This window comes from Daphnia pulex, chromosome 4 (assembly GCF_021134715.1).
Source record: "Daphnia pulex isolate KAP4 chromosome 4, ASM2113471v1".
Taxonomy (NCBI): Eukaryota; Metazoa; Arthropoda; class Branchiopoda; order Diplostraca; family Daphniidae; genus Daphnia; species Daphnia pulex.
The window spans coordinates 8,575,383-8,716,215 of record NC_060020.1 but is presented as its reverse complement, the minus strand read 5'-3'; the positions used below and the strand labels follow the sequence as shown (position 1 = coordinate 8,716,215).

General features: G+C 38.9%; 14 protein-coding genes and 1 long non-coding RNA gene across 27 annotated transcripts; 7 read left to right on the top strand and 8 right to left on the bottom strand.

Annotated features, from left to right (window-relative positions):
* The first annotated feature begins 2,355 nt into the window (after positions 1-2,355).
* LOC124192147 (phosphatidylinositol 5-phosphate 4-kinase type-2 alpha-like) lies at positions 2,356-5,588 on the top strand. Its single transcript, XM_046585327.1, has 9 exons — positions 2,356-2,860; positions 2,922-3,019; positions 3,085-3,195; positions 3,261-3,399; positions 3,459-3,589; positions 3,653-3,821; positions 3,900-4,002; positions 4,148-4,375; positions 4,619-5,588. The coding sequence occupies exons 1-9, from the start codon at positions 2,711-2,713 to the stop codon at positions 4,804-4,806; spliced, it is 1,317 nt and encodes a 438-aa protein (XP_046441283.1). The 5' UTR covers positions 2,356-2,710; the 3' UTR covers positions 4,807-5,588.
* Positions 5,589-5,964: 376 nt separating this feature from the next.
* Positions 5,965-7,521, top strand: LOC124191984 (60S ribosomal protein L7a-like). Its single transcript, XM_046585071.1, has 6 exons — positions 5,965-6,175; positions 6,248-6,362; positions 6,420-6,569; positions 6,834-7,054; positions 7,115-7,237; positions 7,294-7,521. The coding sequence occupies exons 1-6, from the start codon at positions 6,155-6,157 to the stop codon at positions 7,474-7,476; spliced, it is 813 nt and encodes a 270-aa protein (XP_046441027.1). The 5' UTR covers positions 5,965-6,154; the 3' UTR covers positions 7,477-7,521.
* Positions 7,522-7,789: 268 nt separating this feature from the next.
* On the bottom strand, positions 7,790-8,991 carry LOC124191983 (protein SCO1 homolog, mitochondrial-like). Its single transcript, XM_046585070.1, has 4 exons — positions 8,553-8,991; positions 8,299-8,496; positions 8,017-8,225; positions 7,790-7,957 (listed from the first exon to the last, which is right to left on the bottom strand). Exons 1-4 carry the CDS (start codon positions 8,830-8,832, stop codon positions 7,808-7,810), a joined length of 837 nt encoding a protein of 278 aa, XP_046441026.1. The 5' UTR covers positions 8,833-8,991; the 3' UTR covers positions 7,790-7,807.
* Positions 8,992-32,628: 23,637 nt separating this feature from the next.
* Positions 32,629-42,471, bottom strand: LOC124192217. The gene is made up of 3 exons (XR_006873616.1): positions 42,187-42,471; positions 34,372-34,522; positions 32,629-34,308 (listed from the first exon to the last, which is right to left on the bottom strand). It is a non-coding gene; the product is annotated as an uncharacterized LOC124192217 (long non-coding RNA).
* Positions 42,472-42,690: 219 nt separating this feature from the next.
* On the top strand, positions 42,691-46,603 carry LOC124192215 (paired box protein Pax-1-like). Of its 4 annotated transcripts, none has more exons than XM_046585417.1 (4): positions 42,691-42,852; positions 44,936-45,189; positions 45,313-45,481; positions 45,576-46,603. In XM_046585417.1, the coding sequence occupies exons 1-4, from the start codon at positions 42,849-42,851 to the stop codon at positions 46,151-46,153; spliced, it is 1,005 nt and encodes a 334-aa protein (XP_046441373.1). In that variant the 5' UTR covers positions 42,691-42,848; the 3' UTR covers positions 46,154-46,603. The 4 variants fall into 4 exon arrangements, with proteins under 4 accessions (XP_046441373.1, XP_046441372.1, XP_046441371.1 ...); XM_046585416.1 differs by having other exon boundaries at positions 45,552-46,603; XM_046585415.1 differs by having other exon boundaries at positions 42,691-42,856.
* An 8,135-nt stretch (positions 46,604-54,738) lies between these two features.
* Positions 54,739-69,805, bottom strand: LOC124193270 (synaptosomal-associated protein 25-like). 8 transcript variants are annotated; one of them, XM_046587027.1, is made up of 8 exons: positions 69,664-69,805; positions 64,786-64,895; positions 59,804-59,845; positions 58,224-58,272; positions 57,668-57,785; positions 57,381-57,509; positions 57,117-57,261; positions 54,739-56,555 (listed from the first exon to the last, which is right to left on the bottom strand). In XM_046587027.1, exons 2-8 carry the CDS (start codon positions 64,867-64,869, stop codon positions 56,487-56,489), a joined length of 636 nt encoding a protein of 211 aa, XP_046442983.1. In that variant the 5' UTR covers positions 64,870-64,895; positions 69,664-69,805; the 3' UTR covers positions 54,739-56,486. The 8 variants fall into 8 exon arrangements, with proteins under 8 accessions (XP_046442983.1, XP_046442982.1, XP_046442984.1 ...); XM_046587026.1 differs by lacking the exon at positions 58,224-58,272 and adding an exon at positions 59,122-59,170 and having other exon boundaries at positions 69,664-69,798; XM_046587028.1 differs by having other exon boundaries at positions 54,739-56,981; positions 69,664-69,798.
* A 720-nt stretch (positions 69,806-70,525) lies between these two features.
* Positions 70,526-73,007, bottom strand: LOC124192219 (kelch domain-containing protein 2-like). 2 transcript variants are annotated; one of them, XM_046585420.1, is made up of 10 exons: positions 72,720-73,007; positions 72,448-72,630; positions 72,304-72,386; positions 72,152-72,240; positions 71,931-72,081; positions 71,559-71,870; positions 71,390-71,502; positions 70,881-71,041; positions 70,769-70,830; positions 70,526-70,706 (listed from the first exon to the last, which is right to left on the bottom strand). In XM_046585420.1, exons 2-10 carry the CDS (start codon positions 72,547-72,549, stop codon positions 70,568-70,570), a joined length of 1,212 nt encoding a protein of 403 aa, XP_046441376.1. In that variant the 5' UTR covers positions 72,550-72,630; positions 72,720-73,007; the 3' UTR covers positions 70,526-70,567. The 2 variants fall into 2 exon arrangements, with proteins under 2 accessions (XP_046441376.1, XP_046441377.1); XM_046585421.1 differs by having other exon boundaries at positions 70,769-70,821.
* A 330-nt stretch (positions 73,008-73,337) lies between these two features.
* Positions 73,338-77,867, top strand: LOC124192157. The gene is made up of 5 exons (XM_046585339.1): positions 73,338-73,480; positions 73,687-73,975; positions 74,036-74,306; positions 74,370-75,620; positions 75,688-77,867. Exons 2-5 carry the CDS (start codon positions 73,721-73,723, stop codon positions 77,637-77,639), a joined length of 3,729 nt encoding a protein of 1,242 aa, XP_046441295.1. The 5' UTR covers positions 73,338-73,480; positions 73,687-73,720; the 3' UTR covers positions 77,640-77,867.
* Positions 77,868-78,598: 731 nt separating this feature from the next.
* Positions 78,599-80,859, top strand: LOC124191925 (peroxisomal membrane protein PEX16-like). Of its 2 annotated transcripts, XM_046584973.1 has the most exons (7): positions 78,599-78,852; positions 78,993-79,138; positions 79,200-79,526; positions 79,588-79,647; positions 79,715-79,910; positions 79,972-80,263; positions 80,386-80,859. In XM_046584973.1, the coding sequence occupies exons 3-7, from the start codon at positions 79,412-79,414 to the stop codon at positions 80,725-80,727; spliced, it is 1,005 nt and encodes a 334-aa protein (XP_046440929.1). In that variant the 5' UTR covers positions 78,599-78,852; positions 78,993-79,138; positions 79,200-79,411; the 3' UTR covers positions 80,728-80,859. The 2 variants fall into 2 exon arrangements, with proteins under 2 accessions (XP_046440929.1, XP_046440930.1); XM_046584974.1 differs by lacking the exon at positions 78,993-79,138 and having other exon boundaries at positions 78,718-78,852; positions 79,229-79,526.
* Positions 80,860-80,967: 108 nt separating this feature from the next.
* On the bottom strand, positions 80,968-82,306 carry LOC124191928 (charged multivesicular body protein 2a-like). Its single transcript, XM_046584976.1, has 4 exons — positions 81,892-82,306; positions 81,563-81,738; positions 81,360-81,494; positions 80,968-81,295 (listed from the first exon to the last, which is right to left on the bottom strand). Exons 1-4 carry the CDS (start codon positions 82,057-82,059, stop codon positions 81,088-81,090), a joined length of 687 nt encoding a protein of 228 aa, XP_046440932.1. The 5' UTR covers positions 82,060-82,306; the 3' UTR covers positions 80,968-81,087.
* A 33-nt stretch (positions 82,307-82,339) lies between these two features.
* Positions 82,340-83,754, top strand: LOC124191929. Its single transcript, XM_046584977.1, has 4 exons — positions 82,340-82,880; positions 82,954-83,195; positions 83,273-83,375; positions 83,471-83,754. The coding sequence occupies exons 1-4, from the start codon at positions 82,853-82,855 to the stop codon at positions 83,602-83,604; spliced, it is 507 nt and encodes a 168-aa protein (XP_046440933.1). The 5' UTR covers positions 82,340-82,852; the 3' UTR covers positions 83,605-83,754.
* Positions 83,687-85,277, bottom strand: LOC124191927 (peptidyl-prolyl cis-trans isomerase E-like). Its single transcript, XM_046584975.1, has 5 exons — positions 84,942-85,277; positions 84,705-84,877; positions 84,220-84,627; positions 83,973-84,160; positions 83,687-83,908 (listed from the first exon to the last, which is right to left on the bottom strand). The coding sequence occupies exons 1-5, from the start codon at positions 84,976-84,978 to the stop codon at positions 83,773-83,775; spliced, it is 942 nt and encodes a 313-aa protein (XP_046440931.1). The 5' UTR covers positions 84,979-85,277; the 3' UTR covers positions 83,687-83,772.
* A 989-nt stretch (positions 85,278-86,266) lies between these two features.
* Positions 86,267-87,809, top strand: LOC124192235. Its single transcript, XM_046585436.1, has 2 exons — positions 86,267-87,255; positions 87,333-87,809. The coding sequence occupies exons 1-2, from the start codon at positions 87,246-87,248 to the stop codon at positions 87,782-87,784; spliced, it is 462 nt and encodes a 153-aa protein (XP_046441392.1). The 5' UTR covers positions 86,267-87,245; the 3' UTR covers positions 87,785-87,809.
* Positions 87,810-99,670: 11,861 nt separating this feature from the next.
* Positions 99,671-100,255, bottom strand: LOC124192849. Its single transcript, XM_046586343.1, has one exon. The coding sequence runs from the start codon at positions 100,253-100,255 to the stop codon at positions 99,671-99,673; it is 585 nt and encodes a 194-aa protein (XP_046442299.1).
* A 378-nt stretch (positions 100,256-100,633) lies between these two features.
* On the bottom strand, positions 100,634-104,303 carry LOC124192848 (microtubule-actin cross-linking factor 1-like). The gene is made up of 9 exons (XM_046586342.1): positions 103,941-104,303; positions 103,592-103,887; positions 103,090-103,520; positions 102,859-103,021; positions 101,772-102,067; positions 101,624-101,701; positions 101,385-101,453; positions 101,167-101,260; positions 100,634-100,810 (listed from the first exon to the last, which is right to left on the bottom strand). The coding sequence occupies exons 1-9, from the start codon at positions 104,233-104,235 to the stop codon at positions 100,634-100,636; spliced, it is 1,899 nt and encodes a 632-aa protein (XP_046442298.1). The 5' UTR covers positions 104,236-104,303.
* Between the last annotated feature and the right edge of the window lie 36,530 nt (positions 104,304-140,833).

The window sequence follows — 140,833 nt, the reverse complement described above, 5'->3', positions numbered from 1 at the left end:
GTGTTGTTTTTATCCTTCTCTCTGCTTCTGAGAATATTTTCCTTCTCTCTGTTTCTGAGAATATTTTGTTTCGACATTGCTTCAACGTATTGTGTGATGCGTATGTCAAACGTTTGTTCTTTCCCCTTTTTCTTGAGTCAGCGAGACTTGTGTCGTCTTGCTACTCACTCTCTTTTGTACCAACAAAGAATACAGTTCATTCTTTCTCAGCATCAAAGTACGTGTTCAACTCAACAAAAGGTATTGAACAGTTTCTAATCTCAACAAAAAATTCCCTAAATTTCTTAATTATCTTCTTCTTCCAACAGTGACACGTCAATTCTGTCTTCTGAACACCCCTGAACGCCCTTTTCTACCACTTATCCTACTTTTCATGCTACGAAATTATCGTAGAGCATTTGGCGGCAATATTTTGAGGCCGCAGGCATAGAGAATAACGAGCTTCTCTATGTGACTACTAGATGGCGCCACCGCTCGGGTTGGCCCACGGACCCGGGGGTTCAACCCGTCGCCTGCCCCGTTAAAAAAAATGCCTCGGTGGGTCGAGTCGGGTTGGGTTTTTTTCCGTTCAGCCCAGGCGGTGGCCCGGGTTTTCATCGCCCGGGCCACAGCCCTAGTGGTTCGAGGTTGCCATCTTGGATGGGACTTTTCCCAGACAAAAGTGTCGAGATGCTGTTATTGCCGAAGGCCATGAATTGGTTCCTTGCGCTACCGAGTAGCGGTAGCGAGTATACTCCATTCCTCCTCCTTCATGGTTTTGCGGCACTATTACTTTACTACTTAATCCTTATTGTAGGTTTCGTTTGCTATCTTAATCTTGATATTAACTGGTTTCCGCTTAAAATACTAAACTACATACTAACTACCTGCAAACTACATAAATTAAGGCAGTCTACTTGAAAACCTGGGAACTTTAATTCCGTGTCTCACAGCTCTAACCCTACTACTACTAGACCACTTGATATTTATTTTGTTAGATTTTGGTACAATGGCTTTGCTTTTGCCATGTTTTGTATTAATTTGAGACTATCGCCGCTAGTGGCGCTCCAACTCAGGTGGAATTCGAGGGAACGGAATTCGAAACTCCACTTGGTTAAGAATCCGATGCGACTATATGGCCAATTCAAAAGAGGCTTTGCAGACGCCAATTACGCCATTATACGCAATCCTTCGAATGATTTTCATGTCAATTTCAAATACTTCATGAATCAGATGTACCTGAGGAACAAGTGGGAACACTGCTTTCACAACGAGTAGATTGCTGTCGTATTTCGTTTTCCCCATGATTTATAAAACTTATGTATTTGAGATTGCACCCTCAGGTGACGTTGTAATGAGAAAACATTATTGGTCAGTCATTCTCAAAGTTTGGATGGAAGTAACCTTTTTTTCCAATGTTGTGGTTATGTGAATGAAATATTTATCGTAGTACACTGACTACAGGAGTCGCTGCTGGAAAATTCTGCGAGGATTATTGGAGGAAATGTTGAGTGGATTGAGACGAAGCTAAAAAAAATTTACATATGTATAGATCCCAATAAACCGTCGACGAAGTTGGAGCGCACCGGAGCTGTTACCCTGTCATTAATAACATTCTAAATTGTAATTAACATAGTAACATTTTTGTTGCTTTTTAGAACTCTAGCAATTCTGCCCCATTCAACAAATATTTAATATACTGAAAAACTTGTGAAGATGATGACCATATAGTAGCTCTTTTTCGGTTGCAGCCAGCAGTGGGGAGGAACGCTTTTTTTATATAGCTCCTTCTACGTACTTCAAACTGTTTTTTTTCTTGTTTTCACATGCTTTTAAAATATTCCATGTTCAACAATCCTAACCCCAACCTCTTTCGGTTAATAGCATGATGTTTTCACGTACCTTTACCTCGAAAGTCGAAACACTTGTTGGAAGATCTACGTCAGAAAAAGTATTTGGCGATGAAGTTGATGAGGGTCGGATAACCTAAAAATGCTCTTTCAAGTGGGAATAATGTGTTTACAAAAAGGTTACAAAAAAAAAAAAAAAAAAAAAAAACGGTTAGCCCTAATACATATAATTTCCTGTAATTTAGGTAAAGGGATATTCTTTATGGTTAAAATGTATATTTTTTCATTGAAATCGTTCAAATTAAGTGTTGATGATTATTTTCTACAAAAATCGAATTTAAATAAAATTTTTACGTATCGTACGTGTCGTACTTTCGAGTAGAATTCAGCTATCACAGCAGTTCGTGTAAAATTTTTGTTATAGCAATTTTATGTTTACAAATTATTTATTAAATTTGTACTCCTCTTTTATTAGTGTTTAGCCTTTAAGCTGAGCAGAAGCAGAGCCTCTTCTAAGGTTTAGTCTGTGCTAAAATCCTAAAAACTGAAAAACGCAACGTCGCAGTCTCAATTTTGTTCACTCTGACGGAAAAATTGTCGTGGTTTCCTACTCATCCTACTTCAACCAATTTTTTATGGTGTTTAGTACAAATAAATGGTTACTAAAGCTTGCATTTTTGCAACTAGTAATATTCCAAGTCGTAGTGAAAATTTGCGTGGCATAGTATGCTATCGGTATAGCTTCAGAGTGACGTGTTTTTTCAGTTATCCATGTTAACTGCAAGCAAAAAGATTTTAAATACTCCAGCAAATTAAATCAACTATTGCAACAACATTATTTCTGGTTATAAACAATCAATATTGTAGATTAGCTATTAAAAATGAGCAGTCAAAATTCTACCAGCATGCCAGTTTCCATGCCTAGTATAAAACTGAAGAAAAAGCATATTCGTGTGAAACATCAAAAAGCCAAGCTCTTTAGAGCTAGTGAACCAATCCTTTCAGTATTAATGTGGGGTATTAATCATACTGTAAGTTAGAATCTATCAACATCTAGTATTTCAGAATATTACATAATTTAAAAATTATTAGATTAAAGAATTGGTTTACATCAATATTCCTGTCATGCTGATGCCAAATGATTTTAAAGCATACTCAAAAGTTAAAGTTGACAATCATTTGTTCAATAAGTAAGTAATAAAGATCTCTCTAGACATTCTAATTTACATTTCTAATCATTTTATTTTGTATACAGAGAGAACATGCCCAGTCATTTTAAGATCAAAGAATACTGTCCATTGGTATTTCGAAATCTTCGTGAGAGATTTTCCATTGATGATAGTGATTATCGTCAGTCATTGACCAGGTAAGTTTACACCAACAAATATGTTGACAAATTTTACCTTGTGTTAAACATGAGTGTTTTAACAGATCACAACCTGTAGTATCAGATTCACCAGGTCGAAGTGGAGCAAAGTTTTATAATTCCAGTGACGGCCTCTTTGTCATAAAAACATTGACAAGAGAAGAAGTAGAGCAAATGCATTTACTGCTCAAGGAGTACCATCCAGTATATTGATTCACCAAATTAATATTTATGTTACTCTGTTTAAACTTTACATTTTTTAGTACATTGTTGAGCGACATGGTAAAACATTGCTTCCACAGTATCTTGGAATGTACCGGTTGACAGTGGATGGAGTGGAGAATTATCTAGTCGTAACAAGAAATGTGTTCAGCAATCATTTGCCTTTACACAGGTTGCTTTGGATTTTATTTATTTTCAACAAACAAATCATCATAAATTTGTCAAATTATTTTAGGAAGTATGATCTTAAAGGATCCACAGTAGATCGCGAGGCATCTGACAAAGAGAAGGAGAAAGAATTACCTACGTTAAAAGATAACGATTTTGTCAAAGACGGAACTAAAGTAGTGATTGGTGACGATGCTAGGGAGCGTTTGATGGAAACCCTTACTGCTGATGTAGAGGTTAATAACTCTTTTTGCTGACAATATTTCTGTTTTGTAAGTTTCATTCTTCATGGATTCCATTAACATGTGTTTTAGTTTCTCATGAAACTTCAATTGATGGACTATTCACTCCTTTTGGGTGTACATGATTGTGAACAAGCTGAACAGGAAAACAAGGAAATATTAGAACGCTCAGAACGTAAGTTTTTAAGAATACTTGGCCTTTACTTTTCTGCGGTCACACATTGCTTGCTAAATAACGCATCATACACATCAAAATTATTATGATTTCATTATTATGATGTCGGTTGAAATTTGTTATTAAAGATTTTGTTCATTTACAGAAACGGAGTGTGTGCCTGCAGCTGAAGACAGTTATAATGAAGACGACGAAGATTCATGTGGTTCTACTGTGGGAGTCGGAGGAGCAACTGGACCCACCCCACCAGATTCACCTCAGATGGGTCGTGAAAAAGCGCAAGCTGCTCGTTCCATCTCACAGCAGTATCCGTATCAGTATACTGGTAAAATAATCCCAGATATTGACATTTACGCCATCCCATGCAAAGAAGGTAATTTCCATTTTTAAAAACCGTAACAATGAACGTAAATTATTAAGTAGCAATTACGGGTAGATGGAAGTATTGTTGAACGCAAATCCCTGCGTTTCTTGATACAAGTTTTCCGCCCATCAACCCCCCCCCCCCCCCCAAAGCCGTAAAAAACGGTGCAATGAAACTTCTTGTCACTTCGAAATCTAACGTGTATCGATACTCCCATCCGTACTAATAGGATTTAATTCTCGTTATTTCTAGATGCGCCGAAACGTGAAATTTACTTCTTAGCGCTTATTGACATTTTGACGCATTATGGAGTAAAGAAACAAGCTGCAAAAGCAGCCAAAACTGTCAAATATGGATCCCACGTTGACGGAATTTCTACCGTCGAACCTGATCAATATGGCCGTCGCTTCTTAGATTTTATGGCGAAAGTTATTGAATAACTTTTTGATGGCTCATTCGATTGCCGTTGAAATTTTGTGTTCCACTATTCCTATTCTGTTGTACACTTTGTGTTCTTTTAAATTTATTGTATTTCCCCTTTGAAGAAAAAAAAAAACAATTTTTTTTTTTTTTTTTTTTGAAATTTTTTTTGTTTACTCTTTTGGATGAGCATTGAGCAATGGCGATCAAGTCTAGCTGCATACGGTGTTTACAATTATCTGAAATTTCTTCCCTTTGATTACAATGCCTTGCTAGACCTCGCCTAGTTTGGAAATTGGTCTTGTGTTGGCTTTGTATCAGTCAATAGAAGTTACAAGTTGCATCAATTTAACTTTTTATCTTAGAATGCATAATAGTCTCCTGCAAAAAGAAATCTGCCGTCAACGTTCAACTTTCGTTCTCTTTATATTATTTTGTAATTGGTCTGTAGAAATTCAATGCGTCTGAATCTGCTTGGATCTGACTTGTCTCACGGTGACAAGTGTGCGAAATTTTATGTAGCTGTCCTCCCGTCGTTTACATTCAGATACTCAGCTTAATTAAAAGAGCAGGGTTTTCTGTGCTTTCGTCTTATTGGTTTTGTATGTTCCAAAATAATTTCTGTCACTTGGTTCATTTCAGTCTCCAACGTGTGATAACCGATGTGTTTTGTCCTATCTCGTCCTTTTTTGTTGTTCCATGTGGCATCCCAAGAAGCCGTTAACATATTACGGATAATGTAAACTCGTGATTTTGATGTGTTTCTATGCCAGCCATCAATACAAAACATTTGAACGTTGCATTTCATAGGCTTCGAAGCTACAATATATATTTTAAATTGGGAATAACATTCATATCAGCTCAATAGCTTTAGACTTAGAGTGCAGGATAAAAACTGATTAACTTTAACCTTTTCCCTTTTTCATTAAGATAACTGCTTTTCTTCCAAGATTGTTTACTTATTTAAAACAATTATGTCATTTTACGAATAACATGAAAAGTATGAATTTATGATAAATATAATTTTCTAAATAAAGAAATTGACTAAAATAGAAACCATGGCAACTTCATATTTCATAATAAAAAAGATTAATTATTTTCGTTTCTTTGGCATTATTGTGCTAAGATGATAAATGAAAATAAGCAAAATTCACTTTAATAAGAAGTGTGTTTAGGTCTGCTAAAGGAACAGCTTTTTAGCTGCTGTACTTGATTATGCGTCTCACTTCCTCCAATTTTGTGTTCTGCTTCTGAAGTCAACGACAAGCTTTAAGTCCATTTTCACCACCGACGTAGTCGAGTGCTAACAGTCCTCTGCTGTTTAGTGATTTGCATCTCTAATTATCCCCGTCATCTTCCGATTCCACAATGGTCCTGAAGAAAGTTAAGGTATTATCATCGCCGCGACTTCAGATTTCGTTTATTGCTCAACGAAAAACTAACACTGTATTTTTTTAACAGGGAAAGAAAGGTGTCGGCAAGAAGGTTGCACCAGCACCTTTGGCTGTCAAGAAAGAAGTCCCAAAGAAAGTTGTGAACCCGCTCTTTGAGAAAAAAGCTCGCAACTTTGGAATTGGTATTTAAATTACTGAAATTTGTTTCTGTAACTTGCCGTCATATCATGTTCTCGCAGGTCAGGACATTCAGCCAAAGAGGGATTTGAGCCGTTTCGTTAGATGGCCAAAGTATGTCCGTCTGCAACGTCAACGTGCTGTTCTTGTTCAGAGGTTGAAGGTGCCCCCTCCAATCAACCAGTTCCGTCAAACATTGGATCGTCAGACAGGTGAATTTTGGCACTAAGCTCCTCTTATGAGGTTGGCTATGATGTGCATTTAATGTACTAGGCCTTTTTGGGCAATGATGTACTGTATGACACTACGCACTACAGTGCTCTTAATTGAGCATTTAATTAGTTGCTATGATGTGTTAAATTTTTACTCGAATTATTTGAAGAAGCATCCATCATTGGATAGCTTGTGGTATACATCTTGAATGCCTTGGTTGTGGTTGTTGAGTTGTTTTCGTATAAACTGATGTTTTTTCACAGCCACCCAAATGTTCAAGCTCTTGGACAAATATCGCCCAGAGAGCAAGCAAGCCAAGAAACAAAGATTGCGTGCTCGTGCCCAAGCTCGTGCATCTGGCAAGACCGATACTCCTTCTAAGCGCCCATTTGTAGTGCGCCAGGGTGTTAACACGGTTACGTCATTGGTTGAGCAGAAGAAAGCACAGCTTGTTGTGATTGCCCATGATGTTGATCCAATTGAGGTAAATATTTAATATATCTGTTTTTGAGTTAATTTTATATTGGTGACTTTTGTATTACAGTTGGTTATCTTTCTGCCCTCATTGTGTCGTAAAATGGGAGTTCCATACTGCATTGTCAAAAACAAAGCTCGCATTGGTCGCTTGGTCCGTCGCAAGACTTGCACTTGTGTTGCTCTTACCCAGGTAATTTATTATGAGATAGGAGTTGTAGTTTCTTACTAACTTTCTTTTTTCTAAAGGTTGAATCCAATGATAAGCTGAACTTATCTAAATTGGTTGAAGCTGTGAAGAATAACTACAACGATCGTTTTGACGAGATTCGTCGTCATTGGGGTGGTGGACTCTTGGGCCCGAAATCGTCTGCCCGAATTGCTAAAATTGAGAAAGCAAAGGCTAAAGAGTTGGCCCAGAAAGTTGTGTAATTTGTCTAGTTACCTGCTATTGACTTCATTACACGATGAACTGAACAAGCTTTTGTGATTTATTTAACTTTATACGACTTAAGATGTGTGTAATGTTCCTCGTTGAGTTATAAAATCGCGATGGCAAAATAATTATCGTGGTCTTATTTTGAGACGGTATCTATCTCAATTCAACATCTTCCACTTGTAATTTATGAAGAATATATATTAAGAAGAGTTCAATAACCCAAACTTCTTCACTGTGCTTAATGTCAAATCCTAGCAAATATGAATTAAAAGAATGAAATAAGACTACCAAACAAAATTTTCAATCTAATATGCAGTGACAAATTTATTTCCAAAATGAATGTTTTGATTGATCAAACTTGGAGATGTTAAGCAATATTCCAGCTGAAATATTTTCAGAAGTTTTGTTCTGTCCATAATAATCCACGAATTCACCATCTGGGTTAATCAGATAAACGATTATAGTGTGATCCACCTGAATAGAAAATTCAATGTCAATATGAGGAAAAAATTTTTTGATTACTTAAAACTTACTATATAATCATCATCTTGATCTCGTGGTCCTGCACTAAAATATACCCTGAAGTTTTTACATGCCTCAGCAATCTGTTCCTTATTCCCAGTTAAGCCAATAAGTTTAGGACTAAATTCTTTGACATATTTTTCAACAGACTGAATTGAATCTCGATCAGGATCAACCGTGATGAACAATGGTTGAACTTTCGGAACTCCCTTCATTTGATCTGTTAATTAAAACCAAACCATACAACAATAAAACAATTTTAAATGGTAAAGAAATATTAACATTTTACAAACCTAGATTATCAACCACTTTCACTAGCTTCTCAATTTCATCTGGACATATATCAGGACAATGAGTAAAACCAAAATATACTAGAAGCCACTGTCCTAAAAAATCATCACTAGATTTTTTTACTCCGTTATGGTCCACTAGATTGAATTTTCCACTTATTGCTGCTTTTCCTAGGGCTCTGTTTCTTTCAAGCTGAATGGCTGTAATCATAATTAAATATTAATAACAATTTTATTTGAAAATGAATAAAAAATACCTGCTTCCTTTTCCTTTCTAACGTAGAGCATAAATGCCAGCAAAGATCCACTCAAGCCAGCTGTGACTAACAAGGTTTTATATGATATGGGACCTTTCTTACCAAAAACTTCCTTTTTTTTGGGTAGACCCTGGGAAGTTGGATTTGAAAAGCTTTGAAGTCCTGGACCATTTTTAAAGAACCTTAAAGGTATCACGTTATGCAACCCATTAACGGATTTTCTCACGCATAAATTAAGGCGAAAACAATACGGAAACTTTGTTGAATATGAAATGAACATGATTAATGGCAGTACAATTCAATGAAACAGTTTTTTTTTAACTTTATGGTGGTTCAAAAGTATCACTTGTGTTCACTGAAATTTCAAATATATATTAAAATTTTTTTATTACAGCAAATATGATCGTCTGCTGCTCGATAATTAGCCAGTGCTGAGTTGTGGAACCTCGCAATAGAGCAAACCAATGACGCGTACCCCCCGCCATGGCAACCTCGCCGCGGCCATATTATGTTTACTTCCCCTTTGGACGATGTGGAGTTCTTACGGGTTTTGGGAGGGTCCCTTAGATTTAGGTCTGTAGTTTTACTCTGTTTTCGAATGGTAAAACTTTGTTGCAAGAGGGAAATAGGGAATTGAACAGGGAATTTTGTTATGTAATTTATTTATTTTTTTGAATTCCCATTTATTTGTTAAACATGAATTAAACGCGTTGTTTACGTTTTTTGAGGGAAGAACGGAGAGAAGAGGGAGAATGGGACGAATGGGAGGGAGGAGGAAACGTGGGTCCCCTTTTTTTCGTATGCCCTCCTCCCCAAAATAACAAATGAATTTAAACTAGAGGGACCCCGATTTTTTATGGGAATTTACATGGGAGAAAAATAATCGGAACTAAAATGGCCGATTTCTGCGTTGCCGGATTGAAAAATCCAGACTTTCCGCATTGTGCAAAAAGGTCTATTAATCAATTAAATCTATAAAGACAAGAAATATCAATAAGAATTTTAATTTTGCGGCTTTGATATGATAGTATTGCACATGTAAGTTTCATTTTTTTCCTTAGAAAGATAAATCAATACTATTTACCTATGATTTTTATTTTCAAAAAGTGCAAGGATTTCAAAGGGAAATTCATTAGGGTTGGGTTTAATTATTGGAGCACCGCAAGTTCTGTCCCTACCCACAGCATGGTCTTAGCATATGGGGGACAAAGGGGAGGATTCTCGAACAAAGTATTTTTCCCCTTTCACCACCCCCATATCAGTGTTTAGTATTTGTCAAAACATAATAACATAACGTATTTTTAAAATAAATTACTTTTATTTTAAAATACTGTATTTTAAAAATACAATTCCGAGTGTTTTTCTAAAATACCAAATAAAATAAAATAAAATACCAAATAAAATACAGTATTTTAATAATTAAAGAAAATGTGTAAAATAAAAAAAAAATACAAATAAAATCAAAAAAAATACTGATAAGTCAGTTTTAATTTCGTCACCGTTTATTCCAATACTTAGGTATTAATCGATGTGGGCTGAATTGATACGATTCAACAATCAAAAATTTTAGAATTGTGTTTGAGAAAAAGTAATTGTTGAAACCAGAAAGATTTTGTTCGAGACCTCTTTGCTGCGAGGATGTCACTAGCAGTACTAAACGCTCTCAATACTGGTGGATGAGGCAGGGCAACCATAAATATCTCTTGCAACAAGAGACAAGAAAGGGAAACGGTGGGAATGAAGCTTTCAATATTTAAGAGCTCGAGTTGGTTGCAAGACACCACCATCATCCAACTCTTCCATAGGCATGTCCGGCTCACCTGAGTAGACTTCAAATTCGTCGAGAATTTTCAATTTTGGCACTTCCAGCTGAAGGGGTCCTATTGGAAGTATTTATGGTGCTTTACAAGTTGCTCTTCTTGTTGATCATTCAACCAGTCAACCATGTTTAATTTTTTTCTCTTTCCTTTCTCATCTTTGTAAAACATTACGCACAAAAAATCAGCTAAAGTGTCATCTATTTTATTTATCTTGATAATCGCTAAAATGGTGATGGTCGTGTATGTAAATATTCCTGAATAAATCGTATTTATCTGTAAAAATGTCATTTTTAATAAAACCAAACAACTAACCAAAACACCTCGCCATTTTTACCGTGCTATGCATTTACTTTGTGAAGAAGTATCCGAAATATTGGAAGCACCAGTGTATTTGCAATAACTTTTGTGTAAAAGGACAAGTATTTTAATTGGTACATTTTGCCATTAAAATTTTCTACTTGAAAAATGAAGCATTTTAGGTATAGGTGACCTACAAAGCTTTTCAGCGAGAGAGAAAACGTGTTACTCATCTAGAGTACCTCTTCGTGCTTCTTCCAGTCACGGCTGAAGTACAGTTTAGGATTTTTTGGCGGTTTCTTCCGTCGCAAAGACATTGGCGCTTCAGATGAAGCATCAGGAGTGTTTTGTGTAAGCGTACACGATTCCGGAATCATCGGTACTACAGCGGGCACATCAGGAGTCATCGGCGCTTCGGTTGTCGCATCAAAAGTGGTTGGTGTAAGCGAACGCAATACAGGATTAATCGGTGCTTCATCGGCTGATTCAGGAGTCATTGGCGCTTCATTGGCCACATCAGGATCTACAGATCAACCCCTTACGACGTGCTTCAGTACGCGCCTCTCTTTCCATGACTCCCGCTGAAGTCGTCCAACACGCATTGTTGATGACGACCACGATGCTTTTCCGGAAGATCATCATAATCTGAAACTTCAGTTTCTTCATATTCTGCTACGTGTTCTCGTTCGCCTCTTCCTCGGCACGTATCTGATTAAAATCAATATAATTAATCTTCAATGTTATGGATTATTACATAGCCAATTTTTGTGATTTACCCGAATAAGGCTTTCCTAGTCTTCTCCAGGAACCTCCATTTTCAAGTAGGGTAGCATTCCTGATCATTTTTCTATTTCGTTTCCGCTGGGCCCTTGTAGATACACGGCCAATCTCTTCTATAGCCTCGGCGGCTTCTAAATCAGGGGATTTTAACTCCTCCACTTCTTTATAATTTCATCTAGTGAAAAAAGTTAGTTCTTACATCATTGTAATGTCCCGCGGAGCTTATTAGCTCCACCCCTCCAGGGATGGCCAACACCACCGTCTACGTCACAGCCGTGACGAAAGCCCCAGCACCGTGACGTCACATCGACACGTCCTGCCCCGTCAACATTCCGACTGAGCGCGCTGACTCATAGCACGCGGATCAAGATGCCGGTCAAGCTCAACCAAGACGGCGGTCCAGCCCAACCGCCTCGTGAGTCCAGCCCGACCTAAACGTTGATCCAGTGGGATTAATTATCCCACCAATTAACCCCCACTATATAAGCTGTACCCTTCTACATATCTCGCTCTCTCTTGGACGCTCCGTCACACGCACTATCTCTCTCTTTTGTACCCCCTTTTAGTTCAGTCAAAACAGTAGCTAAAACACACACTAAATCAACGCAAATTATTTTCTTACCAATGAAATCCCTAACGTTGAGGTGGTAGGGAACATACCGTTTATTGAACCACCGATAATGTGATCGCCTAATTGCCTCCGGGTCTGAGGGTGAAAAGAGATGTACAAGGAAAATGAGTGGTGCGAAAACTGGCTAATTTGGCCAACAAGATGAGGTTCGTACAATTGGTATGGCTACGGCTTCTAAAATCAACGCTTCAACGGAATTGTTTCTACGGTTTTCCCTCCCATGGAAGCTGAAACGTTCTAGGGTCTCAGTACCTAACCTATAGCCACTCCAGTAGATGTATAGCTGGACAATTGCAAGCTGAGTATCCGGAGATTATGAAAGCAAACGCCGACGATGACAACGTCATATGTGCTACATAAGGTAAATTTAAAATTGTGGCATGCTACCGCATGCCACATTGATCAACGAAACTTACCTCAAAACCTTCTCATATTCTATCTGGGGGAAGAAGAGCTTCATTTTACAATGCCATATAAAAATAATAGTAATAAATCGCGGAATACGATCTAAGAAAAATATTCTTTATTTAGAATACAAAATAAAACTAAAGGGACCCATATTTTTAATGGGAATTAACAGGAAGAAAAAGAATATTTAATAAATATGGCCGATTTCTGCGTTGCCTGATTGAAAAATTCAAAGTTTTCACTCTATGAAAAAGGTAAATTGTTATTTTTGGTGGATTTTTGCCTAAAATATGTTTTTAAAATAGAAAAACTCATTTGCTTTGTTGTAACTGTGCTAATTATTGCGCTACTTTAACTTTTTGTAAGCCTTACAATTATGTATATAAAAAGACCCCCGTGCATGTTAATGTACTCGACTAGTACATGAAACTTAAGTAAAATTGATATGTGACGAAATAAATTAATATACCTTTGCATGTATTTCAAGAAATTTGCATATGCCAATGAACGCAACAGATTATAAATTGGGAATTTTCGTGGTTTTTATTTGACGTGGCGTACAGTTCTTATAAGTATGTCAAAAGGGTCAATAAACATCTACCATGGAATAACACCAACGGACTTGAGAATATTGAAATATCACTATGCAAAAAAAGAAAGGGTACTGTCCCTCTTCGTTGGGAAGTCAAGAAGGAAACGACTGATGCAAAGAAAAAACAAGCTTTTAAGTGTGTGGGATAAAATAAGATGAATAAGTGAACCCCCAACCCCCTCCCCCCCAGAAACTCTTCCACTACAGGAAACGGAATAACTGAAAAAGGTGGATTTTGTATTTTGTGTCAAGATTTTTCAAAGAAATTACGCCTAATGAAAAGTGGGTACTAAGTGTGAAATTTCAATTATTGGATAAATTGTGTGTCAAAGACTACACGGTTTTTGTGTGTTATGGTGATTAATGGAAATTTGTGATTGGGATTTTATATTCATTTATTCTTTTATTTGTTAACATGTCTACCAAGAATATACATTTGAATCTTCAGAATCTTTATTTATTTAACGAACCAGTTATGTACTGTCACTAGAACTATTAGTCTATAAGGATACATGGGTCATCATGCCTCCATAGAAGAAGTAATGTTTGTCACTTGGCTAGCTCCTGGCTCTCAGCCCGTTCATTATCTCCCAGATCATTTTTTTATTCAAGCGCGGTCCCAAGCGCGACAAAGGTAGATCTATCAGTAGTTTTCAGGTGACCTTAAGGGAGAAACAAACCCCTCTGGTTTCTGACCACTAGATACTAGCGACAATTAAAAGTACAACGCCCTACTCCGGTTTTGAGTTAAAGTAGGTGGGACCTACGTATTCATCACCATTCGACCTATTGATGGCAGATCGATTGACACCTCTTTTGTTCATCGGACAAGTAGATACATGTCACATTACGGAATTATGCGCGCAGCACCACCGTCACTGTCGTGTTTTGTCCCGAGCTAACGAGCATGCTAGTGAGCTGGATTGACTTCATCAAGGTGCTGGATATTCTTCACGAGCGTTAGTCACAATCAAACTCCAACATCAGACTTCTAGTTTTTGCCGATCCGTGTCCCATATTAGATCGCCATATCCATCGCCAGAGAAACCTTTCCCCGGCAAGATGTTTATCTTAAAGGATCAGTCAAAACAGGTTTGTCTTGCATGATAAAGCCGACCTTGGAGGATTTGGTGACGAGTGGCGTCAAAGTGTCGGTTTCTGAAGCAACAGAGTGAGGGTCGCGTTGGTCGTGATGAAGACGATCCGCACCATCTGGATGTGCATCAATCAAACCCATCCGAACAAGCGTGTATTGACCCATCCATCCCGCACCAAGAGATATCGTCACAAAAATCAACAACGAGGCGAAACGGCCACGGGGAACACGCAGTCGGCTACTTCACAGTGAACGGATGTAGAAATTTTGCGTTGTATTTGATTGGCAACCTTCTTTTTGTCCGCAATTCTCTTTCAGAATCAAAAAAGATTTTTGATTGTTGATATTTGATTGTTGCCATTTCCAAAGTTACTTATTTGGCGCTGCCATTTGCGTTATACGTACTTTTCGCCTCCCCTCCCGTCCAGCCCTTCACTTTTTCCATTGTTTTCTATGTATAAAATCCCTTCTGTATCGATATACAAGCCATTGATATATAAGAAACGGGGAAAAATAGATACATGTAATAAGGTACATTTAAAAAATTTAAGCTGAAGAAAAAGATACCAACCCCATTTTTTCCCAAGCCTTATCCCAAACCTATCAGTGAAACCTACTGTAAATGAAAATATAAAGTAGGATTCGCCGGTAGGGGTGGTCCAGATATTTAGGAAAGCGAGTGTATAAAATACATATGGAATCTGAAAACAACATGAAATACATTCATTAACATCACCAACATCATTGGATCATACGTATAGTTGAATAATTTTCTCAGGTAGTTCACACAATTCACAATATGGTTTGACAGATAAATAAACTGTATCAAAAGGTTTACTAGTTAATTCTAGATTGGACTTTAGTAAAGTATTATTAAGATGGTGAAAAGTATTTCATTTATGGAAAGTTAATTCACTTTTAATGAATTCTATGGAAAATTACGGAATTAAGTAATTGTTTTGTTAAATCAGTCAAAGAATTTTATCCATAGCAGTGGATTTCGTATATTTTTATAATCAACCAATTCTTTAAAAGCTTGAAAGTTAAATAAGTAACACCTGTTTAAACTTGCAGTTTCTTCTTGTGGACAAAAATTATTTAATGCTTTAGTTAGAACAAATTAATAAAGGAGTACGAGGAAATGTTATTCCTCTTTGATTTTTAACGTTAATTGCAACATTTCCGCTTCCATGATATTTTTTACTAATTCAATTTTACGATTGCCAATATCTGGTTCATTGATTAAGATTACTCTTTTTCCAGAGTCCCCATTTAATGGAAAAGAAATTCTTTCGTCAAAGTCCATAATGTTACAATAGAATCAAGCTGATTTTACAATGCTATTGGCGATTTAATTTTTTCCAACATTTAACTGCCCATAAAACCAGAGAGTATTAGTTAATTAATTTTGATAAACAATTTGTCAATTACGACTTTTTTTCTACAAGAAAGGATGTTTTATATCTTCCATTAAAAATTTAAATCTTATTAAGCCATATGACAGACGTTATGTATGTCATGTCATAAGAAGCATCATGTTTGTTGATGATGTTAATTACCATATTTTCCATAGTAATGTTTCCCAGTTAGACAACCTTAAGTGTTCACTACTAAACCAATTGCTTCTTACTTACTACCAAATACTTCCTTGAACTTCTTAGAATATAGTAACGCTTCGAATATCATGATATAACTCTAGTTTTGCTGTAATCCACTGTGGTAGCCATGATACGCCAGCTTGGCCTGACTCGTTATTGCAAAGTGCGTTCAATAAATGAGGATTTGGCATCGTAAGCTTCAAACGGGGTCTAACTTGGGAAAATAATTATCAAGGTTCAACTATACGTAAAACTGCCATATCTTCTATAAGCAGCTTTATAGTTCGGATAACGAAGCCAATGGTCATTATTTCCTCATCCTGTAAAAGATCCAGTTCTTGGATAAAGGGTTCCATTATACGGGCGTATTACGATATATAATTCTTTTTCCGTTTCCGTTAAAGGGAGAACTTTATCAAATGTTTGTTTTCGTATTGATACATTTGTGCACGCAATGCGTCGAAGAATGCATTCCATCTTGTTTCATTGCATAAAACGAAAAGTGAGCCCAATTTTGCTTCTATAAAGTCAGAGGCCAGCAAACTTTGAGCTTGCTTGTTCCAATTTTTTGAAATTATATATATTCAATTATGTTCACATACTGCACTGTCGTCAAGTTTCCTTCTAATCGACTTAGCCTTGTCAAGCCAACAGGACACATGCCTCCCTAAACCGATATGGATGTTAGGTCACTTCTCTTGATATTCAATATATTTCTTTTATATAATCTTTCCTTCTTTAGCCAACGGACTTGAACACGACCGCGAGATAACGACGACAAACTATTCTCGTCAATAAAGATAACTTGCCTCTAAAAATCAACGTGGTTGATGATTAGCATTTGCACGAAGGTTTGTCAGTTTTCCTGCCAACTTCAACCCAACGACGATAAATGGTTTATTAATGAGAGCACATTACCTATCCAGGCTTCAAAGGCAATATTGGTGCTGTTATGAAAGACGCTTTCAAGCGCTATTAAAAGAAGAAAGGAAAAGGATTCAAAATGTGAAGGGAACGGGAGACAACACAAAATCTTCCTCTTTGTCGGTTATATAAGGCCTTCCGAATTCATTAACATGACGTTTAATTCTTTACGATATAGAGGTGGATCCAACGCTTTCCAGTTTCTGGGTTTACTCCAAATCTCCGCTTTATTCTTATTTCTTAAGAGTTTGGACCAATTCATCTGGCTTTAATGGATTATTTTCATTCATTTAGCGGGCGGTCAGCGTTTTCCACTGTTCTAAGCTAAAACCTCTGCGCCAATTTCTATATCTTTCTCGCTTTCAGATGCGTCTATTTTAGATAAAATACTGGCATATAGTGTGTCAATTTTTCTGTAAAGATCATTTATTAATAATTGTAGATAAAAACAAAACAAAAAATTTGTTTACTTTTCCTCTTACATGTTTCTACATAATATATTAAACCCTTCTCTCAAATCAAACCCGATACAAACAACAGGGCAGTATACCATTATGGCTAACACAGATGCGTTGCGTTAGGCGCTTTGTTAGGTATGGATTACGTACCTCCAGTATCTAGTTCATTCCAAATTTCCGCAAATATTTTTTTTTATTTTTAAAATGGGCGTACCCGACACGAGCGCTGCCCAGTTGTATTTCCGGCATATAAGTTCATAATATTTACAATGATACATTCGGTCGGCAAGACTGGTAGGTACATAAAATTGGGGAAACTGGGCCTATCGGCCGTGTGAGTTCATGAAGTTCACCCGGTTACCACTCTCTCATTTTTCGCGTCTGCCCGGCATGGTTAGATCTTCAAGGCCGCCTCGGTGGCGGCCGCCGGTGTAGCCGAGAGAGAGAGGCACCCTGAAGCCCCCAATCCCTCACACTCCGATCTGGGGAATCTGACATTGAATGAGGAGTGTAAATAAAATACGAGAAGGAAGAAAGAAAGAAAGCGTTTGAAATAATTGACATGGAGGGCATTATTTCTTTCGTGTAAAATATAAAAAAGCAGTATTTCCAGTTGCTGAAATCAGATCAAAGACTCAAGTGGCCTAACGCGAGCACGGTTAAAAAGAAGCCTTTTGCTACGAGAAATAAAACGCGTGAATTCAGCCCACAATATAGGACTCTGAGGAATGGAATGCAGTGGAGGCGGCCACTGGGAAATCTCAGCCAAGGACTGTGTTTTGAAACCTGCTCGATCATAAAGGGGACAGACGAAAAGAAAGTGTTCCACGGACTCTGACTGATCACCACAACGACAAGCAGGATCAGCAAGAAAGCCGAAGCGATATTGATGTGCATTTAAGGCGCAGTGACCAGTGATGATTGGCACCATCCAAGGTTTCAAGTCTAAAGCCCCAATTACATGTGCGGATGCCACATCAGGAAAGAACAATTTAATGCAAGTTGGCGCGGATGATAACCATTCCTCATCCCACTCAGAGCTTAGAGATTGAGAGATTTGAGACCTGGCTACCTAGCCACCATTTGTCTGGCAAGCAAGACTGCTGCCTTGAATCCGTCGGACTCCGAGCGCAGACCAGTGAACACTGTAGATAAAGATTGAATAGAAACAAGCAATGAGAAGTTCTTGATTTCCATATCATGAAGCCTCCTGTTAGGGTAAGAAAAGAAAGGAGCTGTAGAAACAAAGAATTCAAAGATTCTGTCAGACGAAGAGCCAACGACTTCATGAGCAAAAAGTAAGGCTGAGTTAAGAGCGTAAGCGCTAACTCTACGTAAAGAGCATTCTAGTGGAAAATGACCATAGCTTGAGAAAACCAAACCGTCGACATTGAAACAGACCACACCGAAACTACAGTGCTTGACGTCTCGGAAAGCAACGACCTAAAAACGGAGCACCCTGTCATGAACAGAATAGAGAGAGACTGTACCATCAGACGGAATGGCTATGCGACTAAGTTCAATATTCCAGGGAGGATGACTAGAGAGTGGGGGTACGTAATCAGCTCAGTTCTTGGAGAGCACACAAGCAAGGGTAGCCTTTTATTAATGACACGACGAGAAGAAGGTGAAAACATTTGACATGAGACTGACTCAGCAAAGCAACAGAGGCTAAATCAAAAGCCTTTGCCTTTACAGGTCGTAGAGATTAGACAAAATTAGAAGGGGGAGCGTAGGTGCAGTTTTAAAAGCTTGTGTGGCGAGAAGCGCCACTGAGCGTTGGAAGGAGCGCAGTTTCTTAATCACACTTTTCTTACGTTCAGCAGAAATCTAGATGCTACAGCCATATAAAAGAACCGGTTCAACCACTGTTTTGTAAAGAAAGAGAATCCTCTTTCTATCGACACCCCATGTCAGTCGCAAGCAATTGTTAACATAGAACAGAGCCCTCTTCGCCGCAGCACATTTTTGAATTATATGTTGTTACTAGTTTAACTGGGCATCAATAAAAAAACCAAGATAGGTTAAAGTTTGCGAGCAAGGGATCGAGACTCCATTTATGAGCACTTTGAAAGAGGGTAGAGGGGCAAAGCGACGAGAGAATAAAATGACAACAGATTCAACAGCATTTAGAGAGAGCTTAACTCCTTCCAGCCATCCATTTATAGCGTCACAAGCTATTTGAAGGCGAGCAATTGCCACTGCCAGATCCAGGTGTGATGTTATGATTGCCAGATCGTCAGCATACGCAATAAGCAAATAAGGAAAAGGAAAAACGATGAGAAGAATGTCATCGATCATAACGTTCCATAGGAACGGCGAAAGTACACCGCCTTTTGGGCATCCAACTTCCACTCTCTTTTCAAATGACGAACCATTATGAGATAGAATTGCACAGCGGTCGCTAGGAAGCTGCTTACGATTTTTAAGAGGTATTGGGGGCAAGATCTTTTAGACAGAGCAGCAATAATGGCAGGATGCCAAGCAGAATCGAATGCACTCTTAATATCAAGGAAAGCGGCAACAGAGAAGTGTTTGATCGAGAACCCATTTTCAACAAAAGAAGTAAGTGAATGAGTAGCAGTTTCAGTAGCTTTACCAGCCAGAAAACCATGTTGCTCCTCACTCAGCCAGTCGCAGTCTCTAGCGTGCCAGTTAAGACGTCCAAGTATAATTTTCTCAAGAATTTTAGCCAGATTGCTCCCCAAACTGATAGGCCTAAAGTTCTGAAGAGAATCATAGGACATTTTGTTTGGTTTGCCAATGATGGTTACCTTCACAGATTTCCATGATACTGGGAAGTAACAAAGTAGAAGACACGCATTTAGGATCGCAACAAGTCGAGCCCAAATCGAGGGGATACAAAGAATCAAGAGTTCGGCCTGAAGTCCATCGTTTCCAGCCGAGGAATCAGGGTTGAGTGAAGAAACAGCAGAATCAAATTCCCAATCACTTATTGGGGGAATAGGAGTCAATACCGGGCAAGAAAGCGCAGTCTCAACTAAACGCTCAGTTTCAGTGTGAGCAGCCGTGGACGGGCGTTTACTAGGAAAGAAATGAATCGCGCAGTGCTCAACAATAACCGATGAATCAGAGACCGGTTCACCATTTATAATAATAGTCTCAGGGAGAGAGATAGAGTTGCATTTACCCGTAAAAGAAGACAAGGCTTTGAAAGTGTCACTTTTGGATGCCGTTTTACGGAAACAAGTCCATGTACGGTTTTTTGCCTTTCTTAACTCTCTTTGATAAATAGATTTGGCAGTTTTGTACGATGCACGGTTTAACTCACATTATTCATGCGACCAAACTTTAAAAGCCTTTCAAGTTTTCGTTCGAAGAGCACACAGCTCCCTGCTCCACCAGGGCATGTTTTTGGCTGAAAAAGACTTGGGCGCTGTTCGAATTCTCGCTGCGCGAGCACACTTCACAATAATACTGGTTAGGGTCTCAATTTCAAGGTTGACCGAGCTCTCGGACATAAGGTCCAAAGAGCCCGACAAGGTCGAAAGCTCATTTCCCAAAAACTTGTGAAAAAGCTGTTTGTCCAGTCGTCCGACCTTAGGAACCGGTCGGAAATGAGGCTGGTCAAGAGGATGAACATACAATTCAGTTTTGGATTCAACTTCAAAATAGAGAAAAGGGTGATCGGAGAGAGGCGAAAGGAAGGAAAAGCCATCTTGGCATTTTCACCAAGTCACCAGCAAGGGTGACATCAACAAAAGAGGTGCCACCAGGAATAAATTCAAGATGTTTCTTGTTGACATTTATAACGTTAAGCTTGTGCATCAAAACAAGAGACTCAAGTTCCACACCTTTTTGGTCTGTACGGTTGGAATTCCACAATACACTTTAAGCATTGGCGTCAATACCAAAAATAGAGCATGGGCTGGCGAGTTCAGTAAAAAGTTCATTTAAAGAATCAGAGAAATTGACCAGAGAAGGTCGTAAATAGAGGGAAATAAAACGATAGGTTCCAAAACGGGAGGAAACTTCGATACACGCACAGTGGTTGGCTCTGTGCATGAATTTGACACGACCAGAATCGGCAATGATCTGTCGTAGGAGAATAGCAGCACCATAAGCATGATCTGAGGATAGGGCATGAAAAGCAGCATACCCAGTGGGAACATTCGCCAGAGTTGGAGATGGACCGGAAATGGCGTAAGGCTCTTGAATTAACACAATGTCGATAGACAGGTCTAGCACTAATTGAGAAAGATTGGCAGACGCAAGTTTTGAGTTGTGAAGGTTGATCTGCAGACAGCGCAGATTGGGGCAAACAAGAGAAGAAGAATGCGTTGGAAGAAAATTACTCTCCATTTACTTATCGAGGGATGCGCGGTATCTGTCAACAACTTTAATCTGCATAGGACACTGTCTTTCGCCGGATTGATGTCGTCCATTACAATTGACACATTTCCACTCTTCCTTCGCAGCATCACATGTGTTTGTTCGATGCCTTCCAGCACTTTTTCCACAAGCCAAGAGCTTAGCTGTACAGCCTTGTTGAAAGTGACCGTATCTTTGGCACTTTATAGCATCGTCTCACTTCTCTATGAAGATCTACTTCAACAACCCGATGAGGCCCATTGTCGCAAAATACGGTCCCTTTGCGCAAAATAATTTGTTTTGCCTCCTTAGAGATCAAAAAGATTTTTACATGACCGATTTTAGTGTTAGGTTTCGTATAGATCAGCTTGACAGACTGCATCTTTTTGGAAAACAAGGGATAACGATACTCAATCTGAGCCTGAAGCTGCTTCAGATCAGAGACATCAACGAAGTGGGCAACAACTGGGTAATAGATGTTCAAAGGAGAGACAGATTCAAACATCTTAGAGCACCCAGCCTGCTTTTTCAGGACATTTGCAGCCTTGGCTGCCTCTGCCGTATCATTAAAAGTAATCAAAATTGTGTTATCTCTTTCTCTTACGTTTTGGGGAACTAAACCGCTTGACTGAGAATCCATCATTTTCTCAACACTGGCAATGTTTAGAGGAACAGCTGGTTTTTCACCTTTGGCATAGCTGGCTACAAGAACAGCACCACGTACTGTGTCAGCATAAGAAAAGGTTTGAGGGGCAGGTGGGACAGAACCTCATTTAAAATTACTGATAACCTTGTCTGCGAATGCCAATTTGTTGTCAACCAACTCAGTTTTCAGCGTCTCAACAGTGCTTTCCAGTTCACTGATTCTATCGAGGTAGACAGAGTTATCGATCTCCAGCATATGAGACATACAAGATTTGAGATTATCAATGAGATCAGATTTGTTAAGAGAGGATAGGCTCACTTGTGACAACGTGCTAAGATGAATGCTCATCTCATCCGTTCCTTTCTTGAAGGAAGGGCCAGGCAGGGATGGTGACGAGGTAGGAGTAAGAGCTCTCTCTCTCTTGTGACCATTTTGCACAGAAGCTGTTGGCAAGGGAGTGCTGGGCTGCGAAAGTACGGTGAGGCTGTTTTGACGTGTCACCATCTGTCTTGTTTCTGTTGTTGCAGTTGTTGCAGCTTTTTGGGTCTGATCGCTTTTAGCCAGCTTAGCCTGCTTGGCACAGTTTCTTGTACAGAATTCTAGATTTTGGCTGTTTAGTCTGGCCCTGAAAGGCATACAGCATCTTTGGCAAACAGAATCAGTTGTTTGTTTTGTTTCTTGATTGACAGCTGAATCATCAGCCAGAAAGGTGGCAGCGCCACCACCAGCAGCATCCATAGAGGGGAAACATCGATCCAGATAGGAATTTAAAACTAGATAACCACCAAAAACGAGTGGCTGACTGGATGCAGGATAAAAAAACTGAACACGGTAAGAAGACCAGGGATAAGTTGGCACAATTTGAGAATTAGATCTGAGGGAAATAACACAGACAGACTTTTTGAATATCAGGCATTACTCAGGGGAATCGTTTATTTGTTTCATATTCCTGAAATACCAATATCCGTTGGCACCAGAATTCAACAGTATTTTTTCTGTCAACTTAATAAACTCCATTGTTTCAAATTAAGATGGAAATAGATGCGATTCAGTTAACTTTCTAAGACCGGAAAGCGGTTTTTTGAAATTTTGCTGGAGATGTAAAGTGACTCAATATCGGAAAATATGACTACCTTTGTACGGAAACATAATAACATATTAAAAAGTGATTAAAAATTGTGAAAATGCGTATAGCACACGAATAAGTGACTTGCTTATCTTTGCCTAAGTAACACACATTTTTGGGCCGATATCGGCCTGATCGGATTTTTGGTCGGCAATATGTGGTGCAACGTTATGTTGCACCACATATTTCAACTTGCACCCTGGCACCCAAAAAGTTGTGATTTAATCATGTTGGCATGTTGGTTGAGATCGGGCCGATCTCACCTTTAAAAACTATCCCCTACTCAAAAACCTCAATATATTTTTATGACACACTAAGTATAGTATTAAAGTGCAGTCAGGAATTTCACCAAAAGAAAATTGTATTTTAAAACAAAAAGGTAAACGATTATCATGAACAATTCAATATAACATGAAGATTCCAACATAAAAATGTTAAACATGGTTGACTGGCATGACTGCTGGTCGGGCATTTCGGCAAAGCGTCTTGAAAATTAAAAAAATTAATGTTAATTTACTTTATGTAGTAAATCGTAAATATATATATACTTTCCTTTTTTTAATTGCCCATCCGTGTTTAAAGATTCTAGAAAAAGAAAAATATATTTAGTTTTTTTTTCAATTTAAATCGTTTCAACTGTATATGTAACTTACTTTTTTTTATCTAAGTGTTGTAATAAAATTTATGGGAAAAATATTAACCTAAAATTGATGAAATAATGGCATTATGACAAACTTTGTGCAAAGTTTAAAAACCAAACATTTGTGAACAGAAAGCAACCGAGTTTTGGGAATAGATATTATCTCCCTACTCAACCAAATTGTCTGGAAAACTCCTACTGAACGAGATTTAATTGGTTCAATATAATAATCCGAAAATTCTTGAAAATGTTGGCCAAAACATGAGTATCAGTCACAGATGTAACCCTGACAAAAAATGTTTCTCTTAATGGAAAAAAACTGCTTTTGAATTAAGAATTATCGATCGCCAGCTGAAACCTTCTTTTCGTTTGTTATTGATAGGTTCATATTCAAATGAGTCGTATTCTGAAAGTCGGCGAGTTAGTTGCGTTAGCTCGTCATATCCTGATCTAACAATACCTTTAATGGATCCTAAAAAAGATTTAAACGGGTATGAACTGAATGATTCCAATGAACCATGGACTATGCAGCATTCGTTTGCCAAATGAGAAATAGAGTGGACATTGTAAAAGAATTGGTTTTCACCATATAAAATGCTAAACTGATCGACAAAGTATTTTAAGAGTTCATCAGCATACTGAATCTTTACTTTGGTAAAATTTTCAGATGTAAATAAGCAAATAGCAACATGTAAATTCAAAAAGTGTTCCTAACAACCTCCTTTTCCTAACACTTTTTTTAACAATTGGACCGACGTACAATAGAAACGAGCGGAAATCTACCGCGTTCCATTTACTCAGTTTTTCCATGCTTCTTCTTTTTCTGTGAAATTCAAAACGATACTAATGTCTTAGTTTCAGTAAAATCCTATTAACCCTTCTTCTTTGAAAAGATTTCAAGCGATAACGACTTTTATTTGACCTATCACCTCTGCGAAATATAGTCACTTAGTCATCAAGTTCCGTTTGACAACACCAAGATAAACGAGATGCAGAGGATCTAGAGGAAAGTCAAAAATCATATCAAGACCGATCAAATCAAGGAGACGATACGTACTTATGATGTTAACTGTCATCCATTGAATGGAAGGAATCACTTGTTCGGAGATTCTTAGGGGGAATCAAAATATCGGGATAAAACCTTCTTTTCAAAAATTGAATGTCACGTTGACAACATCGTTCACAAGCACTATAGCCACCATGCCAACGATCCCCTTAACAAAAATACGTGCCGGAGCATCAAAAATGAAAGAAATCATTTTATTACAATAATGTTGCAAACAACCATATTCGATATTGGTAACATTTTGTCAGCTATTATGTTTTAGCAAATGAAATCAACCCTTTTATTGTGTACAGGTGTGTATGGCAATCATGGTGAAGAGCTCTTTGATAAAGGCCAACAACACTTTAGATCCATCCATGGAAAAGGCGTCCACAACAATTGTAAATTGTCATTTTTCATAATTAATTTTCTCTAAACCAAAATATTTTTAAAAATATGTTGCTTGGGTTTCTTAGATCATCCGTGACCGAAGACACCCGATAAATTTCACCTCTCTCAAGCACTTCAATTCGAGGAGAATATAATTTAAATATTTCGTTAACATTCTCGTGCCTTATTTTTTTAAAGACTCTGATTTACTTATTCGGAAAAAAACAAATAATTTCTGCCCTCCTAATGTTGTCAACAATCCTCAAAAGAGGTTTGCTGAGGCGATGGTGGAAGGTAAAAACCTAAAAAAAATAGAGTTCTATGTCTTTAGTTCTAAATGCTTTTTTAGAAACTGGTAGGCATGTGCAACCAGCCAGCACAAATTTTATGCTACATAATGAAATAATTCATAATTGAATTCTGTATACAAGATCATCTTTTTAGAGTGGCACAATCAATTGCTGCCAAAGGACCACAGAGCTTTTCAAAATGCAATGGCTTTTTTATTTATTAAAGGTCCGTTATGTGCAATCTTTAGGCTGTTGTAACCTTGTCGATTCCGCCAAGCTCTTATTTAAGGCATTGCATCGTCAAAGAAGTTGCTATTGAGTACAGCCAACAAGGAAAATTAATTTTTTTAAAAAGGCCTTTAATGAAACTGAGTTGTATAAAGCTTACAAAGCTACATTTAAAAACTTAATAATCACTAAGTTTTGATTTTTCACATTTTTTTATTAGTTTATCTCCGTAAGTGCCATCTTAAAATATTTGACGGTTCTTCTGTTAAGACCCTGCATTGTTAATTCTTTAAGAGGTGCAAAAGACCTTAAAGGAGAGGGACCAGAAGACGACAGAAATTTGAAAGCCAAAGAGGGGAAGATAATGGTGGAAATGAAAGTGATGACAATGAAAATTATGAAAATGAAGACCAAGAAATTGAAGAAGAAACATCTGAATTAGGATTATAAGATTAGGTTACATCAGAGGAAGAAAATTAGTATTAAAAACTATAATTTGAAGTTTGTTGTGTTTTTTTTTTCTTTTTGGGTTTTGTTTGAAATATCTGTGTTAGAATGAAATACAAAGCTGACTGATCTCTAATTTATCTCCTTTATTGGTTAAAGTCTATTTTAGCCGACTAGATTTACTTAATTAATTACTTTATTCTTACTTTATTCTTACTTAATTAAGTACTTTTCACTTTACTTTCAGACTTAGTTCTTTTCCTTGTTGGCTTAATTTTAATTTTCTTCTCTTTCAAGGAAACATTCAAAGCGTTTTCTGGTACTGGCGCAATTTTTGACGTCTTCTTTGATGATGGAGTTTTCTTAGTGGAGAGCACTTCTTGGTTCATTTCAGCTGTTTCTTTTTTCTTCTCGGACGACAGAGCTTTCAAACTCTTCCCGGACGATGATTCCTTCGCGTTCTTTTTAACTGATGTGGCAGATTTAGTTTCCTTAGCTGGCAAAGATACTGGCGTAGAAATCGGGGGTTTCTGTGCTGTCTTTCATTTCTTTTCTGAATCGACTAGTTTGGTTTTCGACATTGGCGTTTTATTCTGTTTTACTGGTTTTTCTATAGCAGTCGAATCTGGAGAGAAAGCAAAACGACTACTGTTCAACACTTTTTGGATAAGAAATTCGGGATCAACATCAGAATCAGAGTCTTCTACAACCGCCTTCTTCTTTGATTGTTTTTCGACAGAAGTCTTTGATTTTTTATTAGAAGCTTCTTTTGCAGGTTGTGATGCAGTCTTCTTAGCCGGGATCTCTTTAGCTGGAGTCTTCTTAGCCGGAGTCTCCTTAGCTGGAGTCTCCTTAGCTGGAGTCTTCTTCGCTGGAGTAGCGACAAGTTTTCCTCCACATCAGTTTTCTTTGCCAATTTAGACTTCTTTTGTGAAGGGGTCTTCGGGGAACTTACAAAATCCTCATCAGAACTGCTTACTTTCTCAGATATAACTTCCGGTCTCTTTATCAATTTAGGCTTCTTTTCTGACAAAAGTGTTTTTAGCGAACTTGTAAATCCTTCATCAGAATAGCTGCCTTCTTTTTCAGATTCAACATTCAATTTCTTTGAAAGTTTCGGCTTCTTTTGGGATGAAGGGATCTTCTGTGAACTTCTAAAATCTTTATCAGAATTACTTTCCATCTCAGATTCAACATCGTCATTTGGTTTTGAAAAAGATTTTTTGGGCGACTTAATGGGCTCCTCAACTTCGCTATCGTCTTCTTCCATCTTTCTTTTTTTTTTTTGAGGCTGTTTTCTCAGGTGACCACTCTCTGATTGAGCGTTGGCCAACATCCTCAAGGACTATTGTAGATTCTTGATTCTTTTCGGCTGCAATACAAGCCGTGACCAATATGCTTGCATCTTGATTTTTCTTTTGTTTGCGGGAAGGTGAACCACCAGAGTTTTCTGAAAACTTTGCAAACAAGTTAGTTGCCAAATTTAGCACTGGAACAATATCTTCACTGGCAGGTTCTCCAGTTCTATTATTAGCTAGTTTAGCTCTTTTGTTTTTGGGTGTCTCTTTTGTGGTTGAATCTTCAGAAAGGTTTCGCTTTCTCTTCTTATCTTCCTCAACGGCAACATTTTTAACTTCAATGGCAACAGTCACTGATGTCTTCTTTTTCTGAGATATCTTTTGGGTTAAAGTCTTTTTTAGCCGACTAGATTTACTTAATTAATTACTTAATTCTTACTTAATGAAGTACCTTTTACTTTACTCTTACTTAATTAAGAGAAATTTTTTACACAACCGTTCAGTTCTCTACCGTGTAGCAGACTGGCTTACTGGCATTTGGCAATATTATCTAAAAAACATTGTTGCCATAATTTCATATTCAATACGTTTACTTTAAATCTTTGTTATCATATTCTTTTCTAAATAAAAGCCGGAAAGCAGTGTTATTTAGTGCTGAGGAAGAGCACTGGTTTCCGAATACTTTAGTCAGTGATTCAATTCCAGTCTCTAATATATTTTACATATGTAAATTTTAGTGTAGATTTTAGTAAAGTATAGTCGGGCTTAATGTTTATACTTTACTTTGTAAAACTATGTAGTTTAGTTAAGTTAGTTAATGATCAACTAAGTAATTTATTACTATTCTAAAAATAGTATTTATAAAATTATTCACGTAGTTGCATTTGTGAGTAGCATATTGGTAGCGTACTAGCAGCTTAGTAGGCTTACTGGTGTTATTGTATATCATACCAAATATTAAATGTGCCTTTGTTTTACTTTACTATATTATACTATATTGTAAATACTTTGTAATTTACTTAATTACTTAGCTTAACTTTTCATTTATTTTACTTTAAAGTAAAGTGAAGTGAAGCAATAAAGTAAACTACAGTTTACTTTATTTTTCTGTTAAATAAACATGTTTCATGTTCAGTTGTTATGTAAACTAACTGACTTAACTGTACTATGAAAAGATACTTAACTTGGGGGCGTATTATGCTACGTTATCGCAGAATTTGTTCAACCATTGCTAAAAATTGTTCGATGTTTATTAGATTTTTAATTTAACAAATCTAAGTGAGTGTAGAAACTTCAAAGAAAGCGTAAGTTGAAAAGGTGGGTTAATAATGAGGGATAAGAAAAAAAGAAAAAAAGGGGGATTTGGGCAAAAAAACCCACAAAAAAAACATTTTTACTGTGATTCATTGCTAAACACTGCACATTGATAAAAAATCAACTTTCGTATTTAAATTCAATTTCATATATTGCGTGGAAAACTTATAACATTAAATTTTATTATTGAAAGTATAATGGCTTACAATGTGATGCATGCAACGTCGGAGAATTTCTGTAGCAGATGACACTTGAATTAATTTGATTACTGGCGGTAGTACTGAAACATCTCACAGAAATTTGACAGGTGGAATTTGACCAAGGTATTTTTAGCTAATAACGACTCAGTAGGCTAATCCGACTAGTATATTACGGATTGTTTGTGCATAATACTCGTCATCTCAACTGCAGAATTTTGGATTTTCTTTAATATGCAACTTACTTTATTTAATTATAGTTAAGTAACCAAGCGGGAATGAGCCCGAGCGTAGTGAAGAAATACAAGATTTTTGTGTGGGTAAAGCAATACAAAATTAAAGTATAGTAGCTATATACTTTATTTGCAAAAATATTTTGCTTTATTATACTTTACTTACCCCCTCTATTTCCTCGCTTCGCTCGGGCTCATTCCCGCTTAGTTACTTAACTAGAATTAAATAAAGTAAAGTAAATTACATAAGTAAAGTAAAGTGAAACTGTTCAGGTAAAATATTCTTTTACCCCTTTATTTATAAAATATAAAAGAAATTTAATTTTGAAAAGTGTTAGGGTGTAATGCATGTTTTCGATATCTGTAAGATATCGGTGGGGATATCGGACCAACCGTGATATGTGCGCCAATCTGAGCACCAGCTGGTATCGGTTAAGTTTGGCAGAGGATATCAGTTAGGTGTGAATGCCGACACGGTCCAATATCAGGCCGACATCATGTGTTACTTGGTGATTGTGAAGATATTATTTCTTATTGGTTTTTTTATGTGAGGTACATCAATGTCGAAAAATATTGCCTAATCGTCTAAGGTGGGGTATTCAAATGAACTTGACTCGTTATTGAAGAAATTGCATGCAAAATGCAATAGAAAAAATACAATATTCAATATCGTCATATTTTTTCTGTCACTATGGGGAGTTTTATATTGCCATTCTTTACTCTGCGCTCCATAGCAGATAAAAGATTTCACAATGGCATCGTCTTGATGAAGAGAAGAAATTTCCATTGACATGAGCTGCTGTATAACACTGATGCCTTGGTATAACAAACTTAACATTGTTGGTATAACAAGCAATAGGCTGAATCCAAATGTAACGAATTCACTGAACTAATGAAAACATTCGCTAGCAAAAAAATATTTTATCCAACCAGAAATACAACTATCACACGAGTTAAGACGAAGAAACATTATTCGATGTGAAAGCTGGTGAATAACTTGAAAATTCACAGACTATTAAGTTTAATTTAAGTTGATGGTTTCAGAGTACTAACAAAAGATGTGCGATGCGGCCAACATGGGAAACCCGATTTCGGGATTGCAGTCACTACAATTAAAATTTATCATAAACACGATAATTTAATTGATTATTACAGACGTATTTCCAAATGTCAAAAGAAATTCACAAAGGCTCCAAAAATTATGCAATGTGGAACCAAGACGGAACATTATTATCCCAATTTTATACTAGCAAGAAGAACGAAGCCGCTGAGGTTGGAAATCAAATTATTATTAATTTTAATTATTATTAATGTACATCGCTTCTGTTATGTAAAGGAAATCATATTAATAATAGGTCCAGAGTTCTTTTTGTGAATTATATCTTATGAATAACTGTGGTATGCTATGTATAATCCGAAAATCATTTTTGTGGTGCGCGTTATTATACTAGAATTTATAATTTCGTTCAATAAATATAAATAATACAGGGACTGCCCAATGAAGGCATTGAGCCATTATGTAGAATTAATTGAGGGAACTGATAAAAAATGATAAAGTTTTAGAAAAAGATAGACGAACTACAAAACGAGAAAGAAGGGGTCAAAGAGAAGCTTATCGTCATGGGCAACAGGGAAAAATGAATTTGTACCAAACATGGCGGATTCTGCAAAAGTGCGTTCACAAAAGTCGCTTCCTCTATTAAAAGAATTTTTAGTTTTATGTTTCAGTTTTTTCTCTTATAAAAAGGAAATGTAGCTTCCGACAGAGAAGGTTATGCATGACATGACATTATGCATTTACGAATGTTACTGCCAAAAGGGTCAATGTTTTAACAACGCGACAGAGAGTGTTTAATGCCACCCAAACAATATTGGAGAAAATCTTGTTTCATTTTATTTAATTTTTTTTATGATCATTCAAAAGCAGGCGACGGGCCCCATTCACTACTTAATGCTTATCAAACACATCCCGCTTATAACAAACCGTATACCACTTCCCTTTTGTTTGCATATTTCTTAGTTTTCTATTCTATTTTCTTCAATTTTGTTCTAAAGTTTCTACAGCCTTTTCATTACTTCAGGTTGCTTGTGTGAATTGCGTGTGTTTGTGTGTGTCAGTGTCAGTTGGCGTTTCTGTTAGTTGTTTAATAACCAGGCAACATTGAGGCCGATACCGATGCGCATAATCTGAGGCTAACTATTGTAGGGTCAGGAGTCTTATCGGAATGCCTACTATGACTAATCGCTCCATGGCGAGCAAGGTTAAGGTTAAGGTTAACGAGCTTAAAGGTAAGGTGGGCGAGCTCGAAGAGAAGGTTGGCGAATTTTAAGTCCAGAAATCAGCTTTGAATGAGTTGGCCCTGCAGAGCGAGAAGCAACTGAAGAAAAACTTAATTTCTCAAATTTAAACTACTGACTTGGTAGCACACTCCTACCCAACGTCCATCCTATGGGCGTCGCGATGTCCGTTCTGGATCCATCCCGTCCGATACGTAAATGAGACAATGCATGACATGATTACGACTACATTAAGCCCTTTTTATTTGGGATATCCTGTGGATGTACTTATGTGATCCGCAAGGACATCCATGTCTGATTCAAAATCGGACGTTTATCTTCTATCTTATGGAGAGACGTACTTTTCTTCTGTTGTAAGAATAGTCGAGGGTAATTAATTTTGAATGAGGAGATTGAATGAGTTGTAACATAGTCACAATAATTTGTCATTATTTGTGAATATCTTTCGTTTTTAGCCCAACACAATTGGTGAAGAAGCCAGCCGCCATCAATCACAAACGTGAATTCTTCGTTTCCCGTCTTCGTGAGTCCTTCAGCTACCGGATCGTAATTTGCTTGAATTGCAATTTCTTTTGCAAGTTCCGACTTGTTGGAGTTTCGTAAGTTGCAGTTACTGTCAAAAAGCGAAAGGGGAAATGAGCAAAGCTCATATTTGAAGTACTTCACTAATGATTTTCTTCTTGATTTTTAGACGCCAACAAAACCATTAATGTTTGGAAAAGAAGATTTGGATCTATGTTGCAGATATTTTGACTTGCATCAGCATTAATGTTTTGACTCATTAACACACACTGGTCTTTTTTCCTGGCTACTGCTGAACGGAAAGCCCAATCATTTTCTTCATTATGTCAGTTCCAATATGCAGTGCGTCATCGACATTAACTACAGCCACTGCTGACACGCCACTTGCAATGTTAAAGAGTATCTCATTACCACCACTAAAAGGATTCTGGCTCTTCAAGTAAGTGATTATGATATTGAGGTCCAAGTTATCTCTTTTTATCCTAGATGATTTCATTTCTTGGTGTTGTTCACTAGTTCTAAGTTGAATGTCTTATAAATCCATCACTTGTGAATTAATCATGGAACATATTGACCTAGACAAAACCCATGTAAGTCTTTGGACTTCCCCATTCCTTTACGACGAGTTATTCAAACTTACAACAAAGACAAAGTTATTAATTTGAAATTAAAAATTAAAATTAGTAATTGATTTACCAGAAGCTTTCATAGACCGCATAAGTTTTTGCTCAAAGACTAAATCAGTGGACAATCCACCCCAAAATCTATCTGTTCTTCTTATAACGTGAAAACCGGGCATAAATGTTTCGTAAATGGATAAATTGTTGTGTCCAGCACTTTCAAAGTAGGGTAGCATTTTAACTGTTGTTTTTAAGTGCAATTTCCAGTTTCCCGTACGTTCAGATTTAATAAAAGACTTCAGAATATCAACCATTTCTTGATACAAATTAATCCATAGATTCCCTGTTTTTTTCGATTTTTTTACGATGCTGATTCTCACTAAATTTTTCACTTTTTGTAGTGTCTCAGATTGATTTATCTCCTTAAGTTTTTTGGAATCGATACCAGAAGACATCTGTTCAAAAAGACGCTGAATCTCGTCACCATCTTCTTTTCGTAAACAACTTGAAATGCCATTGGACATCAAAATCAAAACATGAACCAAAACTGAGCCATGAGGCCTAGTAATAAATTAAAATCAATTAATTAAAAAGGGGCATGAAAAATTAGCTGCACTACTTGTTTTGTGCTGCTGCATTTTGGTTCAGACTTATAGACGGTTTTCTTATTAACATTTGTGAAGTTTGTTCAATACTTGGGATAGGATTTTTATATACTAGTTTTAGGGCATGTTCCACTCCAAGTGTAGGTTTTCATGAGTTCCTTCTTCATCACTTTCCGCCATATTCTTCTGATCATATCGTCTACGTTTTTTTTTTTTTTCAAAGAAAGAACGTAGCATTTCCACCTGAAATTAAGAATATTAATTAGAAACAGTTGAATCATTTACGAGGGGTTTCACTACTAAAAAAATCTTTGCACAACTTGCCAAAAGGACGCAAATCTTGAGCGCATCTAAACGCATGTAATTTAAGCAATTACGCAAATTACGCAAATTTTCGTACACCCAAAACCTGAGTGGTGAACCCCTCGCTCATTTACAACATTTTGTAGGACAAGATTGTTTCGAACTTCAGATTTCATCAGTTCTTCCTCAAATGTTGAAAGTCTTGCTTGTTTTTTTCACGAAAGGCGAAAGACGAAAGGCAAAGTTTTCATACTTGTCTTAAGATTTCATTACTAATATGTACGGTATAATTGAAACTTTCTTCCAAACCGGAATCTGAATCCCCAGAATTGTTAGTCGTTGGTAACGAGGATTTATCCTGATTACTTTTGTGGGTGTTACACGCTTTGGTACTCGTTCGACACCAGCGTCATTTGTATCAATTTCATCGCTAACTCTCTCTTCAGAAACGATACTGGAAGTAGAAGATTTAGTTATCTGCTGGACTATTTTTCGTTGAGTTTGTATATTTATTTATCCTTATCAGATCTCATATTTTTCTTCAAGCTACTCAAAAAAACCCTGCTGAATACGAAATGCCAGATTCCTCTTTTATGTTTGTGGGTTTTTTAAATAAATCTAATAAAAATAAAAATAAATTATTTTTTCAATAGAGTTGCATACATAAATCACAAGAATTACCGTTACTCGAAAGAATTTAGCATTCATATACTATTTCCGTGACATCTTCAGAATCGACAATCCTCAGCCAACTTGCGAATTGATGGTAAGGAACATATTCCATCATGATACCATGTGCTAGGTAAGACTTCGTTTCCTCCATTCGTGTGAACTAATTTTACGATTAAAAAGGTAGTCATTTTAATCGTCAGAGAATTAGAAATGCAAAGAGGAAAATGTATTTGGGCTTAAGGAAAACTTAAATACAAGTTTTTTGTTAAGTAAAATTAGATCGAAAAGATGAGTATTTATTAAATGGTTCGGGAATCTCGCTTTGTTGCGTTACTTGTTTTTTTACCAATGTTGATATTCGTGATCTTGAAAATGTCGTCGGATATCAGTGTAATTATAAGTCATGTATTCTTTCACCAATATTATATAGATTGATATGTGATGTTTATACGAGTTTATACCGCAATAGAATTTGCCAGACATCCTCGATCCATTCAAAATTTCCTCTTTACCCAGGCCTCTGAATTTAGAATTTTCCTTTCCTTGGAATAGTAATTCTTAAGCAGTTTTTGTCAACTGAATATGTTACAATCATTTTTTTTTGCTCCATGTTGCTATAAAGTTACTATAATATCCGTCACCGATAATGCGTTTGATAATGCATATTCTCTCTAATCAATCGCAACCTCTCTATTCATACTTTAGTATGTACAACGTTCATGCATTATTGAATTTGTTTTCCGGCGTCTTGAGGTTCAGCCCGCTTGAAAACTTCAGTGCCTATCGCTTTGGAAGCTATTACGCGGAAAGATAAAAAATTACAGACAGACTTTCATTTCCCGCGATAAAATATTCAAGCTTAAAAATGTGTTGGGGTCTGTCAAATGTTAAAAATATTACCCCTAAATCCGCAAAGGCTCTCGTACTAATAGAATTTCTTGATAGACACAACATTGAATCCATCTTGGAAAAAGTTCTCGGTTTTCAATTCAGTTTAGTAAACATTCTAGGTGTTGGTCACTTCAAATCTAATCTAAATCTAATAAAGAGGCCGAAACTGTGTTATTAAAGACATGTATGTTATTTATTTTCTGACATTGTTAAGTGCCTTAATAACGGGTTTTTAATTGGAAAATATTTGAAAACCAACAAGATGCCTATGCATATCCCTATTGTTCGTCTGTATTCCAAGAATAAGAACTTTGTTAACTTCCAATTGTGGAACATAAGAAAACATTCCATGTGAGGCAGTTAGATTGCTTATTTTGGTATCTTTGAAATCATTTGTAGTTTTCCCATTAAATAAATTAACTGTTTTTGTCAGAAATTGAATAAGAAATAGTATAGTACGACGTTCAGGCCCGGTCATTCAGGCCCGCGTCTTTCAGACCGAACGTTGCAAAAATTGGGCCTGAAAGGCGGACTTGGACGGAAGACAGCTTGGCGACCAAGGTCATCTGCTAAGAATCAGAAAGGGGTCGATCCGGACCAGCGAGAAGTTCTGGATGGATAAACACCGATACAAATCGACGGTTACGAGGAACCTTCGGACGGCAGGTTGGGCACATGTGCCCGACCTTTCACTTAAAATGGGCCGTCAAACCATGACATTATGCGGCGGAACATTAACTACTTTACCATATAGGGAAGACCCCTTTTAACAAAATTCTTAGAGTTGGGACTTAGAAATATTTCAACGGCTCTATCGAAATGCTACACCCGGAGCTCGAGACCAATCCGATGTAGTAAACGGCTATCAACTCGGTGAGATAGCTGGAGAAGACGAAAGTCGGGCGGAGCACATCCAGCCGAATAATTAAGAGAGCAGGGGAGGCGGAGAGCATTCCGACGGATGGCATCCGTAGTCCCAGGATGGCCGGAAGATTGCAGCGTAGAAGAAGAAGCGGTTGCGGATTTTATCTATTGGGACTTGGATCGAAAATTGTAAGTTCCGGCACCGCTGAGTCCGAAATCACCCAAGCCGACAAACGGCAAAGCGATAGCCCGGCCGAAGCCGACGGCAAAAGAAGCGCCAGCCGCTAAAAGCACGCCCGCCAAAGAGTTGAAGTTGATTCTTCAAAGGTTCGACGAGGGGAATCCCGGTGTAACGCTGGTGAAACTCCCGAAGTCCCGGCAAAAATCAGCCATCAACCCTCCCTCAAAGGAGTTGGTTGAAACGGCGGCAAAACAGACGGTGCGGCGCAATAGCCTCAGATCTGCCAAAGATACTGAGCCAGGCTCCCAGGGAGGAAGAACTGAGGAATCCTCCCAGAACCGAGCCTGTGAACTTAAGTGGCGAACTGAATGGGCTGTTCGGTGATTCGGACAGCGCTGAAGAAGAGCTGCTTAAGGAAACCCCAATCCTCACTCCGGCCACGACTCAAGCCCCAACACTGGTGGTTGAACAAGCAGCCACAGCAGCGACGATCCAGCTACCCGGCCAGACCACACGAAAGGCACGCCGGAGAATCGACTCAGCAATCGAGTCGGAGCCGGAGTTAATCCTGACGGCCGAAAACGAAGAAGAGGAGCTCAAGAACGTGGCCCTGAAAACCCTCCCGCAAGATCAGGCGGTTGAAAAGATTGAGAAAGCGGCCAAAAAATTAGATTTGGCCGCAAAGCCTATGATTCATTGAAGTGTATCTTGTGTACGATCAAATACAATAACGCTGGTAAAAAAAAGTAATAACTGTTTCTGTTCTTTCATTTTGAATAAATGTTGCACTCAGATAAAAAAAGGGCCAGGCGGAAGATAAGTAACGATTATATACCCCAAACCTTCTGATTCTGCCGAAAACGCCAGGCAGGACTATGTCAGATCCGGCGATAGAAACGGAAAAATCCGTCAGGCAAATCTTAGCCGATTTTGAGCCCACTAAAGATACTGGAGCGAGGTCCAGGAGAGCACCAAAAAAGAACCCGGACGGCACGATGAATGTTTCGCGGAGTAGGCCGTCGAGTAGGGCCTCAGATAGGAATCTGAGTGGCTCACCACCGATAATAATAACAGAGGAGAATCCGAATAAACCCCAGTCACCGAAGATAGGAGCACGGTCTACCAGGAGAGGTACCCAAACGCCATGGCAGCAGAATAATCAAGGGACTCAGAAGCTTCCCTAGTTTGCCGCTTGGATCGCGGGCGTAGCTTGGTCAGAACTCTTCAATGCTGCCATTGCCGCCAATTGCCGCTGGCGGCTTGGGGTGGGATTCCACGAATATATCGAGGGAGGGGGGAGAGGGAGACTGTGCAACACACAACAGCTGGTGGCCAAGCCACGCCCGCGATCCGAGCGGCATTTTGAGGAAGCTTCTAAGTCCCTTGATTATTCTGGCTGACGAAAGGGATAGGGCGTTTGGGTACCTCTCCTGGTAGACCGTGATAGGAGTGACGGTAGACGAATTACTAGGAGAAGCAGGCGCTCGCCAATCGCCAGAAATGCCACCCCCGAACTTGGAAGGATTTGGTACAACCCCAAAAAGAAAGACTTATCAGAAATGGTTAGAGAGGAATTTGCCAAGTATGACGCAGAGATACTGGCGATCGCTGGGTGACAAACGACTAATACCCAAGTGGCGGAGACGGTCACGAGACTGGACCGCCACAGAGACCAAATAGGCGTACTTAATCAGGAGATGCCGAAGATAAGGCAGAAAATAACACATCTCAGAAACTCGATGATAGAGGACACAACCGCACGAGTAGTGGCCGTAGAGGCAAGCGTGGCAACGACACTGCTAGCGCAAAAAATGCGACAGAGACACTGGAGGCCCGAATGGCCGCGCACATCGAACAGGCGGTGGGTCAGCTTCAGAACAGCTTGAACAAGCTACTGCTGGCTGAACCTTTACCGTTTGGACGCAGAGCTAAGGCACGTGGACTCAACGTCTACCTCTTTCGAAGTAGCTGCCTTTTTTTCTGCTCGCTGCCGGACGCCTTGGAGCCACTTTTGGTGTTTGCGCCTGGCTCGTCGAGGCCGATGGCGAAGGTGTTTGTGCCTGGCTCGTCGAGGCCGATGTCGAAGGTGTTTGTGCCTGGCTCGTCGAGGCCGTTGGCGAAGGCTGATTTACTGGGACTGAGTGCTTAGCGAGCACTGCCAGTATATCCCAGGTAACCGGGTCACTCACCGTGCCTGGTATCGCAAATTGGCCTGAGACGAGGGCCGTTCTCAGCTGGCGGAGGAGGTCGCCTGCTTGTATCGGGTGCCCGATTGGTGTCTCAAAGGGGTCCGTATTCAGGGCTACCGTGTTACTCTGATCGTCACGTGTAGTCTCAATAATAGATTACCGGACGTTTCGGCACCGACTAGTAGGTTAGTCACATTCGGCACTACCTACTATCATTTCGGCACTGTATTATTACAAAATACAAATTCGGCACTATGGAAAATGGTTTAATTTTAAGAAAATAAAATAAAAATTATACCAGGGGTACGCAATTACGCCTGGGGGAATTTGCAGCGGCAAAAAAATATCCCACTTGCGGGTGTGTTGTAAATTATTTAGGAAGATTGAAAAAGGGTAGCTTTTTATAATTAGAATTACTTTTTTGCTTAATTACTAAACTTACTGCTTCTACTGCTTAATTCATAAAAAATAGTGATTCTTTATTTAGCCATTCAAATTTGAAACACATATTTACTGATACATTAACCCCCATTTCTCATTTACAAATTTTCAATTACAAATTTCTATACGATCCCACAAACCAATTTTGTCTGTTTTTTATTACTTACTTAAAAAGTAAATAGAAATAGTGCTCATTTTAAAAATTTAGAATTAAAATTTTTTCTAGGCATAAATGATAAAATGACTTTAATTCATTTGAACAGTCAAAAATTGACACCTGGTTGATTGGTGCCGAATCGGTAAAAAGACGGTGCCGAATCGTCACTACAAAGTGCCGAAAGTTTTTTTTTTACAATTCAGTGCCGAATCGTCCGGACACCCAATAATAAATAAACTACAATGACTATCGAGGGGAAATAAAAATTAAAAGATTACCTGATAACTAAGGAATGTAGTTATCCAATTATGAATGGAAACTAAAGACGACTGAAATGGGAAACAATAAACTAAGAATGACACCGCCGAAACTCCATAAGCCGCCATGCAAGAGTTCGTGTCCGAAATTTTTTCTTTGCTTTAATCGACTTGGCAACTTCGGACGTTAGCCAACTCTATTATTAACTTTGGGAAGGGTACACGCTAACCACTACGGCATATCCACTTGAATTTCTAAGGTCTTCTTAAACTAATTTCAAACCAACGCATTATTAATTTTAAAAAAGGAAATACCTTAACTTTGAACTGGGTCGTGAAGAAAATATGTTTTCTATTTTTTATGAACTCTTCTTTAACCGCAAAAGTGACCAACAGATGACATTTTTCTGTTTGGTTGTTTTTTTAGGATACGGTACGAACTACGATGTTGCGGTAAATAAAATAAAAAAAGAACAAGGAGGCAACGTCGCAAAAAAAGACGGACTAAAAAAGACAAAATATATGTCATTCCTCATTTGGGAATGAAATGTTATAATCCATCACTGTTATTTTTAAAGATATGAATAACAATTTCTAAAATTTTATTATTTTGTCCCTTTTTTATAATATTTATTGGGATACGACTAAAAAGTAAGTCCAAATTTAAATGTAAAATGTTATCGAATAATATCCCATCCCTTTACCAGTCATTTTAATTGCTAAACCAGACATAGCACGACGCTTTCAGCATTGAGGCATTCGAACAAAAATTTTCCTAAACTGTTAATTGTTTAACGGACACGACTGTTCCCGAGCGTTAAACCGTTAACATTATTTTTACTCAAATGCCCCACGGTAGATGGCGATAAACTCGAGGTACTGGAAAATTTAAAACAGAGAAAACTACAATTGAATGAACCATAGCCATCAATTGTGGCTTTGCATGAAGTCTAAATAATTATTAAATCCTGCATGCTTAATAAATTTTATACTAGTCCCCCCTTTTAACAAGCGATCTCCGACCCTAAGCGTCCGAAAAAACCTTTTTGGCGGAGGCAGTTTTCAGGAAGAAATCCTGAAAGGAACTAAGAAAATCTGGATTCAGGGCTCTTGTGCAGAATCGCAAAACAATTCCAACCGGACAAAGTCCATATTCTTATCTTTTATAGTTCGCGAGATAATCAAGAACGAAAATCGTGAAATATCACGTAAACCCCAAGTCTCTCCCTCCGTCCACATCGCTTTTCGCCATATATTCAGCTCGTTTTGCGTATTAATAGAAATTTTTATTTCCAAAATTTTTAATTAAAATATTATAACATTTTTTGCAGTCACTTCCTTTTTTATTTGAATTTTGAATATTAATAAGGTTATTGAATATCGAAACTGTAATCAAATTGATTTAAGATTTGGAATACAAATGGGCTCATCAAAAAAGAATAAGTAATTTTTATCTTGTTTTTTATAATTATTTGAAAAATTTGAAAAAAAATTTTTTTTTTTATATATCACCGAACAGTTTGGTCCCATAGCCTACCTACCCATATCTATCTTTGACGAGGGGTGATGAATAGCGATGAAAAACGAAAAGTACCATAGTAAGATGAACGAGAAAAGAGAATGAACCTCAAACTATGGATGAAATAGGATGAAATACGATCAGATACAACACCAAGCCGCTAGTTCTACAGTAAATTCGAACACATTCGGGGAAAAGGGTTTGAAGGGTTTTAAATGACCTTTCTCGCGTTTACAAGATCGCATTTCAAATATACAGTATATCACTGTAATCTAGACTAGTTGTACGCCCTTTCTTTTCTTTGTTAGCCTGTTTGTGTGCTTCAGACCGCTCCCCTCTAAGTGCTTATTTTCAGCCCACCTTACAGTTCTTACACAGCAATCCACAATTTCAAACACATATTATTTAAAACTAAATAAGTCTAAAACGCGAACGTCGTTCGCGTCTGTCCTTCATGCAAATTTTTTTTACAGTTATTCAAACTAACTATACTTTACACAATCTATAGCGCTATTTCTATTAGATCCAAAATTAGGCTATATCTAAAATGAAATGCATGATATATGAGGAAATTTGGCATTGCCATTGGTTAAGAATCTCTGAATTTTAATAGCAAGATGCATAGCCTTTGCCTTGCATCCAAACTGCACATAACCCTAAAACGCATTAAAACAAATGATTTTTTACAAACATTGTGAATATAGGCTACATAGGCCTATTGATGCCTGTTCATTCTCTATTATCAAAAAAATAAGTTTAATAATTAGGCCTACACGTGATACAAAGTAGGTAAACAATAACCTATGTATATATCGATGATGGGATTAGAATTGAATAAAAACTGTTGAGATCTCTTTGATAGGCCTACTTTAAATTTGATCCTTGCCCTATTAGCTTGAAATCATAGTTCTTTATAAATATGGGAATAATTATTCCCCTCGAATCCCCTCCGATTTGTCCTGGAATTATCTACATCGTACGTAACCGTTTCAATGGAACTTAACCCATCATTGCTGGTTTCCCTACAACAAGTATGTTTCAGAAACTAATTTCAAGCGTATACATCCTATAGACCAATAACAAAGAAAAGCTAATAGAATTCATACTTGGAATAAAAATCTGGATGATACGGGCAGTAGTAGGCCTATGATATAAAAGTTAATTACTCCAAAATACTACGAAATAATGCATATGCAGCATATATTATTTTCGCAAATTGTTTTTTGTCTACATTTTTAATGTTTATAGGCCACGTTCTGTTTAACTTTCTAATTCAGGTCTAATAATCTTACCTATTTTTAACAATTAACAAATTGTATATTTACCAATCAAATCTAACCAATTGCCGATGCTGAATAATAGCAAGTTAGAATTCCTTAGTTGTATTGTATAATATCAAATAGATATAGAGAACTATTGGGCCACGTTGTTGCTTGCTTATTCGTAGTTTATTGTTTCGTTTTGGCCTGTTGAAATTTAAAGGTTGAATCGGGTTGAAGATACACAAGCATTGCAGTAAGAAAGAATCTTGAGTAATCTAACGAACGATAACGAACTCAAAAGTTAAAAATACTATTAATGATTTCTAAACTTCTGTCAGCGCTGTAATAACTTGCGCGTGCAGTAAATCATTGTAGAAAAGAGTAGCTATGGCACACACCAGTTGAACAAGTAACTTGCAAAGTTAGACCAATCAGCGGCGTCAAAATAGAGGATGAATTCCTATTGGAAGTCATGGATCACTGGCCCGCCCTCTTGGCCGTTCTAGCACGTTCTTGCGGGTTGGGCAATGGAAATGAAACGGGTCAAGCCTAAAGGAACAAATTCAACTTCTGTAGTGTGAGTAGCTATGTGCTCGTCTTCGGTTCATTTTTTAAAGAGAAATTTCCAGATTTCGTTAACAGTAGTGAAGTGCGTCGGATTATACCTGCATGCCTTGTCCTTACGGCATTTTGGAACAACACCTTGAAACAATCGCATCTGCGCAATGGGCAAGTAATCTCCCTTGGTCCTACTTCGCTTCCTTTTCATTATAGGCTCTACTTTACTGTGGATAAGCTCTCATCGAAAAAACCGGGATTTTGCCGATCGCTGATTGGGAGTAGTAAAGATTACGGACACATTTTACTTTTGCCTCACACCCAATTTGGACAAAAGGAAATGTTTGCCTTTCATTGAAAAGAGAAATGTTGCTGAGCTATCAAAACGGCGAGGGTAAAAGTCGTTAAAAAAAAAAACAAGCCTTAACCGGCATTTCCTTTGAGCTAGTTCGTGACCTTTCCATCGATGGTTAGTGTTGATTTTACCATTTCGTCGACCACACGCAGCTTATTCTCTGTAAGATGTCACGACTTATCGTATGGCGCCTAGTTTATGTCTGTGTTGACTGGTTGTGTTTATCAAATCAGCAAATCCCGTTCAATTAGATATCTGGTTTAAATGTGCAGATGTTGCGGGTTACTGCGGTCTCTTGGTTAAAATTTATACACGGTTTTTCTTCTATTTTGGCCGCAACTGCCACAGTTGCTTGTTTGTAGATTTTGTGAATTACTGTAATTATTATAAGCACTTAAGCAGCGTGTGTTTAAAAAAATTACTTTTTGCTTTTTTTAAGCTTCTTAAAGAAATGCCATCATCAAGTCTTTTATTATTATTTATTTTATATTCATTACTTATTATTCCGTCTGCTAATTGATAAAAATTTAAGAAAATCAACCATTTTTTTTAATTTATTATTTTCAGTCCAATAGTCATCCATCATCTGTATAACTTTTTGCAGCAAAACAATTATATGTTGCCCAATGGTTACACTGAAAAACCTAAAAACATTTTCTCGTTAGTGAGAAATTTTATTTTGAGGTGATGGAGAAATAACTTCATCGCGAAGGTCATTACATCCACTTTCGCCAAAAACTCGTGACTAATCCATCGTGTATCGACAAGCGGCAATATAGCGGCATGGTATACTCAGGGATTTTTTACCAATAAAATTAGATAATAAATTAGATTTAAATTAGATTATTCATTTTCAAACGAGCCCAGTTGTAAAAATATAAAAATATAATTTTTTCAAGATCCACGCGATTACAGAAAATTGATATAGGGAGCAGGGAGCTGTTATAAGCAGCTGTTAGCAAGTCTTTATAGAACAATAACGATGTGTTAATTTTATTTCTTTTGTGAGAAATGTTCTCTCAAAAAAAGTCTCAAAAAAAGTCTATGTTTTTAAACAGCTTAAAATAAATATGCTTTTTTCTGAACTCTGTTACGAATTTCTGAATCCATAGCATTAGCAAGCATCTTTACTTTGTCTCTCAGTCAGTAGCACTCTTTATTTCCTTCCTAAAAAGAATTTATCCCGCAATTTTGTCTCTGTGCTTTTGCCAAGGATTTCGGAATGTCAGGATCTTTTGAACAAATCCCATCCACGACGACGACGTTTGCCCGTCTCATGCAATGCATTTTTTAGTTGAGGAGGACGAGAAAAGATTTCTTGGGAGCACGCGGCAGGGAGCACGTCAATGTCATGCTCGAAACTGGAAATGTTTGAAGTGTTACTTCTAAGGATATCCGCCACCCGACATTCTTCTAATTTACTCTCTTTTTCTTCTACTATGTGAGATTTACCCGGCAGGAAAAAAAAATAAAAATGTAGGCAGTTCCCATAGTTTTTTACGTGATGCCTTAGATTTTCGTCTATTAGTCGATATTTCGACGTCGAGACTTGAGACTAAAAACTGTGCGCGTTTTTTAAATTGTAGGAAAGTCCAATAATTTACTGCGACAAAAAATGTAAGAATTCTGTAGTCTCCGCTTTGCTATATAACCGTATTGAACCAAATTAGTCATTGTCATTTTCAGATAAAAACGAATCATAAGCCAATCCTCCGTATTCAAGAATGTGTACGTATAGGCCCAAAATACGGAAGTTTGTTTTTCCTTTGTACCGTAAAAAAAACGAGCACGTCAGCATGGTCATAATAACGCATAATATAACTATAAAAATTTATCTGTATGGAGAAAGGTGAAACTTGTATTAATATTTCGCATTTATTTTTTTATGTTGGGTAATAGGCGACACGCAAATATCGCAGTACGGCGAGGTAAATCAACTCGGTGGGGTGTTTGTGAACGGCCGACCACTGCCCAACGCCGTTCGATTGCGTATTGTTGAACTGGCCCAACTTGGCATCCGCCCATGTGACATATCGCGTCAGCTCAGAGTCTCCCATGGATGTGTATCCAAAATACTTGCTCGCTACCACGAGACGGGATCTATTTTGCCTGGTGCCATTGGAGGATCAAAGCCTCGAGTCACTACTCCCAAAGTAAATTTTAATTGAAAAAAAAAAATATGAATCGTATTCTGAAACTAGTTTCATAGCATCCAATTTGTAAAAAAATAAAAAAATGCGACGCCCTTTTTAAAAAATATTTTCTAACATTCGTAGGTAGTTGGATACATCAAAGAGCTTAAGAGTAAAGATCCGGGAATCTTTGCATGGGAAATTCGTGATCGACTTCTGGCTGATGGCATTTGCGACAAGTATAACGTCCCATCGGTGAGCTCCATTTCCCGTATTCTCCGGAATAAAATCGGAACCATGGCGCACCTGACAGGCAAGTCCAATTTCTTTGTAAAATTGATAAAAGTGACCGGTAAAGGATATGCGTAGTAACGGTGCAACAGGTATACATGATATTACCGTGACAGGCAACGGAGTTGTGCATTATGACAAGCACCACCATCATCACCATCAAATGAGTACTTCTGGCGTGGGCAACCAGACTACTTCTTCGGGTTCAGCTCTGTACAATCCCTTGTATCCGCCATATTCCCCGTACGGCGGAGTCAGCGTCGGAGTCGGTGTCGGCGTTCACCATCAGTCGCCTATCGCCACGACAAGCATCGGACCTCACGCCTCGTCACGCAATAACGCTCCTCTGTCACCCAGTCGCCCATCTCCGGCCATATCTTGGCCTAGTTCTCACAGTGTCACAGACATCCTCGGCGTCGGTCTCAACATCAACGTCGGTCTTGGATTTCGACCACCGCAAGGGCCGCCCATGACAATCACCGCGCAATCCACTCCCATGTGCAACAGCTCAGAGCCATCCACCGCGCATAACTACAACTATAATTACAATTACTACATGTACCTTCAGTCGTGCAATTCCGCAGCGACGGCGCATCAGCACGGATCGTCCAGTTCCTTAGTGAACTCTGGCCACACGACGACTAGCGGTTCCGGACAATCCATCGTCAACAGTGTTCATGGCATTACAGCCTAAGATACATCTATAATACGGCCGTTTTCCAATTCAATGACGTTTTCATGTTCTTATATGCAATCAAGTTCTTGTGTCGGTCAAAAATAATGCTTTCAATTTTTTCATATTTGCACATTTACAGAGTGCAAAATGAAAATGTAAATTGCAGTATAGCATAGCTAGATGATTGCTTGTCGCACGTGACTTATAATGTTGCATAATGTTATATTTAACGGAATTGTTACTTTCTAATGTGTTTTCGAAGAAATTCATTCAACCCAAATATATAATATTGTGTATACGATCAACGTGTAATAACCGAATTTTCTATTTTTTTTATTGTTCTCACTTATAAATTGGCCGTCTCTTGACGTCTTGGCAATCTGTTTTTCAAATGTTTACGTATGTGTTTTTGTTGGATATGTGATGTAATTGAATATGAGCTCAGAAGATACATAATATTAGAACTGATTTGATTTCACATTGCAAATCTTCTTCATGTTTCTATACCCAAAGGAAAAATAAAGTTGAGCTGATGTGATTTCATTATAAAATCTCACTACTGCTGTTAAAACTCGTCTATTTTGTCGCTTCACACCAATTGATTTATTGGCTTATTGCCATTACTCACCAGCTTTAGTTTATTTGATAGTATAATTGTATATTATACTGGTTGATTGTTGTGGTGATTAAGTAAGTAAGCCTTAATCATTAGTAATCACTAATCATCAGTATTTAGGTACCTATACTGCTGTGCTACATGCTGGAAAGTTGTTCTTACTATAATATAGTTTTAGATTATTTGTACATTTTATTATTTTTATACCGGTACCATTCTTCTTTCAGACATTAGAAGTAATAGTTCAAGAATTTCACCAAATCTCAAACCGGTATGGATGTAAATTAATATTTTTTTAACAGAAAGTCAAAGTCGATTAACTTGACATTAGTTTAGTCACTCTTCTCTCGTAATAGCTGTTTAAGCTCTACAAAGCTAAGACTCACCATGAAGAGAGTTGAGATCAGAGTATAATCACAGCAGTGTTTCTCAATTACACCATTAGCGAGGTGAAGAAGCCGTTTTGGACTGCGTAATTGTTATTAGGCAAACGAATAGAGAAAGAGTATAGAGAGAAGGAAAATACCCGGCACCGCAAATTTGATAGAAAATGACCAGTGACGTATAAAGACAAAAATGATATCTTCTTTAATTGTTTAAAAACTTAATTAAGCGCCTTGAATAAAAAAAACATTGGTTACCGGTCAGCTATCTGTAAGTTGACAACCAAATAAAAAGCAGAATCATATAACCCTAAATGAAGAGGCACATTTCACGAACAAGGATGCATTTCGGTAAAAAATTTGTAGTTCAAGAAATTTGTTTTCCCCTGCGTTTTTGTTTTACAGGCTTTGCTCCCATCCACGTTCAGGTTTTTGACAACGTTAATCATTCAGCCTGTCAAGAAAAAGTCGGAAATATCAAACATTGAAACGAGTCCTCTCCCGCCTCCCTCGGCATTGCTTTAGATAGCTCATGGCTGTGTAGGCAGGAACGAGACTGTAAGACGCAGTTGTGTTGAGCATTTTCTCTTTACGGTAAAATGTTTAATTAGTCAGGCTTGCGCTTATAATATCTTGAAGCAGACGGCGATTGAGCTAGTTCTTAAATATAGGTCGTGTAAATTTTTAATTAAAAATCAAATCAAATATTCTGCGTTTGCATTGCAAATCTGCTATTTGATAATCGTTGGTAATCTGGGTGGCAATTTCTGCTTGTAGCGGCACCAGAAATCTTGACTGGTCACAGCAGGTTCAAATTTTGAAAATTCAAAACGAATATTTTCTAGAAGCTAGCCACTATGACTAGGAAATGATTAAATAAATTGAAATGAACGCAGGTCTGCGCTTTAACACATCCTTATAAGATATGCCTTATTATACCCTACGTGAATAAAACGAAAAATAGCTCCCATTAATTATATTTCTACGAAAATATGGGAGGGAAAATTAGAAATTTATTGACCACCGTTGCGAAGATTTTAGCCTATCCTAATACAGTACGGGAACTTTCTAATGTGCATCAATCATTAATTCGTTCCTTCCAATATGTTGTAGGCATCACGTAATTTATTTTCCAACTTGTCGTCCTATTCAATAGTTCGTCCTAACCTCGTAGGGTCTACTACACATTGTATGTTGAATTGTTCTTAGAATAATATTTTTGGGCAAACTGAATGCATATAGTAGATCATAGAATACCTCGAGTTATAGTTTTGATCTGGTAAGTGGTAAAATGCAGTAAAATGATTTTTTTTAAGGCACCAAGGATGTGTTTCTTCGACCCTTTTTTATGTGCCGCTGCGGAGACGCTCGGATTACCAAAGAGACACCGTACAGCTAACTTTACTTTCTCGTGAGCTGTGGTAGTATATGGCGGCACGAAGGAGCGCACCATCAAGATTTGTTGCACCAACGATTCCCGATGATCGTCGCATATATTTTTATCTCTCGAAATATTTGTGTTTTTCTTCTTGTATTTCTTCTTGTATTTAATAAATCAATGTCCCCGAGCCGCTCGTTGGAGATGATCGATAGCTACGCAGTATACACAGTTACACACAGCTTCCTATTTTTATTAATAGTCATGCAAGCGGCAGCACGTGTTGTGTAGGAAGCTTCGAGTATTAGAAAGAGTGACGAGTTCCAGGCATCCGAAAGACATCGGCTAATATGAAATGCTAAGAAAATAGACTAGACTGTTGGCTCATTAGCCAGCCGTTTTACTCATATTCTCCTCTCTTTTTTTTGCGGCGCCGTTCAATTTTGGTGGGACCCCCTAGCCTCATTAGGCCTTGCCGCAAAAGGCATCAGTCCGGATGTGGGGATCAATTCCAACTCTTCAAGCACACACGCAGCATACACACCCTCACACACACCCACATGTAAATATGGAAGAATGTACTGCCAAGAATATTAACAACAGAATCTCAAATGCACTAAAAACATGTAGACGACGTAGTCGGTACTACAGCATGCTGTATACTACACCCTTTGCCATCAAGAACGAATGCCGACAGAGTCAAATGTACTGTCTGGAATCACAGTTTTTGCTGGGAAGGAAACAGCGCGCTTCTCTTTGTAATTTGAACTTGCATAATGAGATCCGATGAGATGGAATTGTGGGGGACTGATCAACACATGAAGTGCATACACCGTATCTATTCTATTGTAGACTCGCCATTTTTCATTAGCTCCATTTATTCACTTTTGCCAAGCGACGTGTAACGAACCGTTTTTTTTTCTTAAACCGTTCGTATGTTTTTATAAAACAGGGAATATCAATTTTGGGTGCCCGTATTTTTATTTGCAGTTGGTCGATGTTTCCTATCAAGACTGGAATCGAATCAATCAAGAAGTTGAATGGCGTCACTATTATTAATAAATCAATCAGCAACCTGCCCAAACGCAAACTGAACCTATTTTTCGGCATTCTACATGCATCCTTATATTTAGTGGTATTTACATCACATGCACAGAAATTATGACTCAACAGCATATGGAACGCCATAGTGATAATGAATTAAGTGCTCGAAAATTAAGTGCTCGGTCCAATTAAGTGCTCGAAAATTTAGTGCTCGGTCCTTTTCGCCTGCTAGGGGGCGGGCCTATTTTTATCGTTTCTCCTCCCCTTGGAGGGGGAGATCGGAGACATCGATAAAAATGCAATAGTTTTGAAACAATTGATTAGGGAACAGACGAAGTTTCCCGGTGTGTCACGCTGTCAGTCCTGTGGTCCGTGAGTTGTCGTGGACTTTTATTGTGTTGTTTCTCATTTGCAATTCTTGCTCATCATTTCTATTCCGGTAAGTTGAACAAGTGTTTTTCTTCTTATCGCCAATTGCTTAACTAATTTCGTTCTTTTACCAGATCCTGAGCCTATCTTTGGAAATTTTGGTTAAATTCTTTTTGGTATGCTAATCTGCTCAGAGATTTTAACAGAATTTAACCAAAATTTCCAAAATAGGCTCAGGATCTGGTAAAAGAACGAAATTAGTTAAGCAATTGGTGATTAGAAGAAAAACACTTGTTCAACTTACCGGAATAGAAATGATAAGCAAGAATTGCAGATGAGAAACAACACAACACAATGTAAAAGTTCACGACAACTCACGGACCACAGGACAGACAGCGTGACACCCCGGGAAACTTCGTCTGTTAATCAATTGTTTCAAAACTATTGCATTTAAATCAATATCTCCGATCTCCTCCTCCAAGGGGAGGAGAAAGGACAAAAATAGGCCCGCCCCCTAGTAGGCGAAAAGGACCGAGCACTAAATTTTCGAGCACTTAATTGGACCGAGCACTAAATTTTCAAGCACTTAATTCATTATCACTATGGCGTTCCATAACAGCAGCCCTCATTTCTAGAGTTGTCGTAACCGCTGGTGTTCTTAATTACTCTACGTGCTCATGGGGCCAAACGAGCAAAGAGTAAAACGAGTGCTAATATTAGGCGTTCATAAAATGTCTTGAAAAATGCTGTAAAACAGGAAAAATATTGCAATTTTATGCAAACATATTTCTTTGCTCAGTTCTGCGTTCAGTGCAGAGTTTATTTGGTAGGATTGCCGAATTTCCTATTTTCAAAATAAATTCAGATTCGATTTCGTGCCTCAAATCATTTGTGCATATTTCTGAATATGTCTTTATAAGAATGTGCAATCGTGTGCAGTTTTCTAGTTTGGCAATAGTGTTTGAAAATACTCAGTTTAAAAGCTGTAATTTACACGATTTAGAAAAAAGACTAAAAGAGAAGCCGCTGACAATTGATGAGAGGAAATAACAAAAGCCAACTATTTTTTCGGTGACGTTATGAAGTGCAGCAGTGTAGCTATTACAAACTGCTGCATGTCGGTCACTCCCGAACGTGTTGTTTTGCTCTCGTTTGCTCTCCAGCTATGAACTAGCTACTCGACAGTAAAATAAAATAAAATAAAATAAAATAAAATAAAAAAAACGGCGCTGCCAATTTTTGTTTCAGTAGACACGTTAGGTTTCAACGTGTTATTGACTGACTGGTGTATAGTGTACAAGTTGGAAACGTGAGAGTTAATTTCGGAACCGGGCGATGACGGCTGAAAACGTTGAAGGCATCAGAGAGAGAAAGAGAAAGAGAAAGAGAGAGAGAGCTAGGAGAGTTGGCAGCTGCGTATGGCTGTCGACTTTTGGTATCGTGGATCGTGGGTAGCGCAGGCGGCTTTGATTGAAAAAAGATCACTGCCTGATAACCCTGGCATTCTTGCGGCGGCTGCGACAAGGAGGCCAGGAATTAGCGCCGATAAGACTGGCTGCCATCTTGCATTCTCACCAGCCCCTTTTCCAACCCCACCCTTCACCCCCCTCCCCTTTTGAAACAGTCTTATACTCTTCCCCTACTCTTACCCGTATTCCATTCCTACATTAGCACTCACGTTCTATTTGTGTTATCTACCTCCAGTGAAATAATCAGAATCCATCAAACACCGGAATATATTCGCGAGTTAATTCATTTCTGACTCTTAGTTTTTATTATATGTCTATACTACTTCAAAGAGAAGTTAAATGCTCGTGCGTATTGCTGGCGGATCGGTTCACAAATTCCCGTACGTTTTTGGTTTTTATAAGTGAAAACTGTGGATAAAAATAATCAACAACAAAGTTCTATTTATAGATTTTAGATATTTTACAGACACAAAATTGGGCACAGCGTTTATAGAAATAATCAAGGGAGATCGCAGCAAATCTTAGATACTTCCAAGTTCAATTCGTTAAAAAGCGCAGCCAGTTACGGCCAGTTTCCAAATGAAATAATTCATTAAAAAAACAGACAACAGAAATTTTACGTCATCGAATTATCTTAGAGAATTTTCTACTATGATCGCCTTCATAAATCATAAGTAAAGAGTCCGAAAATTATGAAGCATAGATCACTTTCTTCTCCGATATTTAAGGTTGTTAACGTGAATCCGTTTTGCTGTAGAAAAAGTAGATTCGACGGATTGGCTGTTACTATAATACTATGTGACTATCTTGTATACCGTACCGTGGGTATAGCTATACAAAGCTCTTTCGTATTGAAACAATTTGTCCCAGCAGAAAACATTCAAAAAGTAAAATCAGTAAAATTGTTTTTATTTTGTTAAGTCCCTAAAGTGAGAGTGTAGGTGTATTTGATGACCAAGGTTTGGATAAGCTGTTCGTGGAATGGAAGGACAGAGAGACACGACAAATGTCACAGAGAAAGCGTCACGCATGGAAAGAAAGCCTTTCCATTTCACGCTCTGACTTTTAAAGCGAACTATCCCCCTTTCCAATCAGTGAATATACGCTAACTGTATCCAGGGTTGTACAGACAACTAAGTTCAGCCATAACAGTTGAAATCATTGCACGCGCAGCAATCAATTGTGAACAGATAAAATAGCTACATGCCAACTCTAGAGAAAAATATTCGGAAATGAAAACAACACGTGAAATATCCGAACGCAAAATAATAATTGTTGTAAAGTATTGAAAAAGCCACAAAACTGATTAGCACATTATGTATCGGACTTTATGAAGCGGAAGATTGAACGGAAACTAGTTAAGGTTCGACCCATTTTCCGAAATCAGTTCAATGTTCATGATTCATGATTCATTATAAATTGAGAGACAAGGGTGGCGGTCCATTAGAATTCCCTCCATTTTCTCTCTTTTTGTGCATTCAAAAGTTCATTGATGGCATTTATGCCCGCCGGTCAACTCCAATTCTCTCACGGACCCATTTCCGACTCTTTATATATTAGACTGGCGGTCCATTTAATGGCATGCTGACGCAATTTCAAGTTGTTCGCTACAGTTTGGGTGATGATGAAGCCGGTGGGGTCGGGAGAGAGGGTTGTTGGTGTCCATATAGTACCAGCCCCCCCACACCGAAGGAAACACAGGTGCAGCACGAGTGGTCGAGTATTAGTCAGCTCTCCGACGGCCAAATCTCAAACTTATGCGTGGAAATTATTGCTCGGACACGATTCGGAAAGCGGCGACGGGAAAATTTCAGACGACATCATTTCACCTATTGCAGGCCGCGGCATTTGAAAATGTTTTTTCCTTATTCTTTTTCTTCTGTTGTACTACACAGTTTTTCACAGTTTGAAATACATTGAATATTAGAGCGATGTTGAGCGTTGCGTTGTATAATGCTAGCCTAGAGCCCTATTCAAGGTGGGGCACCTTGATGAAACATTCAAATGTACACCCAAGTTTCAAGTTTTCCCTTGGACTCTTGGAGACGAGCGCATAGAGGCGTCGGGAGGAAAAGTTGATGTCGGCGGCCGTCGAAAAGGGTAGCCGGTAGCCGGTAGTCCACTATATTCATGAGGGAATGGAAATGACACATTACCGAATGAATGGCGACACTGAGCGATTCAACATGCGCGGGAACGGTTAGAAAATACCGACAATTGGTTCTGTCACCAACTTCGCCGTGCCGCCGCTGCTGTGGTATGGTAAGAAATTTACTTCCAATGACTAGTGACTAACATTCTTCCGCCTCCCCCTCGTTGACTTTCCCCCCAGCATGGCATGGCTGGCTATATAGCTGTTTGACGGTATATAGTTGAGATTCCGAGATCCAGATGCTGAAGATTCCAGGCCGCTCGTTGCTGGCTGCGCTGGCTGAGCTAGCTGCGCTGGGGCTGGAAGTTGGCCCCGAGTTCCGTCCTGGCCGAGTTCCGCAGCAGCAGCCCAGCCCAGTCCAGCAGCAGCCAGTTTCCTGCGGTCGGAAAAGAAAAAGAAAAACCTACGGAATATACATCAACGCCATTCTTCAGAATAACGAGACACCTAAAGCAACAGTGGCTCACAGCGTCGGCATCTGAATCTTCCGAAAAGGCGAAAAGCAAGTCAAAACGAACATTTAAGGGTCATTTGAGATCCTCCTAACACATTTGAATATTATACACGTCAAGGTCGGTAGGGGTTTGGCTATTTAGCGGTTTTGCCATCAGCCAAGCAGCCATAGCGCTTACGACGTAATAATAAAGAAACGGGCTCTCTCCACGATATCGGAGGCTGCTAGCAGAGTGCTAGCTGCTCGCTCGGCTCGGCCTTTGTCAGGTGGCAACTATATAATATCCGCCACATCGGCAGTGTTCTACTGCGCACTCTGGTGGGCTATATTTAGTTTCCCAATAACTCAGAAAGAAAGCTTGTCCACTATAGAAATGATTCGGAAATTAATGAACGATAACGCCTAATGCTGTTGGATCACAGTTTCCTTGTACGCTTCGACATATGATTCGTTCATCGTTATTGCCGGAGAGACTAACATCAGGAACGTGATGTGTGAGCGATCATAAGCAGCGCACAAACACGCTGTGTGACTAGTAGGAAATATTTCCAGCGGGACGATAGTCGTCAAACAGAGAATCAAAAGCGGCAGCTGATGATGGTCTCAACAGACGCCAGTGAAGGCAGCTGACGCGTAATTGATACGGTGACGAAATAATATCTAAACATTCATGGGAATAAATGAAAGGGGTAGGCACGGTCGACATTTCTTTGCTTGCAGCGATCAATCCGTGGTATATAAGGTCTAAATGTGTATTGTAACCAGTAAAATACAAACAGCGTGGAGGAATACCATTACCGTCACTCATATCTTGAAGTAATATCTCAAGAGAAAGAACAAACATTACGATATTGAAGTGTGGATAGAATGGTTGCCAAATGGTAGAGAGGGTATGGCGAGGGGAGTAAGAATAGAGCGATAATATGATTTTGTCGGTTTTGTAGTGGCTAAAAGATATTCTAGATGAACTATAGTCAACATCTAGACACAAGTATAAATGGATATAAATGAGACACGCAATTCAAAAAAACAGACTATAGGAAAAAGAGACTATATATGTATGAAGAGATGAAAACAGCCGACCAGAAATCTCAGCGATAGCAAGACCACATCCAACTGGATGAAACTTCCCATTGTTCTTCTTTGTTTTGTTTTGGTTTTTTTTTTAATAATTTTTATTCGGTTCTTATTTTTTTTTATTTACCACATAACGATTCCCAAATTTCGATGTAATGAATAACGAACGCAATGCAGACGACTCAACGTAAAGTCATTCACGTGTAACTTATTACTTCTTTTTTTCAATTATCACAACGAACAAAATAAAACGAAACTCCTCAAACGCCAACTCAGACCCCGCCCCCTCTCTCGCTTTGCACACATAGGATTTTGCAATTTTGCGTTCACTGACTTTTTTTTTTTTTTTTGCAAAGTTATTACGACTATCGGACCCACTTTTCCCCTGCCAATCATGGACACGGCAGCAAATTGTGATGGACCAGACTTGTTATTTTTCTTCTTCTTCTTTCTATGCATTTCGAAGGATTGTGCGTCCAACCAGAGAGCGAGTTTCAGGGGATGGCGCAAAGTAAATGCAATTCCGGTATAAAATCAAAAGGAGAGAATAAATCAAAAAGGAAGTGAATGCAAGAAAAATCGAGTTCCCTACAGTCGCATTCCATTGTTGAAAATGTTGAAAAAATAGGAAGGTATAAAGCGATGGACGCACTTGTGAACCAAAGAAATCCAAAGTCAAATGTATCAAGTCAAACGGACTTTTGGATCCATTGAATCGGTTGGAGGAGAAGCGAACGAGTACGAGAAGAATAAGAAAGAAAAACCCAAAGTAATAACGAGAAAGGGGGGAGAGAAAAAAAAAAAATTAACCACAGCAAAAAAGAAGCATCTGTTGTACAGCCACAAGAAAATACAAAAGCACAGGAACATGAACTGTACATGTTAAAAAAAAAAAAGAGAAATGAGATAACTTAAATGGCAGACACCATATGGAGAAAAAACGAAATACGAAACCGCTACGACGGGGTTCACAAGTGAAGAGTTGCTTTTCTTTTTTAGAGGGGAAGGAAAGGGAAAGGGGTGGGGGTGGGTGGGTGAATTATTGTGATGATTTTTGATTTCTGAAAAATTCGTGGTCGGAAGCGTTATTGCAGCAATGTGGACAAAAAATTCGAGAAGAAATCGAGAGCTAGAGAACGGGAGTAGTAAAGAAGTTGTCAAGCACGCAACTTAAGTTTTGTCGCCGAAACGACATGCACGAATAAAAGAAAGAAAAAAATTGTGACATTTTTTGAAAAAGTGAAACAAACACAGTCGAATATCCTTCAGTCTTAATCCACATTTTTCCTTCCTGCACCGACAGACAGATAAAGACGGTTTTCTGTTTGGTTTTGTTTTTTTGTTTCTTCCATTTTTTTGTTTGGTTTTTTTTTTTTTAAAGTTTATTTTGCCAATCCATTCAATTTCATTTAGGCCTTCTTTAGTAATTGTCCAGCGCGCTGGTTGGCGACACCTATCCTGTTCTCGTTAGATTCACCCTGTAAATGAGAAGAAGAAAGAGAATATTAACAATCAATAGTAATTACGTCTATTGCCGCTCTAACAACTGCAGCTCTAAAATGGTTTCATTTTTCTGGCGGAAACGCGATTATTAGGCAATAAATGGCTAAGGACATGTCTAAATAGTCAGATATTCTGACAGAGAGCGTTTCAAAAGCGCGACGAATAATACGCAAAAACCCAACCACACCCTCCCTCCCCTCACCAGGAAAAAATGAATCAACCATAAAATCAAACAGCAAAGCCGACAACGAAATGAGGAAAACAACAAAAAGGCAGGGATAAAAATGTCAAATGTGCTTATTGTCCGTACTGCACATATTCATCTCGTCAATTGGAGCTTATTTCAGCAATTTGTCAGCAAGCTGGCTTGCTTCCGTGACGTGAGTGACGTTTGAATTTCCCTGTACAAAAACGTTTTCCACACAAATCACCAACATTTCAATAATTCAATAATCAAAAGATCATCCACCACGGTAGACACTGAACGAGTCCCACACGACAGCACGTGCATGGCGCATCACAATTAGCCTAATTACCTTGGCGTTGATTCGATCCAATTGCCTGTTCTGGTTCTCAATTTCTGAGCCCATGTCGATGGCCATGTTGCGCAAATTGCCGATCATCGTGCTCACTTGGGTCATATTCTCTTCCATTTCACCTTCTCGGGCGTCCTTGCTGATCCTGTTAAAGAGAGAAAACGAAATCGCACAATGTAACAAGACGACGACAATTCTATTCGCAATCGCCGTCGAAGCCACTCGAGTGGCGGACTTTGAGGCGTGTGGGTCGACGCGTCTTACTTGGCAATGTAACCGCCTGCTGGACCGACTCCGTTGCGGTCATCCATAACTCTGGTTGGCTGGTTGTTGACTATTTTGCCATCGTCGTTGCCTTTCCACGTTCCTTCGTCTTCCTTGAATTGCGACGATCTGAGAAAAGATGGAATAAATAAATAACAATCATCGATATTTTTAAATTCAACAAGTTTTCGTCCTGATTATTAGAGAAATCAGTTCCTGCTCAAACGGCTCGCTTCACTTGAAAATGAAAAATGAGAGGAAAGAAAACAAACAAACAAGGTACTCACTTGTTGCAGGGTAGGACGCAGAGTCCGCAACATTTCTCCATGCCCGCTAGATTACTCTCGGCTTCTTTCATGTCGGCATTGATTTGGTCCATGCCCTCTTCAATGCGATCCAGTTGCTCTGTATTTATTTATTAAGACATCTTGAATTACCATCGAATCAATAACATGTGTCTATATCAACGATTGGGACCGGCCTCATATCAAGAAACATGAAGCAAGATCGTGAACGAAAAAGGAAATAAAAATGAATAAAGATGACTATGAACAAAAAATCATTGAGAGCAAAGATTGTCGAATGGCACTGGCAGTTGTGCTGTAATTATGAATCAGACGAGGTGCTAGGTAACAAAGTGGAGAATCTCTCGGAGCGGTTAAGACTGATATAGGCAAGAAACGACAAGCTCCATAAGTGATCCGAGAGTTCAAATTACAGCAAGCAAATTACAGATGAAATCACCAATTAGCAAGTTTCCAGCATTGAGGATCACCGAGATTTCAAGTTGCTCAAAGCAATTCAAATGCAACACGAGAAACTGAAAATAAAAACAAGTCTTACCGCCTTGTCCGTGCAAATTCTCAAGAGTCTTGGCACCAACATCTTGGCTCTACAGTAAAACAAAATAAGAAAATAAAAAAAAACTCAAAAAACTAGAAAAGTGAAACCGAAAAATACAAGCAAAACCCAAATAACGAGCTCAACGAAAACGATAGTGAAACTCTATGGAAAAAAAAGGAAAATAATATCAACACAAATATACTAAACAATTTTGGAGAAAAAAATAAATTAAAAAGACAGCTGCTTATTCTAGTGAGTATAGTGTAAATAAACTACGCGATGTTGAAGGAAAGAGCGGGAAATTTAAAATTGGCACCCAATCAGGCATTGCGTTTTTTAAATTAAGCCAAAAATGATCCAAAAATACAACCTTTTTAAAAATGATAAAGAAACAAAAATATCGAAGATAATCTTTAAATAATTTCAAGTTGATTGTTTCACCACATCCTGGCTTTTGTTTGAATAATCAAGTACTGAAGTTGTTTTGATTAATTTTCTGGATTGGACACCTCGTCTCGGAGATTTTCTTTTAAACTTCATTCCAACAAAATAGAAGCATCCCGGATGATAAAATGGAACTATTACTAACAGTCCCATCTGCTAGCGTCTAACAATTTAATAGGATTTCCTCTACATCCATACGAAAAAAATAAGAGAGATCAGCAAATCAGAATCAATTCTTTCATGCACGAAGAGACTCTTTCAAGCGATTAATGTACAGCTAAACAACAGTTCAAAAAAAAAAAAAAAAGAACTGGCGTTGTTTGAAAGCGACGGCTAATAAATCACGACCAAATCGGTATATGAAAAGTGATAAGGAGGCAGTATTGACATTTAGACGACAATAAAGAATGTTGTTGAAACCAATAAATATTGTGTTTGTTGCACATCAATGTACCTCCTTGGTCATCCAACGCCACAAGTGTCCGAATGCCGGCCTCTTTGCTCTATAAAAAAAACAACAAAAAACAATGGCGACACGTACCGTTGATAGAAGATCGCCACCAAAGTTCAGAAAGAAAAAAAAAACACACGGATTCTAGACAATAAGAAAACCCAACATCGCCCAAGACCTCCTACGTGTCTGACATAGTGTCGCCTGTTGCTGTGCAAATTAGTGCACACTGATTGACTTATAAAGTTATAACTAGCGAGTCGGATGGGCGTATATTGGATTAAAATTAGAAACCAGAGTTTGCGTATTCAATGGCGACTGAGCTTTTGTTATTCGTAAATTATGAGAATAGTTCCAAGTCCAATGTTTTAGCTCGATGCGGAGGATGTTTGCGTTACGTGAATACCAAACCACTACAACGCACAGGCACAATACGAGTTGTGAAAATCAATAAGAGCGCAGCGCTGTGCGAAAAAAACGACGATTACAATCCCGCACATCACTCTGCTTGGTTTACCCTGTGAACTTTAGCTTAGCTAAGAAGGAATTACTCATCTTGGGTTGAAAACTTTATATTTTCTTCTAGCGAAGAAAACACTAGACTTACCACACCCATCCATTCGCACATGTCTCATATAAACTCGTGTGCGACGCAAATATATTAAGTCAATAACTTCGGTCTTACCTCTTCGCAGAGCAGCATCATCCGGCGAGTACTCTCCAATGACTTGAAAAAGATTAAGAAAAAGAAAATTTAATTAAACTGATCTTGTATACAGTACACTGTGTGACCTACTAAAAATGAAAAAAATAAAATAAATGAAAAATAAAGAAAATATAAAAGGCAGACGATAGTTTCACTTTCCACAGATTAAATAGGAATCAAGCCATTTATTTATTCGAGTGCACTGTAATTGAATTTTTGCCGGGAAACATTTGAGCTAGAAAACTTGATCTGGCAGGCGAATTGGGGTCAACAGGAAAAGGTCAGAGCGATATTTCGAAATAATTCAAGAGAAGAAGCTGAGGAATCGAATAATCATTCCACCAGCTTCCAGACCAGAATATTTATATGCACATACTTCATTCTGACGTGACTAAGGATAGCTCGAAATAACCAAATAATGCTGTTTTAAAAAGAAAAAAAAAAACGAAAATGGAGATCTGAAGGAATCGGACAATGACCCCACGGTTGCTGCTCGGCTGTTGACTGCATGAAAGTCGCCCGAAAATTCAAGCGACGATTAAGAAAATATGAAAGAACGTCGGTGAGAAACGTGGGCGTCGTCGGTTGTGTACCGTGTAGGAAACGACGGTACATTCATGAATATAGATTAATAAAGGAGAAGGGCGTCGGCCTCGAGAGTAGGCCAACAGCCCAAGACCAGATTAGGAGTCTTTACGTGCAGCGAAAACAAGATGATGATGGGAGGTAGGAGAAGACCGGCTCGGCGTCATTTCGCGTTTTAGGTACAGACAATAAGACCCGACAAGGGAGAGAGAGAAAAAAAACGTGTTAAAGCAACCGCAGAATGAATTTCACGTGTTCCCAGAGAGAGAAAGAGAGAGAGTGGATTGCTTTTAGTATCCTGGCAACGCCAGTTCATTGAAGTCTGAGGGGTTGCCGGGCAAGACTATTTTTTTTTTTCTTCTTTTCTTTCTGACAATGACGAAACAGACCGCGGGAAGCCAACAAGCCTCAGCGACGGCGACATTCTGACGTGCTTGCCCATGCGCATCTTTCGTCTCGCGCCGTTATCGTCGCTACACCGGCGCCTTTGATGATCGGCACAAGGTTATTCCGGCCGTCCGGCCGAGTCACAACAAGACCAAGAAGAAGAAGAAGAAGAAGAAAGAAGAAGGTGTTCTAAAAATGGAAAAGGGGCAGCAACCTGGCAAATGACGCTAAGAGGCGGGTTTTCGACACACAAACTCGTCCACAGCTGCATGTTTCTCTATCTGTTCGGCATCTTTTCTGCAGCGAATGGGCACAGCTGATGATTAGCACGACGCTAAATATGTCTCTCTGTAACTGCCCCCCTATCCAGTTGCCTCGGTGGCGTTTATCCATCTCTCTTTCAGTTCCGTGCTCAAGTATCCGCTGAAAGCATTGAAAGCCTTTCTCGGACCTTTTGAATAAAAAACGCCTAACACGGACTGATGGATTGTCTGTCACCTTATGACACCAACCGACGTGTAAGTAGAGACTATGTGACACATCGACTTGAATCTCGCTATTGCGCACGAAGAATGTCCTGCCATTTCTTACTCTGTATCAAACTATGATATTTATTGTTGTATTCGTTTTTTTGGGTGAGGAGCGGGTCGTATACATGATATATTCACCTCTACGGTAACATCTTCGATATCTTGTTGGAGTTGATTGGCAAACTGGCGAACTGGAGGGTTGGCCGGTGGGTTCTTGCCCGAGTTGGGTCCAGTAGCAGCCGCCGTCGAAGAGCCTTTACTCTTGTTACCTGGCGCCGTTTCGATCCCCATGATTGCACAATGGTTGGACGTGAACACAACGCAATAAACAGCAGCAGCAGCAGCACACACACACACACACACACGCTCAAGTTCTCCGACGACGATACGATTATCTCGTCTCTTTGCCTCCCAATAGCTTTGGCGACGGCTTACTTGTTTGTTTCTCCCCACCACGATAGAATGTCGGCGGTTGGGTTACCTCCTGGAGTTCAAGTAGTTGGTTGTTGGTTGTATCTATTTCAGTGAACGAGTTGCATGGTGGAAGGTGCATGACGGCAGTCAGCTAACATACCGATACCAGTGACGTAGTCGGCGGAGTCATCGTTTCCCATGGTAACGCGATCCATACCTACGGGCGGCGGCGACGACAGGCACCTCTAGACGACCATTTGTAAAAAGGCCTGGGAAATTGGTAGTCACACGGGATTTCCGATCTTTGCCTTTGGCGTCGATTTGGCACAAATCGTCGTCAGTTGTGCATTCCGATTGGGGAAATTCAGACTTAAGGCTCCGCCACTTCTCGACACTCCTCACGAGCTTGCTATCTTTCTCTTACTTTCGGAAAATCTTCCTTTTCCTGTCGGACGACGGAGAAGAAAACGCCGAGCCGCGCAACGAACGGATATGAAAAAGAGAGAGAGAAAGAAAGAAAAAAGTACTGGGAATCGAAATAAGGGCAGGAAACGTCCGTTGTAGTGAAACGGTGACGTCCGGCACGCGACCAAACTATCAACTTGGGGAAAATGTCGGAGCACTCGTGCAGTCCAGTTTGACTTGTAGTTTCTTATTCGGCGCGGAGGATAGCCATCATAAATATCGACAGACGAGTGCGACACGCACAGATAGGACGGCGGTCGGGACTCTCTCTCTCTCTCTCTCTCCGATGATCGAGAGATAAAAGAAGCGCACACGTCAGATGAATGTTGGAAGAAAGAAACGAAAGAAAGGCCAAGGAACGGGCACTTGGGCGACGCTAATTACATCAACAAAACCACTGGAGAAAGGGGGGGGGGGAGAGTTGGAAGTAACGTCAGCCAACGCGCGCAATCCCTGTGGGCAGATTTGACGAACTCCAGGGTTATCCGACTTCCAGGTAGTTCGGCGTTTCTCCACTTCCACAATGCTTTCACCAGTTCAAATAGACTGAAAAAGGCACGACAACGATCTCTTCCGGCAAACAAACAACCACTCAAGAAATGCAATAGGATATGATGAGAGTAAATGATGTGCAATTGGAAGATTCGATTTCAAATGTTCGGATGAGGGTGTGCGACGCCGTTACGTCGTCTATTGGCTCTCGGCTGGAATTAGAAGCCAACCGGGACGATGGAGTTTCACGATTGATCTAGGTGCTGGTGGTGGATTTGTCGGAAGCTCCGGTTGCTGCCCTTGGGAAGGAGGTCCGACGGCAAAAAAGGACCGGTTACAATCACCCCAAAAAAGGAGACGGGAAGAAATGGAGAGATGTGGAGATTGGTCGAGCACAGCCACCAGCGATCGTTCAACAGCGTCGCCGAAAATAAGTTGCCACCTGATCGAAGACTGAGACGCAGCAGAAAGAGACTAATGAAGAAGACATTGGGGCCGTTGTTGACTGTGGGTGTAGAGGAGGAGAAGAAGAAGAAGAAGTGACAGAGCACGTACGTCACGGTCGTCGAAAAAATACGTGACAATCGAGCGAGTCCGTCAATGAGCGAGTTTACAAGGAGAGGGGGAGAGCAACTTTTCTCGCCACTTTCACTTTCTGTTTTGCTTACTGTTTTTCACGATCGATACGTTGACACAGACAGCGTTGAAAACAAACAAAAAGAGGGTCAGACGTTACTCGGCTGGATGGCGGGCAATCGAAATCTCGGGTCGTCGGCGGTTCCAAGGAAAAAACGCAGGTGTCACGACACAAATTTCGGCTTTACAGATGAGACAACTGGGAGGTCGAGACGGAGACTCGGGTGAGAAAAACGAAACAGCACCGCTTTTGGTCAGCTCAGAGTGCTTTCTGCCAGTGGGGAGTGGGGGAGAAAAAAAAAAGAAAAACCCGGGATGAGCGGATCGATCGGGACGGCGGAAACAGGCTGCTCTGTAACGGCGCACCTGTCCGATGACACCGCTAGTCCGTTTCCGTCGCCCTTTGCAGACGAATAATTCGCACACACGCCAAAAGTGTTCCGCTCCGTGTGACTTTCTCTTCCTTCAAATTGTTCTCGACGAGGCTCTTCCTCTCCGGCCGGCTGGGCGAGTGCGGGCGGGAATGAGGTCCGGGCTAAACTAATTGACGCGATTGTGAAGATGCTGAATGAAAGATGCCGGAAATGCGGTCCCGTCTCCCGGAAGCGGACCAACAGCAACTCGCAACGGCTCGGTCGATCTGTCGAGATGCAATGGAAAACGCAGAGCTGAGCAGAGCTGAGCAGAGCTGAGCAGAGCTGGGTGTTCGTCAAGTAAAGCGGCGCGGTTGCATCAAGTTGAGCCCGTTCACGCGCACAACAATGACGTGAGGACCAAGTAGAAGCGGTAAGCGACTGGGAGGCGAAAACGGCCCGCTCGGGCAGGCACAAGACTTTGATGATCAAAAACGCTGGGGCAGCGCCGCACACAAAGCGCCCGCGCGCATCCGGTTTGACGCAGTTATCGAATTTCGAACTACGGTCTCGTGCGCTCAGTCTGTTAGATTCTCAAACATCCCCAAGTACCAACAACGAATTAGTTCCACCTTTACGCAGCAGCAGCGACATTTCCACATTGGCTGGCCCAGTTTTATGAATACCAAAATAAAAAAAATAAAAAAAGGGCATTTCGCAACATTTTTCGCCCTGCCTTCAGACATCAAAACATACAGCCCATCAAACTAGACTCCATTCTTGGCTTGACTCACTCCAATAAATGGATTTGATTTGCTGACATTGGCAATATATATACCGTTACGGCCAGCCTTTATTCAGTACTTTTCCGTCAATATTTGCGAGTTAACCTATTCCAGCAGCAACTGGGCATGGCGTTGACTTGTCGACATCAACAGACCTGACATATCAGGCACACACTCGCCTCTCGGATGTCGGAGACACGAGTGCTATCCGATGTCAAACGGCAATCGTTAAGAACTAGACGTACGAAAACTTGGCTGGCTGAAAGTGAAACGATCGTCTGCCCTCATCTAGAGAATGGAGTTGACAGGCTTACCTCATCGGTGACTTGGTTTGATTTCATCTGCAATTCCTGCAATTCCGTCTTGGGAGCACCACCATTTTCCACTGCGGCCGCCATCTTCGCTTCCTTTTTGAGTTAGTCACCTGTAACGAGAAGCGAGAAATTCGTACGTTAAATAGTAGAATAATAAGAGATGACGTAAAACGGGAATTCGACTATAGTTATGATGCTCTCAACATAATCACTGCGACACTGAGACACACTTCAACTCTGTCGCATCAAAGCAAGTGGTCTACCATATCCCCCCCCCCCCCCAATCCTGCTCTTCTTTCTCAGACAAAAAAATGGGCGATTTGATTAATCCATCGAGCTCCAGTCTGCGTCCGCAGGCTCTCGGTTCGATCGGGTCGGAAATAACCAACGATGAAACAGTGAGCTGACATGGTGACATTCGCTTGTGGCCGACGACAAATGCTACAAGAGTTGATCAGGTCAAAAGGGAACTTGATCTTATGTCTTCCTTGTATCTTCAATACAATTACCGCATTTCTTACATCTATGTTATTGCCAGGTTATGGCTATTTCAGCCACACAGATCCAACAGTAGAGATTCTAATGGACTTGTAGACAGGCAGGTTTCTTTATCGCTACGGGATGGTCAAATGTTATGGGTCAGCAACATGTTAAGATGGACCCACCATTACTCGCCGCTTCCTATTGGTGACAGACCGAGACGTTGGGAACAATAAGAGACGGACGGAGCGGAAAAGAAAAATCAAAACAAGAAAATGTGGCGCTACAAAAGGCCACCTAGCGATAACAATAAGCATCGGGTTGAAAAATCCATGTACGGCAGCATGGCGCCGTTATAGATCAATACTGCAAGCACAGGTTACTTCCTACTTTCGCAAGTATGTTTTGCTACGTATTTGTGTTACAAATGTGCACGGCGTCGATAGAAAAGACATTCGGTGGCTCACACCATCTAGCGACAAGAGTTGTCACTAATGTCGGCACACACTACAGGGAAAGAAGAAAGAAAAAGTGAAACCCCAAAATCCCAACAACTAAGTGATTTTTGTTGCGAGTTGGCTCGATCTCCACTTTAGTAACGGGTGATGCGCGAACGGGAGGACAGCCACGGTTGGTTCACGCGGGAGAGTGAAGAGGGAGGAGGGGGTCGGTGTGGGCAATGGGGGCTGCTGCTACTATTGATTTTCAGTGATCCCGTTTGGTTCATCCTTCTTTGGCATCGGGTGGCGTCTACATGAAGGTCGTCCGCATCTATCCCGAACCCAGTCTCCACCCACTGCGGTCTCTCTCTCTCTCACTCTCTCTCTCTGTCGTTGTCTTGTGGCCCAACACACGCACAGTCAGACAACATTCGATTCAGTTTCGGCGGTTCTACGGTCCCGACCCGGCACAACAACGCAGTCTAGTGGCTGACTAGCCAAACGTTACGACTGGCGACGACGAGCAGGGACACCCGTACCACCGATAAGCTTTGCTGGACCGGATCCATCTGATCAAGAACCGTGACGACGACAATCGAAATAAATCCACCATCGAGACGGAAGAATGAGACAATCTAACATCAAAAGAACAAGTAAAACGGAGCACAGCAGAGTCAAAGAACCCCGGCAAACGAGAATTTTTCGCTGGTTAATTTTTGAAGGGGTTCTGCCCATCCGTACAACAAACCACTGCTCTCTAGACAGACAGTGTCATTATCCAGCATTTTAACTCGTGATACCTTCCAGCTCCAGCTCGCAAGCTGGCCAACTCTCTCCTTACAACAATTGTTCAAAAGTAAATTGGAGGAACAAAACGTACTTGGTAATTGCTTCCCGGAGTAAAACAAGTTCAATAGGGGGAAAAAAAAAACTTTTCGAAGAACCGCTATCGGCACTATGTGTAGTCTCTCATCCGGTGAGCGACACGCGTCACTAGTGGTGTAATCTCTGCCTCGCATACAACAACGCCAATTTTCAAAGGGAAAAAGAAGAAAAAAAAGGGGCAGAGGCGGGACCAACGTCATCATCTCATAGAATAGGTTCTTCTTTAAAATTTGCCTATTGACAGGCAAAGTCGTTTTAAGTCTTTTGACTGACACACCCGTCTACCTCTAGGCGGCTTCCGAGGTAATCGGGTTTTGTTAACTTATACACACAAAAAAAATCTATATTATTATATTTTTGAAATCTCATTTGCGTTTCTGGCCGTCGTCTCTTTTTTCGGAAGAGTTGGGTTCGCACGCAAACGATAATTTTAATCACGCAGATGTGCTAGGCCGTGGGAGGCAAGTACTGAAACCCATGACGATCGAGTTATGCATGAACCAAAAAAAAGAAAAAAAAAACAAGAAAAGATTGCAAAAGAAAAAAAGAATGGCGTCAGCTGGAAGGAGGAGCAGCCGCCCGAAAGCCGGGTAGTGTACAATCTGGATCAATAGAAAAAAGCCCAGCCTTCTCCCTTCTCCTTCTCTCTGTTATTGCTTTACGCTATTCGTTTGCAGTAGGTCCAACGAATGGATGATCCAGATCAACCCACTTCTCTTACTCAGAGAAAACAAAAGTAAACTGTCATTAAAAATTCAAGAGACGACCTAGTCAAACAAAAAGGTACAAGGCACATTGCGTGAGGGGTTTTACTTGTGCATGTGACGCCGATAACCTCCAAAGTATCACACAACGTTACTCATCGATCTTTCAGCACCGTTATCCTTTTAGAAAACTAAAAAACAAATAATGCTAGAATCAAAGACGATCCGTGAAGCTCGAGAATGGATGGCCTGAAAGTTAAACACTAACCATCATCGACGAGATGTGTTGAAGAAGTTGATTATTAGTCTTCAAAGATTGCAAAGTGCACTCGTCTTTTTTTTAAGAGTTAGAACTTGATAAACAGATGTCTGACTTGTCAATATGGTACGAATGAGATAATGTCAACATTAGGAATCAGTGTTGAGCGAGATATAAATACTTTGAGGGACGGTGAAGAGCGTCAACGCGTCGGACAATAGAATGGACAAACAATCGGTCAAACTTCAGAAATGGTTTTAGTATTGATGGAAATAGGGTTTAGAGTTTTAGTGGCTGCAAGAAGTTAAAGCAAAGAAACTTGACTTGGCGTCACCACTCAATGGTAAACCGTCGAACAAACAACTCCCCCCAACCACACACACACACACACACAAATAAACAAGTATTTTCAGATGCAAACAACCCAAAACACTTCCTTTACGCGGAAATGATATACTTAAGTAGTTAAGCCTACCATTACGAAAGAGATTTCAACTTTAAATTTGTTTTCAAAAGCCTGTCATTTCCCTCATCACCTATTTCGAAAGATAAAAAATCGAACAAAAAAAAAATCGCGGCAAACACTATGGTGGAACAAGATAATAAGCGTAGGCTTTTTTTAGAATTCCCACCACATTTTACACTTCATAAATAAACCCTTTACGACTAAAACAAGATTTCAGTTAATCAGCAATGAACATCCCACCTGGAATATTAAGCATTGGACTGACACATCTCTCCACAATATGCAGATAAATGGGAAACAAAATTTCGTCATTTTCGATCCAAAATGTAGCAGACATACTGCTAAGGAACTGTCAATTCAGCCATTTATAAACTGAAACATGCTTCGTAGCTATCATATCGCTTTGGCTTTCCATAGGCTGCTGGGATTTCATCTGGAGGGGGGGGGGGGTCTCCTGGCAACCAATTAACTCTAGAAAGGTTTTTTTTTTTACTCTTTTTGAAAGAAACGAAAACGTAATCTGGTGAAAAAATTCTTTCTAATATGATGGGATATTTCGGTCCTTGTTTAGTTGCTTGATCGGTCACCACTGACGCGGCAGTCTGTAGAAAAGTCCCTAGAGGATTTATCTCACTGATCGACGCTTCCCTCAACGCAGATGTGATCCATCTTACAACGACCAGCGTTCATTCCCATTCCTATTCTCTCGCTTGCTTTACGGAAGCCTGTCCTTGCCATCCCCTTTCCTGGCGACGCTGGAACAGGTCCAATATGTCCGGCAAAATCTCCTGCCGTGGAGCGATTTAACTTTTTCAGCGCCTTTATATTGTACAATCAATTGAAAGAAATTATTTTGTAACAAACTAGAATTTAAAACATAATCTTGGGTTTTCCTAAAAATGGGTCTCCCTGAATCGTGAAATTCATTAAAAGCTCTACGAACTCACGTCTCACAAAAAGAATGAGTTCGATCATCAGAATAATGGAACTGTGCAAAATCTTGTTATCCGCGCACATGCATGAATAAACATTTAATCTATTTGGTATCACCATGAATAGACTACATGATTCATTTGTAAGAAGTAAACACAATCCTGTGTGTTATCCAAACAAAATAATGATGTGGACAAGAAATAATAGTAAATCATGTTTTTCATGATCGTAGTAAAATAATCCTGCATATGTGAGGTTTTTAATATAGGTAGAAACACGAATGTTAATGATACATTTTGATGAAAAGGATGTATCCATTTTTCTCTTTGGTGATCTAAAAAAATGCTGAAAGTTCTGTGGTAATGTTTGCAACTGGTTTTCCTTATGATAACAAAACGTGATTAAGTAAACTGTGTGTTTTTTTCAAAATGTTTTTGAAGAATAGAAAATTATTTGTTTGCAGTTCGACACCCAAACACTTATCCTGTGATACAAGATATGTTTTATAAGTGAAAATTGAATACTGCGATATCTGTATGAATTTAAATGACAGTACTATTGGTGTCCTTTTTCCCAACAAAAACTGTATAATCTTCAAGTAAAGCTCATACAAAGAGAGGCAGACTGCAGTGCTGGCTCACTCTTACTGTAACTACATAACTTTCTCACAAAATACTCCAAATATTGGTAATGTGCAAATTGAAATCTTACCTGTGTTCTGAGTCAAATGTATAAAGAATAACTTCCCGGTTGATCGGTTATCTCACAACTAAATATGACAGCTCGAAGTAACAACGTCCGACCAGTACGTCACCGCCCAAGCAGACGTAATAGTGAAGCGCCATGAAGGAGTAGCTAAGGAGTGTTAAAAATATTGATTAATACATTTTTAGATTAATCGATATGCAATGATATCGATGCTTAGTATTTAAGTTTCATTTGTGACAAATTTAAATACAGTATAATCTGTACAGTTGAATTAACAGATTAAGCACCTTTCATTGCTTCGGTATTAATGCAAGTTGAGAAAAGAAATTTTCAGAAGGTCGTGAAACTAGGTGAAACTGGTGGAACTCCCGCTGTCATATAGCTCCTGACACAGCTCCTTACATTTACTTCCTTGATAGGAGGAAAAAAAACCCGAAACATGAGATATAGCGCTCGATTGTTTCACAATGCAAAAACCCTCTTTAACAATTATTATGACAATTATTTATGCCTTAGAAACAAAGAGGCTGCTATTGCGTTGTATTACAAAAATTAATAATTAACCTGTCCATTTATTCGGACGCCGAACAAACTATGTATACGAAACCTTGACAAACACGCAAATAATCGCATTCACCATGTGTTCTCTAGGAGTTCCTGCACTTAATACTATATATTCCTTTATACATTACCAGGCTACAAGCACAAAATTTCAAAACATCGAAGGCATTGCGCTTGTTATCATTTTATTAACTGTACTAGTCATCCGAAACCAAGTTCTCTTAGCGCTGAAAAAAATCGTATAATTATACAACGCTTGATGTCATTCCATCCGTGAATTCTAAATAAAAAATAGAGAAACAAAAAGGGAAAAAAAGAACGTTTATTCATGACACTGAAGCAAATTTTAACTATTAGTTTTCAAAATATTTGCGAACTCCGAATTCTGACTTCGAGCGTTGATCAATTCTTGTAAATGTTTCGGTAGCAGAGAAACAATTAGCCTGTCGTTATCAAAGTATCCAGCAATAAATTCCACACAGCATCTATTTTCAAGATGTTTACAATCACATAAATTTATAATAATACATTAAATAAATGTACTAACCTTAGAAGAGTTTTAGGAGTGACAGACACCGACAACAGATTATCAGCATATATCTGTAAGACCTATAAATATTACCATGAAATGAATTAAATTTAAAAAATTAGTAAATTACTGTGCCGTCTTGCTGGTTGTTGTGTATGTTATTCCTAACTCCTCCTATGACGATCCAATCGCTATCGATTTTAACACTTTGGTGCCACAGTCGTTTATCGGATACCTTTAAAGGCATTTCCGTCCAACAATTGCGATCTATATCGTATATCCAACAATCTCCTGTTACAAAAAAAGGTCAATTTACATGTTTTTGTTATCACATTATAAAGCGTACGTTCTTTTTACACTATTTCATGTGAATTTAACAATGACTAGTACGTTCATTTTCTGATATTTTAACCTGCGATTTTGAGGCAGTGTAGGAGATTTAAGAATATTTTAATTGATTCAGGAGTTACTTCATGAAATCCTTGAATTAACACTGCCTAATAGCGACAAGCAAAATTTAGTGAAAACAACAATTTACAAATTAATTTTTGATTCTGACTGTTAACTCGATATTTATATAAAACAAAAAGGATAACTTAATATTTATTTGGCTCCGGAAATTCATTAAAGATTCAATACCCATTACTTCTCCTTCCGCTGACAGACCACCGTATAAAATTGCTTTGGATGATCCAATATACGTGAAAGAATGCCACGATCGACCACACGGGAAGAACTTGCCTGTATTTAAACTAGATTTGTAAACAATTAGTTGCAGTGAAACCAATGAATTGAATTTCGGATTTACTTTTCGCTCCACGACATAGACATTAAGTCTAGAACGTACAAATCATTTAACCGTGCTCCTTGAAGTCTCCCGCCGAATACATAGACACGAGATCGGCATTGAAATCCAGCTAAAGCTGCACGAGGACTAGGAGTCTGTCCATTCGTTTCTGGCCTCTCCCATTTGTTGCCGTCAATATTGTATGCAATTAACTGATTATTCCATCCTCTTCCCATATACCACTGATGGCTTCTATCAGGAACGTATTCGTATTGATCAGCATTGCGATCACCGTCCGCAGGAGGGGTACCAAATCCTCCAAAAAAGAAAACCCTGAAACTCAAAAACTGGTATGATCTATTTAATGAGTGCAACTATAATTTTGGTGTTTACCTGTTATTGTAAGCCCAACCAATTAGCTTGTCGCGATGAAGTGGTTTGCATCTTGTTGAATCAGGTTCTAGCCTTGTCCAAATCCAGGTAAACAGATTGAGCTGATAAATATTATTACTATTTCCTTCAAGATCAGGGTCTCCAAAATATCCTTTTTTTTTAACAAGAGAAAATTATGTTAACCAAATATTTATCAAACATTTAAATCAAGTACCAAGTACCTCCATAAATGAACAAAAGATCCCCAACAACAACTCCACAAGCACCAGAATTTGCAGGAGGTATGTGACCCTTGGTTGATTCTGTTGTCCTAGTTTTTTTCATTGATATATATACTGAGAAAATGATTAATTTTAATAAATTTTAGATTTACCATTTTGCAATCACAGGATCAAACAATAGGATTTCACTTGGATCATGGTATTTTTGTTCAACTGTGTTTTCAGTAGGGTTTTGCTAATCAAAAAATAAATTCAGTTCAGTCAAATATAGATGTTTACTCTAACACCTTATTTACCATGTAACCACCCCATACAAGCAATAACTGCCCATTGAATCTTTGAACCTCCAAAGCTACATGACCAACTCTCAGAAGCTTATGATCAACACCATCATACATCTCTTCCCTAAGTCTATAGAAAGCTACCAAATCAGTTGCGTCAGTCAGAATTTTAAAGTTTTTTTATTTCAGATCAGTTATCTAAATAAAATAAAATGATATTAATTTTTTCACATACATACAGGATACTTATTTTTATATTATGATTTAAACTCATTAATTATTCCTACCTAATTTTGCAAGCAAATTTTTGCTTCAGTCTTCATATTGAGAAAGAATTGATCCAAGTTATTTAATCGGTATCGAATGACATAGATTCACATACACGATAGATGGTACAATTTCAAGAATGATATGAATTTAGTGATTAAATTTCAGACAGTCTAAATTTTCCTGTATAAATCAAATACTTTGTACGAGATTTTGAGATTTTGCTTTTAATTTGTAACTTTTGAGACATCAAGCAGACGACTATATAGTTCCGTTTTCTTCCACTTCCACCAGAGTGCTTCCTGCTGTGTGTGCAACACGGGTTGCGATGAGCGAGCTCAGGCGGCGTTGAACGCGCGCTATTTCCCCATCCCGGTTTCAGGGTAAACGTAAGCCGATTTTCAGAGATTTTAGGGCGGGGCCTGTCAGAATTTTGAAGTGGAAACTGGAAACAGAGCCATCTAGGCTCTCAAAAGTAGCTGAGCGTAGTAGCTGACACACTCACTAGAGCGCTCATTCCAGTTTCCAAATCGGCTTACGTTTACCCTGAAACCGGGATAGGGAAGCCAACACAGCCGAGAACCGACCAGGCATCTATTGCTCTGGCTCTGGCTCTGCTGTTGGTATATTTCATTTTTTTGTTGTTTTTTGAGCGATCTGGCAACTACACTCGTGGGACGACAGTTCTTCGCTTCCGTTCTTATTATCTTTTAAACCGTTCTTCGCCAAAAAAATGGCGTTCCATTAAACGGCGTTCTAAAATTATATGGATATTTTTTTTGTAAGTGTTATTTTTATAAATAGCTCAGCGGCACCAGCTGCCTATTCAAACAGAAGCTTGTTAAAGCTATAAAAATAATTTTGTTATTCTTGTCACAGAGAAGTTTGGTATCCTTAGATTAACTTTCCCATAAAATTTATGTTCTTTCAATATCAATGTTATTTTTCTTTATTGTAATGTGTTTTTCTTTATCTGTGGTTTATTAGGTAACAATCAGAATACTACCATATCACTAGAAGGATGTCAAATTTTCAAGATTTCTTATTTCATGGAATACCTAAATTCTGCAGGAAAGAGTTCGAAACACTTCATTTTTACAACTGCCCAAGCACTGGTGTTGATAAAAGACGCCTGTTTGAAGCTGTAAGTTTAAGAAGAGAAGGTACTGAAGCTCACATTGGATTTGGAAAAAAACTGTTGTTTTGTGACAAAATTACTGTGAATCCTTTAAAAGTTGACAAACTTGGAGACATTCCAATTCCAGTTTCTGTTCAGGTATACAATACTGTTTCAAAAAGTAACATGGCAATTTTTTAACTCTTTGTAATTGAACAGGATATTGAAAGGCTTAAAGAAATATCTAAAGTAGGATATTGTGGAAAAGGATACAACAGGGTTTTGGACTGCTCTAAAAAATTCGCCTTACAAATAGATGCCTCAAAACTTGCCTCAACAATTTCTGATGACCTTAGCTTGACATCTATGGTTATGCATCATCTAGACCTGCCTTCTGAGTTGATGAATGTTCAAGCAAAACTTGATCAGTTGATCTTGTATGAGTCTGGTGGTCATTACCAGTGTGTCTTGGAATCAGGGAAAGAATATGGTATGTAAGAGATGTTGCGTTTTTGTTGTTTTAGGATATCGATTTTTTTTTTTTTTTTTTAAGGTTCGTTCGGTACTATGATTCTTCAATTACCAGTGGAAGGTGGTCATGAAGGTGGACGTTTCAACGTGGAATATCAAGGAAAAGAATTATTGTTCGAAAATGAGGAGGACAGCGATCGAAGTTTTTATACTTGCGTATTTTACGAAAACTGTAAACATTCAATGGAACCCGTAAAATGCGGGGCAAGATTAACACTTCAATTCAACCTTGTTTGGTCTAATGCCAAGATTGTCATTCCACAAGATTTCCCTTTTTTTCTCACCGCCCTTAAGGAGATAAAAGAAACGCTCTCATCTTGGATGTCCGATGGAAGTGCCGACCCCCAAATCAAGAACATGACAAATATGACTATATCGAAAGAATCACATGCAGTATCCAATACGGAAGCCATCGTCATCGACGACGTTTTGCATTTTGTTCTCGAAGAGAAATATGACGCAAAAGACTTTGGATTTCGTCGACTTCGTGGAAAAGACCGGGAGTTGGCTCAGCTTTTTCAGTGTTGTTGTTTTCTTGACGTGCATTTAGCAGTCGTTACACAAACTGTTGCAACTATTCGTGCTGTAAGGGATTGGCACAGTCCCCTTTTACGCCATTTGTGCAGATGCCAGAATTACAAGAAAATCAAATCTTCTACAAAAATTTCGCGATGGTTGGACTCGGAGGATGTGCCCAGAAAGTTAAGTTGTGATTTTAATCTGGAGAAGCATGGTGTTGGACTTCGTCGGAAACTTCCAACATCAAACAGCATTGAAAATTACTTGGAAGATGAACGTCTTGAGTGTGGTGAAGATTGCTATGGAAATTTCAACACCATCTCTAGCAAAAAGTACATCCAGCACTTCATTTTGGTTATTTGGCCTAAGCGTGAATCGTTTCGGATGTATTGTCGCCATGGCCTTGATGCGCTCCTGAAAGAATTGGAATTTAAAAGTTCATCTAGATGGCTTGAAGATAGCGTGCAAAAGGCCACTGAAGATTTAGGAAAGATGATTACACTCTGTTCTTCTGATCCTTGGCTTACTATATGGAACCAAACAGCATTAAGAGAAGGCGAATTGACAGAAAGATTACTCCGTCTTTGTATCGACTTGCAAGCGCGCGAAGAAGGCCTTGCTCTCTTAAAAGTTTTAAGTTTAGACTTCCAGATACCACAAGAAGAACGAACCAGCGACTGTCAAGAAATTTTCGAAGGAATCAAAACTGAACAAGTTGCCGAGGCGATCGTTGAATTCGAGTGTCGAGTCACTGGTAAACATTATTTCGAATCCACAAATTCTTTTGCATTTATTAAAAGTGATCTTCTGTTTTGTAATAGGGTGGAATGACTGCGCCGATGCCATTGAGAAAATTCTTTCTCCTAATCGAATCTTCCAACAGCTTGTACCTGTAATGAAAATGGCTCGATCCTTCTTGAATGTCGATTGCTCAGAAGGAGCCAAATTAGTTGGCGACTGCATTTCTTCCGCATTCAGCGGCATCGACAAATCGCAAGCCCTGAGGATGGAAAAGGCTGATATTCATGATTGTATGGAGTTGATCATTTTACTGGAAGCAGATCCCAAAACTGCCAATCAAGAAAGACAGACGTCGGTAGCATCTTTTTTCTCCAAATTGGAATTTTCAATGCAGTGCGACCTGGTGCTAAAGTTGGAAGCTCGAACTCGCCCGCAATCCCACAATTCGGAATCTCGCAAAATGATGTTCCAGGCCTTATGCAAAGCTCTGACCTATTGTGAGCTTGGTTCTCCCCTTATCAAGGAGAACGATGTAGTTGACTTGATTTTCTGTTACTCCCGCATTGGAAATGGAGAATGGCTTCAATCTTTCCTATCCAACGTCGTCCGCGCTCAAGTCACCTCTGAGAAGAGTAACGATCTTCCTACGAAAACATTATTGCAAAAAGTTATTTCATCTCCTCGAATATTGCAGCTAGATCTTTCGTCTGACCTAGGCGAGTCTTTGATGAAAGTGCTTGTTGATAGCCAGTTAACCTTGAATATTCATCAGTTAACCACCATCTTGATTGATGTTTGGTATGATACCAGCCCCATATTTTTGAGAAGGCTTCCTTCCACCGTCACGATTATTTCTCATTTTTGCTCTGTCATCATTTTGCGATTGAAGAAAAACACAACCGAAATGCTCAGCCAGCGAAGAATTCTGGAGGTGATCAAGATTTGTATTGAGTTGGGTAACGCATCATTAACAAAATCTTTACTCAAGCAAGTATGTGCCAAAATAAGTACTTGGGGCAATCGAGAAAAGTACAGTTTGTTTGTTGACCTAATTTTTGTTTCGGACGTGTGGGGAGCATTGAGTTCCAAATCGAAGCTGATCACCATGCAAACCTTTAGTTCACTTGTACCAACTTTGATCATGGGAATGTGTCGTCCTTGTCCCGTTTCCAAATCACCAATACGGATCGAAGTCCTCTTCAATTGCATAAATTTTTTTTTCTTAATCGAATTGAACGGATTTGAAATTGAACCGAAGATCAACGCCCAAACCTTTGAACCGTTAATTGCCAAACTACCAGTTTCATTGCTCATGGAACTTGTTTTGCAGCTCTACAAATCGGAAGCCAAAAAAAGTCAAAATATTAAGACACTTCCCGTCTGCTTCAATTTCTATCGCGACACATCAAGGCTCTTCTTTACATTGGAATTTGTACCGCTTGTATCTTCAAGGACAGCAACCCCAATTTTGGACTGCCTCTTGTGGCTGGAAGATGAACAGTGTTGGCAATCATTTGCCCTGAGTGTTTCCGCAGCCTCCCCATCTTTTTTTCTGCGGGTCTTCTTGGAAGATCTTGCTATCCAGCGAGCTCTTAAAGATTCTTGTCCCGCTGTAGCTGCTTTCCTACTCATCGTGGATAACTGGTCACTCAAATCAGCGTTTTGGAAGGAACCGCTATTTAGCTGGAACCAGCCTAAAGCTGTTCTGCCGGATCATCCTGAAGTGGAGGCTTTTCTTCATTCGTCACTAAAGTCCATGACCTACAAGAAATTTACTCGAATCGCTGAGGCTCGTGATTTCGCCAAGTACCTGTCTTACAACTTTAGTGTTTCGGTTGTTACGTCTGCAAGTGGAAAACAGTCGCAATGCATCATTACGAAAACCCGTAAACAGTACGAACGGACCAAGAGACTGTATTTCAACAGAAAAGCACAAATGGTAGAATTGGTGAAGGAATGCCTTGGTCAAGCAAATTTGAAAGCAAAACCACTGCGCCGTCAGCCGCGCGTTTTTGTCCGTAACCTCTGGTAACAGATGATGTTGTATGTGTCGTCCCTCCACCTAAACGCCCCAAGCGCGACTTACTTCTATAGTTGACACTTGACTTATTATGAAATTTTTTTTTTTGTTTTTAACTTGAAAAATTTTTGGTTTCTTTTCATCTGAATTCACGTCACGTCCTATTATTTTATTATCATTACCATCGAGTGTATACCAAGAAATAAAAGAACCCCTGTTGCGAAGTTACTTTTTTTTTTAAACTTATATCGTCGATTTGCTGTTGATTTCTACCGCAATTATAGCCACCAAATTTCCGGACCGCCCGCTAGAAGGCGGGGGCGAGAGACTGAGAGAGCACTTATTTTTGGAGAGCACGCTGCTACCTAATGCTAACTTTGGAGTTTGGAGCAGTTAATTTTTTCTTTTTTGTCCCTTTGGCGTTCCATAGTTTTGGGGTCCCATAATATTTTTTGTTCCTAACTTTGACCATAGCCTACTTTATTATAGGAAGCCCAAAGGAAGGATATCTCTCACCATAGCCTACTTTATTATAGGAAGCCCAAAGGAAGGATATCTCTCGCGTGTTGGAAAAGTGAAGCCTACTTTGCTCACCTTTCCTCCGATTTCGCATCTTCCAAGTGGACCCAGGGGGGCCATCTGGTGAGCGAAATAATGACACGCCCTCCGAAATTTCGAATGTTATGGTTTGGGGGGAACCCTGTAATTTATGAACGCACCATTAATATGTTGCCGTGAGGGATTTCATGACAATGTTACATGGAACGGTGGACATTATTGTTTAGTGAATGGCCCTTCGTAGCCATTTAACAATCATATCGATAGAAACGTAAACAAATCCGTGTTTTCAAATATCGCCACTAGACGATAAATTGGCTCCCGTGGGTCCACTTAGGGCGGAGCCAAATAAGAGGAAGGGAACCCAAATTGGCTTCCAAAAAAAGCCCAAACCGTTGGGCTTCCTATAATAAAGTAGGCTATGCTTTGACTTAGACAATCATAAACAATATTATCCCATCGTTTAGTACAAGTATCCACCGTTGCCAGTTTTTCAAGGACTTGTTTGAAAATGGGAACAAATGAGCATCATCGATGTCAACAATCGACAAAAGGTGAAAAATAGCGTCCAGTGCTTTGGATGGTCTTCCTAAACAATTTGTAGCTTCAATGAAAACTCTTTTTGATGTTATGGACGACAGAAATACTGGATTTGTTAAACTTACAGGTAGGTGTTTGTGTGTGTGTCATTCAGAATTTGTCTGCATGGCTCTTTCAAGTCTGCTTTGTATGTGTTTGTTTTTGGTCACGAAAGCATGATTTTTTTCATTTCTATATTTGCTTGCCTATTTGCATGTACCACCAAAGATTTGGAGAATTTTTTGAGTAAAGAAGGCCTTGCTGGACTTCCTAAAGGTGTGATTGAGAGCTTACGTAAAGTGACACCCTCATCTAGCTTGCTTTCATTTGAAAGGTTTTGTGCTGGTCTGAAAATTTGTCTGCTTAGATATCAAGTAATTTCAGATATTGAAAAGTTAAGATTCACCTGTACTTAATAATATGTATTTTATGAAGCATTTCTAAAGTCTTCTACAATTCTAAAGCGTATTATCAAATCCTGGCAGACGTCAAAACACCGAGTTGCGGCCCTTCGCCGCTAGGAACGCTGGAAATAGGGTGCCGTGTACGCGCTCACCCCCGCCTGAGCTCGCTCACTGCAACCAGTGTGCTGTGTGTGTTTTTTTTTGTTGTTCCGCTATTAACTTCTGCTTTTTTGAGGTTAGACCATGTCCGCTTCAAAATTTAGTTGTTTGGATGATTATAAAAAATGGGTCATTACAAATCCTGAAAGGCTGTCACAATTGGAAACAACTGGACGCTTCATTTCGTATCTAATAGCAGGTTTTTAAAATATTAGCTTTTTGAATATTTTGCAATCTTAAAAATGATAACGTTCTCTTAGGTCGAATAAAGACATCACCAGCATTTTCAGAGTTGCTCTACTCGGCTTCGAATATAATCAGTACCTTTAACAATTGTGTGGATATATTACTAAATTCAAACTTATAATATTTAACTTTAATTCATAGTATTTTTGAATGACCAAATTCTACTAAGTGCAACACGACAGAAAGAAATAGGAAGATTGATTAAAACAAACTTGGAAAAATTTAGAGTATTGTTTACAATATTGGAATATCTTCAAGTTTTTTTGGAGATCACAGCAACAAAAATTTGGGGTTCACATGGAAAATGGACTGCCATAACTATTATTCAGTCAATCAAGTATTAAATTGAAGACACATACTCTGTTTGAGCTCAACAGTTTCATTGCCATTGTTACTAGATGTTTATGGCGAATTGTTTTGTTGTCCCAGAAAAGTGGATTGGCAACATCTCGCTCAATTCCACCTCTCAACAGGAAAAAACTTAAACAAAACAACTTGTCTGATTGGAAAACTGGTTCAGATGAAAGACACAACAGTCTTACGTTCTCTCTAAAGTCTGGACGAGTAATTCGGCAAGTGAACGGGGCACCTCATATTAATAAGCGGAATTGGAAGCTCCCCGTTTCCCATTCATTTGAAATCAATGATTCAACAAAAACCAAACTTGAAGGATATTCTTTATTGGGAGAAGTTAGTAATTTCTTTTTTAATATTTTGAAAATTTGCGTTTCTTAGCATTATCTCACTTTTATTATAATTATAAGTGAGCATTTATGCAGCTAAAAATTAAAATATTTTGTTGTGGCATGCAGGTACTCTACACGTTAAAACCTCTCTGCCATCTGGCTGCAATGAGCCGGTTTGGAACAAAGTCATGGATTCCTACATCTTTAGCATTCGTTACCGATATCGTTAGTATAACGCTCGTAAAATCCAGCCAGTTAAGTAGCAGTGATGCAAAAGAAATTCAACGACGCCAGCTAACTTTACTTATGTACCTTCTTCGTTCGCCAATCTACGACCGATTTAGCCGAAATGTGATTTTACAGATTTTGACTTCTCTAAGAAAAATACCATTAATCGGAGTTTTGCCCCATCAAATTCTTCAGTACATGTTGTTCTGGCAAAATGTATACTTTTACACTTGGGATTAATTGAAATGACTTGGAAGAGATCATCGTGAACAAGTTTAGCTCTATATGCCTATAAATTGAATGCATTGTGATTTAAAATTTGTGTGGGATACTTGTGGGAATAATTCTAAAATACAATTTCGTTAATGTATATTTGTGGTGTACTTTTTGTATGGCTTAAGGAAGGATAGGTATTAAGTTGCAAAAATGATTTGCACAACAAATTTTAGTCTTTCCAATAATTTTGAACAATTTTTCCGCTATTTTTCACAGCCGAGATTTTATTGTGTTTTGAAAGGGTAAGAGGCTGAAACATGGACGTGAATCGAATAAAAATGAATTTTTGGTTGTCTGTATAGTATTTACAGCATGGTACTTTGTTCATTCGCGGCGTAGGTTGTTCAACCTAGCCTGTAAATCCGCATCAGCATCGATTGTACCTCCTGCCGCAGCAGCTGCAGCTTGTGGACCCCCTTTGGCGGCAATACCAGTAGTTGAAGCCAATGAACCGGAAGCGATTGGTAAACCAGTTAACTGATCAGTTAACTGAAGACCAAGTTCATCCAAGACCTGTGATACGACCGCGTCACTACAGAATACAAATATTAAACATTTAAAAATACTGTCGAACATTTAATTGAATAAATATTAACCTTTCTTCCTCATCCGCTTCGTCGCCCATCGCATCATCAATCGCATCACTCATCATTTCTTCTTTCATATCCATTATCTCTGATTGTTTTTCAAACTCCTGCATTATTTTTTGAATCTGTGGCAGTTTTAATTGCCTGTCAGATTTCATACAAATTAGTAAGAGCACAGAGATGCAGAATATATACAATTATAATTCTTATACTTGTTCATGCTCTGCATTGCTTTGGTAACTCCTTTCATGGCTTCCGCCATAGCATTTTGTGATTTCAGTGTTTGAATCTTCAAAGAGACTGCCTGAATGTTGGCTCTCATCAAAATAAATTTCTTGACATAACGTCGTGTCCTCACCAAATCTAAGGCCATGATTTTAACAGCATCCTACAAAAAAATGGATATATATATACTTATTATACTATCTTAAATCAACAGTATGTTCATGAAGAAAACAGTAAAATAAGAAAAAAATTGTAAAGAACACAGAAGTTTTGATTTATAACTTAGCTGGAACACAAATTTTGTGAAAATCTTTACCATTTGATTATCTTTAGCCATTTTTTTAATGTCCGCTATAATTTTTTTTTCCTGTTGTTCCATCTTCATTCTTTCTCTGTCCAAATCCCGAATAGCTTTGTTCAAAGACCTTTGGTTTCGACGGAGCATCTCCTCTGGAGTAAGGCGTTTACCGAATAGCCATTCCATGTTTGAAAACTAAAAATGTTTATCCTTTGAAACACTTTTAAGGAAATGACTGATCAGATGTCTTTTCAGTTGGTTTTGAATGGAATAGAATTCGAACAGCGATAACTATGTCTTTCTCTGGACTATCAGACCATCAGCTTTACGAAAATGTTATGACTTATGAAGAAACAATGAAGATTTCAACATAACGTAATCAGGAATTGTACAAAAGAAAAGTCAGTGTGTCAATTGTGAGTCACTTAGAAATCGATTATTTTGATCAAGTATCGAACGTCCTCACGTATCGCGATTAAATTTCGAATTATTTTTAAAGGATTCAAGTCATTCAACGCATTCAAGGTTTGCAAAAATGATTTCCTGATATGTTACTGAATATTAAAAAATTTTTAAAGCAAACTTAGAACATATTTTATGGTTAAGCAGTTAAGGTTTTATGTTCGGCCACTAAACAGCTTAAATCCAGTACAATACTACGCATGATTGTCGTCGAACCGACCCGTATCAGACAATGCTGCTGGTGATGGTAATTTTTATTATGTATATTATACAGTGAAGTCCTGCTGCGTTATTGACGACATCAACCTCACTGAAACAAATAATACGGAAAGATGGGGGCAATAGCAATACTGTGTCCCCATATGTCAAAACCCGTATGTCATCCGCATGATGTAAAATTAAAAAATGGAAATGGGGAAAATCCTTTATAACACGGTTAGATGGTAGTTTTGCGTTCAGTTGTCACGCTCAGTTGTCGCAGTTGGACAGAGATCAACTTATTCCTGTTACAGTGATCATGTATCGAGAGCTAATAATGATAAAAGGTTTTTATATTTGAATTTAATTCTTGCTTTACAGTACAAAGTGAACCAACTAATGTCGTTTTGTTAAATCAAGGACTGTTTTTAACGTGGCTACTGCTGGCGTCTGCCTTATCAGATCCCAGCCCGGAACCGTTTAATCCGAATTATAATAGGTTTCGACAAAAGATTCCTCGAATCGGCCGACGAGGTGAAGGAATCATCGCTGAATACATGAATTCAGAATCTTTTCCTCACGAAGGAAGTCTCTCTAATTTTTTTCTGAAGGCATCAAAGGCGGTTCCTCGTTTGGGTAGGCGCAAGGATATTTCCACGGAGGTGTGTAGTCCACAGTAGACGTAAAAAATCAGATAATTATTTCTAAACTTAAAAAAAAATATATATATCTTTCGAAGTCTGGTCGGGCGGCAATGGTTGGGGAGGAACCTTTTGGCCGTATATCCAATGAAATTCCCATTATGAATCAGAAGCAAGATTTGTGGCCTAATATGAATATTAGTAAATATCTTTTTTCATTCAAATACCTTACAGTGTCTAAAAAATGTCAAACTTGGGAATTTCCTGTAAACATACCAATTATTTTACTTGTTTAGATGAACTAACAGGCGCATTAAATAAAGAATTGAATTATCCGGGACCGCGGATACCCAAAGACCTGCAAGACAATTACATCCAAGATTTGATTCATAGCTGGATCAATCAATATGAAAATCTCAACGAAAATTAAAGGACCCATGACGTTAATGTTTTTCTTTTGTTTTTTTGTTTTTTTCCGGGAGGGAAGAGGGTTGGAATATACTGTAGTCCAATCAATTTGTTTGTTTATATTTTTCATGAGCACAAGACATTGGTCATTAAACAATGTAGTTAAAAAAAAGCTTCTTTTATTCATGTGTTACAATAGTTCTCCACAGGCGGACATAATGACTTTGTCAGTCGGTTTACCAGACTTTGTTCCGTACTTCTCCACTTTACGTAAAACATCTAGGCCGGCAAGAAGTTGACCAAATACGACGTGCTTGTTATCCAACCTTTGAAAACATAAAGGTGCTATTAGCATTATAACTATGATATTTTAACAGGGAAAAAACCTACCATTCTGCTTTGTCAAGGGTTAGAAAAAATTGGGATCCATTTGAATTTGGGCCTGAATTCGCCATAGACAGAATACCAGGACCGTTGTGCTTCAACGTAAAATTTTCGTCTTCGAATTTCCCGTTTCCACCGAAAATTGATCGACCACCGGTTCCATCACCGTTAGTAAAATCACCACCTTGACACATCTTTTGCAAAAGAACGTTAATAAAAATAAATATTGATTAAAACTGAGCTTTCCGCTTACAAATCCTGGAATAATACGATGAAAACTGGAATTCATGAATCCATAACCTTTTTCATGAGTGCAGAGAGCAAGAAAATTTTCAGATGTTTTAGGGGCGACATCAGCTCTCAATAAAATAATTATTCTGCCCAAATTGATTTTTCCAGCTTTAAGATCCATGTACACTTGAGGGTTGCCGCGAGGCTTTTTAGAAACTGCTGACTTAGTTTCAGATTCAGAAACATTGTCTTTCCCTTCAGTTGATTCCTTATTGTTTTCCTCCACTGGATTTTTATTTTCTTCTGTCTTTCCAGCATATTTTTGCAACCAAGAATCCTCTGACCAAACTGGTCTAGAATATCCTTCCTTAATTTTCCGAGGTCTTGCAATGTTTACAGTAATTGTTTTGCCAAACAACTCAGAATCATTCTGAAAGAAAGGCATCCATGATGGCAAGTAATTAAATATTTGTTTACTAGATAAACTGTAAGAAATTGTGAGAATACCATGTTATCAATTGCGGCAGCAGCATCTTCAGCTAGTTCATACTCAATAAAAGAGAAACCTCTATGTTTTTCATGATTTTCATAATCTGGAGGTATTTCTATATTAACAATTTCTCCGAAAGGAATAAAGGCTGCACGCACTACTGATTCATCTGCCTCATCAGGAAGGCCACCTGTTAAAATGAATCACAGTAAGCATTACATTTCGTAAGACTGAAATATGTTATTTGATCTTACCGACATAGATGTTTCGCTTGGCATTGTTAGATGACATGTTGCGGCACAAATTTGAATGCACCACAAGAAAGATTATCAAGAATCGAGGTTACGTGTTCAAAAACTTTACGTAAAGTATTGAAATTCTCAATGTTCAAAGCATCCCCATAAGCTAATGAGTAATATATAAATATCACTGTCTAAACCTTCCTTATTATTATGCACAGTGAGGACAATAATAAAATACCGATTCACAGGTTGCAGACTAATCAAACTGAAAACTGGCGTGGGCAAACAGTCAAACACGTTCGTCAGAGTGCAGAGACTGCAGACAGCATGTTTCGCTTCGTTATACGATCAGTAGAGCTAGAACCAAAGTGGCTGTTCCGCTTTTTAGCGACTTTTTGGAGATTTTTCCAAATTCAAATAGCCCATCAGATTATTTTATTTGAATCAAAATAAATTCAAATAAACGCAAAATAAAAAGGCTACTCCAAAACTAGTAAACTTGTTGCTTCTTCGCTGCTACTTTAAGGTATCTGATGGGAGGATCGCGGAATTTTTTTAAAATTGAGACTAAAGCACTAAACCAAAAATTTAAGAAAAATTTAACGGACATCGACGTGAATCTGACTGTTGGTTTTGCCAGTGATATAGGAAAAATATACATCTCTCTGGTATATAATAACTACAACAAGGAATTGGATCTAATAAATCCATTGACATTAACCCGCGGATTTTATCTCAAAATATATAATATTTGGGCCGATTTTCTTTAACGACAAAAGAGATCGCATAAATTTTAGAGGTAGATCTTAATAACGCGCACTTCTTTTTCGTTGACGTCTGGTTGTCTCAAATGCAAGTTCCGCATTTATTTTCAAATCTTTCTCTTTGTGATGAATAGCGTTTCAGTTATTCAATTAAAACCGAACCTGTTTTTTCACACTTCCGTTAAGGGATAGTGTACCTGCGTACGAATAACGGTTTTCTTTTTAATTAATTTGGAAAGTTAAGGGCTTAAGGCTAGGCTATCATAGAAAATGATTTATGTCAAGTAAAAAAATTATTTAGACGTATCTACTGCTACGTCTCTACTCTCTAGGCTTGGGGGAAGGCAACGTCCTTTTTAATGCATTAGGGAGTGCTGGATAGCATTTAGTATAAAAAGAGCTGTCAAGCGACAAGCATTAGTTCGTTCACTTCGTGGGCATAGCGCCTCTAGTGGCGTGCATTTTGCCCTAGGATCCAAAAGATGTACTAGAAATCAAGCACTTCCTGGTGCGTAAAGGGCTACATCTCAAACCATACATATGAAAGCGGACTAGCCACTTCGGATTCAACCCACCCGTCCCTATTCCTGTCACTGTCAACTCATAGTCGTCTGATCACTCTGATGTAAACAAAATGTGTAAAGTGTAAACTCAGTAAGATTTGAAGTCAAGTGTAAGCAGCCGTAAATTTCATTTTAACCAATTGTTTCATCTCTATTCGAAAAGAAAACCGCCGTGAGTTTATTGAAAAACTGTGAGAATATGAATGTGGTATAAAGTTGTGGTGTTAAATTAAATATATTTCCATTATAAAAAAACATGGGACGAACATCTAGAATCCGAAACAGGTTGGTTCGAATTGTGCATTCTCGCCCACTTCGGATTGATTCACATTCAGAATTCGTTGAACTTTGTAAATGGATGAGTGCGAATGGTTGGAATGCTGTGTCAAAAAATTGTTTAGTTACAAAGCCAGCTCTGTTTAATAGCACTGGACGAGGTCTCATGGCTATGTCTAACATAGCTCCTAACCATCTGCTAGTCCAGATCCCCCAAAGTCTTCTTATCACTAAAGAAAAAGTTTTGGCAGAGATTCCTGACTTACTACAGTTCAGTATGACTACAGCAGAATGTCTAACTTTCTTCATTTTGAACTCCAAGTTTAATGGACTGTACTCTTCATACATTTCAACATTACCAAAGAGCTTCTCAGTTGGTGGATTGTGTAAAAGCCAAGAAATAGCTGTCCTGCCCAGCTTTCTTCAAGAGAAAATAATGTGTAATCAAAACTTTGTCTTAAAAAAATATGAAAAAATCTTTGCAATATGGAGAAAGATATACGGCTCAACCCTCTCACTCGAACTTTTCCAGTGGGCTTGGTTTTGTGTCAACACAAGAGCAGTCTTTTATCAAGATTCTAAACAACACTCACATGGATTGAACAAGGTGGATGGAATGGAAAATAACATGGCCTTAGCTCCATATTTAGACATGTTTAATCACGACGCAGAAGTAGTCGTTGAAGCTGGTTTTAACAAAACTACCCAATGTTATGAAATACGGTCAGATAGACACATCAAGAAATATCAACAAGTTTTCATAAATTACGGGCCGCACGATAACATGAAACTTTTTTTAGAGTATGGATTTTTAGCAACCAAAAATTTACACAAAGCTGTGGAATTCGATATCGACGTTCTCTTCGATTTGGTCCTTGGTTGTCCTTCCAAACCATGCTGTTTGCAGACTAAGCAGATCGCCCTTCTCAGACAACTCTCCAAGATGGGGAATTTATTTTGCAGCCAAGAAGGATTCAGCTGGAATGCACAAATAGCACTGACGATGATCTCCTTCAACGACACGCAATTATCGAAAAAATTTTGTTCTCCTCTGGAGATTATACCTGATGAAAAACAAATCAACGTGTTAGGTCGGAAACTAGTCAATTATTTGATTGTGAAACTTAGAGAAAGTTTGAACCAAACTCATCAGATTCCTCCAGATTATTCGTCTTCAAGTTTTAATGTTGCAAAGTTATTAATGGAAGATATGATCAATATACTTGTAGATTGCATTTTGGTAACTGAATAAATTTTGAAATAAGTTTTTTTCCTTATAAGGTTTTTTTCTAAATTGTTATTTAATCTGTAAGTATACAGCTATATGCACTTTCTTGAATTTTGATGTGACTTGTTTAAACTTTTTAAATCTAAGCGCTGTCACTCGTAAGTGACTGTTTAAATAATTTTATAAGCCACGGGTGTCATTATGGGTAATTAGCTTTACATGTGCTTATTGTGCTAGGTCTGACCGGTCTGATTAGGATGGCCAAGGTATCCTCTGAATTGTATGCAGGATTCATGGAATACTACTTAAAAAATAAAATAAAAAATATACTAAAATAAAAAACGCCAGCTAGGTAAGTAAGTAACGACGATGTTCGCACTCTCGCCAAAGAGACGAGTTAAGTTATTCGTACAAATAAAATTAATGCTTCAAATATAGACGATAGAAAAAATGTAACTTTCTTAAACTTAAAGTGAAAATTTAACCGCCTAAATCCTTAGTTGTCGCAGCGCATAATGTATTAGTGTTTTCATATAATTTTTTTTTACTCAGTGAGTTATGAGGAAGAAAACTAAGTGCAATGTGTAGTTTACTGAAAGATAAATTCTATATAATATTAAACAACAAACGCAATTGGAGGATACAATCCATTTATTTTTAAACGTTTTAAACTGATGATTAGGCTACAAAAAAGTGAAAAAGTGAGTAAACATAAACAACTATAATTTGAAAATCCAATAATAAATAGGGTTACGAATTTAACTTATCAAACAATTTCGCCCTGGGTTCCGACCGGAACTGAAAATGAAAACGAGATTTCAATATTTAAAAAATCCAATTTTGATTGTGTGTTGGAATATGATGGTATGCCAATATGATGACGTTATTCTTATAGATATGAATCACAAAGCTATGTTGAATAAACAAAGGAACTAAAGCAAAGTACCGGTACCGAAGCGTACCGAAGCTTGTTGCGGCTTGTTGCCTGCGCCCGATTCTTTAAACGCATGAACTGTCCCCTATATTGGCGATGTCATCAGCACTTTTTCGTGTTAATCGAAAAAAAAGCTTCCGCAGTTCAAAAGGGAAAAGGGGAAGACCACAGCTGTTCTTCCTGAAACAATTTAAGCAAGTGTATTAGGAACAGTTCTGGCAAAGTTCCAGCAGTAAACTGAACAGTCCATTGTTGGATTGGAATAGAATCAGCGGCGGTCTTTCCTGCCCGGTCAAGTTATATTACCCGAAGCCAAAACAATTCGTACATCTTCTCGCCCAACCTAAGTTCACCATCACTGATCAATTCATTCTGTTTCATGATGCACATGATGCTTCCTGGAGTTCCCCTTTTCCCTTGTAAACAGAAGGTGTAGTCTTCAGTGAATAAAAGAGGAAAGGAATCGCAAAAAAATCAGTTCGTCTACAACAACTATTAACAGCAGAAGACTTGCAGCTGAGAAAACTGCCTGAAATTTTTGCGCTTCTATTTAACAGACTACATAGACACAGCATGGTATGTAAAATATAACACAGTAAAGATTAGAGAGACACACATAAGTTTCCTTTGTCCGTTTAAAATACCAGTAGGCCTAATATTTAACGTTGAATACAATAAGCTAATAAGCGAAGGCATGTATTAGCCTTAAGTTTATTAGTAGACGGTAAGCTGAACACATTATAAAATGGATTGTATTCATTTTTATTGGTAAATAGACCATGAAGACAGAAATAGTTATGCTGATGTGCCTGGTGACTCTGTCAATGAGAGCAATTTTCAAAGTTGACCAGAATGTAATTGATGTCGCTGTGAGAGAAGTAAATCAACCATCTGTGACCGAAAAACGCCAGCCAGCGTATGTTGCGGTATGTTGAAACAACGGTAGAATCCGACAGGTCGGCGGCCGAATCCATTAAATTCGCAGAATCCACCGAATCCCTTGAAGACGCTGATGACACGGAAACTTCTGCCACCTTCCATAAACGTTACTAATACGGTAATACCAAAGATCTTATTATTACCCGCATTATTATCCAACATATATTAATCGAGGTATCACTACCCGCAATATTATCATCAGCCTGCTACCAGAGATTACACTCGTCCCAGGACTCAATACAATACCAACCAGTAGGAACGGGGTCATCTTTGACAAACATTTTATTTTTCGATTATTTCGTTTTCGTATTTATTTTTTATGAAATATTTCTTACATCCAATGTAAAGCATCCTCTTGGCTACCTACCCAATTTTTTATTAATTTTTCCGTTTGAAAATAAAGGAGTTGTAACGGTTTTAACAAATTCAATTTTTTGTACCTTCGTGAAAAATGGTGGGGTAAAATTTGACAGGCTATACTATGGGGCTCTTCAGGATCTGTTTTCTTTTGCCGTTTTATCTGGCAACGCAGCATGGCTGTGCACTTTTGTAGCGCGAGAACGGGGAGAAGAGGGAGAATGGGACGAATGGGAGGGAGAGAATATTCGTCTGGTGGTGGCTGAGGACGGACGTAAGTTCTATAGAGATATGGTCCGCTATCTCAGTACGGAGAAGATTTTTCTCCAAACACCTGCCTCACGGTTTATCTGGGTAAACGTTGAAGAGCCTCTGAAGTCCGATTTGCATCTTTGGTAGTTGACCTTTTCCTCTGACGAATTATTTGCGGTTGTTGGAACTGATTTCAATATACTGGTCTACCTAGATTAGTCTCTGGTCTTGGGTGATTTCCTTGAAGTGGCTGCTTGGTGGCGGAGGCTCTTGCAATCCAGTCGATGGTGCAGCGTCCCAAAGACATCGTTAAAGATCCCCAATGTTGTTGTATCCACTTAAAAAGTTTCTTCAAAGAAGGAAATAGTGTCTAGGTGTTCGAGATGGATGCTCTGAAGGGGATAAATTCTTCTTCGATAAAGATCGACCGTTGTGACACATGCGGTGTTGGAAACGAAACCCGTTCCCAACGGCCGACGACAAGATCCGGCCGTATCACTATGTCTCCCTGCTCATCTACGGGAATATGATCTGGGGGGCCCCGATAGGTGGCCCCTCGTACAAGCCGCCCCATTAAGTGTCTCGTTGTGCCCCCCCCTTCCTGCTATGCTGTCATGGTTAATGAGAGAGTTAACGGTCCTAATACTCTAACTGTGTACTACGCAAAACCTTTCCATGGCTAGTCTAATACAAGCAATCGGGCGCAAATCAATTCTCCTGTCTCTCTTTAATTCTTCTCATCAAAATTCGGTATAGTTAATAAGACACGTAACCTATTCCGAAAATGCGGTGTAGGTGTTTCTTGATGTGCAAATTGTCCTGTTGAAGTCGAGGGCGTAGATTCTTTGAGAATGGGTTGCTCTAAAGAAGATGGTGCTGCTACAGGTGAGTCGCTTTTTGTTCAAAGTGATGCACAAGAGCCAATTGTAATTTCTGCACTCTAAAAAATCGACGCATCTTAGGCGTCTTCGCGAGGTAAAGTGGAGAGCCAGCTTTAATTTTTCAGTTTTTTTTTCAGTTTGTTTTTACGATTATTAAAAACTAGTAATATTTATAAGCGTTAGTGGTATAACGATTAGCATTGTTGCCTTCCAAGCAATAGACCCGGGTTCGACTCCCGGCTAACGCAAGATATTTGTTTTTTCATTTTTATAGAAATAATACAGATTAAATACCTTTTATTTAGGCCTATCTCCAATTATATATATATTTTTTTTTAAATTACACACCGGTATGTTTTCATCAAAATCTGAAACTTGGCTCGAATTTGATGGCATTGTTTATGCTTAGATTATCATTAGATTTATATGATAGACCATTATTATTAGACGATAGATAATGTAATGAACCAATATTAGATAATCTTTTACCAAGTCTTTTACTTTATTATTTCGCTTTATTTAAATAATAAATACTCGTGTAATAAAAAATAACATTTAGAATTTGAATTTCTCAGCTTTTTTTAAGGGGACATTTCCATTGTTGATAACGGCATTTTGCAGGGTGAAAATGGTTACCCACCTGCGTCTGGTCGGGATTGGGAACCTGATTTTTTCGTCCAGTCTGGGGGGGGGGGCATCAGAAAAATTTTTACGCTTTCTTTTGTTTTTATCCCTGGTAAAAAAATTATCCTTTTTCGGAAATTCCTGCCGACTTCATGAGCCGGTACCACCTAGAGGAACCTTTTGAGCCACGGCAGACTTGCGTTTCCCCCGATTAACTATTGAGACTTATAAATATTTTTCGGGGTCTGCCAAATGTTAAAAACCTTACCCCTAAACCCGCGCGGGATCTCGGACTATCGGAATTTATCGGGAAATTGAATGGTGAGTCCGCATACAAATTGCGTTTGGTTTTTTGTGGCTGAATGCTGAGTGAACTATAGCGGAAACTGCGATTTTTAAGCTTAGCTAGTCCCATTCAAAGATACGTTGAGAGTCATTCTCCAAAGGTGCGACGAGGAAAAAGCTGGTGCCACGCCGGTGAAAACCCCGAAGCCCCGAAGGAAATCGACGTTCAGCCATCCGTCAAAGGAGTTGGTAGAGGCAGCTCCGAAACAGGAGGCCGGGCAAAAAAACCTCCGATCGGCGAAAAGGGTCGAGGTGAATCTAGTAGACTCGGCCAAAAATCTCTTCGGAGAAGATTTAGAAGAGCTGCCTAGTGAGAAGGAGGACGAACTCCTCAAAGAGAAGGCCCCAGTGCCGGGAGCAGCCCAGGCGGAAGACGATCAGCAGCAACGCCCGATCCCAAGACGATCAGGCCAACGGATCGACTCAGGCGACAAGTTAGACCCGGAGCTGCAGTTGACAGCCGAAGACGAGGAAGCGGCACTCAAAGAGGCGGCTCTCAGCACCCCCCTAAAGCAGCCAAATAGCCGTCTTAAATTGTATCAATTCCAGTGTTTGTCGAAAATAAAAACACTTGTAAAAAATTAAACTGTTTCTGTCTTTCATTTTGCGATAAAAAATGTTGCACTCTGATAAAAAACAATCAAAACGGAAGGGAAGTAAAGACGATACCCGCAACCGGCTAGCGCTACCAAAAGCCAGCAGAAATCTGTCAGGTCCGGGTGCAGATGACGAAGATATCGTAAAGCAGATACTAGCAGAAAGCGAGCCCGAGACTAGAGCGAGATCCAGACGAGCCCCAAAAAAGAACCCCGACGGAACGCTCGACCTAAGAGGGAGTAGGCTGTCGAGTAGGGCCTCAGATCGAAATCCGAGTGGCTCGCCACCGTTCTTAAGACTAGAGGGAAATACGAACGAACCCCAGTCACCAAGACTTGGATTAACGGTGGATGAGTTGCAAAGACAGGCAGGCGCTCAGCCTTCGCATGAAATACTGGCATCGAATTTAGAAGGGTTCGTCCTAACCCCGAAACATAAACTCTGTCAGAAATGGTCAGAGAAGAATTCGCTAAGTATGACGCGAAAATACTGGCGATCGCTGGGCAACAGACAGCGACAGACGCACGAGTAGTGGAGGCAGTCACGAGACTAGACTTCCACAGAGATCAAATTGGAATGCTCAACCAAGAATTGCCAAAGATAAGGCAAAAGATAACGGGTCTCAGGAGTTCGATGACGGAAGACACAACCGAACGAATCGTGGTCGTAGAAGCAAACGTCGCAACGATGATGATAGCGCAGAGAGATGCGACAGATACTCTGCAGGCCCGAATGGCCGCGTGAACAGGCAGTCGGCCAGCTCCAAAACAGCCTGAACGAACTAAGGCTGGCAGAACCTCCGGCGTTCGATGACGCGGAATTAAGAGACGATCTAAGACACCTGGTTGAAGCCCAGGATGTGGAAATTACGAGCGAACTAGCATAATCGCTAGGTCAGCACTCAGATGGAGTAAGTCGTGCCATCGTAGACATCAAAGTAAGGTTGTCAGGGATGGAAAACAGATTAAGGGCGATGAATAGAAATCAGCAGGCAGAAGCCCAAGGACAGTAGTCTCGGCAACAGCGAAATGTTAGCAGAGCGCTTTGGGACGAAGTCTCAGACGAGGAGTCAAGTCAAGCTTTTTTATCGCAAAATGAAAAACAGAAACATTTTAATTTTTTAAAAGTGTTTTTTTTTCGACAAACACAGGAATTGATACAATTTAAGACGGCTATTCGGCTGCTTTAGGGAGCGTGCTGAGAGCCGCCTCCTTGAGTGCCGCTTCCTCGTCTTCGGCTGTCAACTGCAGCTCCGGTTCCGACTCGTCGCCTGAGTCGATCCGTTGGCCTGATCGTCTCGGGATCAGGCGAGGCTGCTGATCGTCTTCCTTCTGGGCGGCTTCCAGCACTGAGGCCTTTTCTTTGACGAGTTCATCCTCCTTCTCACTAGGCAGCTCTTCCAAATCTTCTCCGTAGAGATTTTTGGCCAAGTCTGCTAGATTCACCTCGACCTTTTCCACCGATCGGAGGTTTTTTTTCCGGGACGCCTTTTTCGTACCTGCCCCTACCAACTCCTTTGACGGAGGGTTGAACGTCAATTTCTCTCGGGGCTTCGAGTTTTCCACCGACGTGGCACCAGCTTTTTCCTCGTCGCTCCTTTGGACAATGACTCTCAACGTATCTTGGAATGGGACTACTACTTTTTTTAGCCCTAGAGCGTGGTGTTTTGTCACGGACCTCGGCCGGACTAGAGCAACATCCTGGCCTGGCATATTTAACTAACCACGTGTAAAAGGGCTTTCTTTCTGTTAACAGCTGGTTCTGGTCAGCAGCGAGTACTTCCAGTTTTTTTTTTATCTGGGACAGAATTTTTTCGATACCAGTGACGGTTTCACGTAATTCTTGTTCTTTTTGGTCTAGCTTCTCGGATCCAACGCTCAGTGAAATATACTCTTCTCTTCCTGAAGAATGAAAAACAACAAAATTAAACAATTTACAATTTGTTTTATGGGACTCTCGTGGATCCGACTGTGTTCGATTGCCAGGTTTTTCTTTTCACGCTCACTCAGCTTTACTCGCTAGGTAGCGAGTCTGAACTCGACTTCCAAGGTGGAAAAGATGTTAACTCTAAGGTACTCATTGGAATATTGGTAAACGAAACGCAGGGTCCTACTGATGAACCAAGTGGACACTTTTTTACATTCGACGATATGCAATATCCCATTGCAATTTGAGGCGACAACAGCGAAGCAAAAACTAGGGAGTTCTCCTGATAGTTGAATACATGCCACCAAAATATGTAGCGTATCCATGCCACATGGAAACGGAGAGACCACCAAGTTTCTGGGTAAGAGCTTACGCCTGAAGTTAAACTGTCATGGGGTGGGGACTAATAGAGAAAACGTCCCATTGGCCTGATCTCTAAATTTGATAACCTGGACTCCGGTATAACATCAGATAAGTATATTTGAGAAAAGTCCTGAATTGAGAGCAGAAGAGCAGCTAGACCGACGTCGCAAAGCGCAATTGGCATCAAGTTCACCAGAATCAGGAGTGACGCTGTAGCAGTGGTTTTGAAAGCTCTGGTCAATAGCAGACAAACGGTTCTTTGGAACGATCTTACTTGCTTAACGATGGCCTTTTTTTTTCAGCGCTGAAAACCAGACAGAGCAGCCATATGTTAAAATAGTAATAAACTGCGGCTGTATAGAGAAAACATAGTCTATTTTGATCGGCTCCCAAAGAAATCCTAATACAGCTGTTGACGGAAAAAAGAGCCCGTTTTTCTGACGTGTATTTGGCTTTGATATGCTTCGTCCCTTTTAGATGGAGGTCAATTATGAGTCTCAGGAAGGATGTTTTTTGCGAGGGGTGGATGAGGCTACCGTTGACAGTAAGAAAAACTGGAGGTAGCTTTATTTTCCGTTTGGAGCAGACAAAAAGGACTGTTTTTGGGCGTATAGATTGAGCTTGATATCACGCAAAACCTGATTAATAGCATTGAAATAGTTTGCAGGTTATTATGAACTGCCTGAACAGGGTTGAGATGGGAGGTTGCAATCGTTAAGTCATCAGCAAAAGTAAGGCTAATGAATGGGATTGAGAAGGTGGTTCTCAAGATATCATCAATCAGGATGATCCACAGAAAAGGATATAAGAAACCCTCCTGAGGACAGCCCAAATTGACAGGCTTAAGGATAGAGGCGCCGTGTTAAGACAGGTAGGCCAAACTATCGTTTAAAGTTAAAAGCCGTTAAAAGCCCAAACTATTACTACTAACCGAATTGGACAGTTTTTCTTCAGAAGAGAAGTAATGATGGCGGGAAGCCACACAGTATCGAAAGTGCTCTTAATATCAAAAGCAAAAGCGCATAATTTCTTTTCAACAAATCCGTTTTGTATGTTGGTGATGAGAGAGTGTGCTGCTGTTTCAGTGGATTCGACATCACGGAACCCATATTGGTTGGAGCACACCCAATCATTGACCTTGGCCAGCTACTGGAGACGGCCCAGTATACTCTTTTCTAGAATTTTGGAGAGGTTTTCCAAGCTGATCGGTCTGAAACTCTGGAGATCGTTATAACACTGTTTGTTTGGTTTCTCAACGAAGGAGACTTTTGACATCTTCCATTTATTGGGAAAGAAGGAGGTAGCCAGACAAGAATTTAGAACTAGCAGAAGATGAGGTTTAATGAGTGGTAGACAGTGAAGGACCATCTCAGCCGAGAGCCCGTCAAACCCCGCTGCTTAATTTGGATTAAGTGAACGGATCGCTGCACCAAACTCCCAATCCGATGTAAGTGGAACCTCTTCGGCTGAGTTTAGCGGCCAGTTTGGCCCTGCCCTGCCATGCATTTTCAGCATCGTCATGAGCGCTGTCAGATTGGGTGGGAGAAAGAAAGAAGAAGTCTGCGCAACCTTTTATCAAAGTGCATCAAAAGTGTCAGCTGTAGTCGCCGACTTACGGAATTCTGCAAACGATCGATTTTTTGCTGACCGGGGGGTCTTCTGTTGGTTTCATTAGTGATTGATTTTGATTGAGAATTGTCTGCAGCAGGGGTGAGCTGAGCTGTGCAAGTAGCGTAGCTCATCTGACCACCACGGCATGTTGCCTTAGGCTTAATCAGTGGCAACACGAGGTTTCCTAGCATCATTGGCGCACTTCGCAATGGCCAACATATACTAGACTTTACGTCTCACAGGTGGTTGGGAGATAGTCCAGAGAGGGCCATCGTTCGATTTCTTTTGAAAAACATTATACGTGTCAGTGAAAAAACTGCGATAGACTGAGCTTAGTTTGGGAATGCGTAAGACAGATTGACGACGCGTACTCGGCGCTGGGGAATTAATGTTGACAAAATAGAAAATGTAAGGATGGTCCGAGAGGGATGGAGCTGATAGGAAAGACCAAGAGTCGATGCCTACAAACCTCAAAGCGTCACGTCCACAAAGGATGTACTGGTTGGGACAAAATCAAGTGACTTGGTGGGCGCGTTTGCCATTGAAAGTTTAATGCTACGCAAATGAAACTCCAGGTCCGATCCTCTGCTGTCCGCCTTTGCGCTGTTCCATAATGGATTGCGTGCATTGGCGTCAAGGACATAAGCTGTGTTGCTGTTGATTGCTGTTGATGCACGCAACGTGATTATCAATATAACTGGCAAACAACTTATATTTCACAGCAATTTTGGTCACGAACAACAATGGACGAGCCGAAAGCATGCTCTATGTTTAGTTTGTGATAGGATGAATAGCTACAAGGAATTTTGGGAATGACTGGGCACACAGAATGAACGGCATAAGGTTCTTGTAACAAGATAAGGTCAATGTTGAGGTCGATAATAATTTGAGCAAGTGAGGCAGAGGCCAGCTTAGAATAACGCAAATTGATTTGGGAGCGTCTGAGATGGCTTTGCGATACGGAAGGTTTGCAACGTGATGTGTGATTTGCAGCAATAATACTAAATAGGGAAAAATAATGCGTAATAAATATAGAAAACATTCAGTCTCCAGAGGGCTCATTTCTTATCGGCGACGCCATTCTTCCCAAAGACTAATCCAGCGTCTCCTTCGGCGAGTTTGCTCTCAGCTAGTTCAAGAAGACAAAGTCGATGGATTGGCCAAGTATAAACGCCGCTAGCTGTTTCCACTGTGACGACTTGGACTAATCCGTCAGCTCCAGGGTAAGTTTGTGTGACTTTTCCCGTCGACAACCGTCCTCTTGGAAGGTTAGGCTTCACTGCTAAGACGCAATCGCCAACTCGAAAATTCCTCTCTTTCAGCTGCCACTTGCGTCGGGCGACGAGGGATGGCAGGTAAAACTTGACCCACAAATCCCAGAATAAGTCCGCCATCTTCTGGACGTATAAGTAGCTTTGATGAGGTAGCGCGCCCGTCGGGTCTTACATGGGTAATGTGACGCCATTCCGCTTGCCTAGTAAATCGTTGGGGGTGAGAAGACTGCAGTCTTTCGGATCTGAACTACACTTCACCAAAGGGCGGTCGTTTAAAATGGCTGCTACTTAACTTAAAAATGTGCGCATCATTTCTTCAGTGGGGTGGCGTAACTTTTCTCCTTCTGTCTTTAACATACCATAGAGGGAGAGTTTGGTCACTCTCATTAAACTTTTGTGAGCTCCGCCAAAATGCGGGGCGCTTGATGGCTGGAATTTCCATTTGATAACGGATTGTTGAAGCGCTTCCGCGAGGATGGAATATTGATTAAACTGATTGACTGGAGAGACCAACTCTTTCTCCGCTCCAACGAAATTGGTCCCGTTATCGGAATGGATCCGGCTTTGAATAAAAGGAGAGGAATCTTCTTAGCAGTAGAAGAAGTTCTTCTGTTGACAATGATTTTCTTCTGTTGACAATGATTTTTCCAAATCTATATACACCGCACACTTCGTCAGTCAGTTAATAACGCGCCATATCGCTTGACGGTCCGTCCTCTTTCACATGTCACTTCCAGCGGACCGAAATAATCAACGGCTTTATGATGGGATGCTGGGGTGAATACGGCAAATCTTTCGATCGGTAGATTGGCCATCATCTGTATCGCTGGCCACGCGCGCTCGCGGATTCAGGATGGACACATCTTCGCCACTTTCTTTACAGCTTCCTTCCCTGTTCCCTCTGATCGGCCAATAGTAATCTCGAACGTGGCTGAGTTAGAAATCGGTACCGCAGTGGTTGTGTTTGTTGTGGAAGGCTCTAATAAGCTGGGTTATCAATTGATGCTTGGCTGGTAAAATGACAGGTTGAAGGTTTTCGTTTGGCAACTGAATCCGTCTGACACGGCTGCCGACTCTCAACAGGCCTTCTTCTCCAACACATGGTGATAATTCCAGCAATGTGGACGTTCTTTTCACCTCTCCCTTTTCTTTCAATACCTCCAATTTCTTTTGAAAATGACTCAGCCTGGCAGCGTTTCAGTAACTCCAGCAACTCCCCCTTTAACTCCGTGTAGCTCCGTACGTCGTCGGGATCAAAGTTGACGCTCGCCCAGTTTACTGGCTCTTGATGTTGCGTTAGATGGACTCGAGAATCGTGGCTGGACCAGATCTCTTCTTTCGGCATCATCCAAGGCAGGTCGATAGGCCACTCCGTCTCTGGATGCTGCAGGAAAGCCGGGCCTTCCGTCTTACTTGTAGGAAGGATTTCTTCTACATCTAGCGATGACCTAGTTACTGCATTGTTCGGATTTAGTTACCCGGGGAGAAACCGCCACTCCTTAGATTCGGTCAGTAGCTGAATATCCCCGATACGATGACTGACGAAAGGTTCCGAACACACGAGCTATCTGTCCAGAAGTACTTCTTATCTATCGGGCGGTTTAGGGCATCGTACACGTATCTTGCTAGTCGGGAGCCAAGCAGAGCGGCTTGTAGCTCTAACTTGGCTACGGAGATAGTCTTCTTTTGTGCAAGCTTGGTTTTTGCCATGACGAGGTTCACACGAATTGTTCCGTTTTGGTAGATCTTAGATAAGTAGATTAGTCAATCTGGTCGTCCAAATTCAAACCTTTCAAACTTAACTTCCCTAACGGAATCTTGGCTTTAATAGTAAGCGGATAGAAAATCCGGGAGGATTGTAGATGGATGCTAATCGGCCAGCCAATCCGCGTCTCTTTTTACTTCTTTCTGGTAACTGGCGGATGGAAAACGACAATAAATCTGCTGCTCTGCGCCACACAATGCCGAGAACGGTTGCTTCCTCTTCGCTCCCCAGTTGAACTTCTGGTTTGGTCATGCACCGCCTTTCAGGTGCTATTTCTTCTATAAGATGATTCGAATTGGATACCCAACCGCGGAGTTTGAAGTCGCCTTTTTCAAATACCCGTGACTTGTCCTTTGCTATCAGTACAGCTTCTTTCACGCTTCTGCGGCTTTCTAGCCAATCGTCCACGTACGTATCGTCGACGACGGCTTTTGTTACTTCCTCCTTCTCCTCTCCGAAGTCCAAGGCAGTCCGGCGGAGCGTAAAGATGGTGACGAACAGAGAGCATTTATTATCAAACGCAAGACGGTCCATTTGATAGACGTCGATTACTTCCGAGTCTTGATCCTGAAACAGGAATTGGTGTAGACGAGCGTCTTCTTCTCTCAGGCGAATTCTTGAAAACATGGCCTTGATGTCATCGGCGAAAACTCACCACTCGTACCTTTATTACTCCTGCTGTCGTTTTGTAAACTCCAAAGTGTGGCAGGAAATACTGGGGCTCGTTTGCAAATTCCTTGGGTTCGGTTATCTTCTTCGCATAGCCTTCTGTTACATACTTCTTGATGGCAGCACGATACTCCTTCTTGAACTCCGCGTCCTGTTAAATCTCCTCTTCCGACCGGTGAGGCGTTGCTCTGCCATGATTCGGTTGTCGGGTAGCGATGGCTCCCCTTCTTTCCAGGGCAGTGGAATCTCGTAGCCAAATTCCAACCTACAAATGCCTTCTTTGACGATTGTAAAAGCCCTTTTTTCTTCGGCGGTCAGGCGTTTCTTTTGTCCGGGTTATTCCGTTCCAAACGACTCCGTTATGCAGAACCGGCGAAATTCAATGTCTAAATTGAAGTCGGGTTGTCCAAACAAACGATTTATTCTGGCTGGCTTCTTCTCTTCATCTCCGATCGGTTCTCGAAAAAAATCATTCATGTGACTGTTGACAGCCTTACTCGATGACCCTCCAACCTGAAATTTTCAAAACAAAACAGGATAGTTAATCATAAAATCAAGCGTAAAAGAAAACTCCTATTTAAGTGGTCTCTTTTCAGGAACGATCTTACGTTATCGAAATAACAGAGAACACCGTTTGGAGATGCCACCTTCGAAGAACTTTTGAAGTCGCAGACTTTGTAGTTGAAAGCCCTATCGAAACCCAGTTCATAAATGGTTCTTGTAAAAATATATTGGAGAGCCATAAAATACTGTCATTATTACCAAGAGGCCAGCTAATGCTGCCTCGTGTAAGGATCTACGCCGAGATAAAGGGCTTCACAAAGAACATATGTAAAACCATCCAAAATTAGTACAAGCAGATAACATACATAAAAGTAATTTAATTGGTAACCTCCTGCTTTAAGTTCTGGTAGCTCTTCAACTTCCAAAGTAAAATTATCGTGTTGAGGCGAACCGTTAAACCTTTTGGAGAAAACAAATTTATTGGCACTGACGGTGTTGTTAACAATTACGTAGCAATACAAGACGTACCCACAAGAAGCTCGACACTTATAGTTTCTTATACATATAGTTAGACAACAATTACGTAGTTATAACTGACCTGGGTCGGACTAGACGGGGTATTAGCGAATTTTCTAGGTCAGGTGTTACACGGCTGTGGAATTACAAATCAAATCCCAAAACATTGCGTTAGTGCATTAAACAGTTATGAATTAGACTCTTTTAATAATCGACTAGATTTTATCTACTCTTCGAGTAAGTTAACGTACAGTAATATTAGACATTCTGAATTTTTAGTTCTGATAAGCTAGTGATTGTATTAACCTGGGACGGCGCGCAGGAGTATCGTGTTCCGGTGATGATTCCCGGGTCGGACTCTGGCTGAATTCTCGATCAGGCACTCTGTGTAATGAAATTCATAAAAGAGGAATAGGAAGAATGATTAGATTAGTTAGACAGCAATAGAACTTACGAAGATGTCGACTTGTTGCGAGATGGTTTACGCTCGATTTCGCCTGGCTGATTATTTCGAGGTGGTTGCTTGGTTTTACACACGCGATCCACTTCGGGCTGTCGTTTAGCCATGTCCTCCATAAATTCTTGGTGATCCTTGATCAAACCTTCGATGATAGGTAGATCATCAGGTAAGGTTTCGGCTTCCAGAGTAATCAGAGTCTTCTCAGCAGTGGACAGCCAAGCCAGAAGCTCTTCTAGAATGGAGGCCATCTCACGCAAATTGCGGAGGTGTTCGTTAAGACGGTGTTCACGCTACAAATAAAAAAAATTATTTACATATTGCAATTAAAGGCCTAGCTATTTGGGCTGCAAATGTAAATATATGCCGTATGTACTAGAAATCCGCCTTCTAAATTTTTTCTAGAATCAATATTCTGAATATGAAAAAAATATTGTGAATTTCGTAATCATAAACACATAGTCTGAAGTTATAATAATGTGTGCCACAATAGGAAGAGCGAGAAACAGCAGTAAGTAAATGAAGTAAGGTCTTCAATAGTTTTCGGATAGGTCACCCAACTAATCAAGAAAAATCAGTAAGTCAATCAGAAAAGTCAGGTGATGAAAAAAGCAAACAAAGAGAAACGTGAAGGCGCGAGAAGAGATTGAACACAGAAAATCTTTTTAAAACGTTGCTGAGTAATAATTAATGGTCCAACACCAAAGTATTTCAGATATTCACCCAACATTAGAATCTAGCCGCACAAAACCGTTATTTACTTATTTAGTCAACAATGTAAACTATTCTTTCAATTGAACATTTTTTAAAGTTTTCAGTCGTGGTCGTGGACGTGATTAAAAATAATAATATGGGACCCAATACTGTCCCAATACTGTTTCCCCGCTCTCAAACTATCACTGATTTCCATGTTGGATGTGGCTCGGGCCGCGTGCGGATCTAATATCGCTACAACATTGCAACAACGGCTTTGCCTCATCTTTCCATTAATGTACGTACGGTCGATCGCCAACATCGGTACAATATTGGGGCAACATTGCTTCCCTAACCGAGCACTCCATATTAGGCAAAAGAATAATATTACCTGGTTAGCCCATGCCATGACTTCTTCCCATCGAGATTGAATGATGGTAATCCAATGACGGATAACAGAAACAGCATCGGGATAGGCCTTGCCAAGGATGTCTTGAGCCAATGCCAAGGTATCGTCTTTGTCAGCCTCTTTCTTGATCACCTCTTCCAAAAATCTAATAACAAACATTCAACGATAAAAGAATTTTCAATGAAATTAATAATGTAATAATTGGGTATGTACTTATGATGGTCTGCCAACTGTTGCAATGTTTCTGGTTCTTCATCGGGTAGAGCGCCGGCGAATCGTAGTTTCATTTCAGCATCTGAGAGCCATTTTAGAAGCATGTTGACTGCTTTGTGCAAAGTTTCCGCTTGGGCTAAAGCATCATCCAGGCGAGCAGATCTGGTGTTTGAAGCTTTGGAAACATTTTCCCAGGTGACATCCAATTCGGATACTTGCTTTTGAATGTTTGATCTGTCCTCTTCACTGGCATTTGACATAACATCCACGGCCATTTTTCGGACCTGTTTGGTCTGAGCTAATCGGCTTTGAAGCTCTTCTTCAAAGTTCTTGTGCTGTTCACGCAGCGCCATCACCGTATCTAAATCTCCATGGACGGGACCTTCCATCATTTGAGCCGGATCCGTTTTGCACAGCCAGTCGACCAACGCCTACAAATGTCATTCAAATAATAATAAATTAACAAACTGAATTGGAACTTTTCCAAGCGAAATAAACAAACCTGAATGGCGTCCTTGAATTGCCCAGAGAAAAGCAATCCTTCTTCGAGCTTCCTCTGGCGATCAACTGACTTGTTGCAAACAGATTGCCACTTGGCCTTCAGGTCAGACATCATCTGCTTCAAGGTGGGCTCATCTGTCTTCGGAGCACGATCCTTGACAAGTTTACCGAGTCGCACGACGCCGTCATAAGTAGGTTGTTTAGCACCAAGAGTTCGTTGAAACTCCTTGTGTTTGGCCAACAGCTGCTTGATTTTCTCGGGGTCTTTACCCAGTTGCAGAACAGCATCGTCAAATCCTAAAGAAGTATAAATATTAGGATGAATTCGAGTCTAATTTGATTTGGATTACCTTTTTCAGCTTCGTCCAGCCATGAATACAGTTCGTGCCACGAATCGTGGTACTCCTTGGCCTCCTTGTACGCATGATCGAGTGCCCTAGTTCGTTCGGCGGCTCTTGACAGAACACGCTCCCAGCGGTGTTGAACGCTGATGAGCAGATTCTTAATCAGGATAACATCCTGCTTTTGGCTGAAGTATTTTAGGTGGGTTCCCTTCTTGTCCAAGCTGAGCATCACCTCGCGTTGAGCCGCAATGTCTTTTTGGAAGGTTTTGTGCTCTTCAATTTGGGAGAGGACGGTCTCCATAACACGTGAGGCAGGTTTGAGGCCACCCAAAGTTTTCTCAGCGTTAGTCAGCCAGTCAATGAAAGCTTGAAGGGTGTAATGCCCCGCGGAGCCTATTAGCCCCGCCCCTTCAGCGATGGCCACCACCCACCGTCCACGTCACAGCCGTGACGTTGTCACCCGCCTCTTCATACGTCACACCCCGTGACGTCACCCACCAGCCCGCTGGCTCAGCTACACCGGCTCTCTGGCTCAGCTACACACGCTCTCTGGCCCAGCTACACCAGCCCCCTGGTCAAGCCACACCAGCTCGCTGATCCAGCCACACCGGCTAGCTGGTCCAGCTCCACCAGCCCGCTGGTCCAGCTCCACCAGGAACACGACCCATCGGGATCACGCTTGCCCTCATTAACCCCCACTATATATGCTGTACTCTCTTCTCTCTAGCTCTCTCTCTTGTACCCGACAGTACGAACTACACGTCAAATACAGTTGTCTACTCTCTATCCACGACTCGTGTAATCACTGCTCGTCTGAGCACCACAATTGGCGACCTTGCCTTTTTCGGCACCTGGAATCTCAACAAGGTAAGATCCGATCAAAAATGTACCTCGTTTAGCATTATTTTATTTAAACACACATAGTAGGCCTAACGTACTATTGTTAACATGAAATTCTTAAAGGCTAGAGTAGGCACTGCCAAATTTTTCCGATTCAACTTCAAATTTAAATTAATTAATTATTGGCTTTAAATCAAATTCTATAAACGCACTTTTCAAATTTCCACGTTTTTTCTTATATAATTGTAATAAAAACAGATGGTACCGATAAGATTGAGATCCATATTGTTTCATAAGCAGACAAAATTTGTTTTCCACACATACGTAAATCTTGAATACCAGTAAAATTACATGAACCTAATTGAAGTACCAAAATTTGCAAAAATCAACATATTTTTTTTAATTGACGAGTAGGGGAATCCAGATGTAGCTATCCACTTCGATATACTAGCCCCATTTTTTTTTCACTCCTCTCTTTCTTTTCGTTCGTTATACAGCGTTTTTTTTATTCAGCATTCATATTATGGACGATGTAAGTAAGATTGTGTTTTTGTTTTTTTTCCCCTCCCGTTTGTATAACAAACCAGTGACTCAAGCTGCGATTATTTATGTCTTGAAGGATAAAATATTTCGTCAAAATTTGAAACACTGTACCATGTTACGAATAGATAATAATATTAAATAACGACGTAACGATAGTTCCAGCAAGTAAAATTAAATTTGAATTTATTCACCCTTAGCGATATATAATAAATTTTTTTAATCATGTATTAGGTTTATGTATATATTTTGTTATTGTTTCTGATTTATTCAAAATTTGGTTAGAAAACCGTTAAAAATCGTACATCAGTTCCACACCATGTTGGAAGTTAACAACCACATTTGTTTGTCTCCTTCTCCCTTTCTACGTCTCGAATTATAGCGCAATTATTAGAAACCTTGCAATTATTCGAAAGCAACATTAATAGTAAACAATGACTTGACTTGATAAATTTGTCCGTAATGGGAAACCCGAAGGGCGTCAGTTAAATTTTCAAGGAAGCACTGATTTGCTGGTAGGATAAAATAATATTCCGTCAAAAGTTGAAAAACCGATAATATTAAAGTAAACTAAATTTTCTGAGACAGTGGATAGTGTACAAGAATAACTATGTTATATTACGATTTTGTTTTTAGATATTTCCTTGTAGATTACAGCCATAGGCCTAGTAGTAGACCAGGAGTTCTCTTCACACTCTTATAAATTATTTTTTTTTTGATTGACACAAAATACTAGCTGCAATATCTGTTATTCGTTTTTTTTGCAGTAAATTAATCTTAGTTAAGATAAAAAGCATAGCAGGCGAGAAATTTTCATTTTCTCATGGGGCGTAAATTAAATCGGCGTGCGGTTTGTTGGGCTTCCGAGTCTCCCGTGCCCGGACTGCAGCTGGGTACGGAAAGCGGGATGCCACATTAAAGCCACATCATGATAATTAGACACCTAAGAAAGGGAATTCAGTAACAGGGGTCCATAGCAAATTTATAATTTTGAACCGGAAAACGCGCGACCAAGCCAATAGGACAAATGCGAAATAAAAACTAGAGAACGGAGAGATGCAACCAAACAGAGATACTATAAGTTGGAAAAGGATAAATTGAATAAATAAGGGGAATACAGATTAATAAAAGAAAGAGTAACGAACATTATGAGCATCAGCACTGAACAAGAATTGCTGCCAATTCGGGAGAACGATAAATTGATAGAATAACGCGGGAAAATCAATAAATTATACTAAAGAAGGAACATATTAAGAGCCGGCTCGAGGAAGATAATACGTGTAAAGAAAAGATGACTAATAAGCATAAAGTACGAATATATAGATATACCCGAAATAGAAAAGAATACGCACAAACATTATATATAGAACACGAGAAAATCGAACGACTACGCATGAAACCAATACGAAGAAAGTAAATCGTTAACGCATAAAATAAGAAAGAGAACACCAAGAAAATATTTTAGTGAGTTTTCATTCACAAATCGTCTTTAGGCCTGGTGTAGCTTATCGAATGCTGATAGGTTAAGCAGATAACCGGAGACAAGAAAAGTAGTCACAACGTCTGGCCAGACACATAGCAAACACCGACTACTGTAAAATTTGCACTAGGGCAAGATAAAGAAAATAAAGAAAGAATTTTTGAAAAGCAGATATTTAGGCGAAACAAAAAGAACGCATGACAGGATATTTAGCGGAGATGAGGGACACAAGAAAAATAAGCGGAAAAGCTAAGAAGCATAAAAAGATAGCGACATCGATAAAGGATAAAGTTGAAGAACTAGAAAACGAATTTGTAAAAACAAACGAAAAAGTTAAAGAATTAAAACGGAAATACGAATCAATAAGAGCAACAGCAACGGAGATAAAAAGATGTTAAAAACTGAAGGACCAATATTGAAGAAATAGGACACGAAAAAAATGTAACCGGCACGACCGAGGAAAAGAATTTGAACTACAAGTACGAGAATACGATTTAAAAATGAACGACAGAAGACCATAACTGAAAGCGAACAAATTTAAGAATAGCTCAAACCGACATGGTTGAAGTCCAGCGAAATTACTACGAAGTTTTAGAATAAACCGTTTATAGTGAAGGAAACAGTGAATGTATATTGTATACGAAAATACGAGTTGCGGAAGAACAAGAAAAAAAAAAGCATCAAAGTCTGACAACGAACCCCCCCGAAATGTTTGAAAAAAAAAAAAACAGAAAAAAACAGTTAACGTCTGACGCGTTACTTTCAATTCTCTTTCAACTTTTGATCTATTAAAATGACAAACAAACGAAAACCAAGACTTTCAAAAACCAGAAATCTTGATGAGGCAGTTGCATCAACTTCATCGGTATCCATGCCTGCAACCCCTCCTGCAATGGCCCAAAGGGGTAAGGGTTCAAGGCCAAAAATACCTGCCAGTGTAGTTCCAGATCAATCTCTTCTAGACGAAGAAATGGATGGGGAGGAAGAAACATCAACTGTTGAAGAACCAAACGAAGAAGATGAAGAAGAAACTGGGACCCCCATAACGTGGCCCATGAATGACGACCGTGAGCTGTTCAAGCGTATTAAACTGAACATTCCTCCAAATGATACTTCTAAGTATAATACGCGCGAAAAGAACTTAAACTGGGATTCGATTTCGTTCAATGACTATACTGCAGCGGAGTGTAAAACTCGATGGCTAGTTGTTCAAAAAAAGTGTAGACGTTATCGGTTTCTTGCCAAAATTGTTAAAGAAGCTGAATTGAGGATTGTTGAACCTTGTATCAACTTCAACAAAGGCGGAAAGAAGCCTGTTCCCCCCAAGCTTCCAACAGCTTTTAAGTTGTTTAGTGACGTGAAGTTTCCAGTATTTGTGGGTGAAGGATTGTCAAAGACTAAAGCCAGAGAGATGTGTAGAAAAGTCTACAAAGAATTAACGGATGAACAAAAGCTTCATTGGATAAATCTAGCTCTGGAAAAAGAACCGGAGTTTAATTAGGAGATGACTCAGTTTAAAATACAAAACCCAAATAAAAGATTTCTTATAACTACTTAAAGGATTCCAAGGAATAAGAACTAAAAGAACGAAGAATTTCCCATATTACTGGGTAAGTCCTCAAAACGGGATCCACTGCCATTGCTTTGGTAATCCCAAAGCAATGTAGTACAAAGGAAATGGCTGTTTTCGCTGTGCAAAGCTGACTTCAACGGAACTACTTAAAAACTACTTAAACTTTACTCTTATAACTTATTTTATACGAAAAAATGGGTTTCCCAAAGCTCCCAAGTTTATCTTTTCCCAAGTTTATCTTTATTTATGCGTGTGTTTATCTTTTTGTTACGGTGTTTACTTTCCCGTCCAACAATTAGAGACCAACTGATCGTAGTACCAGAGAGGAGGATGGGGTAAACATTGCCAGATCATCACAGGGGCAGACGTTGCCAATTCATCACACAAATAACCAGTTTGGAATTAAGTAAGTTCATTGATGTTTTATATTCGAAACTGTCAAAATTCGTCCCATTCTCCCTCTTCTCCCCGTTCTCGCGCTAAAAAGGAACGGCGCTATGCTGCGTTGCCAGATAAAACGGCAAAAGAAAAAAGTATATAGGCATTAGGCTCTACATATAGGCACATGCCCTCTTGCGGTCGCGTACCAGACCGCTTGCGGTTACGTCACGCAAAGGGGCCTGTGCCTATATATCACACGCAAGGGGGCCTAACGGCCCAAAGAATGAATGTGAGTATTTAAATCTTGTGATCAATCCTCCGTATATGGCGTCTTTCAAATTTTTGCTTTATTTGGATTTTCTTTCTTTTCAAGTTGGACTTTGAAAGCGTGATTGAACGAAAGCGATAACCTTTAACCACGCATTTAAAAAAACTGTACAATAATAATTTTTTGTATCACTTTTTTCTTCTCTTCTACAACGAAATCTTTTTTGGGTAGGGTGTTCCATCATCATCGTAAAGTGAAAAAGAGCATGAGACGCCCTATGGTCTACTGTTGAGATGATGCGCCATGCACTATTGTCCGTTTCCCATTTCCTTGGTGTATTCTTCACGAGTATTTTTTTTACCCTATTTTGGTCAACTTTAAGGATGGATCTGGTTAAAGAAACTGGCCCATAGTTTTAACATTTTTTTATCGACTCAGATCGGTATATTTGGTTTCTTAAATTTCCATCTTTACAACGTTTTTCATCGTCTCTTAATAAATGAAGGAGGATGAAAACTTGCAGATTATACGAATTTGCTTCTTGATTACCGCTAGATGTCAGAGTAATGATATAAAAGATTTTTTTTTTCATTATCCAACACTTGTTGCTCTGCTTTTTTACGGTTGTGCTGATGGGATATATATCTACTTAGTGAATCAAGATCGTTATTGAAATATTTTTCCCTTTTCCCTTTTTTCTAGCTATTGCGACAGGAGAAACGACAGGAACACACTTACAAGACATTCAGTTGAATGTTTTTATATTCATTTCTCATCAGCTATCTATGCATTCAGCCTCATCCGTCAAGCCAAAGTGTGTGATTCTTCTTGCCGAGGTTAAGCTCAAACGTCGCCGACTCACGTACACAAAAACAAAACCAACCAAAAAGGGTATCTATTTCTGAACGAGCCGGAATTAAAATTCCAAAATCGAGAGGAAAGAAAGAATACAAAAAAAATAACCCTAAAAGAAGAAAGGAGTGCCACGAATCGTGGTACTCCTTGGCCTCCTTGTACGCATGATCGAGTGCCCTAGTTCGTTCGGCGGCTCTTGACAGAACACGCTCCCAGCGGTGTTGAACGCTGATGAGCAGATTCTTAATCAGGATAACATCCTGCTTTTGGCTGAAGTATTTTAGGTGGGTTCCCTTCTTGTCCAAGCTGAGCATCACCTCGCGTTGAGCCGCAATGTCTTTTTGGAAGGTTTTGTGCTCTTCAATTTGGGAGAGGACGGTCTCCATAACACGTGAGGCAGGTTTGAGGCCACCCAAAGTTTTCTCAGCGTTAGTCAGCCAGTCAATGAAAGCTTGAAGGGTGTAATGCCCCGCGGAGCCTATTAGCCCCGCCCCTTCAGCGATGGCCACCACCCACCGTCCACGTCACAGCCGTGACGTTGTCACCCGCCTCTTCATACGTCACACCCCGTGACGTCACCCACCAGCCCGCTGGCTCAGCTACACCGGCTCTCTGGCTCAGCTACACACGCTCTCTGGCCCAGCTACACCAGCCCCCTGGTCCAGCCACACCAGCTCGCTGATCCAGCCACACCGGCTAGCTGGTCCAGCTCCACCAGCCCGCTGGTCCAGCTCCACCAGGAACACGACCCATCGGGATCACGCTTGCCCTCATTAACCCCCACTATATATGCTGTACTCTCTTCTCTCTAGCTCTCTCTCTTGTACCCGACAGTACGAACTACACGTCAAATACAGTTGTCTACTCTCTATCCACGACTCGTGTAATCACTGCTCGTCTGAGCACCACAATTGGCGACCTTGCCTTTCTCGGCACCTGGAATCTCAACAAGGTAAGATCCGATCAAAAATGTACCTCGTTTAGCATTATTTTATTTAAACACACATAGTAGGCCTAACGTACTATTGTTAACATGAAATTCTTAAAGGCTAGAGTAGGCACTGCCAAATTTTTCCGATTCAACTTCAAATTTAAATTAATTAATTATTGGCTTTAAATCAAATTCTATAAACGCACTTTTCAAATTTCCACGTTTTTTCTTATATAATTGTAATAAAAACAGATGGTACCGATAAGATTGAGATCCATATTGTTTCATAAGCAGACAAAATTTGTTTTCCACACATACGTAAATCTTGAATACCAGTAAAATTACATGAACCTAATTGAAGTACCAAAATTTGCAAAAATCAACATATTTTTTTTAATTGACGAGTAGGGGAATCCAGATGTAGCTATCCACTTCGATATACTAGCTCCATTTTTTTTTCACTCCTCTCTTTCTTTTCGTTCGTTATACAGCGTTTTTTTTTATTCAGCATTCATATTATGGACGATGTAAGTAAGATTGTGTTTTTGTTTTTTTCCCCTCCCGTTTGTATAACAAACCAGTGACTCAAGCTGCGATTATTTATGTCTTGAAGGATAAAATATTTCGTCAAAATTTGAAACACTGTACCATGTTACGAATAGATAATAATATTAAATAACGACGTAACGATAGTTCCAGCAAGTAAAATTAAATTTGAATTTATTCACCCTTAGCGATATATAATAAATTTTTTTAATCATGTATTAGGTTTATGTATATATTTTGTTATTGTTTCTGATTTATTCAAAATTTGGTTAGAAAACCGTTAAAAATCGTACATCAGTTCCACACCATGTTGGAAGTTAACAACCACATTTGTTTGTCTCCTTCTCCCTTTCTACGTCTCGAATTATAGCGCAATTATTAGAAACCTTGCAATTATTCGAAAGCAACATTAATAGTAAACAATGACTTGACTTGATAAATTTGTCCGTAATGGGAAACCCGAAGGGCGTCAGTTAAATTTTCAAGGAAGCACTGATTTGCTGGTAGGATAAAATAATATTCCGTCAAAAGTTGAAAAACCGATAATATTAAAGTAAACTAAATTTTCTGAGACAGTGGATAGTGTACAAGAATAACTATGTTATATTACGATTTTGTTTTTAGATATTTCCTTGTAGATTACAGCCATAGGCCTAGTAGTAGACCAGGAGTTCTCTTCACACTCTTATAAATTATTTTTTTTTGATTGACACAAAATACTAGCTGCAATATCTGTTATTCGTTTTTTTTTGCAGTAAATTAATCTTAGTTAAGATAAAAAGCATAGCAGGCGAGAAATTTTCATTTTCTCATGGGGCGTAAATTAAATCGGCGTGCGGTTTGTTGGGCTTCCGAGTCTCCCGTGCCCGGACTGCAGCTGGGTACGGAAAGCGGGATGCCACATTAAAGCCACATCATGATAATTAGACACCTAAGAAAGGGAATTCAGTAACAGGGGTCCATAGCAAATTTATAATTTTGAACCGGAAAACGCGCGACCAAGCCAATAGGACAAATGCGAAATAAAAACTAGAGAACGGAGAGATGCAACCAAACAGAGATACTATAAGTTGGAAAAGGATAAATTGAATAAATAAGGGGAATAAAGATTAATAAAAGAAAGAGTAACGAACATTATGAGCATCAGCACTGAACAAGAATTGCTGCCAATTCGGGAGAACGATAAATTGATAGAATAACGCGGGAACATCAATAAATTATACTAAAGAAGGAACATATTAAGAGCCGGCTCGAGGAAGATAATACGTGTAAAGAAAAGATGACTAATAAGCATAAAGTACGAATATATAGATATACCCGAAATAGAAAAGAATACGCACAAACATTATATATAGAACACGAGAAAATCGAACGACTACGCATGAAACCAATACGAAGAAAGTAAATCGTTAACGCATAAAATAAGAAAGAGAACACCAAGAAAATAATTTAGTGAGTTTTCATTCACAAATCGTCTTTAGGCCTGGTGTAGCTTATCGAATGCTGATAGGTTAAGCAGATAACCGGAGACAAGAAAAGTAGTCACAACGTCTGGCCAGACACATAGCAAACACCGACTACTGTAAAATTTGCACTAGGGCAAGATAAAGAAAATAAAGAAAGAATTTTTGAAAAGCAGATATTTAGGCGAAACAAAAAGAACGCATGACAGGATATTTAGCGGAGATGAGGGACACAAGAAAAATAAGCGGAAAAGCTAAGAAGCATAAAAAGATAGCGACATCGATAAAGGATAAAGTTGAAGAACTAGAAAACGAATTTGTAAAAACAAACGAAAAAGTTAAAGAATTAAAACGGAAATACGAATCAATAAGAGCAACAGCAACGGAGATAAAAAGATGTTAAAAACTGAAGGACCAATATTGTAGAAATAGGACACGAAAAAAATGTAACCGGCACGACCGAGGAAAAGAATTTGAACTACAAGTACGAGAATACGATTTAAAAATGAACGACAGAAGACCATAACTGAAAGCGAACAAATTTAAGAATAGCTCAAACCGACATGGTTGAAGTCCAGCGAAATTACTACGAAGTTTTAGAATAAACCGTTTATAGTGAAGGAAACAGTGAATGTATATTGTATACGAAAATACGAGTTGCGGAAGAACAAGAAAAAAAAAGCATCAAAGTCTGACAACGAACCCCCCCCCCCCCCGAAATGTTTGAAAAAAAAAAACAGAAAAAAACAGTTAACGTCTGACGCGTTAGTTTCAATTCTCTTTCAACTTTTGATCTATTAAAATGACAAACAAACGAAAACCAAGACTTTCAAAAACCAGAAATCTTGATGAGGCAGTTGCATCAACTTCATCGGTATCCATGCCTGCAACCCCTTCTGCAATGGCCCAAAGGGGTAAGGGTTCAAGGCCAAAAATACCTGCCAGTGTAGTTCCAGATCAATCTCTTCTAGACGAAGAAATGGATGGGGAGGAAGAAACATCAACTGTTGAAGAACCAAACGAAGAAGATGAAGAAGAAACTGGGACCCCCATAACGTGGCCCATGAATGACGACCGTGAGCTGTTCAAGCGTATTAAACTGAACATTCCTCCAAATGATACTTCTAAGTATAATACGCGCGAAAAGAACTTAAACTGGGATTCGATTTCGTTCAATGACTATACTGCAGCGGAGTGTAAAACTCGATGGCTAGTTGTTCAAAAAAAGTGTAGACGTTATCGGTTTCTTGCCAAAATTGTTAAAGAAGCTGAATTGAGGATTGTTGAACCTTGTATCAACTTCAACAAAGGCGGAAAGAAGCCTGTTCCCCCCAAGCTTCCAACAGCTTTTAAGTTGTTTAGTGACGTGAAGTTTCCAGTATTTGTGGGTGAAGGATTGTCAAAGACTAAAGCCAGAGAGATGTGTAGAAAAGTCTACAAAGAATTAACGGATGAACAAAAGCTTCATTGGATAAATCTAGCTCTGGAAAAAGAACCGGAGTTTAATTAGGAGATGACTCAGTTTAAAATACAAAACCCAAATAAAAGATTTCTTATAACTACTTAAAGGATTCCAAGGAATAAGAACTAAAAGAACGAAGAATTTCCCATATTACTGGGTAAGTCCTCAAAACGGGATCCACTGCCATTGCTTTGGTAATCCCAAAGCAATGTAGTACAAAGGAAATGGCTGTTTTCGCTGTGCAAAGCTGACTTCAACGGAACTACTTAAAAACTACTTAAACTTTACTCTTATAACTTATTTTATACGAAAAAATGGGTTTCCCAAAGCTCCCAAGTTTATCTTTTCCCAAGTTTATCTTTATTTATGCGTGTGTTTATCTTTTTGTTACGGTGTTTACTTTCCCGTCCAACAATTAGAGACCAACTGATCGTAGTACCAGAGAGGAGGATGGGGTAAACATTGCCAGATCATCACAGGGGCAGACGTTGCCAATTCATCACACAAATAACCAGTTTGGAATTAAGTAAGTTCATTGATGTTTTATATTCGAAACTGTCAAAATTCGTCCCATTCTCCCTCTTCTCCCCGTTCTCGTGCTAAAAAGGAACGGCGCTATGCTGCGTTGCCAGATAAAACGGCAAAAGAAAAAAGTATATAGGCATTAGGCTCTACATATAGGCACATGCCCTCTTGCGGTCGCGTACCAGACCGCTTGCGGTTACGTCACGCAAAGGGGCCTGTGCCTATATATCACACGCAAGGGGGCCTAACGGCCCAAAGAATGAATGTGAGTATTCAAATCTTGTGATCAATCCTCCGTATATGGCGTCTTTCAAATTTTTGCTTTATTTGGATTTTCTTTCTTTTCAAGTTGGACTTTGAAAGCGTGATTGAACGAAAGCGATAACCTTTAACCACGCATTTAAAAAAACTGTACAATAATAATTTTTTGTATCACTTTTTTCTTCTCTTCTACAACGAAATCTTTTTTGGGTAGGGTGTTCCATCATCATCGTAAAGTGAAAAAAGAGCATGAGACGCCCTATGGTCTACTGTTGAGATGATGCGCCATGCACTATTGTCCGTTTCCCATTTCCTTGGTGTATTCTTCACGAGTATTTTTTTTACCCTATTTTGGTCAACTTTAAGGATGGATCTGGTTAAAGAAACTGGCCCATAGTTTTAACATTTTTTTATCGACTCAGATCGGTATATTTGGTTTCTTAAATTTCCATCTTTACAACGTTTTTCATCGTCTCTTAATAAATGAAGGAGGATGAAAACTTGCAGATTATACGAATTTGCTTCTTGATTACCGCTAGATGTCAGAGTAATGATATAAAAGATTTTTTTTTCATTATCCAACACTTGTTGCTCTGCTTTTTTACGGTTGTGCTGATGGGATATATATCTACTTAGTGAATCAAGATCGTTATTGAAATATTTTTCCCTTTTCCCTTTTTTCTAGCTATTGCGACAGGAGAAACGACAGGAACACACTTACAAGACATTCAGTTGAATGTTTTTATATTCATTTCTCATCAGCTATCTATGCATTCAGCCTCATCCGTCAAGCCAAAGTGTGTGATTCTTCTTGCCGAGGTTAAGCTCAAACGTCGCCGACTCACGTACACAAAAACAAAACCAACCAAAAAGGGTATCTATTTCTGAACGAGCCGGAATTAAAATTCCAAAATCGAGAGGAAAGAAAGAATACAAAAAAAATAACCCCAAAAGAAGAAAACAATTCTTCGAGCAAGTTGAGAAGAGTATGTGTATGTCGACGAAGAGGGGTCCTTTCATTTGGATGCTGATATGTTTCTACAACAACGGGAGAAATAGAAAAGGGTCAGTAGCCGAATAGACTGAATTGGCTATAGACTTAATTATAATAACCCCCGTTCACGTACAGGTTGAGAGCATGCAATATTTTTGCTTTGCAATTCTTGTAAAAATATATTGGAGAGCCAAAAAATACTGTCATTATTACCAAGAGGCCAGCTAATGCTGTCTCGTGTAAGGATCTACGCTGAGATAAAGGGCTTCACAAAGAACATATGTAAAACCATCCAAAATTAGTACAAGCAGATAACATACATAAAAGTAATTTAATTGGTAACCTCCTGCTTTTAGTTCTGGTAGCTCTTCAACTTCCAAAGTAAAATTATCGTGTTGAGGCAAACCGTTAAACCTTTTGGAGAAAACAAATTTATTGGCACTGACGGTGTTGTTAACAATTGACGTGTGAAAACCTTCATCAACACGAATTCATTTGTTTAAGATTGGTTATGTAATATACCTTATTATTCTAAACCTGTTGAATGGCAGATTGACGGCACGAACTGCCGACAACTCCCATACATGACCTGGTAAACCGACCCAGATGGAATATCAAAACAAACTACACCACCTAGTGTCAGAAAATAAAATCTACTGTGTCGCCCTCTATGACCTTTACCAGCAACCACAAATATTTGAATTTAAATTATGCAAAACTTTTACGTTCCTTTTGCTTTTGGAGATATTTTCATACAGAATACGTGACCCCCAAAGTGAGGTTTTTCAATCAGACGAACTTGATTGTTGTGCTTAACCTCTACCATAGGCTAATACCATCCGCCAATACACAGTAAAAAGGCGTATTTTTGAGCTACACGTAAAGAAACTTTCAGCTGCGACTGTATATATACATATATATACCCTCAGGGACATGCATAATTTGCACATTTTGGAGTGACGCTTAGAATACGTATATTTAAAAAAAAAATAAATAAAAGATTTGAAATCAGAGCCAACTCTCGTTTCTCGACGTTTCTCGAGTCAGGTTAAATTTTTAATGACGAAACATCAAATATTTAACGTCGAGTTTCTTTGGCGTTATTTTGGGGAAAATAAATTCACCAACGGGTCTTAATTCAAAAATAATGCTCAAAACGATGTTTCTCTAATTAATCACGTTTCGCCGATCCATACGACACATGATATTATTCTTAGGACACGATTCCGGAGATGGAAGATGGTAATAGACTATAAGTTACTTTAATTGAATTAAAGTGGCTGCACCTGATCAGCGCTGCCTGGTGGAAAATTTGGAGAATTAACCTATGACATGCCAAAGAATTGAACCAAGAATATGCGACCAGCCCTGCAATTAGCTTGCCTTTGGCACTAAGCTCCTCCTCCTGTCCGGAAACTGACTTCAGTCGAGATAGCCTTTTCCAACCATAAGTTCCCTCACTATAGTAATACACCATGACGTCTACGTGCCTGCCTGCCAAATTTTCTAACAAAACTTTATGTTGCAATGTTGCATGAAGGGAGGGGGCCCTCATTTTTTGCAACCCTTTCTCAACCCCCAATTTTCAACCCCCACCTTTTCTTTGTTCTAGAAACGGCAGAACACTTCCAGCTCTCGCATCGATAGATCGCTGTCTTTCACTCTTCCTCGCCTTAATTTCCCGATTTACGAATAGGGAAATAAAAATAAAAAGGAAGTACAGGACAAGGACAATGAATTTTACCCATAAACCCCAATTATACCCACGTCACCAAGTGGATTTTTGTGGTGTTTTTGACGGTCGCCTTTTTAAGAGCCTCATCGCCAAGTGGATCCATCTTCTTTTTACTCACATATTCTTCAGGATGAAAATCTTTCATGTGTCTTGGAATATTACGTTACATGTAATATAACACCAATCATTGGATGATGCACATTGTAATCTGTTAAAATTAAAAAAAAATATGTGTTGAAATGGTGATAAAGGATATGGAATCCTTTACGTTTTATGGGCTGCTAGTCGGTGCTCCTTCATTTCCCTTTTCCCTTCGAGACCTTTCGGAAATGTCACGTTGCATCTATTTCCCTCCAAATTCTTAATGTTACAACATACCGAAATTTGAATTAATGCGAAAGTGGATAATAATTAAAACCTTTAAGAAAAAAAGGTTATATTTATTTACTAGATTATCAAGACCTTTGGCCCCTACCAACGTTTTTACGAAAGCTTCGGCGACTTACAATTTCTTTATTTATTATTGATAATGTATCAAAATATAAGAGAATTTATTATTGATAATGTATCAAAATATGAGAGTTCATAACTGTAATACAAGCAAAATAGCATCCATCCTCCTATTCCGAATCGTGCCTCTTTTTGTAGGTCTCGAGTTTAGCGGCCAACGTATCCTGTTTCTTCTCCGCCTTGTTCATGTCGCCCAGAAGCTTCGCCTTCTCTTTCAAGTCGCGTATAGCGGACGCTCGAAGTCCTGAGATTTTACTCTTTAAATCAAATACTTCTCCACGTAGCTTTTCGTTTTCTTTCTTGAGGCCATCAATCTCCATATTTTTCTTATTCAACTCGTCCTGCAGACGTTCTTTTTCCATCTTGTGAACCTTTGCTTTTTACCTTGCCAGTTTCAACTTCTTATCTTTGGGCACTTTCTCTGATTCAGTTGGGAAATTCTCTTTATTTTGGACCTCCATATTGCCAGGGTCTTCATAAACCAAATGATCCTTTGCAAAAGCTACAAATTGTTTCGGCTTCCCACCACCAAATGCCAAGTCTTTCGCCTTTTCCTGTGTACCATTCAACTTCTTAACAGTGTTATAGTTTTGATTGAACTGTTCTTTGCCAGAGCCAGAGTCCGAAGCACTCATAGTGAAAGATGCAGAGTGAAAGTTTACGAGTTGAAGGCTAGTTTCAGGTAAACGTTGATAAGTAACGTGATAAGTTAGTAAGTTTCGATGAATACACAAAATACCGAAAGGGAAAAATCAGAGTGTAGTGAGAGAACCTTTCTCTTAGCGTGGTCAAAAAAAAAAGGTAGTCGATCATTTTCCCATCCACAGTTTTTGGTATAAATAAAATATTTATCATATCCAATTCTTTTCAATAAAAGAAATTTCATCTCGCAGTCTTTTTAAATACATTCTGCTGACGGATTGCGACTGGGGGTTGCGGCATGATTTATTTCTTCTACCTGTCTTACTTTCACGATACAGTATGGTCGAAGCAGTCATTGACAATCATCGGGTAATTTTACTAGGTAGCTGGGAATGATTTTTGTGTCTTTGGTCGGTATATAACCGTTTTAATAAATCAAAATTAAAGCTTCCCAGTGCCAAAACTATGACTGGAGCCACACAAATAGATTGGAAAAAAGGTAAAGCAATTAAGCTTTTTGGTTTCTTTGTTTTTGAAATTTTGCAAAAAAATGTGAATGTTTGAAATTCAGGTACGCTGTGACTTTGTTGACTTTGTTGCCAACGAGAATCAAGAATTCGAATCTAGCTCTGGCTGACGATTCTCCCTTCGGATTCGTAACCGAGGACAGAAAAGAAGCTATGAGGATCCATCGAATAGAAAAGCATAACAAGAGGTAAGAAACAAATTCTGGAAACTGTATTCGCAAATTACGCTGTTTTGTTGAGGCCGAGCATCCTGCAAACTAACGAAAAAGATATGAAGGAAGAATTGAGAACGGCGAAAGCAAGAAATACTGAGCTACAAGGCAAGGTGGAAGAGTTGAAAAAGACGACAGGTGAGTTAAGAACAAAAATTCCGAAATCCAAAAGAAAAAGGACGAACTGAATGAGGAGATGTGAGAGCTGAAAAGGAAAGTGGTCGAGTTCAAAGAGAGAGAGAGCACGAAAAAGAAGAAGGTTCCCGTCAATTGTTGGTAAGATTTCAATGTCAAAACTATGATTGTTCCTCTATTAGTATTACCTGTTGTCTCTAGGAAAAAATGTAATCAACTCGAACTGCAATGTAAGATCGTCTTTAGGGTTCTCTCCGAGGAAGGCATCGACATTTGAAAAATTACGTCAACGAGAACTCTTAAGTTTCTCAAGAAAACAGACTTGCAAACTTCTTGCAGTCTATTGGAGTCTAAAGCAGTGATAAAACCATCATTTGCCACTCCCGTGTCTTCGAGGAATGTTCCACAGGAGTTTGACCGGGTCTCCTCCAAAGAAGATTCCCAAGAGGCAATTTTTCATTTTAAAACATAATAACTATAACTATTCGACAGAAAATTTTATTCTTTACCATGCGGTTATAAAATTGAAGTTTTAAAGTAAAATTTCCCATAGTTTAACTAAAAATCTAATTTAGTATTTCAATAGGGCTCATTAAACAATGCTTTTCGCAAAGGGCTTTGGATAGATTTTAATGCAGATAGTTTTATTCAATTTATATCAATTAGCATCCTCCTTTCCCTTCATAAATGACATGAATAAATATCATATCTATATTTGAACCATGATTACATTACAGTAATTGACATTTTTGTACATTTTATTCATTGAAAGCGAAACTTTTTCCACTGTCAATTAACGATATATCCATGAAAGGTATTGGATTATGACCTAAGGTATGATTATTTTTCATTTAGGGATCATTGCATCTAGTGTCGTATCATTGCATCTGTGTAAAGCTCGTCCTATCATAATTGTTAACAATTACAAGAACTATACCTTTTGAAATAAAGTGAAATGACCGTAGTTTTTTTCTGTTGGGACGATAAGGCAAACCCATTCATTCGTGTTCGTTTTGCTTAAAGTTTAGTGATTCATGTTTTAGTGATCAATACATTACCACTGACCATTCACTTATACAGTTCGATATTATTGAGTATTAGTGTAAGTAACGTGGTAACAAAATCCGCATGGAAAGTATGGATTTGAAATTATTCACAGAAAGGATACTAATACTGATTTTTCAGAGATAAAAAAATAATTTTTATAATTATATTTCGATTTGAACGAAATTCCCCTCTCGGTGATTTTGAGTAGCAACGCAGGCTGCAATCTATTAGTCATTGGCTTGTTAGATGTTGAATGGTATTGAAGTACCTCATTCTTTTATGCTTTTATTTTTTTTAAATTGAAACCTCGACTTGACCGAGGTTCGAATCTCGGTCCTCTCGGATACCAAACTATTCTTCTTTCCATTAGCCCAACCATCGACTTGTTAATTGAGCTGCATGGTATTCAGAAGGGTGCTTGAGGGGGGGGGGACTGCGCGCACCCCTTGCAGAGGAATCAATTAAGGGGGTTTAACTGGGCCGTGCGATACGGGCTCTTGTTTTCCCATTAGCTCCTAATTAACGGTGGTGTAATGGGCAGCAAACCGTTCTTCAAATTGAATGGACCCAGTTTCGAGAATCGGTTAAGTTTTTAAGAAAATTAAACAACATTGGAAACAGTTCTTTTAGTATCTGACACTAAATCCTAATTATTTTGATGGAAAAACTTTATGAAACAAAACAATTGTCTTTTAGATCAAATTGGTGAAATCCGAGTGGAGGAAACTAAGGTTTTTTTTGGTTAACTAAAAAATATTTCCGAAAAGTTTGGTTCATCAAACCCAACGTCTTGGGTTTACTCAGCTCAATACCCAAATAAAAAAATGTTCTTAAACATTCGGATGAAGATTCTCTATTACATGAGACAAGTCCAAAACGTATCAAGATGTAAAAAAACCTCCTCACAGAATTTTAAAAAATCAAGCTTTTTAGAGCACTATCCCTCTCTTACCCAAGTCCAAAACATTCAATTATCAACATGTATTTTAAATTTTATGTGTAATTTGAGTGTTTTAGTGATAACATTTTTATCTCTCTTCATTTCCCTTTATTATTGATTTCTTCAATTGACATGAAATGGGTAGGAATACCCAATAGGATATATGTATGTTTGGGTTTCCCTTTTTACTGTACGAATAAGATTTTTGGGGCATTCACTCTTGAGATGTTAAAATACTTTTAAAACAAAATCTCCCAAAATATTTAAACAGATAAAGTTTTTCAACATCTACAATTACTATACCTACAACATTAATACAATTAGTAAAGTCGAAATTTTTGTAATGCACCTCCCCTGAATCCAATAATTAGTTCCTCCTGCACCCAATGCCTGCAATGCCAAAATATTCAATTGTCAATTTTGACCTAGCGACCACTTTAGCAATATGGGGAAATTTCCGGTCCAATTCAACCGAGTCCCGGCTTCATGGTCGCTACTCCGTCGTAGGGACTTAGGAAACCGGTAATTGTAAGTGGACCTTCGGCAGATGAGAGGGTCAGTCCCGACTATGTGACATAAAGGTCAGAACCATTGTGAAACATTTTCAATATGAGCGCCACTTTTGTACACAAAGCAATCACCTAATTTCAAACCACAACGAAAGAAAGTAGAAACAGTCACAAAGAAGAAAAGAGCCTTATCGTCGTTTCAATCGATTTCAGTTAACACTTTCTGAACTAAGAAACAAGTCTTCCTTACTTTACAGAGTATTGCAAATCTAAATACATTTCCAGGTGAGACGAAAAAAAAATGTTCTTTCAAAATGGTTTTCATTGTTTGAATCTTTTCATTTGAAAATTCATTCGCCTTTAATATGTTGTTTTTTCAACTTTTGTTTTCTATTTGAATAACATTCAAACTCAAAATCTGTCAATTTGCTTAACTGCTGGCTCAAATATTCCATTGCCTCTTCGCAAGACAAGTCTTTGGAGTGGTGAATTCAAGTTTGAACATGAAACAGTTTGTGTGTTTACCTCAGACTTAAGTAGCATATAATCGTTATGAGCCTAATGAGAGAAGCAATAAATCTGGCATCCAGCATGGAAATTAAACATTACCAAGTGTTAACAGGACTGACTCATTCACTGCGTACCTACAGAAAATGAGCCTTTTAATTGATTTTTTTTAAAATTAAACTTTACATTACTAGTATACTATTCTTGGAAATTTTGGATGTGAAGGGTTGACGATTTCCAGTTTTGAAATCAGCAAAAGTGTTTCATTCATTTGGACCACCTGTAAAATTAATAAATGAAAATTATGCTTAACGTTCTAAATTTTTCATCCCTATTTCTTTCCTTTTTCTTTAATCGACAATAATACTTGACTGCAGATTGGAGAGCCAATCTTAAGTTTGGAATACATTTTTAAACTCCAAAAACATTCTGTTTCCTTTTAAATGCTCAAATCTATCAATATCAATAACTTTTATTGACGATTTAAAAAAAGAATGTTAACAATGAAATACAATGAATCATAAATACCTCAATGACATTTCACACAGCAAAATTCTCAAGCAGAAGCCACAACAACAATGGAGCCATTCCATGGATTTTCATTTTTTTGTCACGGTACCTCGCCAATTAAAAAAAAATACTGTATTTTGTCAGTCTTGATTATATTTGAAATTGGAAAAATTTCAGATTTTTTAGATCAGTGGTTGGGCGTGAATTCTCGTTCCAATTTCCCTGTTTTTTGCGGAAGCGTAGTGCGGAATTTTTTCTAAAACGCTAATAAAACAATAATTTATTATTGTGAAATTAGAGAACTGCAAACTAATTAACAACAGCTTTGACCTTTTTATCACATAATGATAACTACGTCCTTAATGCGTCATGTTGATACGATTTTGAGCTTGGCCGGCGCCAACACCAGTGCTTTCTTTCCCCGAAGAAAATCGGCAACGACTATCCTGAAGCTACACCTTTCCAATAAGGACATCCAAATTCTATCTGGGAACTCATTTCTTAACTCCCATCAACATCGCTTTGGTTTTAAAAACTCGCCTGCTTGTGGGTGCGATTCTCCCCTCGAACCCATAGAGCATTTTTTTACTGCCCCCCGTTTCTCACTTCCATGCTCTCTTTTCCGCGCTGCCCATATAATCTGGTAACCTACTCTCTTATCGATCCCAGCAAATTGCGCTGTATGGGAAGCGATGTGCCTTTTTATCCACCAAACAAGACGTCTTCGCTGGGGCTCCTCCTAAAGTTGCCCCTCACACTGCACGAATTGGGATCTTCTCTCCTCTTGTACTTGTAGGCATATTTTTGTTACAACTATATTCCCTGGTTGGGACCCTCGGTTGTCTTTCTGGGCACTAAGACCTTCTTAGGCCATCTCAGAATGAAACGAGCAGCTCTCAGTGCAGCTTGGGATCATGTTTCTCTCCTTTTGCACACTCGTGGGCAGCAGAGCATGAGAATCTGTATCTTCATTATTACAAATTTTATATATTCTGATTTCCCCTCCTCAGTTAGTCAAAGTTTTCTAAATAACATGTTGCTAAACATGTCTCGAGTATGTTGATGATAAGATCCGTCGGCCAGCTCACGTTAGATTCAAGATCAAGGGTGGTTTTGTCAGCAACAACGTCGAGACATGCACAAGATGAGGAACGGCAAAAGAGGAGATTCGAGACACGATAATATGCTTAAGGCATTCCGGGGATGTGCCAGACGCAGTGAGATTGAGGTGTGACAAACCAAAACGAAATAAAAATTAGCATTGATTGGCCGCCTAGAACATAATGGAAGACACGCCATAAAAGAACCATCACTGCAGGAGCAACACGAAAAAGATGGCAAAGAAAAGACCAAATGAAGCAAACACTTTCAAAACACAGAAAGGACCGAGAGCAGTTTTCGACGCAGCCTCTGTGAACGCAGACAATGCAAGTAATAATATAATAACGTATGAAAGTTGATTTTAACATTTGTACTTGAAAAGTGGTAAATGAAAACTTGATTACGCAAGTTACCAAATGTTATTAGGATGAGAGAAAGAGAAGGTGGTAGACTTCAGCTTCAAAATAAGTAGGGTGACATGTATTTTTCGTGTCCTCGATATCTTTGTATGATGACCTACTGTTAAATAAGTGTGGTTCTTTTATAAATAGCGTAAAAATCTATTGCCTGCTACACTGACAGAATCAGAAGTCCACCCTAATTATCTGGTAATCAGCTTTTGTGCCCGTCACTTTCTCGCCAATGGAAATCGATGGACCAGGACTATTTCCAATTGGAGTATCTCCGATTAACACTTTGCCGGATGTTATCAGAGTTGAAGCTCGGGTGACAGGTTCATCGGGTTTCATTTATTCAAACTTTTTTCGAGTGTCCTTTTCTATAACTCCCGTTGGAGATTTAAGCAGCAGGTTTGGAATTATTCTGCCACTTGCTAAAGATATAGTAGATTTGCGACAGCCACTAGCGATCCAAGATGGCTTGAATAAAGATGATCTCGAATCTAGACGATGAAGAGCCAATATGGCATATCAAGGAGAATATTTTGAACGGCATACAAGGCAGTTTTGTTACCTACAGCCCAGCCAGTGGGCGCTCCTTCCATCTGACTCAGCCTTTTTATCGGAACATCAAGTTAATAGGACTAGAACCATCTTATCAGAAGGAAAGTCAGACTCGCAAAACCTGCAGGGAATTTCTGTTCCTCAATCTGCTGCCAGCGGAAAAAAATTGACAGAAGATTCCAAAGGATCGCTGAAGACAGACTTATGCTACGATTCTGCAATTACATAGAAACGACTTACATAAGCAGTACCATTCGGATACCCAAGAAATAGTACATGTTTTTTTTTCAAAATGTGAGTACAAATTGTAAAGTCGATTGAACTCACAACAATGTGAAAGGTGTTGCTGTGGTTCGTTAAGTGAAAAATGTTTCATTTTTCTAGTCATTTTCAGCATTGCCAGATAGTTATCCAGATATAAAACTATCTGGAATTTGAAAATTATATATAAGCGTTGATAGAAAAACAGTATAATAAAACATAGCCCAACGAGCTCTCTTTTTACATCATCAACTACAAATATTTCTTTTTTAGTTGACAATTTTTGAATCAAAAATTTAATTCTGCGTAATATTAATTTTGCATTATAACTTCAAAATCAAATTTCACTAAAAATTTAATGTCAAATTGAAGTCAAATCAGTTGTTTCAAAATTTTGCTTAGAAACATAGGCATGAATGAAGTAAAGATTTGACATCAGCATCTTCGCATAAATGTCTTTTTTTAACAATATTACAACAAAAATTCAATATTTATTGTTCATTATAATTTTAAAAATCTATCCCTACGAAATCAATGTCAATTTTATGTTAAATTTATTGTTTGAAACTTTCGTTTTCAAATATTGGCATAAATTTAACATAGTTTTGACATTGTGATGTAGATTTCATGTTCATGAAGACGAGAAAGGAGAATTTTCAAGTAGGAAAAATTAATAGCTATTTTTATGCCCGCGGCATAGCCTTGTTAAATAGGGAAGGCGAAAAAGTGTGAAAAAGTCACTTTCTCCTTTTTTCAACATACCTCCCCTTTGTCCTCCATTTCATAAGTCTATTCCGCGGGTAGGAATGCGAGAAGTTGTAAACAACTGCTAGGAAAATTAAAATAAATCATAAACGTCAATTAGTTACTATTGAAATAAAAAAACATGGGCCGGTTAATAAAAAATCATCGTTTTCAGTTTCACGATGAAAATCCGGAAAAAGGCCCAATAAAGCTTTCCATGTGTACTTTTGCACTAAATCGAATACCAAAATATTTTTTTACTAGATTTGCATTTGATTCTTTTCTTTTTTTCTACCCCAATTCATGCTTGCTAAAACAAAAAAAATTATAAGTGCAGGAATGCCCAAAAAAGAATTCTGATGTCAATACAGTAATAATCAGTTTGAAACATAATTGCAGCGCTATTACAAAATTTCAACAATTGGGGTTATATCGATTATAACGGTATCTTATTTAATTTTCATTAGTGTAGTGGTGCAAACTCCAATCCACTCATCATTTGTTTTCTATTAAATAGTTTAAATGAAAATGTTAGGCCTATGTGGAGTGTTCACTTTGGGGGACGAACAACAGTCAATCAATGACTTTAAAGAAATAGAGTAAATATATATGTTTGAACTTATAACAGAGAAATGACATCAACTAATTTTTATCGTTAAAGACTTCCTAAGCAAATGTGGAGGCTTAATTGAAGAAATCAAAGGAAAATTTGACTCAGCAGCTTACGAACAATTTCTTGAGAAACATGTCAGTTAGATGGGATGTGATGTTCAGCCAAGAATTTTTCTACAGGACAATTTCCCTGTCCATTTAGCTCCTCGCATACATAGCTGGTTTTCCAAAAACGAAGCCTTTAATATCATTCGTCTATCAACAAATTCCCTTGATTTCATGCCACTTTGTCAGTTGCATGAGATGCTATTGGCAGAGCTCAACAAACAAGAAATCGTCTTTTCCATTAATTTCTGGAGAGATTTGAACCAGTGTTTCAAATCAATTTCTACACCCCACATTGTTGAAACTTTACTCCTTAAAATTCCGATTACCCTCAAGTACATTATTTCAAACAATGAAGAATTGAGACATATGTGAAACTCCAGAAAAATACAAAACGGCAACTTTCATTACAGTGACAAATGGAACTTTATATTTATTTATTTGTTTAATTTACAAACAATCAAAAGCGTGTGTGCCCGCCTTTGGCAGCGATAACGGCAAGACAACTATTTCTCATGGAAAAATATATTACTTGAGGTAAAACCCTCAAGTTTTAAGTGAAATTCTATGCCAGCAATTTTGCAGTTGTTCAAAAAAATTGGTAGAACTTACACATTTTTCGGACGGCAGTATCAAGATGGTCCTAATTAAAAATAAGACTGAGAAGATAACAATATATTGGTTCAGTTATGTTACAATTATTACCAAATTTGCTCAGTTTGGTTTAAATCAGGACTTTGGGGTGGCCAGATCATGTTTGTTATTTTGAAATGGTGCCTATGAAAAATACGGAAAAAAGTGATGGACCAATAATATATTTGCTTAGTACAAATGATTGAAATTCTGGGGGGAAAAATCGAAAAATTATCATAATTTTGTGTGTTATTTAGATAACGCATGACTCTCTTTTCCTTGTGCTTTGAGTCGTTATCTTGTTGAAGAATGAAATCCTTGCCCAGCAAACGTTTGCCATCAGGAAGTTCGTTGTATTGTAGAATATTTTTCTAAGCTGTGGAATCCATTTTGCCAACAATTAGCTTGAGTCGAGTCACCCCGTGTACGCAAATGCCACCCCAAACCATCACATTTCCACCACCATGCTTCATGGTCGGTTTATTTACTTTCATCCGTAAACAGAACTCTACTCCATTTCTTTTCTGACAACTGTTTACATGTGCTTTAGCGAAAGCCAATCTTTTTTATATGTTAGGCGCCCTTAGTCAGGGGTTTTTGGCAGCAACCCTACCACCTAATGCAATTTTAATAAGTGCTTTGCCTATTGTAGTTTGACAAACTTTCTCTTCTTCCTTTCTCCCACAATTTTATTCTTTTTGAAGAACAGGAACTGTTTTAAAACGATTCCGTTCCGCCATTAATGAAACGTAACGGTTGTCTTTTTGGGTCATTGCATTTGGCTGGCCTGATCTTGGACGATCTTCCAATGAATTTGTTTCACGTTAGCGGTCTAAAGTCTTTTTCACACAACTGACACTACAACCAACGCTCTCACCTATTGCACGCATTGACATGGCCGTATTTTGTCTAAGAACAATTATTTTTGTTCTATCTTCTACACTCAGTTCTGTTCTCTTCCCCATATTCAAATATGCACAAAAGTCACTGTTTGTAACCGATATGCACAATTTTAAGGTGTCTGACGTCTCCCAGACTACAAATTCAAGTGGCATTTACTTTACTAAGTATCAGAAATCAATGTTCTCAAATCGTCGGTCTAAGTTTTGGGCTGGAAAATATTTAAATTTGAATTGGTCACCCTTCCCCCCCCCAAAAAAAAAGCTACTGAAAAGCTTAAATGAATCTTGCTTAATTGAATGGCAAGATCGGACTATAATCCGATTTTCCCCGCTAGACGGTCCGATCTAGACGACAACGAGATCGGACTATAGTCCGTTCAGTGAAAACATGAAGGAGGAATAGAGGAGGAGCTGGTCGGGCAAATTTTTGAGGCGATAATTACCCGAAGGGTTTCTATCCACTGCGGCTGGTTTAATTGGCGATTTTGATACTAGATGGCTTTAGTTTTTTGTTAGTATTTTTGTCACACTAGATGGCTTTAGCGATTGTTTTCACACTAGGTGGCTAAAGCTAATGAAGTTTTTACACTAGGTGGCTAATCAAGCCAAAATACAAAAAATAGTTTTAATGTTAGAGGATTCGTGTAAATCTAAAAAGCGCCACTTCTCTTTTGGAATGATGAAAGTGTAAATAGAATAGAATGACCGCGTAGTGACATTGACTTTGAGTTTGACTTTGATTTTGAAACGAAACGAGTAAACGACCATTACAGTACATTTCAGCCCATTGTCTGGTCGTCTGGTGTACAGTCCATATTCAAATTTTTAGTGTCAAATAATTTCGGGCAATTACATTTGTTTTGGAAAATGGGTCGTCATAAGAAAGTGGATATGGATCCAATTAAAAGTGCTCGTAGAGATAGGATGCCTGAGCAGAGAAGACGAATAGGTAAATATAACAATGAGGGAATCTCTTCAGAAGTTTTCGACAAATATTGTTTTCTTAGTGTGGATACTGTGGATTAAGTAGGATGTCTATTGTACATATGCTATAGAATTTTGACTGATTATTACTAAATAATATTTATCTTCTGGAATTAGGGAAACCTCTAATGGGACAACAGGAGAACTTATCAAGGACGGTATTATATAATAAGATTTTTAAATTGATCACATTCACTAGTAGTAAACAATTATTTTTTTCTTAAGGAGATTTATCTAAAGAACTGAATTTCGTGAGGTATTGTGGTCAAGACAAACGGAACTTAGACCCCATCACTCTCCGGCCTCTTTATTCACGAGTGAAAAACCCAGCGAAGAATGGGCAGTAGAGTTACGAGTTTGCCAAGCTTCTGCAACACCAAATTCAACATCGAAGAAAAAACAAATTTTTTGTACGTCATACGCTATTTTGATCTCTTTTTAATGAAAAAAAAATCGCAAATATCCCTTCGGGTACCTTGATAACGCAGGTAGCTGACAATGATATCTGCCTCAGGGGAAAGGATTCGTTCCTTTTTCGGCCACCAGATGACGGAGAGTAGCGAAATCTGTGAAAATCTGGGCTTTCGCACAACACTTTTTCTTTTTCCGTTTTGATCAATAAGGTCCAGTATAGGGCTAGATCGCAAAAACGGTCTAGCCCAAAAACGGGCTAGACCGCAAAAAGAAAAAGTGTTCAGATTTTCTTTTCACTATTTATCCTTCACAGTTTTTAACATAAATTTAACATAAATCGATAGATCTCGACGAGTATTGGATTATAGTCCAATCTCGCAACACATTTCAGCGTTCTTTCACCAGAGGCTCTAATCGGACAAATAGATTCGTTCTCGAAAATGTTGAAATCGAAACCGATTGTCATGCAAAACCAATGCTTCATTTTATTCTTCTTTTAACCTTTTAAATAATAATCTCATAAAAGAACAAAATGGCAAATAGCACTATGGAGGAAAAAAATTATTTGCTGCAGCTACAGCAGATGCTGCCTTATCTAATAATAACAAACCTGCTGCAACATGGGATATGGGGAAACGGTGGAATGCCATGAATTCCATTGAAAAACTTCAAGATAAATTGAGTACAATGGGAGTTCATTCACTTTTAATTATGGTGGCAGAAAATTAAACAAAAAATTAAAAAAAAAAAACAACAAGAAAAATGCGTACAACAGAAGGGTTGAATGAACTGATCCATAGCAGTGCGATTGAGAAAGCATTTGCTGTGGAATTGCTGAAGTTTAATCCAAAATGTTAATGAAATTTTAACTTATTGCTACTTATTCTATCTTTGTATTGCAGGGTGTTAACCTGAAACTTTTGTAAGCAGGATAAGAAAATTGGTTGACAATCCACATCCTGATTCAGCCCAAGAGGCTATTAATGATATGAAACCATGAATGCTGATTCTCAGGTAGGAAACTTATTCCTCTTGTACTGTTTTTGTATTAAACTAAATTAATAATAACTCTTCCACGTTACAGGTTGTGGTTCACCAACGAGAGGCTACAGCAAACTCAAGACCAAACAACACTGATTCTCAGGTTGGAAATCTCTTCCTCTGGTACTGTATTTGTATGAAACTAAATTAATTACTCTTTCACATTAGAGGGTGTGGTTCAACAACAAGAGGCTCTATCAACTAGAAATGAAACCTGCTATTAGATAATTGTAAATATTTCTTTAAGGTCTTGGCTTCGAATCTTCTCTCTTCACATAGGCGGTGGAGATATACCGGAGCTTCTTCTGGCACCAGGTGAGCAATAGGTGGTTCCGGTTCCGCACTGCCTTCGATAACCGTTTGTGATATTGAGGTGACGTCAGTATTGGACGGAAATTTTGGATTTGTTTCCGTTGGTGATCAAAATTCTGAAATGGCAACAGGCCGGATTTAAAGCAGCAATATTTTGGTCCATTGACAAAAAGAAGGATTATAAGCTGATGAGCAATTAATGCTATGGACTATCGAGTCCACTAACCTACACCCAAAAGCTCCTTAAATATAGCTTTCATCTTTACACATGATGTTTCCTTAAATTTTGATAAAGTATGATGCTTTTCTCAAAAGAAGTACTGTGTACCAACAATGTTAGAATTGTTGGAATAGAAATTTGCACCTGAACCTGCCTGCCGAACAGAACACCCTTTACCTCAGCCAGCCTAGCCACAATCCTCAACAGCACTGAGTCTCCCTCTCTGATTCCTTTGTCTCTGGGAGGTCTTTCTCCTCCTCCCTTCTTTACTGGCTATGCTGCGTTGCCGCACTGTCCAGTTTGTTTATTTTACACTCAACACCTCCCCTCAAACTGGACCTCCAAAAATACACATGTTGGGTTTCATCTTCCTGTGCATCTCCTGGTTGTAGGCCACTTTAATTGCACCTTGATTGTCGCAATATAATGGAATGCAATATAATGGCCCGCCATCCCTTGCCTAATGTCCTCCAGCAGTGACTTATGTCCAGGCTTGGCCTCACATTGTCATAATGCGGAATCCCTCTCACGTTGTGGAAAAGCACCTGCTTTCAACTAGATTCTTTACATTATCTCAATGCAGAATCCCTCTCACATTATCATAATGTGGAATCCCTCTCACGATGTAGAAAGACACCAGCTTTCTTGTAGATTCTTCACATTATCTCAATGCGGAATCCCTCTCACATCATCACGATGTGGAAAAACACCAGCTTTCTTGTAGATTCTTCACATTATCTCAATGCGGAATCCCTCTCACATCATCACGATGTGGAAAAGCACCAGCTTTCTTGTAGATTCTTCACATTATCTCAATGTGGAATCCCTCTCACATCATTACGATGTGGAAAAGCACCAGCTTTCTTGTAGATGAAAGCTCATCACTTTGTAACACCAGCTTCATTCCGAATTTTCAAGACGCGTAGCTTTTTCCCATCCAGACACCATACAGCGTGGCGGCAGCCATCTTTCTCCATCACTCCAAACTATTCTAAATTCTTGTCAACAGTTAGCCGAGGACACACAAAACAGGAAATAAATTGATCAAACGATTATAACGCCAACTTCATTCCGAATTTCCAAGACGCGTAGTTTTTCCCATCCAGACACCATACAGCGAGGCGGCGGCCATCTTTCTCCATCACTCCAAACCAAATTTCTAAATTCTTGTGAACAGTTAGCCAAGGTGACACACAAAGAGGGAAATAAATTGATCAAACAGAGTAGCTGTTAGCTGTGCGTACAGCTGGGCCCATAACCTGTTGGAATAGAAATTTGCACCTGAACCTGCCTGCCGAACAGAACACCCTTTACCTCAGCCAGCCTAGCCACAATCCTCAACAGCACTGAGTCTCCCTCTCTGATTCCTTTGTCTCTGGGAGGTCTTTCTCCTCCTCCCTTCTTTACTGGCTATGCTGCGTTGCCGCACTGTCCAGTTTGTTTATTTTACACTCAACAAGAATGTCTGAATATACTGTCTTACTAAATTTACTATACAAAACGTTCTTTGTTTCTTACGGCTCTCTTTAGTGGGCAAGTTATGATTCGGAAGATGCTGATGGCAAAGAAGGTTTTATTCATAGAAATCTGAATTTTTCCCATTCTTTTTTTCTTCTGGACAATGTAAATGTTATGAATGTCCTTTTAATTCTTCTTATTAAACACAAATACAGCTCTGTAAACTGGGAAAACTGATATACCTGTGTAAAATGTATTATGTCATGTTGAGAATTCAAAAATCCTTCTATGTTTTGGGAATGGCCACTTTATATAATGCTATATATATAACATTATATATATACTCTCAGGGATAATAAACATTACATTTTGAATTTTTTCAATATACAATTTTTTAATTGTGAGTTCAATTAAGAAACAATTAGTTAGTATAATAACAAAGTTTCTGTTATTTCATTGCATTTTTTAGATGTCTTTTTCTCATTTTGTTTCTTGGTTTCCCATAAGAGAACTGTAAACTCCCCACTGTGATGCCAACTTGTGGTGACTTCCATTCACCAGACAGCTGTGGGTTCAACTCCTCCTGTACTGGGATAGCAACCACTCTCTCCTCTATACTTCTCCCTGGCTTATCCAACCCGTACCAGTGAAAAAACTGAAAACCCTTCGGGTAAAAGAATCCGTGTGGGAAATAGAATATATTGTCTTGTATTGACAGGATAAGTGAGTAAGACGAGTGCCTGTTACATTTTAGTATAATAATAACGTGTGTCCCAAAAAATGACTTTCGGATTATGCATAGCATACCACAGTTGTTCATAAGATATAATTCACTAGAAGAACTCTGAACCTATTCATATGATTTCCTGTAAATCATAGAAACGATGACACTACCCTTAATAATATTTTGATTTGCAACCCAGTTTCGAGTTTCTTGCTAGTATAAAATTGGTAATAATACTCCGTCTTGATTCCACCTTGCATAATTTTTGGAGCCCTGGTGAATTTATTTTTTCCATTTGGAAATACGTCTTAAGTCTGGCTGATAGTTGTATTTTTGGTTTCACTAGGTTCAAAAACTTAACAAAACTCCCATTTGACTTACTTTTCAGCCAAGGAACAAACTGCAATATATTTAGTAAAGCTCTTGAAACTGAGTTCTTTACTCATTTTCAGTGTCACTTTTCAATGCTTTTCGTTGTAATTATGGCACAGTTAAACACCATTCAATCTCTCAATTTCATGCCAGTTCATCTTTATAAAAATACTTCTTTCTTTCACTTACAAGTCAGCGATGTCACAACGATGGCTTCTTTTATATTTGTTCAAATATTATTCTGTTGCTTTTGCGAATGTGAATCTTCCCGTTGTTCATACCGTAAGAATGTGTCAATAAAGATTCACGCTCGTCATTTGCTATTTGCAAAGTGCTTTTGAGGTGAAATCAGTTGGCTGTCTTCGACCAACGCAAAGTTTTTGAAAAAATCATTCTATTTTTTATCTTCAGTAGTTCTTAAATTTGAATTTTACATTTTCCTCTGTCGAGTGGATTTCACCAGGTTCTACCATATTTTGCTTAGCCTCTTGCACTCTATTTAATATGATGACTTGCTTTTCGGGTGGTTTTCATTTCGTTTAGTTTTCTTCATCATTTGAGCTGTATTCAACATAAGCCATTCTTCTGATGTTTTCGGTTAATACTGGCGCCCACTGGAACGGGCAAAGCCTTCGTTACGTTCACGATTAAGGTTATTGCGAAGGATCTAATTGTCAATACAAACACTTTTTGCGTAACGGCTCTTGGCCTAACTTCGGATCGAAATGGTATAAAAAGACAGTTCTACCAACTGCCAAAATAATCCATAACAGTAAGGTGCGCATAACTATTATTCCAAGTGGTTGCATTATGACAAACTAAGGGATCACAAAAAAGAAACTTGACTCCTGCCTTCATTCCCATATTATAAGAAATTCAATCATAGAGTATCAGTCTGTAATTTTCAGCCTGTAAATTTGAAGGTATTTTAAGTTCCCAATCAACAAAAAAAAATTCTCTTAAAAAAAGAAGTGAAAATTGCATTTGCGCATACTTGGGGAAATCGCCATTGAGATCCACTTTCTTCCCTAATTTAAAAGGGCAGAAGTGTTGAAGGACCAATCTGCATATAAAACAAAATATAAATGCACCCCATAATTGGGGTGTATTTGATTAATGAGGTAAAAGTAAGGAGTAAATGTGTATACTTATGTAGTCACTTATTGGTGGGAGCGTAAATGTGATCGACTAAAGCCAAGTCAGATTTTTAGACCCCACTGTAAATACGCAGACGTCAACGATTAACAAGAGAGAAAGAGAGAAGAAACATAAAGGAGTCTTGATCATCAGGGAATTTTCAGAACAGCCTAAACAGTGATTATTGTGATAATTGTTAGGATTCCACATTAGGGCAATTTTTCCTATGATATTTATCACTTAGTACTCCTAGCTTAGTCAATAACGGTCCGAGTGTTCGTGTTAACCATTTTTATCAGTTCAGCCTACGTGGTTGATTGGGCTACACAATTCTTGTCACCTTCAGGCACTGAGAATAGGTCCTTTAGACAGGGTAAATACTGTACATAGTCAGATGCGGATTTTCTTTTAATCGCATCGGCATATCCGAGTAGAGGAGTTAAGCTTTCAGCATTACAAAAATCTTTTCGCAGTAATCATGGGGGTTGCTGTAACTTTTAGGTAGCCCAGTAAATATGTCTGGCACTCACCAACTGTTATTTTTTTTTGGGGGGGGGGGGGAATGGTTTTGGTCTGGGAATCTGTCAAGGACATTGAGTGTTTGCATAATGTTACTCCCTGTTGATACAGCAATATATAAAAGGATATTTTTGGAGCGTTCGTTAACAAGTCTTTTTGTGCTTCATAGCTTCATAGGGTAGTTGGTGAAGAAACATCAGGCTGTTTGTGTTGGCTCTTTCTGTTTTTTTCAATTTGGATCCCGAAAATTGGTTCACTGTTGTCTTATAAAGCTCAATAAGATTAGTGCTAAAAAACATGAATTGGTTTGCGTGCCAGCTTTTTTACCTTTTGTTCCGCAAAGCATCAAATATTCAAATCAGTAACTAGAATTTTAAAATTGATTATTAATAGATGAATTAAAGCTCTTAAATACAGTTATTGAAATATAAAGACCGTGTAGTGTTCATGTTTAAAGGTTCAAGTAAAACATTTTTAAATGTAATAAGCTGAAACAGTCCCGGTGATGAGAGTGGGATGTTACTGGAAAAATTCTTATTTGGTTGAATTTAATTATTCACCATTATCGTTTAATAAATAGAAATCTTTTTTTCAGGAACAACTTGATAGTTTACAATCTAATCTAATCAATATTAGATATGTTATATGTTCAATATGTTATATATGTTGTGTAATATTTTGAAAGAATGCAAATAAACTAACCTGCTTTTAAGTTCTTTTGGTTGGTGGATACATCAAAATTCATTTTTCCTACAATCCCAAAATGGATTCAGCTTTATGTATCATAGGAAGTTTAATGGTTTTGAAAGGAATTAATTTCAATGGCAAGCTCTACAAATTTTTTTGAGAAATTGTCAAAAATAATATAATAATATATAAAGCTTTGTGGAAAAGTCGTAAATGAAGACTTGATAACGCAAATTACGACTCTTATAATAAGGAGAGAAGGAGAAGGTGCTAGACTTAAGCTTCAAAATGAGTATAGTGACGTATTTTTTATGTCTTCGATTTTTTTTAGTTGACATACTGTTAACAAGTGTTTAAAACATTGCGTAAGAAATCATTGCCTGCTACATACTGGCAGCATCAGAAGTCCGCCCTACTTTACAGGCGTTATTTGAGCCCTACTTCGTTGCCCGTCAATTTCCACCTATGGACATCGATGGACCAGGACTATTGCCGATTGGATTATTTCCGATTGGTACTTTGCTGGTGGTTATGAGAGTTGAAGCTCGGGTAGCAGCTAACAGTTGGTTTAATTAGGTTATCGGGTTTCATTTGATCAAACTTTGTTTTATGTCTTTTACGATCACTCTTGTTGGAGATTTCAGCAGCAATTTTTATATTTCTGTGCCACTTTCTGAAAACACGTTGGAGTTGCGCTAACCACTAGCGATCACAGATGTCTTTAATAGAGATGATGATGTTGAATCATACAACGATGAGGAGACAATATAGCATATCAAGGAGACTTTTTACATGCATTCAAAACAGAATTCCCTACGCTTAAGCCAGTTGGCTTTTTCTCCCATCTGACCCAGTATTTTTATCGCAACGGTCTCATTATCTGAGTGAAAATTCATTACAGAAATATTGGATGAGAAATATTGGATGAGAAATATGATGGCTTCCAATACAAAATAAAGACTCACCTATTTCTCAATCAAGGATTGGAAATTTCTAATTGAACAAATTATTTGTCATGCTTCGCGTAAACAGCACACTGATTCTCTTCGACAGGAGCCCGTTGAACTCCGTTAGCTTGTGTTATTTTTATCTAATTGTCCAAAGCAGAGTCACCGATAAATTCCTTTTCTGCGTAATTTTGATTTTATTTTTCTACTTTTCCTGACGAAGAATTTTCTTCGTCAGGAGATACACCGTTTGTAGGACGTGAATTGTGTTGACGTTGTCCTTCTAGATGATTCAGAATGTTAAAAAATTATTGTAGATGATATGCTTTAAGCTGGCGTTGTTTCTTGCTTTTGTGCATAAGCTGGTGGCAAAAAAACTTTCTTCTCCTATGGCAGCCTTCCTCGTCTTTTCAGCGGTATTGTTTTTGAAACAGTCAGAGCTTCTTCTACTATTGTTTCGTCGATGTTAATAGCCTCAGCATGCGTGTTTTGCAGCAAGTGTTTTTTTTTATTGTTGTGTTTGGATTTTGCCATTCCGACACTAACCCCAGTCAAAATCCTAATTTAATATGTTGAGAAAATAAATGTAATAAAATACAATAACGCGTGGTTTTTCCTATAGGTATTAGGTGGAGGGGAGCTTCAATCTTTTCCATAACTTGCACTAGACATTGAGATTGCAACGTCTAAATATTTGGTCAGGTGATGGAATTCCGGATTCTTTGGTAGTTTCACTGCTGGTTGGCTGTCGTTAAACACGGTGACTGGAGGTAGCTCAGTTGAGTTGGTTGTTCCTCCTGCCTTTGGGCGACTGATTTCCTTGTTAAACCGTCGTAGCCAAATTCCATCCTTGGGGGCTTTCGTCATTACGAGAAACTTACTGTGGGTCGTAGAAGTAGCTGTTAACGTCTGTTTCCGGCTAACCCACAGAACAGGGCCACCACGCAGGAATCCAATAATATCCAACGTTGACTCGTGATTATCTAAATCTTTACAAGATCTGCTTCACCGTACACCACCACATCTTCATCACTTCCTCCAAGATAGAGACCGAGAGTTGGATTCACCTTTAGATAACGAAAAATACGCCTAACTGCTCTCCAAGGAGCTGGAAGAGGATAAGATCAGTACTTTGCCACTTGCCCTAATGCAAACGCGATGCCTAGTCTTGATGTTTCTCTCTATCACTCTGTATGTTTATGCCAAGAAATTGCGCGGGGGGAAATTGCTGATTTCAAACTCAGCGGCCGTGAAGTCGATGAAAAGTTAAAGGGTTCCCGGTGTGGACAGAGGCAGCCGTTGTAAATTGTTTAAAGCCCGCTTCCTTAACTCATGTTTTCAACTTTTCACCAAAGAGATAGGGCGCTTGCTTGGTTCCAAAAATTGCTTTTCGTATTAAGCAAAGGTTATCTTCTCCCCCTATTTCCACAAACCCTTCAGGTTGAGTCATATAGATGGGGTAGTCGAGATCAACGGTAAGAAAAGCAGTCTTGATATCAATATGGACCACCTCCAAATTTTCAGTTGCAACAATCAACAAGATGATTCACAATTACTCCAGACAAAACGACTCCAACCGAAGCAATCTTATCTCTATAATCTATCCCTGGTCTTTGGCTGCATCCATCAGATGTGAGAAGGCCTTTGAACCTTGCCGAACCATCGCCGTCCCAAGGTTTGAATTTTCTTATTCATTTGTGTGGAGTTGATTTCTTTCCTGGTGGAACTTCAGAAGGTGGTACCAAGACTTGTTTGCACGTGGGCATGAAACTCTTCCTTGAAGGCTAACCTCATAAAGTGAACATACTTGGAACGTAGGGCCTCTTGTAGCTTTGTGGCTCGTCAAATTCTAACTCAGACACTACTAGATGACCAAACGACTTTCGGTATTTGATTCTCAGCGTACTTGATCACTCAGCTAGAGCACCTGTAGTTGAGTGTATGAGTAACTACAAGTGAGGCATCTGTAAATTTTTTAACTAAATATTCACCCGCAACCATCACGCTGAGTAACCCAACTACCTGTTGGGCCTCCATCCCCACTTTGCCAAATTCCTTCGTTGTTTGTCTTGGGTTGAACCGGCTCAACTGTGTTTCCACAATCAGGTTCAATGACATCTTTAAACGAGTTCAATAGTAACTTCCAGGGGCAGTAAATTCCAGCTTCAGGAGAGTATATTCACGGCCAGTTTCAGGAAGTGAGGAACTTTTCTCCTCCGTATTCGGTTCCTTTGTCTGTTCATAAGATTTTCACTGGTCGGTGGGTTTGTTTGTGGGTTGAATTCTATGACGTGATGACGATGCCTCACTTTTCTTTTTTAATTATCTTCACATCAGCAAATTCACTAGGATCGCCCTTCAACAGCGAGTCATAGTTGAGAAGATAGTACGTAGAAACACTGACCATGCCCACTTCACCATGGCAAATATCACCAACATTTCACCTCTCCCTTCCTTCACTTGAAAAAGGAAGCCGATGCATTTTGCCATAGATCCATTAAAGGATTCAGGAGAGTGAGTGCCGGGTCAAGTTCCACACCTTCCACAGCTTCATACTGAATCCTCCTGCGTAAGTCTCTGCAATTGACGTGTCCAAATCTTTGATGCAGCAGTAGTATAGACACAAACGACGAGGCAACCACAGCAAAACTCTCACGTTGCTCACTGGGACTTCTTTAGCAATTAGCCTTTTGGTGAGATTTACGATCGTCTGATCGGCAACATGTACACTTAACTATGTGGACTGTCAAGATCTAAAGCTGGGTGGAAGAGTATACAACGTTTTCATAATTAGCTGCTGCTCGGTGACTGGAGAGCAAAGGTTGCTAAGGTCTTCAGCCATACTAGACAAAGTCGTAATATGACTCAACACGTTATGGTCTGTCATAATTAAATCCAAAGTTTACAAACACTCGTAGGAATGAGTAAAATTTGTCTGTTGTACCTTTGTTGTACTTAAAAAGTCAAAACATTTAGCCAGAAAAAGGTTGGCATTGTCTGGGGCAGTCTTCGTGAACTGTGAAAACAATTTTTCTCACATATCCACCACCTGCGAACATCCTTCAATCAAAACCTGCAAATCGGTTTTCACATTGCAGTAAATAATGATTCTAGCTTCAGCATCCTTCAGCTTCCAGACATCAATTAGATTTTTATTGGTAACAACACCATCATCATCAATATTCTGTTCAAAGAAATCAACAAAGGCCTACGATTTGAACTCAACAACCCAAAAGAAAGTGTGACACTCTTTTAAAAAACTCTATGACTACCAATCTGTGTTTCCAACAAAATACGAAGGTTGAACTCAACTCAGAATAACCATATTCTGTTTTATATCTGAACAAATTAAATCAGAATAACAATACTTT

Coding starts and splice junctions, on each gene's coding strand:
- LOC124192147 (XM_046585327.1), top strand. CDS start 2,711: ATGAGCAGTCAAAATTCTACCAGCATGCCAGTTTCCATGCCTAGTATA. Junction 3,822..3,899: donor CCCTTACTGCTGATGTAGAG/GTTAATAACTCT, acceptor CATGTGTTTTAG/TTTCTCATGAAACTTCAATT. Junction 4,003..4,147: donor AATATTAGAACGCTCAGAAC/GTAAGTTTTTAA, acceptor GTTCATTTACAG/AAACGGAGTGTGTGCCTGCA.
- LOC124191984 (XM_046585071.1), top strand. CDS start 6,155: ATGGTCCTGAAGAAAGTTAAG. Junction 6,176..6,247: donor TGGTCCTGAAGAAAGTTAAG/GTATTATCATCG, acceptor TTTTTTTAACAG/GGAAAGAAAGGTGTCGGCAA. Junction 6,570..6,833: donor AACATTGGATCGTCAGACAG/GTGAATTTTGGC, acceptor GTTTTTTCACAG/CCACCCAAATGTTCAAGCTC.
- LOC124191983 (XM_046585070.1), bottom strand. CDS start 8,832: ATGTTCATTTCATATTCAACAAAGTTTCCGTATTGTTTTCGCCTTAAT. Junction 8,226..8,298: donor GAAAGTGGTTGATAATCTAG/GTTTGTAAAATG, acceptor TTTAATTAACAG/ATCAAATGAAGGGAGTTCCG. Junction 7,958..8,016: donor ATCAAGATGATGATTATATA/GTAAGTTTTAAG, acceptor TTTTCTATTCAG/GTGGATCACACTATAATCGT.
- LOC124192215 (XM_046585414.1), top strand. CDS start 42,793: ATGCCTTGTCCTTACGGCATTTTGGAACAACACCTTGAAACAATCGCA. Junction 42,857..44,935: donor CGCATCTGCGCAATGGGCAA/GTAATCTCCCTT, acceptor GTTGGGTAATAG/GCGACACGCAAATATCGCAG. Junction 45,190..45,312: donor CTCGAGTCACTACTCCCAAA/GTAAATTTTAAT, acceptor TAACATTCGTAG/GTAGTTGGATACATCAAAGA.
- LOC124193270 (XM_046587024.1), bottom strand. CDS start 61,617: ATGGGGATCGAAACGGCGCCAGGTAACAAGAGTAAAGGCTCTTCGACG. Junction 59,846..61,464: donor TCGAAGATGTTACCGTAGAG/GTGAATATATCA, acceptor ATCTTTTTCAAG/TCATTGGAGAGTACTCGCCG. Junction 57,262..57,380: donor GCAGGCGGTTACATTGCCAA/GTAAGACGCGTC, acceptor TCTCTTTAACAG/GATCAGCAAGGACGCCCGAG.
- LOC124192219 (XM_046585420.1), bottom strand. CDS start 72,549: ATGTATGATGGTGTTGATCATAAGCTTCTGAGAGTTGGTCATGTAGCT. Junction 72,082..72,151: donor TCTTTTGTTCATTTATGGAG/GTACTTGGTACT, acceptor TTAAAAAAAAAG/GATATTTTGGAGACCCTGAT. Junction 70,707..70,768: donor ACTCCTAAAACTCTTCTAAG/GTTAGTACATTT, acceptor TCTTGAAAATAG/ATGCTGTGTGGAATTTATTG.
- LOC124192157 (XM_046585339.1), top strand. CDS start 73,721: ATGTCAAATTTTCAAGATTTCTTATTTCATGGAATACCTAAATTCTGC. Junction 74,307..74,369: donor GGAATCAGGGAAAGAATATG/GTATGTAAGAGA, acceptor TTTTTTTTTAAG/GTTCGTTCGGTACTATGATT. Junction 75,621..75,687: donor ATTCGAGTGTCGAGTCACTG/GTAAACATTATT, acceptor GTTTTGTAATAG/GGTGGAATGACTGCGCCGAT.
- LOC124191925 (XM_046584973.1), top strand. CDS start 79,412: ATGTCCGCTTCAAAATTTAGTTGTTTGGATGATTATAAAAAATGGGTC. Junction 79,648..79,714: donor CTCGGCTTCGAATATAATCA/GTACCTTTAACA, acceptor TTTAATTCATAG/TATTTTTGAATGACCAAATT. Junction 80,264..80,385: donor GATATTCTTTATTGGGAGAA/GTTAGTAATTTC, acceptor TGTGGCATGCAG/GTACTCTACACGTTAAAACC.
- LOC124191928 (XM_046584976.1), bottom strand. CDS start 82,059: ATGGAATGGCTATTCGGTAAACGCCTTACTCCAGAGGAGATGCTCCGT. Junction 81,495..81,562: donor GCAATGCAGAGCATGAACAA/GTATAAGAATTA, acceptor GAAATCTGACAG/GCAATTAAAACTGCCACAGA. Junction 81,296..81,359: donor GAAGCGGATGAGGAAGAAAG/GTTAATATTTAT, acceptor TGTATTCTGTAG/TGACGCGGTCGTATCACAGG.
- LOC124191929 (XM_046584977.1), top strand. CDS start 82,853: ATGTATCGAGAGCTAATAATGATAAAAG. Junction 83,196..83,272: donor GCAAGGATATTTCCACGGAG/GTGTGTAGTCCA, acceptor TATCTTTCGAAG/TCTGGTCGGGCGGCAATGGT. Junction 83,376..83,470: donor GTGGCCTAATATGAATATTA/GTAAATATCTTT, acceptor TTACTTGTTTAG/ATGAACTAACAGGCGCATTA.
- LOC124191927 (XM_046584975.1), bottom strand. CDS start 84,978: ATGTCATCTAACAATGCCAAGCGAAACATCTATGTCG. Junction 84,878..84,941: donor CAAGCGAAACATCTATGTCG/GTAAGATCAAAT, acceptor TCATTTTAACAG/GTGGCCTTCCTGATGAGGCA. Junction 83,909..83,972: donor ACCCTTGACAAAGCAGAATG/GTAGGTTTTTTC, acceptor ATGTTTTCAAAG/GTTGGATAACAAGCACGTCG.
- LOC124192849 (XM_046586343.1), bottom strand. CDS start 100,255: ATGTTTTCAAGAATTCGCCTGAGAGAAGAAGACGCTCGTCTACACCAA.
- LOC124192848 (XM_046586342.1), bottom strand. CDS start 104,235: ATGGAGACCGTCCTCTCCCAAATTGAAGAGCACAAAACCTTCCAAAAA. Junction 103,888..103,940: donor GCTGGACGAAGCTGAAAAAG/GTAATCCAAATC, acceptor ATACTTCTTTAG/GATTTGACGATGCTGTTCTG. Junction 103,521..103,591: donor AATTCAAGGACGCCATTCAG/GTTTGTTTATTT, acceptor TGACATTTGTAG/GCGTTGGTCGACTGGCTGTG.